This window comes from Thrips palmi, unplaced genomic scaffold (assembly GCF_012932325.1).
Source record: "Thrips palmi isolate BJ-2018 unplaced genomic scaffold, TpBJ-2018v1 HiC_scaffold_10, whole genome shotgun sequence".
Taxonomy (NCBI): domain Eukaryota; kingdom Metazoa; phylum Arthropoda; class Insecta; order Thysanoptera; family Thripidae; genus Thrips; species Thrips palmi.
The window spans coordinates 15357307-15493613 of NW_023144621.1; the positions used below are offsets into that span (position 1 = coordinate 15357307).

The 136307-nt window shown below is 57.5% G+C and overlaps 9 protein-coding genes across 12 annotated transcripts in view; 5 read left to right on the plus strand and 4 right to left on the minus strand.

The window, feature by feature from the left end:
* The first annotated feature begins 13238 nt into the window (after positions 1-13238).
* LOC117648742 lies at positions 13239-69754 on the plus strand. 2 transcript variants are annotated; one of them, XM_034391362.1, is made up of 18 exons: positions 13239-13361; positions 13454-13719; positions 14533-14880; positions 15092-15424; positions 16675-17286; positions 17356-18131; positions 18417-18544; positions 30772-30870; positions 31306-31422; positions 46050-46181; positions 51485-51592; positions 65139-65389; positions 65571-65652; positions 65815-65979; positions 66055-66619; positions 66807-66973; positions 67051-67102; positions 67180-69754. In XM_034391362.1, exons 1-18 carry the CDS (start codon positions 13271-13273, stop codon positions 68162-68164), a joined length of 5277 nt encoding a protein of 1758 aa, XP_034247253.1. In that variant the 5' UTR covers positions 13239-13270; the 3' UTR covers positions 68165-69754. The 2 variants fall into 2 exon arrangements, with proteins under 2 accessions (XP_034247253.1, XP_034247254.1); XM_034391363.1 differs by lacking the exon at positions 46050-46181.
* LOC117645564 (mucin-5AC-like) lies at positions 69031-73102 on the minus strand. The gene is made up of 7 exons (XM_034385866.1): positions 73046-73102; positions 72686-72972; positions 71079-72035; positions 70829-71009; positions 70292-70399; positions 69415-69551; positions 69031-69100 (listed from the first exon to the last, which is right to left on the minus strand). The coding sequence occupies exons 1-7, from the start codon at positions 73100-73102 to the stop codon at positions 69031-69033; spliced, it is 1797 nt and encodes a 598-aa protein (XP_034241757.1).
* A 1142-nt stretch (positions 73103-74244) lies between these two features.
* Positions 74245-80356, minus strand: LOC117647736 (transforming growth factor beta receptor type 3-like). Its single transcript, XM_034389636.1, has 16 exons — positions 79817-80356; positions 79547-79634; positions 79195-79472; positions 78690-79109; positions 78262-78599; positions 77923-78163; positions 77650-77839; positions 77467-77562; positions 77125-77369; positions 76841-77035; positions 76591-76747; positions 76331-76503; positions 76140-76241; positions 75913-76054; positions 75681-75827; positions 74245-75596 (listed from the first exon to the last, which is right to left on the minus strand). The coding sequence occupies exons 3-16, from the start codon at positions 79441-79443 to the stop codon at positions 75469-75471; spliced, it is 2823 nt and encodes a 940-aa protein (XP_034245527.1). The 5' UTR covers positions 79444-79472; positions 79547-79634; positions 79817-80356; the 3' UTR covers positions 74245-75468.
* A 101-nt stretch (positions 80357-80457) lies between these two features.
* On the minus strand, positions 80458-83113 carry LOC117647755 (derlin-1). Its single transcript, XM_034389655.1, has 7 exons — positions 82836-83113; positions 82363-82522; positions 82139-82250; positions 81971-82062; positions 81755-81903; positions 81558-81668; positions 80458-81459 (listed from the first exon to the last, which is right to left on the minus strand). Exons 2-7 carry the CDS (start codon positions 82513-82515, stop codon positions 81321-81323), a joined length of 756 nt encoding a protein of 251 aa, XP_034245546.1. The 5' UTR covers positions 82516-82522; positions 82836-83113; the 3' UTR covers positions 80458-81320.
* Positions 83114-83212: 99 nt separating this feature from the next.
* Positions 83213-88324, plus strand: LOC117647722 (WD repeat-containing and planar cell polarity effector protein fritz homolog). Of its 2 annotated transcripts, XM_034389628.1 has the most exons (17): positions 83213-83380; positions 83454-83587; positions 83659-83794; positions 83873-84053; positions 84127-84326; positions 84402-84502; positions 84595-84709; positions 84781-84987; positions 85067-85230; positions 85303-85410; positions 85493-85731; positions 85817-85940; positions 86021-86205; positions 86283-86523; positions 86602-86881; positions 86970-87651; positions 87747-88324. In XM_034389628.1, exons 2-17 carry the CDS (start codon positions 83505-83507, stop codon positions 87806-87808), a joined length of 3108 nt encoding a protein of 1035 aa, XP_034245519.1. In that variant the 5' UTR covers positions 83213-83380; positions 83454-83504; the 3' UTR covers positions 87809-88324. The 2 variants fall into 2 exon arrangements, with proteins under 2 accessions (XP_034245519.1, XP_034245514.1); XM_034389623.1 differs by having other exon boundaries at positions 83213-83587.
* Positions 88325-88989: 665 nt separating this feature from the next.
* Positions 88990-91836, plus strand: LOC117647745 (carboxypeptidase B-like). The gene is made up of 10 exons (XM_034389644.1): positions 88990-89138; positions 89686-89898; positions 90208-90316; positions 90412-90542; positions 90616-90793; positions 90871-90988; positions 91058-91209; positions 91295-91357; positions 91445-91526; positions 91600-91836. The coding sequence occupies exons 2-10, from the start codon at positions 89768-89770 to the stop codon at positions 91782-91784; spliced, it is 1149 nt and encodes a 382-aa protein (XP_034245535.1). The 5' UTR covers positions 88990-89138; positions 89686-89767; the 3' UTR covers positions 91785-91836.
* A 20839-nt stretch (positions 91837-112675) lies between these two features.
* On the plus strand, positions 112676-120936 carry LOC117649369 (protein FAM214A). Of its 2 annotated transcripts, none has more exons than XM_034392061.1 (12): positions 112676-113001; positions 114632-114831; positions 114915-115105; positions 115203-115431; positions 115514-115817; positions 115890-116084; positions 116177-116756; positions 116839-117735; positions 117826-117998; positions 118075-118247; positions 118341-118591; positions 118674-120936. In XM_034392061.1, the coding sequence occupies exons 2-12, from the start codon at positions 114637-114639 to the stop codon at positions 118846-118848; spliced, it is 3363 nt and encodes a 1120-aa protein (XP_034247952.1). In that variant the 5' UTR covers positions 112676-113001; positions 114632-114636; the 3' UTR covers positions 118849-120936. The 2 variants fall into 2 exon arrangements, with proteins under 2 accessions (XP_034247952.1, XP_034247961.1); XM_034392070.1 differs by lacking the exon at positions 112676-113001 and adding an exon at positions 113054-113669.
* A 1377-nt stretch (positions 120937-122313) lies between these two features.
* Positions 122314-130457, minus strand: LOC117645573 (the record flags this gene model as incomplete). The annotated part of the gene is made up of 5 exons (XM_034385878.1): positions 130452-130457; positions 126059-126575; positions 122775-123027; positions 122493-122703; positions 122314-122409 (listed from the first exon to the last, which is right to left on the minus strand). Coding segments are annotated over exons 1-5 (1083 nt in total), but the record flags the coding sequence as incomplete, so codon positions are not given.
* Positions 130458-131412: 955 nt separating this feature from the next.
* Positions 131413-136307, plus strand: part of LOC117651126 — a gene marked incomplete at its 5' end in the record, with an annotated part of 7113 nt that continues 2218 nt past the window's right edge. Inside the window, 2 exons of the mRNA XM_034394912.1 lie at positions 131413-131707; positions 135664-135953. Of these exons, the coding sequence (XP_034250803.1) occupies positions 131413-131707; positions 135664-135953 (585 nt within the window). The remainder of the gene's footprint in view (positions 131708-135663; positions 135954-136307) is intronic.

A 136307-nucleotide genomic window follows, 5' to 3' on the forward strand; every position in this document is an offset into this window, starting at 1 on the left:
AATTTAAAGAGATTTGCTCAGAGCTTCTCCGGTCCCAGCCAGCGAGCCAGCCGGGGAGGAGGGGTGGGGAGGGGTGTCGTCCGCGAAGCCGCGAAGAGGGGGAGGGGGCCGCAGCAGGAAGGGGTGGGCAGGGTGGCTAGATATTGATCCACCCCAGCGCGCCCTCTTTCGCATGACCCGCGAACCAAGATCCGCTGGCAGTCCAGTCAGTCCTTTACCGAAGCATGTCTGGTACATGCCCGATGAATGAACCGTCTCGGTACTCTACTTGCGCGCGCGGGTACTCGTTGGTGGTGTAGAGCACCGTTGGTGTTGCGCCCGGACCGCCGAGAAACTCCCGCGAGGCTGGAGGCTGAAATGCGCGGCCGGTGCCGCTGTTGGCACATCTGTGTTTTGTTGTGACGGAACTGTGGATGAGGTTGGGTTAGTGTGTGCCCCGATGCGCTACTCTGTGTTTGTGAATGACTTTTGTCCCGTGCCAAGTGAAGTGGTTGCGTGAGGTGCTGTACAAGTTTAGTGGGATGACCCGGTCGGAATAAGGCAATCCGAGGAGGCATCATGTCGAAGGTAAGGAGCGAAAACAGACGTGTTTTGCCCATCACCAAAGTCCGTCTCTTTTGGCGCAATAGTGTGTCTGCCGTATTTTGTTTGAAAAGGTCTTGACCCATCATTCAGTAACTTTAGGAAGCTATTTTATTTTCATTTTTTTTTTCGAAAATTGTTGGGTAAATCTTGGCTCGGTCTGTCTAGTAGTTGAACGAAACATTTCGTGGCATGACAAGGACATGTCAAAACATGTCGTCTGCTAGCCACCCCTGTCTCACACATTCACTTCTATTTGTGTTATTCGGCTTGTTTGTTGTGCGTGATATTTATTTAATTTGAGCCTCAACAGACCAACGGTGGAAATCGAGAGGCTGTCGTGCATATCGGACGCCTTCGAGAAGAGGCGGCTGCAAACGCCCCCTACCCCTCCCCCCGTGGCATTATTACCAGATCTCAACCCCCGTCCCCCGTGAGATGGTGCTGGTTGTCGACATTTCCAAACAGGTCTCTTTCGTTCCAAGTCACAACAAATTTAAACCGTTTCCCAAATTAAAATCTTAAGAACCTGTCTTTCAAAAAAATAAATGCCGAAAGGATGTCATTTTAACAAGCAACTCGGCTCACTGTCCTGCGACATCTCAGCTTGTGCCCGGGTCTCGATGCCAGTTGCGTGGATTGTAGATTTCGTCCCCCGAGGAGCTTCGACTCTAGTGAAGGGGGGCGTCCCTCGCAGTGCGGGGGCGGCTGTGCGATCGGCGCTCTGGACCGGCTGTTGGGGGGAGGGGGGGGGGCATGGCGCAACCTACCCCGCGCTGGATCGCACCGGATCGGACACCCCGCGATCTGCGCCTTTTAACCACCGACACGGTTTCATCTTCGTTCTTTCCAGCCGTGCCTCTCCCGAGAGTCGAGTCCCAGCCAGAATTAGGTGTTCAAAAGGACATCGGTTCGACGTAGAATCGATGGATTTTTCATCGATTCTACGTCGAATCAACGTCGTCAAACACCTAATTCTGGCTGGGGTCGCTCTGTCACGTGGACGTGACAGGAGACAGAGCGAGTTAGCGACTCTGCAGCATCAGCCTTTCCGGACATTTCGGCGACGCACCGATGACGTCACAGACGCAATCCCGCGGGGCTGGCTGGAGTAATGCGGCGCCTCTAAGCACCAGCACGGCCAGCACGGCCAGCAGCCCCTCGGGAAGCCTCCCTACAAACCGCAAGGAGAAGGAGGGGGGGGGGGGTGCCGCGGGAGCGGGGGCCTCGACGGGGGGTGGAGGGTGGAAGCGGGGGGTTGTCGCAAATCGGCGTCTCGCCTCGCACAACGGCCACGTCACCGGCCGGCCGATTCCGAGCTCGCTCTCTCTCTCGCACCCACGGCCTGGCACGGGCGTGCGAGAGAGACAGCCGCTGCTGCGTGCATAAGGCTGGCCGGCTGGTGGCCGCTGGCCGGTGCGGCGTTACCCGCTGGTCGATAGCGCTGGATGGCGCCCCTTTGTTGGCCTAGGACGCCGAGGACACGGCGGCGTCCACGGAGTCTGCAGGCTGTCTCCCTGTCCCTCTCGCACTCCCCCCGCGCGCCCCACGGCCCCACGAGTGCGAGAGGGACAGCGACGAAAGGAGTGGAGATGGACGCGATGCGATGCCGGTATTGGCAGGCGCCAGGATGTGTTTTCTTTGAAAGGTTGGGGTGGGGGGCCTCGAAGGACACTAGGGTCCTCACTCTGCGCTGAACGTATGAATGCCAGTGTGGGACCGCGCCGAGGGAGGGAGGCCGCTAGAGAGGGTGCGGCAAGACACCCACCCCCTTGCGGCCGATGGGTTGCCTACCCACAGGCGCTTGCCTAGAGTCCTTGCCGTGCCCGCCTTGCCGGCCACCGGCCACACCACTGTCCTCGGCGCGCGGTCCCGCGGTCGGTCAAGGCCGAACTAACGCCGAGCGGGCCATGCGGGCCATTCGGGCCGAGCGAAGGGACAAGTATTGAATATGTGTCCGCCGCAGCAGAGCCGCCTGATTCCGCAGGGTCGTTGCTCGTTGCTTCGCTCTGTCTCTGTCGCACTCACGGGGCGTGCCGCAGGGCCCGAGGGGCTCGAAGGGGTGCGAGAGAGACAGCCGTCAACGAGGGGGGCGAGGGCTGGCTGCCGCTGACTGCCGTTGCGTGCCTGGCAGTGCTTGATGCAGTCTATGAAGTGGAGTGGACGGCCCCGGCCGAGGCCCCGACGGCATGCCTGTTGCTGGGTCACGTGCTCGTCGGCGTGCTCGCGACTCTGCTCCTCCGCGCCGGCGCCGCTGCCGGGCCGCTAGACTCCACACTCGACGAGTGGCGTGTCACAGTGGGGCAGGCGGCCAAAACTGTAGAAGCCTTTTGAGCTCCTGAGTCGCTAAATGGGACTCGAACAGAGCGTGTGGCCCCGCCAATGGATTGCTCACCGAACGAGGAATCCATTGGTGGGGTCACACGCTCGGTTCGAGGCCTATATAGCGACGCTGGAGCTCGAAACGCGTCTAGAATTTTGAGCGCCTCCACCGGTCTTCTGGCAAATCCACTGTGCGTGTCGAGAGCGGTTCGGAAGCGCTCCGCAGCAAGCAGTCTGCGCTTTCGGAGTCGGCCCCGACGCTACTGTGCGTTACTGTGCGCTATGCGTATCTTAGCGTGGCCGTCCCGGCCGTCCCCGTCGACACTGACTAGGCTACCCGGCCTGCTACCCGGTCGGCTACCCAATGCCGGCGTGCCGGCCCCGTATCGCCCGCCGAGCATCGCACCGTGACTGCGGGCAGCGCCGGGCAACGCCGGGCAACTCCAAAAGCGCCTAAGGACCATGCGCCGCTGCACCCAGTACACTGCCAAGCGATGTGAGAGTCGTTCTGTCTCTGTCGCACTCGAGGGGCGCTCCGCAGTGCTCCGCAGGGGTGCGAGAGAGACAGCAGAGGGTGTCTTCGCACTTTGGCGGGGTGACTTGGCGCAGCATGAAATTGAGAGATGCCGGACAGGCGTCGCGCGGCTTCCTCGTCGGCGACCGGGCGACACTGCACTGCCGAACTATCGCTCCGTCTCTCTGGCGCCGCCGCGGGACGCCGCGAGTGCGACAGAGACAGAGCGACGGCACGACTCGGCGTCGCGGCGCCGCCGGGCTCGCCGCGCCGCCATGCCAGTGTGGTGGTAGTCAGTGTAGCGCGCGCGCTGGCGGCGTGCGGACGGTACGGGACGGTACGGCTGGCTATCTCGGCGGCGCTCGGCGTCGTGTGCCCGCGGCTGCCCGCGGCCCGCACCCGGCGCGGGGGTGCGTTCGAAGTTCGAACACGAGTCTCGCGCGCGTGTGAGTGCAAGTGTGTGAGTGGTCAGGATGACAGGCCGTCGACGGTGTCGTTTGGATTACCTCCCCGATGACGGAGTCCGCGGCCGCCCGCCGGCCTGAGCGCTGCCGGCTGTAGCTCCATGGACGAGGTGGGTGTCGCAGGTCGCAGGTTCGAGTCCCCGACAGGAGGCTGACTTTCATTCGAACGCCTTGAGGCCACTCGCTGTTGACATCGGACGCTCGTGTGACACTGGCGGGGACCAACATTGAGGAGCCCCGCTGGTGGAGGCCGCTCACGCCGCTCACACTCCGTTTCCGTCACGACTTCCGTCCACCCCGTCTCCTGGAAGCGTGGAACTGCGTGGAACGAGGAGGCCAGGCTGTGCGGGTCACGAGGAGGAGCGTCGATGACTGGCCAAAAGTCGTGAAAAATGGCAACGTGACGACTCCCCCTCAAACCGACGTGTTTCATAAAAGCCTCCTGTCCACTTCTCCGCCAGTCGATCACGGAAGTCTGGTTCGGGCCGGTCGCTCATCTCGGGCTGATAAATGGAGCAAGTGGAGTTGGCAGATAAGACGCACGCAGGCAGGGCAGGCAGGGCACTCCGAATCACCCCAAAGTGCCACCGAGCCCGCTTCCCACAAGCACACAGTGGATTCTCCAGAAGACCGGTAGAGGCGGCCAAAACTCTAGACGCGTTTTGAGCTGCAAGGTCGCTGAGCAGGACTCGAACCGAACGTGTGACCCCACCAATGGATAGCTCTCCGGACGAGCAATCCATTGGTGGGGTCACACGTTCGGTTCGAGTCCCATTTAGCGACTCTGGAGCTCAAAACGCGCTTCGAGTTTTGGCCGCCTTCGCCGCGGTCTTCTGGCGAATCCACTGTGCCGCGGCGCGGCGGCGCGGCGTTACGTGGTACTTGCACGGCGCGGCGCGCTGCACATGGAGTGCACCGCGGCGAGGGCCTTGTTGTGGGGGGCAAGGATGTGTGACGCGTGGCGCAAAGTGCCGCCCGGTGCCGCCACTGCAAGGCGGCCGAGGCATGCAACGCCGAGCAACGCCAGCAACGCCAAGCGCGGCAAGAAAGTCAAGGAGGGCGGACGGACGGACAGACAGACAGACTAGCTGATAGTAATTCGGACAAAATAGGCACCCAAACAGACGGACGGCCGAGCGGACGGCAGTTCGAACGGACAGAGGGGCGGCCGGGCTGACAGACGGATGGAAATTTAAACAGGAGGGGCGTTGCGATGGACAGACGGGCAGACAGGAATCTTTCCGCACGTCGCGCAGCGCAGCAGCGCCCTGGCAGTGCCACTGTGTACTAATGGGGGCTTTTAAGGGAAAGGGCGACTCGGGGCACATGGCATGGCGCGCGCTTAGTGTAGCGTTCAGCAGTCTCTCTGTCTCTCTCTTTCTCTCTCTCTCTCGCTGCTGGTTCGAGGTTCGAATACCGCGACGACGCCTTTTTCTCTTGGACGGTGACCGGTTAGCCGCCATAATTTCCACCGAGACCTTCTGACTACCCGCCATTCAACGCTAGAATGTGAAAAAATTAATAAAATAAAGTTTTGTTAATTTTTAATTTTATTTTTGGTGACGACCTTAAGTGACGTTAACACGCGTCGGTTGCGTAATGGCCGAGTCAAGCACTGCTAATTGTGTGGGAGGCGTGAAAAATAGAGGGGGGGGGGAGTGGCGTGTCCTTATTTAAAGTACCCTAATTCGCCGCGGCCCGGGTCGGCCGGCAGGTCGGCTCGGAATGAGGACGTGCACGCCGTGCCCTGCCCTGCCCTGCCCTGCCCCACGCGCCCTGCGTCTCCCCGCGTCGCCCTGCATCGGCCGGTGCAGCACAGGTGTCTCCCCCTCCCCTCCCCGTCTACCTTGCTTACGGGTATTTATTTCGGTAGCAGTAGGGTAGGTCGACCCGGCGTCGCCACCGCTCGCGCTCAACGCCACCCGAAAATAGGTTTTGTTATTATTGTGAGTTTGATCATTTTTTTCGACAAAACAATATTCAATGTCGTTGGGTTTTTTGCTCTTGTCAAGCCGGCCCGAGGCATTGGCCTAGGTCAGCGTAGCAATCGCGACCGGTGGACTGGCAGCCGTGATGCAACGGGTACGCCCCGCCCCGCCCCGCCCCGCCCCGCCCCGCCAGGCCGCCACGGCACTTAGCGAGTTTTCATTCAAGGTGTGTAAGACGGATCACCGCTTCGGTTACGCCCCTCCTTTTTCGCTGTGTTTGTGGAGAGAGAGAGAGAGAGAGAGGAAGGAGGTACGGCCGATGAGTCGATACTCCCGCGACATCGGCTGCCGGCCGGGGCTTCAATCGAACTGCACCCCTCCTCCTCCTCCTCCTTCTCGGCCGCGCCCTCTGAATAAATTCTCGCCGTGCGTCGCGACGCTGCCTTGTCGCTCCGTCTCTGTCGCACTCGCGAGGCGGTCCGTGAGGGTGCGAGGGAGACGGAGCGACAAACAGTGCTGCCGCCGCTGCCGCCGCTGCTGCCGCGCGACCGGGTCCCGCAAAAGGCGCGCTGACATTTGTCGCCGGGGCGCCGGGGCCCACCGACCAGGCCCACCACGCCCACGCGCACTACGCACTACGGCCATCGCGATGACCAGCACCAGCGCGCCAGCATCCCGGAACGACCGGGAACTAGCCGCGTCGCGGATCCGCGGATTCGGCTTTCCGTGTATCGTCGCTGGTGTGCGTGTGTGTGTGCGTGTGTCTTTGTCGAGCGGCCTCTCGTTTGGCGGTTAAGGTCAGTGTATGGAGATTGAAGATCCTGCCGGGGGCACGGCGCGGCGCGCCCAGGTGGATCTCTGCCTGCTGTTCACCTCACCACGCCTCGTGCCTCGCGCCTCCACCATGTGCGTCGCAGAAGCGCGAAGGAGCGTCGCGACGCCGAGCCGAGCGTCGTGCCGCCGGGCCACCTGTGTCTCGCTGCGTCTTCGGGGCGTGGCGTGGCGTGGCGCGTGGCGGGGCGTGGCGGGGACGGGCTGGCCGCAGATAGCCAGCAATCAGCCAGCACGGCGCGTCGTGTCGTGGGTTCGACTCCCACCGGACGCGTCTCTCTTTTATTTTCCGCCGTATCGCGGCCCCCGTTTCCCCGTCGTGCAGGTGACAACGCTTGTCGTCCATGCAGGTACCCGCGGCGCCATAACTCGTCGCTCTCTCTTTCGCACCCCTGCGGGGCGCGCCGCGGGTGCGAGAGAGACAGAGCGGCGACACCGGCTATCGACCTCCTCGCCGTGACGCGACCGTACTATCGTACCGCGGTACGGCCGATCCGGACAGCGGTTATCGATGAAAAGTCGAAAAGTCGACCCGCACCGCTAGCGCCGCGTTCTGTCTCTCCGCCCGCAGCTCGGGTAGAAATCGCCATTTTTACAGCTTTCAACCCTTCTCTCCGCTCACCTCTTGGAGGAACTTCCCGTCGGAGCCCCACAGTGCGCTAGCAGACGGGTGTGGCGGCCAAAACTCTAGACGCGTTTTGAGCTCCAGAGTCGCTAAGCAGGTCTCGAACTAAACGTGTGACCCCACTAATGGATTCCTCGTTCGGATGAGAGCAACCCATTGGCTGGGCCACACGTTCGGTTTGAGTCCCATTTAGCGACTCTGGAGTCAAAACGCGTTTAGAGTTTTGGCCGCCTCCACCGGTCTTCTGGCCCACTGTGAGGCCCCTCCCCTCCCCCGCGTGGAAGTGGCGTTTTCCTTCGGCGCTTTTGGCGCCTTCCACCCCTTCTAGTGTACAGGCGTCGGCGGGCGCGCGATCCCGTATGTGCCGCTGCTGCTGCTGCCATACGCCACTGCGCCGCCGCGCTGCCACGCTGCTGCAGGGGGCACTTAGTTGACGTTGAAAGAGTGCGCTACGTGAGGACGGTGGCGCGTGACGAGGCCGGTTTTCGTCACACACGCACACACACACACACACACACACACGTGCGGGGGGGGGGGACGTGAAATATACCTCGTCGGCCAACTGTGACGTGAATGCGGAGGTGGTTGGAGCGGGCTGGGACGACGCGCCGAGGGCGGCGAAGCGCTTTGCTGTAGTGGTGGTGGAGCGCGCACTCCGCGAAGGGCCCCGCCTAGAACGCCTAGAACCCCGCCAAGGGCCCCACCCTAGCAGCAGAGATGCAGAGGGAACAAAACCAATCATTTTCCCTTTTCTCTCTCGCTCCATTTTCGCGGCCATTGGTGCATCAATGTTGGAAGGAAAAGTGTCGGGAGAGGGGTGGCGACACGACAAATACATCGATCCTTGGGCTCGCCTTAGTGGCGCTGCCGCCGTCTGCCCGTCCACCACACTGTAGTACAGCCCGCACGGCGCGCAGCGCGCACGGGCCTGCAGTGTCCGGTGCGCCAGTCTTCGGGCGCCTGAGGCGCGCCTCCTCCAGGGACTTCTATCCGTCGGCTGAGATTCGACGGCAAAAGAAAGAGGGAGAGAGATAGAAGCCCATCAAGGTCGGACCGCACTTCACGCACCTCAGGCACCGTGATGACCGGCAGCCGAGGCAGCCAATGACCTGTCGTCGCGCCGTCTCTCTCGCACTCGCAGTGTGGCCGGCAGGGTGCGAGAGAGACGGCGCGACGAAGCGGTCGGTCTGCGCGTCGCTTTGACTCGCCGCACGTTCGCGCCTTTGATAAAAAAAAAGCTGGGAAAGCCCAATAATGGCAGTTTTTATTATTATTTTTATTTTTTTACCTTTTTGACGCGCGCAGTGGCGCGACTGCCAAGGTGCGGCTTGTAATTGGACTTGTCGGGGAGCGCTCAAAGGGCGCCGCAGTGGACGCGAGGAAACGACGGCAAAATTAGTGAAAAATTCAGCAGCGTGACAATTAATAATAAAGAGAGAGAGAGCGGTAAACTTGCTGTTTCGAAAAATGAAGGGCAATCCGGAAGTGTCTGATGAGTCACCTATGAGCGTGGCGGAGCGTGGCGTCTAGTGGGCCAGAAGACCGGTGGAGGCGGGAAAAACTCCAGACGCGTTTTGAGCTCCAGAGTCGCTATATGGGACTCGAATCGGACGTGTGACCCCACCAATGGATTGCTCTCCGAACGAGGAATCCATTAGTGAGGTCACACGTTCGTTTCGAGCCCTATTTAGCGACTCTGGAGCTCAAAACTCGTCTAGGGTTTTGGCCGCCTCCACCGGGCTTCTGGCCCACTGTGTGGCGCGGCGTGGCCGCTCGAGCGTGGCGCTGTCGCTGTCGCGTCCAGCCATGTCCAACGGGTCCATCCTGTGCCATCCCGTGCACCGCGGGCCGCTTCCGAGCCCCGCCGCTCTGTCTCTCTCGCTCTGCACGGGGCGGGGCGGCGGGGCGAGAGAGACGGGCCTGGACGGACGGACGGGACACGCGCGGACGGTGGACGGCGCACGCAGCACTTGACGCCTCTCTGCACTCTTGGAGCGCAATTCGGGCCGCGGCTGTTATAAGGGTCAAGCCCCCTCCTTCCCTCGCTCTGTCTCTCTCGCGGCCCCTGCCGGCCCCTGCCCTCTCCCGCGAGTGCGAGCGAGACGGGGCTCCGCCAGCTCCGCCCTTCGCCACATAATTAGACACGCACCAGAGTGGCGCGCCTCTAATGCAGCCGGCAAAAGGGCCTAACTCGGCACGTCGGACTTCCTGTACAGATGCCTTGTTGTTGTTGTTGGCTCTAGTTTTGCTGGCCTGGCCGGCCGGGAACCCTCTGCATTATTGTTGTTGTTTTGGGTTTGAGTTTGTCGGGCTGAAAATTGCAGTGCACGGTAACAGAGGCCAGTGCCGCTGGTTTACTTTGTAAAGCTAGTTTACATTTGTTGCTGTTGCTGCTGCTGTCGGGCTTTGGTGTGTGTCTTCGGCCGCTCCCCGCATTGTTGTTGTTGTCGGTGCACACACTTTCGGTGTCAGTAGTACGCGACTGGTGTCTGGGAATTAGGTGCTAACGTCGCGCTGACGGCCGCACTGCATTGACGCGCCGTCTGCTTGATGGCGCCTGTCTGTCCGTCCGTCCGTCCGTCCGTCCGTTGGTGTGGGTCTGTCGAATCGAAAGACAGGGTACACATTGCGCGCGCGATGCTCTTGGCTGCCCACTGATGTGCATGTCGTCGTCGCCGTGGTCGTCGTGGAGGACGCGGGCCTTCCCCCTCCCGCATTGTGTTCCGCAAGTCCATTAAATGTAGGGCACGGTAAGGGCTGCGATGGCGTGGCGCGGCGCGGCGTGCCGTGAAGGTCAGTGCTTCCGTCACCCGAGTCGGGCGCCGTGCGGGGCCAGCGCGGGGGCAGCAAAGGGTAGCCCGGACAAGGACCTCCAAAGGTTGCCCGAGGCCTGGAAACAGGTTTCAACGACAACCTGCCAGCAGTTCTATTTATTTAAATTTTTCATATTTTCCCGTGTTTATTTTAGTTTCTGATAAATTCTTGTACAAATTCATTCATTCATTCATTCATTCATTCATTCATTCATTCATTCATTCATTCATTCATTCATTCATTCATTCATTCATTCATTCATTCATTCATTCCCCGTGTAGAGCATCCTTTGCCCTTAACATTGACTGCCTGGCGGAAGCGGACGTCGTATAATAACCGTTCCGTTTCGTCTGCCGCGCTCCGTTCGTATCCCCGTCCTTGCGCGCGCCGCGTGCACGTGTGTGTGTCCGTGTGTGCCTGTCTGTGTGCTTGTGTGTGTGTGGTGCAGCTGCGTGCGAAATCTTGACCACGTGATGCCTCGTCTTTACGTGTCGGTTTGCGCGCGGCATCTCAAGGCCGGCGGGCGCCACAGGGGCCGTGGCTCGCGCGTCGCGGCGTCGCGTCGTCGCATCGCGGAGGGCACACCGTGTGTGTTGTTTCGCGCGGCTCACCGCTGCACTGCCCAGCCTGCCAATCCCACGGCGCCAAAGAAAAACTGGCAAAAGAGCACGAAAGAGATTGGGGTTTTTGTTGTTGGCGTGGGTCACGCTTGCATGGGAAGCGCGCCGGCAGGCCGCCAGGCATGATGCCTGCTCGGCTCGGCTCGGCAGAGACCGATTTAAATTTACGCGGCGCCTCGCCACGCCATCGGGGGCAATCTGGAGAGATGGTCTGCGGGGGCGGAGCCGGCAAGGCTCCGTCTCTCTCGCACTCCTCTAGACGCCCCGAGACGTCCCGCCACGCCCCGCGAGTGCGAGAGAGACAGAGCGACGCTGTTCGGCGGCGCAAAGGCAAGTGCGCGGCATCTGTGCGAGAGATCGAAACGGTCCAGACGGCGCGCCGCCCGCGCGGCACACACATGGAGCATCCCGTGATTATGTCTGTCTCTGTCTGTGGCGCTGTGATGTTCGGACTTCCCCGCTCTTCTTCCTGCCCCTGTCGAGTTTCGACAGGGACCTCTCTGCCTGAAATGTTGACCGAAATTTCATGTTTATGGCATTGTCGGAGGCTCAGCTTGTTGAGCACGCGTTCGTACACAACGGTCGCGATCCCGTCGGCAGATACGCGCAAAATGGCGTGCCGCAATTGCAGTGGCATGTTTTCTTGATGATGATTGTTTTCGGTTTGTTTATTTTTTTCTCTCTCTCCTTCTTCCTTCCTTCCTTTCTGGTCCGGACTCTCTTTTTCCGCGAAGCATATGCATGACGCCCGGAGCTGGCGTTTTAATTTAGTAATTTCTTTTTGATCCCGTTGAACCGCGGGGAAGAGGGGGAAAGGTCACAGTCTGCTGCGTCGGTCGGCACCTGCGCAGGCCGTTTGGACGTGTGCGTTACTCGTGGGGTTTGTTTGGGGATTTTGGACAGACAGACAGACGGGCAAGCCGTGTGCCTAAGTCAACTACAGTGCCCCTGCCTTTATCTTTTGAGGTTGTGTTTGGCCGCGGAGCGAAGGAAAAAGAAGGGGGGGGGGAGACACACGGCAGCAGGATGGACCCCTAATTGAAACCTCGTCGTCGACGATTGCTCGAAATAGAAAGGTAATCCCACGGCCGGGCCGCGGAGAAAGACTGTAATTTCCTCGTAAAACAAACCCGAAGTACGGCCAGGAAAAGAAGGCGGGCTTTAATCGGTGGTGGCGGTTCGGTGCGTCTGCGTTCGGGGCGGCCGCCACTGGCGCCAGGCGGCGAGCACGTGGCTTCACTTTGGAGTGTGACGTGGTTTGTGGACGAGGGTGGCAGGGAGGGAAGCCCCAACGGCGGGGCCGTCCTTCCCCAACATCCGGCGGGGCTGCGTGTGTGCATCGCGCTGCTGTCGCCGCCGGGGAGGACGACGTCGTGGACGTCGTGGAAGGGACCGGGGCGTCTCCGCCGCGTCGCGGCCTCAGCTGTTGCCCCCCCCCCTCCCTCCCCCTCGGTCCCCAATGTGGAACAGCCATAGGCGCCACCACCTGACCGCTGGTCACTAAACTCCCCTCCCCCCTTCCCCCTCATCCCGAAACGTGCAGGACCCGCGGCGACTGGGATTTGCTAACGGGCTCAAAATAGACTAGTCGTGGTCAGATCCTCGCCCCCCTCCCCCGCCCCCGCTACGGCCGGCCCTCTGTTGTTGTACCGCTGGCCGGTGCAGCCGGGGGAGGGGGGGGGGGGGGTCCGCAGAAACAAAACAAGCTCGCTGTTTTCGCGCCCCCGTTCCTCCTCCCCCCCCTCGTTTTCCTGGTCTGCGGTGTCGACCAAGATGTCGGTCTAGACGGCGCGCTTTGAGGCGCGTTGAGCTTTGAGGCGTGGAGTGTTGGCCGGGGACAGAGGGTCGGTGGTTTGCAAGTATTAATACCGCCGCCACGCCGGTTGCTGTTTTGGGTGCGTGGGCCGCGCCACTTTGAACGCACGCGCCAAAATACTGTCCTACACTTTAAAAAAAAATTATTGGAGTTACTCTAGCGGTAGTAGAAATAAAGTTTGCCTCGAATAATTTAAAAATCCAAAACGGTGGTGATGATGGTCCGGGGGCTTGACTTGAAAAAGCTTGGGTCGCAAGTTAGCTGCCGGCTTAACATACAATGTGCAGCCAGGTGGACTCGTTCGGTGGTGAGGGCCAAACGTCGATAATGAATGGCAATAGCATTGTTCTCGGCCTGCGCTTGCGCCGTGTGAGCGTGCGTGCGTGACACAGTGCGACAGGCTGGACGAGGGCGTGAATTTTCAATGAAAGCGAACCGAATAACAAAACCGCAGTGTTTTCTTTCAAAATTTTGATGACTGAGGATGGTTGTTCTTCGGTTGCAGACTCCGGGCGAGAGCCGCATCCCGATGCTGTTCGCCCCCAGGCGGCCGCAGCAGTCGTCGTCGGCGACCCGCATCCCCCGAGGCTCGGTGCCGGGCTCGCCCACGGCCTCGACGGCGTCCTCGCTGCGGGGCTCGGCGCCGGGGTCCCCGACGGTGCCCAGGCGGCTGGCGTCGCCGCGGCGCGGGGCGACCCCCGAGTCGTCCGGGGCCGCGACGCCGGAGCATGGCGCTTCGCGGAGCACCAGCGGCATGCCCGCGCTGCGGCAGGGGCTGGTGCAGGGCCGCATGAACAGGCTCTCCAAGTCGGCCAGCGCCTCCAGCACCAGGGCCATGGCGTCGGGTGAGTCGCGGGTTCGACACCCCGCCGGGTGCTTTTCGGGAGAAAGGGATTTGTTGGCCTTTGCTCATGACTGCGTTTTTTCTCTTTTTCAGAGCCGGTGACGCGACCCTCAAGAGCGACGCGGCCCACCAGCTTCCCCAAGCCCATGGTGGCCGTGGCGTCCGAGTCCGCGCTCGCCGCGCACGCCGCGCCGAGGCCCGTCATCGACTCGACCACCAGGGAGTCCTCGCCGGTGGGGGAGAGGCCGCCGCCGTCGACGGGGGACGCCGGCGCCGCCGCCGGGCACCCCGCCAGACAGGCCTGCTTCGACTGGAACCCGGACAGCATCCAGGCGCGCCACGTCGGCTGCCGAGTGCAGGTGCGCGGGGTGCTTGCTCTGTGTGTGTGTGTGCGTGTGTGTGTGTGTTCCCCGCAGACAAATCGACTCCCCCACCTAACCTAACCTAACCTAACCTAACCTGGTGCATCCCGCGGCCCGCGTTGATGGGCCTATCAGAGCGTGCAGGCTCGACCCGGCAGCCCGGCCCGGCCGTGTGCCGGGAAGCGATGGGCATTCGTTGCCTTTCTATACGAGAATGTTGCTATTTCAGTTCCCGATCCGATCTGCGCGGAACCGAAGCCGGCACCGCGTCGTCGCTCTGTCTCTCTCGCCCCCCGGCGCGGCGCCCCGCGAGTGCGAGAGAGACGGAGCGACGGGAGTGAGTCTGCAGGGCGGCCACTGAACTAGGCCTGTGCAGGCCAGCGTACTCAGCGCTGCTCGCGAGGATTTTGGACGATTCCAGAGGCAATGCCAGGCCATTCCAGGCCGCCGGGCGAGAGTTGCGCCCGCTGTTGCCGCTCGCTTGCAGCTGCAGTGGTGAAAGAATGACGTTGCACAGTGGGCCAGACGACCGGCGGAGGGGAGGCACGCAAAACTCTAGACGCGTTTTGAGCTCCAGAGTCGCTAAATGGGACCCGAACCGAGCGTGTGACCCCACCAATGGATTCCTCGTTCGGAGAGCAATCCATTGGTGGGGTCACACGTTCGGTTTGAGTCCTATTTAGTGACTCTGGACCACTATGCGATGGCGGACGCATCCGGGGAAAAATGGCATAGCCGGTACCATTTTCTGTGTGGGTGCAAGGGAGGCAGAGAGAGGCTGACGGCGTTGCTTTGCACTTGTCCCTGCAGATCGCGGGCGAGCGCACGGGCACGCTGAGGTACTTCGGGCCCATCGCGCTGGCGCCGGGCGACTTCTGCGGCGTGGAGCTGGACGGCCCCGACGGCAAGCACGACGGCACGGTGCGCGGCGTGTGCTACTTCCGGTGCCGGCCGCTGCACGGGCTGCTCGCGCCGCTGCACCTGGTGCGCCTCGTGGCCGACAAGGCGGACAAGACCCCCACCGCGCTCGACCAGGCCGCGCTGGACAACGTGGACTCGGGCCCGCACAGCTTCCTGCACCTGGACCACGCCATGATGGACCACAGGATGCTGGAGGCGGACGAAGCGCCGCCGCACCGCCACTTCGACCTCGGCAAGGTGAGGGTGAGGAGGGAGGCGCCTGCGACCGCCTGCGACGCGGCGGCTAGGCAGTCCCGTTGCGCGCGGCTGCGTTGCGGGTCGGCCTACCCCACGCTTCGCAGGCGCCCGACTGGCCAGCAGGCACTTATCACTCCTTGGACTGTTTACACTTTGCCTGGTTATGGTTTCCGCGCGGAGACGTTTGACTCTGAATTTGGCTTGCATACAGGACGTCCTGTCGAGCTTGGCCTCGACGCCGACGTCCGCGGCGGGCGAAGACCACAGCCCGGGGGCCTTCGGCGGGGCCTTCCACGGCGGCCCGCCCCATGGCGCCCCGCAGCAGCCGCCGCACTTCCTGCCCCTCATGGAGAAGCAGAACTCGTTCGACCTGGACGAGAGCCTCGGCATCCTGACGCCCGACCAGATGGCGGACGGCTTCACGGTGTGCGACGGCTCCAGCCCGGAGGAGGAAGCGGCCGCCGCGGCCATGCCCGCCGACGCCGCGGACACCGCCGAGGCCATGGACGTGGACGACGAGCACATGGACGTGGACGTGCACCAGGTGAGCGCCGGCCTTGGTGTAGCCAACTCGGGATTTTGGGTGGATTTTGGGCGGATTGAACCTCTGGAAGTAGCCCTTTTTGCTGACTAGGCGGTCAATTCTAGGGTGTCCGTCTATCAGGCTCGGACTGGCCCCCAAAAGACCCCAGCGGATAAGACCGCAAAAGGCCCCCGATCATCATCATGCTTTTACCCTTCATGACCAACTTTGTGAGGCTACCGCTCCCAAACTATTTGCGGTCAATAGCCTTCCCGATACAGGGCATGAAAGAGTAGGGTCTTAAGAATACTAGGGCGTCGAGGGAAGCCTTTTACGGCAACTAGATTGGACACAGTGGCCGCCCAAAGTCAGCAAAATCAGCAAATTTCCGAGATTCGACCGCTTTTTGACCAACTTGGTCGGAAAATCGTTGCGGTCAAAGCCAAAATCGTTGTGGTCAACGTCTTCCCGATACAGGGCATGAAAGAGTAGGGTCTCAAGAATACTAGGACGTCGAGGGAGGCCTTTTACGGCAGCTAGATTGGACACAGTGGCCACCCAAAGTCAGCAAAATCAGCAAATTTCCGAGATTCGACCACTTTTTGACCAACTTGGTCGGAAAATCGTTGCGGTCAAAGCCAAAATCGTTGTGGTCAACGTCTTCCCGATACAGGGCATGAAAGAGTAGGGTCTTAAGAATACTAGGACGTCAAGGGAGGCCTTTTACGGCAGCTAGATTGGACACAGTGGCCACCCAAAGTCAGCAAAATCAGCAAATTTCCGAGATTCGACCACTTTTTGACCAACTTGGTCGGAAAATCGTTGCGGTCAAAGCCAAAGTCGTTGTGGTCAACGTCTTCCTGATACAGGGCATAAAAGAGTAGAGTCTTAAGGATACTAGGACGTTGAGGGAGGTCTTTTACAGCGAATAGATTGGACACAGTGGCCACCCAAAGTCAGCAAAATCAGCAAATTTCCGAGATTCGACCACTTTTTGACCAACTTGGTCGGAAAATCGTTGCGGTCAAAGCCAAAATTGTTGTGGTCAACGTCTTCCCGATACAGGGACGCCGTTGGCCGCAACTAGATCGGCCGCAGTGGCTGCCCAAATTCAGCAAAAACGGCTACTTTCGGAGATTCAATCACTTTTTGACCAACTTTGTGGCGTTACTGGCCCCAAACCCGATGGCCCCGGCAGATTTTTCTGCCTGTCTGCCCTGGCCAGTCCGAGCCTGCGTCTATCAAAATGTGACCTTTGGTGTTCTGTCCAGGTGGTGGAGATGGTTGACTCCGCCCTGCGGTGCACGCTGGGCTACGACGACGCCGCCATGCTGGAACATGGCCTGGACGACGGCCCTCAGGACAACGCCAACGCGACCGTCGCGCCGGACGCGACGGCCGTGGACTACCTGGCGTTGTCGCGCAAGGACGGCGGCGCGTCCACGTCGGACTACATCAGCGAGGACCTGACGAGCAAGCGGCTGGACCGCACGCCGTCCGTGGAGGAGCTGCCCCTGGACCACCAGCAGCAGGAGCAGCAGCCCTGCGCGGCGGGCGGCCCGGGCGGCGCCACCCCCGGCGTGGCCACGCCGTCGCGGTCGGCGCGCGGCGGTAAGACGCCCAACAGCATCATCACGAGCGTGACCAGCATCGCCAGCCTGGACACGGGCTACCAGGGCGACGGCGAGTGGAGCCGGCCCGGCAGCCGCGGCGGCGAGGCCGAGGACCGCCACTCGCCCACACAGCCGCACCACGCCGGCATCAAGATCAAGGGCACCGCCGTGGACCCCATGACGGACTCGGACTTCTTCACCGAGTCGGACGCCGACATGCAGGAGGACCGGCTCGGGGTGGCGGGCCGCGGCGGCGACCGGCACGCGCAGGTGAGTCCCGGGTTCGAGTCCCCGCCGCGCTCCCGTCGTTTTTTGTTTGACTGTGTTGGTTACCCGCAGGTGATCGACGGCACACTGTACGGCGCGGGCGCTCCCGGCGCGACCCACCGGCCGCAGCCGTCGCACGGCGAGGACATGGACTCGAGCGGCATCTACTCGGACCTGGAGCGCACGCAGGGCGGCTCGTCGCTGGCGCCGTCCATGGCCGCCTCCATGCAGGGCTCGGCCACCTCGGCCACGATGCAGTTCAAGGAGGGCCGCACGCTGGCCAGCCTCAACCAGGAGCTGGTGGAGACGCTCAAGAGCATGCTGCCGAACCTGGAGCCCGCGGAGCGCGCCGAACCGGCCGCGGACGAGCACGCTGTCGGCGCCGACGACCTAGGCTCCATGACGTCCCTGGTGACGGTCAAGTCTCTGCAGCAGCAGCAACAGCAGGCCGCCCCTGCCGCCGTGCCGGCCAAGCCGGTCAAGGCCGTCAGGGAGATCAAGAAGTACAAGATGCCGAACCGCAACGTGACCTCCAAGGTGAAGGCCATGATGGTGGTGACGCGCCAGGGCGAGGACCAGGAGAACACGGCGCCCAAGCGGCCGACCCGGACCACCCCCAAGAAGTGGGAGGCCGTGATGCAGAAGATCGCGTCCAACGCGGAGGAGCAGACCAACAAGCTGGCGCGCCTCAAGGACGTGAAGGGCAAGGTGCTGTCCAGCATGGGGGTGTCTCCGACCGCCGTGTCCACCAGGGGCTCGCGCAGCAACAGCCTCACGGTGGCCAACGTGGCCATGACCAGGAAGGCGTCGTCGTCGCCGCGGAGCGGTGAGCTCAGGAAGGCCAAGAGGTAAGTCGCCGAACGCAGCACAGTGGGCCAGAAGACCGGTGGAGGCGGCCAAAACTCACGAGGCGTTTCGAGCTCCAGAGTCGCTAAATGGGACTCGAACCGAACGTGTGACCACACCAATGGATTGCTCTCCGAACGAGGAATCCAGTGGTGGGGTCACACGTTCGGTTCGAGTCCCGACTCTGAAGCTCAACTCGTCCAGAATTTTGTCCGCCTCCACTGTAAGCAGTCGAGTTGACCACAAGTTGGCGGAGTGCTGGAACCTAACCTGTGTCGTTGCTGCAGCCGGCGGCACCGCTTGGAGGCGCCTTCGTCCGTCGCCACGCCCGTCATGAGCCCCGACCAGCGCAGCGCGGCGTCCACGCCCAGGTCGTCCATCAGCGACGTGAGCAGCATCAACAACCGCTCCAACAGTGAGTACCCTGCTTGCTGGGACCGCGACGCTCGGACCGACGCACTGACTCGACGACGGACAGACGGCTAATTTGGTCTCGGCTAATTTCTCATTCACACACTCGTCCGTCGGCCGCGCTGGCGCTGGGGCGTCTGTCTCTCTCGCGCCGCCGAGACCCTCGCGAAGCCCCAGTGAGCGTAGGCAGCCCATTCGGCGCGCGGCGCGCTGTAGCGCCGCGAGGCGGGCAACCCATTCGACGCGGTGGGCTGGTTCGCGCGGCGGCCGCGAGAGTGCGCTGGCCGCCGCAGCGCGAACTTCCCCGCGCAGCGCCACTGTGAACTGCGCGACGCGACGTACTCCTCGAGTGCATCGCTGTGACGGGGCGCCCGTCCCGGCGGTCAACTTGGATTGGATCCGGCGGCGTGACTTTGACTTGTCGGACGGCGCCACGGCGTTCATGTTCACTCGGTCGGCGGGTAAATATAGCCGACGCGCTGCCTGTGGCGGTGCGCACCGGGCATCATTTGTTTACCCAAGGACGACGGCCGAAGCGGGCAGAAGCTGCAGGCGGCTGAAGAGAAGGGAAGCCAAGGGAAGGTAGGGACAGAAAATTAAACTGAAAATGGTGGCCGCGGCTGCCGGCGCGGCGTGGAGGGGAAGGTATAATGCTGTGTCCGTCTGGTTCCTGGCGCCGGGCGCCGCCACCGTGTCCAAAGTGGCAGGGTGGTCTGGCTGGTCTGGCGCGCACACGGCGGCGCTCAAGTTTGAAACCTCGAGAAAGCATTGCAGGAGAGAAGGGAATGACCGGGTCCACCGGAACAACTTTTCCGCTAGTCTCGAAAATTTGCGGAATCCACCCGAACCCGCTTGGGGTTTCCCGGCTTCTCAACAAATTGATCGATTAATCGAAAAATTTTGCGGACGGTGAAAACCGGAAACGGCACACTTCGCCAGCCGCACGCGTCGCGCGTTGTCGCGGCACCGTCGGGCACCGTCGGGAACCCAACTTGGCGACGGCGAAAGACCGCTGCACTTCCTGCTGCTGCGCGACGAGAGGGAGAGAGGGAGAGGGAGGGTTGCGAGTTTTACGACGTCCTCGAGATGCAAGAAACGCGCGTGGATGGCCCGCCCCCGCCTCGCCGAGCTGGTGCCGCTGGTGCTTTGGCACACGCGCACTGACACTTACATGCACCACACACACACGCACTTGTGCACTCAGTCACACACACGCACACTCGCGAAATACGCGTGTCTCGTCATGATAGCCCTGTAGCGGTGACTTCGGCGACGTGCTCGTCGGCGGGGAGCCTCTCCCCCTCCTCTCCCTTGCAGTGTCCCTGCGTCCCTGCACCGCGACGTCCGCGTCGGCCGTGCCATCTGCAGGACGTCCATCATGTGTCCAAGCAGCTGGGCGAAGCGTTAGCCGCGTTAGCAGGGCCCTGCAGAGGCTGCAGGCTCAGTCCGGACAGTGTCACCCTGTCTCTCTCGCACTCGTGGAGCGTCTCCTAAAGAGTGCTAGAAACAGAGGTGATTTTTAAAAAGCCCCGCAGCGCAGACTTCTCGTCTTATTGGCGTGGCTTGTTTTTCTGGCCTCGGGATTTGTCTCTGGTCACGTGGCCAAGCGAGAGGGAAAGTGATTATCTTTTTCTAGCCCTGCGTTTTCCGTATGCACTCCACTGCAAGCTGTGCGAGCGGACTGGCGGGGCGGATGGACGGTGAGGCGAACCGAACGCACTGCGAGACGGGGAGAGGGCGGACAGGCGCGGTCTAGTAGCGACTGGCCCGTTGCGAGCCTGCCTGCCGGGAGCATCCACTTGTCGTGGTTTACTGGCTCTCTGGGTCGCGGCCGAGGCAGCCAGCGCTTCACCCCTGTACCGCCCCGCAATCGCGTACTCACTAGAATTCAAGACGGTAAATCTTTCGAGTTTCACAAATGAAATCTTCACCTGTCCATTTTGAAACCATTATTTGTTGGTCTTCGTTGATATGTTGAAAATGACTTCGTGTATCGTGTGCCTGTAAATATACTCATCACCATTGGGAATGAAGCCACGCCCACGTCTTTGAGAGTGCGGCCGCCGCCGCCGCGTCGGGGCGGTAGGCATGCACCCCTGGGCCCCCGGGGGGCACGATCCTCGATCCCGGGTAATCACCCCTTCCCCGTCCCCACCCTGGACGTCCTGCGAGTCCTGGACGGCCAGGCCGGCCAGGATGCGCCGCGCCGCCGCCGCCGCCTGCCCCCACTCCCCCAGGATCAGCTGATGCCGGCCTCCCTCCCTCCCGCCGGCGTCGGCGTCGTGTTGTGCCTGCCTCAGTCAGCCCAGCCGGTGCCGCCAGTGCCGTGCCGCCCGCCCCGTCGGCTCGGTTCGGTTCGGTCTTCGGCGGACGCCACCGCGAGCACCGCGTCGACCGCCGTCGCGTCGGACAGTCGAACCCCGGCGTTCTGCTACCGCCGCTCGCGGCTCGCCCCTCGGCGTCGACCCAGAGCCGTTCGACGAGCACCTAGCGCCTCCACGGCGCCGTGCGCGTGCGCGCGCGTGTGTGTGTGTCCTTGGATTAGAAAGGGTTGGTGCTTCCGAATCGCTGTGCGGTCGAGTCATTCATCGTGGTGGTGTCACCGCCGCCGTGCGACTCCCTGGACGCGTTCTGCTCCTCTCCTTTGAACTTGGCCGCGGCCCTTGGCAAAGGCTCGGCGATTGTGTTGTTTTGGAGGCTGAAGACGATGGATGGCCGACGTGTGTTGTGTAGTGTGTCCCCGTGGGTTATTTAGAAATCGCCGCTCAACATTCATAAAGCGTTTAGCAGTAGTCTCGCTTAATGAATTAGGTACAAAGTAAATACAAAATTAAAAAATTGAAGCCAAAAAAGTTCGAAGTTTATTTTAATTTTTTCGACACTGTACTATTTGGGGACAGGTTTTGGCTGATATGTGTGCAATGAAGCCCGGCCCGGTCATGATGCGCGTTGCTAGTGAATACGCCCCCTCGGGACTAGAGAGGGACGTCGCCGCGGTCTTGCGGCCCCGTCTCGCTCGCTCCCCTACGGCACGCCCCGTGAGTGCGAGAGAGACGGAGCGATGCTCTTGATTGTGCCAAGCAGTGCTACGCGTGCCGGCCGGAGAACCGCCGCGATCCGGCTGCCACACTGTAGATGAGGGGTGGCGGCGAGGAGGGGTGGCTGCTGCTGAGGGGTGGATGGATGCGTTTCGCAAGGGGTGGGGGAGCGGGGTGGGTTGTGCCAGCTTGTAGTGTACAGTGGCGTCTAGCATCGACGGCCCACAGTGGAGGCGGCCAAAACTAGACGCGCTTTGAGCTCCACAGTCGCTAAATGGGACTCGATCATAACGTGTGACCCCACCAATGGATTGCTCTCCGAACGAGGAATCTATTGGTAGGGTCACACTTTATGATCGAGTCCCATTTAGCGACTCTGGAGCTCAAAACGCGTTTAGAGTTTTGTCCGCCTCCGCCGGTCTTCTGGCCCACAGTGTGCCGGGGTGCTCCTAGGCAGTCACGGCGTCGGCATTCTCGTGGAAATGGTCTCGTTCACCGTGCCGGAACCTTCCACGCACGAGCATTCCTGGTGTGTGTTCTCCCCTAAACTCGAGTCGGGCTGGCTCTAGCCGCGCTCTACGTAGCTCCGTTCCCCTGGCTGGCTGGCCCGCCGGTCGGGTCTCCCGGTCCCTCGGTTCCGCAGGTTGGCGATGGCTCGAATGCGTAAGGAACGCCCCGCCCCGCCCCGCCCCGCCCCGCCCCGCCCCAGTCCGACGCACCGGCGGCACATGGACAGTTTTGGCGGCCCGCCAATCGACCTGGCGACGAAAATCTCTCCCGCAGATAGGGCCCTTTTGGCCGGGAGTGTACCGGTTGGTTGGGGAGAGTCTCGGGGAGTCTGAAGGAGCAGGCGGCAAATTCGGTCCCGTTCGAGCGACGCCACCGGCCGCGCCTCTGCCCGGTGAGAGGCCACAGGTGTCTGAAACCCCCTCTCGTTTTTTGGAAAAAGAAAGTTTTTTGTTTTTAAAATGAAGTTTACAGTGGGTGGGTCACAAATTACTTGTCAATGACTGCTGTCAGTCATTTGCCCTGTCACGTCTCGGGATGGAAAATTTTTCAAGTCGTTTTTCAGACTGTCCCTTTGGATTTGCATAGCTGACTTCCTTGACGAAATTTACTGTGTGGTGTGCATGTGTGTGTGTGTGAGTGGGTGTGAGTGTGAGCGTCACTGGGGTTTCAGCTGTCAGTGTCTAACCGCGCAAAAACGGCGGTGCTGCCGCGGCGTTACCACACGTTATGGGCCCGCCACGCCCCGCCACGCCGCCACGCCCCGCCCCGCGCCGCCCACCGAACAATCGGGGGCCACCTCCACCGCGGCCAGGCCGCGTGTTTAAGCCTTTATGGAGTCGGCGGCCCGAAATACTCGGTGTCCTTCCCTCGTGCAACAACAACAAGGCGGCCCGGCGTTTGATCGGGGCGGACAGGGGCACCCCGGGGGAGGCGGAGCCGAGGCGGAGCACGCCGAGCTGCTTGTAGTGTCGGCCTCAAATTGGCGCTTAATGGGTGGGAGTGAAGCGTGCACACGCGCGCACGCGCACACACACACACACACACACACACACACACACACACACACACACACAAACGGTTCACCGTCGAGTTCCAACTCATATCGGTCACGGCGCAGGGAACTGACCTACGTCAGCGCGTGTGTGTGTGTATGTGAGTGCACTTGTTGTTGCGGGACGTAAGGGGCTGCTGGTCGTGTTCTTGTGCGTGTGTGTGCGTGTGCGTGCGTGTGTGCGTGAGGGCTGCACCTGGCGTGGAGACAATAACGTGTAAAGGGTGGCGCCGCTCCGTTGCGGGCCGCCGCGCGCCGTTCCCTCCGCCTCAATTTATTTTTATTATTTTTAATCGGAAGAGACGCGAAGAAGACTCCCCGCGCTTTGTTGTCGTTAGTGACGTCTTCTTTTTCTTTAAAAAAAAAAGATTCGCTTGACATTTTTTTCTTTTTTTGCACGCGAGGTGACGCTGATGAGCAATACGTGACCCTAGGGCCGGGTGGCCACTGCCCCCGCGGCGAGGTGGGGGTGGGGGCGAAGGGCTGGGCGGGGCGGCCCTATAAATAGGGCGTGCAGGGAGGACACGGGTGTGTGTGTGTGTGTGTGTGTGTGTGCGTGCGTGTTACTGCGTCAGTGTGTGTGTGCATCCTGCACACAAGGGAGATTCCGCCGGGCATGGAGTGTCATACTCACGCCACCGGAACTTCGTGTCTCAATTCGGTCCTGGTGCGCGCCATACGCAATTTCAAAAATCCATTCAAGGCGTTTCCCTTTTGTTGTTCATTTTCGGAGTGCTTTTTTTTTTGTTTGCGAACTACCTGAGTGCACTCGGCCTGGGCGGGGCCTGGGCGTGCGTTCGCGCCCCGCTCTGCATCGCTCTGCATGCAGTCTTTGCAGGCATTGCGGGGCACCAGACTTCCCTCTTGGCGGTTCCCTGCCAAGCACGCCATCGCACCTGCGCCGCACGCAGCACACCGTTGTCTGCATCCGGGTGGCGGCGGGGCGGGGGGCGACGCCGTGGCCGCCGCCGCGGCCTGCACCTCGGCGTCGACGCGATGCGTCTCTGTCGGCCGGCCGGGCGGCGCGATCCGAAAACAGAGGTTCACACCAGCCGTAACGAGGACCAATTACGCGGCCGCGGCGGGGCGGGGCGGGGCGGCGGTCGTCGGCGTGGTGCTGACGGAGGCCGAGCACCGCGCCACCGCCTGCGTTTTGTCACCTCGGCGACGATGCCATCTCCGCCAGCACGCCGAGAGGATTGAGTTCGCGGTGGCGGTTCCAAAGAGTGGTCTCTGTCGCACTCTCGGGGCACCCCGTAGGGGTGGGAGAGAGACCACGCGGCGGAAAGGACACTTCGGCGTCGCTCGGCTGCAGTTGGCTTCGAATTTCGCCGCCGCGCCTCTGCTGTGTGTCTCCCTGCGGTGGACGGCCTGGCGGCCTGCAGAGCTGCAGGGCGCCTCCCCCTCCCCCTCCCCCCGGTTCACACATCGGGGTCCGCGTCCGTGCCCCCGCGGCCGGTCAGTGGATCGAGACTTCCGTCGCCGTCCCCTTGTCCCCGCTCACTGCACTGCCAAGTGACACTCGGTCAAGCCTGTGACAGTCACTTTTCCAAGTGACAAATCTGCTGGCCGCCCCGCCTGTCGGCCGAAGTCGCGCCCGATAGGTAAAGGATGGCCTCTGCGCTGCAGTTTGGCGGGGCTGGGGGTGGGGGAAAGGGGCGGCAAATGATGCACGCCGTGGGGGCCGGCGCCCCCTCCCCCTCCCCCTTCGCGGGGCGGTCCAAAGCAAACACCCTGTCAAGGGGCCGGAACTCCATCAAACGCGGGGCAGTGCCGGGGCAGTGGGGCGGAGGTCGGAGTTTACGTACTCCCCTACGCGGGGAGTAGTCTTTTCGGGGAAGTCGGTGCGACGCTCTGTCTCTCTCGCACTCTTGCGGCACGCCCCGTAGTGCGTGAGTTGGATGGACAGAGCGCCGCGACTCACAGTGGGCCAGAAAGATCGGCGAATGCGGCCAAAATTGTAGAAGCGCGCTTTGAGCTCCAGGGTAGCTACACATAGGACTCGAACCGAACCCCACCAATGGATTGCTCTCTGAACGAGGAATCCATTGGTGAGGGTCACACTTTCGGTTCGAGTCCCATTTACCGACTCTGCAGCTCAAAACGTGTCCCGGATTTGCCTCCACCAGCCTTCTGGCCCACTGTGCGACTGCCTTGCGACGCCACTTCCCGCATGCCCTGCTAGGGATGCTCACGCCGTGCCTGCCTCGCTCTGTGACGTAATTTTTAAACGGCTGTTTTGCCTGCGTTTGTGTGTGTGTGTTTGTGTGTGTGTGCGTCTGTGTGTGTGTGTCTCTCTGTGTGTGTGCGAGTGCCGCGCTGTATGAACAAGCACGCGCGTTGCCGGAGTGCCGTGGCGCCCACGCGGCCGCCCGTTTTTTGCGCGTGGGAATTCCCTGGCGGAGTGCACAGCGCACCACCGCGCTCAGATTAATATCGGTTTGTTGTTGTGCCGCTTGGCGCGCTTTGCAAGCATCGCCGTTACCTCAACGCATTCAAAACGAATATCGCATCGCCGGCCGGTCTGCCTCATGCTGTCACACACCGCCACCTCGCGAAGAAAAAAATTAAAAAGAAAGAAAATTAAAACGGTCTTATATGAAATAAGTTTGCCACGGTTCATTATGAAAAATGCAGTGCCTTCCGAAAATCCGCCGGCAGCAGGTTAAAGGGCCTCTAAAAGAAATGGAGACTCTCACGTGCGGCACGGAGGAAGCCGAAGGGAATGAAAATTAAAATTAGCATTTTTCTGAGCGCTTTTTTTTGTTTTTGTGTTTTTTGGAGGGACTGCTGCTAACAAGGCAGGGCGCTCCGCCGCGCTTCACACTGTAGGTACACCGTTCGCGTTCGCGGTGGCGGCGCGGCCGGGCGGTGGGATTCTACTGCTGTGTCCCATGATGGGTTCGACGCGCGGAGGGCGGGGCGGGGCGGGGCGTGGGTCGGGTGACCTTGTTCCGAGACTTATGGGGCGCTAATTGTGTGTGTGTGTGTGTGTGTGTTTGTGTGCGTGAGCCCGTTTTCTAGTGTAGGCTAGGAGGAGGTTCACGGCAAGCGCTTGCTTTTCTCGCGTGGTATGGCATGTGAGGACGTATCCTCGTCACTTCTTGTGTGCGTGTGTGTGTATGTGTGTGTGTGCGTGCATGCGTGTGTGTGCGTGTGCGTGAGCGACGCGACACTGGCGCCGGGTCCCTTAAGGGCCGCACGCGTTCGGTGTGTCGTCTACAAAATGTCGACTTCACGACGTTTAGGGAGGAAGACCCTTGTAGGACGAGGACAGGTCCATCGCATTCAGCCTCCAAAACGACAAATCCGGAACGATAGACGAACAGAGCGTCATTTTGGTTGTCTTCTGACTCGCAGCCGCCGCCACACGCTGTGATGCGGTAGGGGCGTGCCATGGGGGCGCACGGCTCGAAGCAGGGGGTGGGGGTGGGCCACCCGGTGGGGGCGGGGGGGCTGCCGGACCCGTCCATCTTGCACATCACGTCGTCCACCAAGCGGCGACTGGGCAGCTTTGGGAGCTTCAGAAAAGGTAAGAGATGTGCATTACCGCGCTGCAATTAAAAACACACATCACTTACTATTTTACAAATTTTGGTTTGAAATGCGGCACTGCCTCTGATGTGACTGTGACATTCGTTGAGGATGCCGTCATACGCACAGTGGGGGAGAGAACCCGTCCAACTGTCTGTGTCCGTTTCACCACACACTCACACAGACACGCTCGTCCCGGGCCGCGTAGCGCGTGCCTGTTTGCGTTGTTCACTTTCCTCTCCCGTTTGATCTGTGCCGCCGAGTTTGTCACCGAATCTTTTTTTTCCTCTCCTTTTTCCGCGCCTCGCAGAAATGAGAAGCCGTCTGTCCGTTTGTGGCTTGGGGATCGGGACGGGAGAGGTTGGCGGGGAGCGCGGCCCCACCTTTGTGCACTCGTCCGCCTCCACCGCGACGGCGCTGACGGCGGCGACCCTGGGCAACCCTGGCCGTCGTGGACGCGTCGTGGACGTGAAGTGCGTGGGGCGGGAGGAAGATTCATCGCCTTGATGAACGCGGCCGATGCGCCGCATGGAAATTTATTGAAATTGGTTCTGAGGCGCCGTTTATTCTGACTATGCATGCACCTTGCGCACCGCGCGTCGTGGAGGCGCCGCGCAGTGGGCCAGAAGAGCGGCGGAGGCGGCCGAAACTCCAGACGCGTTTTGAGCTCCAGAGTCGCTAAGCAGAACTCGAACCGAACTTGTGACCCCACCAATGGATTGCTCTCCAAACGAGAAATCCATTGGTAGGGTCACACGTTCGGTTCAAGCCCCATTTAGCGACTCTGGAGCCCAAAACGCGTCCGGAGTTTCAGCCGCCTCCACCGGTCTTCTGGCCCACTGCGCGGCGTTTTCGCGCTTCGCTCGCCAAAACGCGGACGTGCTGCAACGTGGGGTCGTCGACACGCTCTCCTTGCAGTGCAGTGGACTGGACGCCTCCGCGCGCCAAATTCATAATGGGGTGCTGAAGGCGCTCGACTCGATTATTGGCAGGTGCACTGTGTGGCGTGAGTGACTGCCAATAACGATCCACCTTCTCGTTGAGCCAGTCGCTCCAGTCCGGTGTCGTTTGCGTTGGCAGCGCGGCGTACGACAGCAGCAATTTCTCTTCTTCTTTTCTTTCTGTTCCGCCTCCCTGCAGCGTGCCGCTGCCGCTGCTGCGGTCGAAGGAGGAGGAACCGACGTCACGGCATCGTTTAATTTTGGTCGAAAACCGCGCGGATGCTGCTGCGGCCGTTACGTGTCCAGTTCAGTTACGCGTCCCGAAAATGGAATGGAATGGAAGGTTGCGGTAGTGTGTGTGTCTGTGTGTGTATGCGGCGGGGGATTTAAAAATCGGCGGACGCGGCCGGCGTGTCGAGAAAGCGCGCCTGGCTGCATCGAGTGCATAATTTGAGGCACGGGCGTGCGCGTGCCGCGTGGCGTGGCGCGCGGCGTGGGCGTTGAGGGTGGCGAACGGGTCGCGTCGTGCCTCTCCACTTTCCACACAATATTCAGCATATAGCTATGCAGCGGCAGGAAGAGGAGGAGGAAGGATGCTGTTCAATTTGCCGGGGAGGCTGTTGTTGTTATGGTGTTGTTGTTGTTGTTGTGGCTGCGCTGTCGTTATATAGAAGTACATTTGCACGTTGCTGTGGCACTGGAAAGGTTGCAGTGGGAATGAATGAATGAATGAATGAATGAATGAATGAATGAATGAATGAATGAATGAATGAATGAATGAATGAATGAATGAATGAATGAATGCGACTCTGTCACAAATTCAGTGCAGAAATAAAAATGAAAATTTTAGATGGGTGGTGGCGTGGGATGTAAAGTTTTTGACAAATGAGCCAAATGGAAGGGAGAAGTGCGGAGTAATGAATGGGAAAATGAAGGCCCACGGTACGACAGCTTCCGTGGTCCGTCGTCGTCTCTCCCTCACGTCGGGCTGGCGGCGCAGAGGCGTTCAGCCTTGACAGGCGGCCTTCCCTTCCCTTTCGGGCTTGGTGCCCTGGGGCTGTCGGGGCTGTCCGGGTCACGGGGCACGGGACCCCGTCATCCGGCGGCGCCGTCGGTGGCGTCGCTTGACGTCCCGGCCGAACGCACCGACACCGCACACACGCCGACACACGACTTGACAAATCGGAGACGTGTTCACAGGCATTGTCTGTCGACGGGGAGGGAAGTGCGTTTGCTTTGACTGGCGCGCCGTCGCCGCGCGGGCTGCGGAGGCGGGCAAGGCGATCGGCAGCTCGCCGTCTTACAGTGGCCAAAACTCCGGACGCGTTTTGAGTCGCTAAACGGGACTCGAACCGAACGTGTGACTCCACCAATGGATTCCTCGTTCGGAGAGCAATCCATTGGTGGGGTCACACGTTCGGTTCGAGTCCCATTTAGCGACTCTGGACCTCAAAACGTGTTTAGAGTTTTGGCCGCCTCCACCGGTCTTCTGGCCCACTGTGGGGCGCGCCTTACCGGTGCGAGAGAGACGGAGCGACTGCGCTGAATCAGTCTGGTCACTTTGGGGGCGAGTGGCCGTCAGTCTGGCTACCGAGGGGTGCGCCGTGCCGCCCGGTGCCGCCACTGCCAGGGGTGGGTGTCACTGCCACTCGGCGACACGTGGCTTTGGGCGCTTTGCTGCGGGCTTTGCGGGGGCTTCCGTTCAGCCGAGGGGGAGGGAGAGGGGAAATTTGCGAGCGAGCACGGCAATGGGGGGCGTGGCGGCGTGGCCAAAGCCCGGCGGCCGGGACAGAGGCGGGCAGGGCAGGCAGAGGGCAGGGCGTCAATAAGGCTTCCGCCAGAGATGACCCCGTTCTGCCTTTTGCACGCCACTGTACGGACTGTACACTGGGAGTGCATCGCGGCCCGCCTGTGTGAGTGTGTGTGTGTGTGTGTGTACAGTCCGTGCCGCCAGCGAGGCGGTGGCGGCGCTTCCGCTGCGATCGAGACATCGAGACATCGCTTCATTCGTGGCGGCAATGGGGCGCATCTGCTCGCCGGTTGGTTCGTTGGTTCCCGCTCCGAGGACGCCCCCCCCCCTCCTTTTCCCTTCTCGCCCCTCAAGTCAGCCCAAGGCACCCCAAGGGCAGGTGAGAGAACCGCCCACACCCATCCTTCCGAGACCCTTTAAAAATAAAATAGGAGTAGGAGGGTCGGTGTGTTGTCTTCGTTGGATGATTGTAATTTGGGTCCGCGCTGTTCGATACACACACACTCTCACACACGACTCCGGGCACATGCCGGCACGTTGGGCAGCTGTCGGGTACTCGCTGCGCAGATGACTCGACGTCGACTCCACGGATGCAACGCGTCTCCGCCTTAATGGCCGGAGGGATATTTCCCCGCGGAGGGAGGGACATTTCCCTCGCTGCGTCTCGCGGGTCCGTCCGTCCCCCGCGGCGACGCGTGCGCTCGGTGCCCCCTTCCTCTCTCTCCCCGAAATGCGAACGCACTCGCGCTGACACGCTATCGCCAGGCCAAATAACAAAGCACTCTGTCTGTCAGGTCGGTACTCCCATCCCAGTCTCCGCGATAACTTTTCGAAAACCCCGTTTCTGGGGAACGGTCGTTGCGTCCGCATGTCCGCCAAATCGAGGTCTTTACTTTTGCGTCTCAAATGTTTGTCTTGCGTCGGTTCTTTTCGCCGCCGTCGTGTCGCAAGGCCCGGCTCGAAGCGTGCAGGCAGCTTTTCAGCTGACACAAGTTTCGTGCCCCCCTTCCCCCTCCCCCCGCTCGAGTTTCGGTTTCGGCGCGTGTGTGGGGTGCAGCCTTATGTTCGCACGACGGTGTTTCAACCCTCTCAACCAGTGTCCTTATTTTCCTCCTGCGGAAAGATGAGTTTTTTTTTTTCAAAACGCAGAGTGCGCAAGTTTGCTGTTTTGGTGGTGATAGACCGCTGCCGCGTTGGTTCGGTTGGCCGCCCTGCGTCCGCCGCGCCGGGCCGCCGGCTGCCTCAGTGTTGACGGGCACCTCGAGCGTGCCGCACGCCGGCGACGAGCACCCCAAGTTGACGGACTGTAGACACAGTGACTGACGCCGGACAGCGACGACGCCGTCCTCGCCACGATGGGCGGCCCCTTGCAGGGCATCGCCAAACTGATCGCCATGTTTGACGCAGGGTCCAAGAAGAACCGCAGCTCGAGTCCGCTGAGCGACGCCTCGACCAACTCGACGCGAACGAAGAGTGCGACCCTACCCACGCCCCGCGCCACCGCACGTGAGTACACTGTAGGGCTTGAATTTTTGTCGCTGGTATTGGCTCTCGAACCGTTATCGCGAATAGGTTACAACGTGGCTCACGTTTCCCGCCAAATGCACTGCCAGCCTGTCACTGTCGTTGGAGGCTGCCACCTGTTTGTTTGTTTACCTGGCCGGGGAGATTCCCCCGAGCGCGGAGTAGCGTCGCCCGACTCGCGTCGATGTCGATACCCCGCGCTCGGCGGCTCGGCGTTGCGGGGTTTCCTCTGGGCCGCCGCCAGAGCGCGCTGGTGGGCGGACTGCGCTGCGCGTCGGATGGGCTGCCTACCCTGCGGGCTGCGAACGGACACAGCTGGTTGGGTTGCCCACCCTACGGGCGCCGTGCCGCGCAAAAATTAAAATTTGAGGAGAACTGAGAGAGAGAATTTTAATTGGCCGGTTCTTTGGTTTGCAGATGGCGGCTCCAGGGAGCGGTCGGCCAAGGACAAGGCGGCGGACATCACCAACGCCGACGTCCTCAAGAAGAATCAGAGGAACAAGACCTCCGTGACGCCCGTCCTACCTCGCGCCGGTGAGTACTCGACCGTTGCTGGTGGTCAAGAGAGGAAACAACTCATCGTTTGACGATTCTCTTTTTAATATGACAGAAGTAAGTTTGAAAAGTTTTAAGAGGGTGTCCTGCGGCTGCTGGTGCAGATGGCGGTCTGTTGGGACTGAACACTCTAGTTGATTTGGCGGGCTTGGTAGTGAAATCTGCAGCTCGCTGGCCGGCCGGCCGGCGCGCCGATGGCTGATCGGGTGGTTTAGCCGGCCGGGCCGATAACTGCCTGGACGAGCGTATAGACGCTAGACCGAGCGCTCGACGCACCTCGCCTGGAGCCTGTATATAGCGCTACCCTTGTGATGACTTTCTCGCAATCGCAGTGAAAGGCCCGCCATCTCGCTCGCACACCCCCGTGGCTCGGGCTGGCGTAAGCCTGATACATCCGGGGAGCTTTAAAAAAATAACAGCGGAAACAAAAGTATGGCGCCCCGAGCGTGGTTTGAACCCAGGGCTCGGGTTACGGCGGCCCCTCGCGTGGCGTGGGTGGTCCTGCGTGGCGGCGGTGATTCTCCGCGGTGTCGTGTCGCGGTGCCCCGAGGTGGGCAGGACGACGACGACGACGACGACGTTGATGGCGCGGACGAGGAGGAAGAGGAGAGAGATCCGACGGCGATACGTGTTGGAGGCGACGCACAGTGGGCCAGAGGAGACCAGTGGAGGCGGACAAAACTCAAGACGCGTTTTTAGGCCCAGAGTCGCTAAACGGGACTCGAACCGAACGTGTGACTCCACCAATGGATTCCTCGTTCTGAGAGCAATCCTTTGGTGGGGTCACACGTTCGGTTCGAGTCCCGTTTAGCGACTCTGGGGCTCCAAACGCGTCCGGAGTTTTGTCCGCCTCCACCGGTCTTCTGGCCCACTGTGCGACGCGCGCGACGCGACGCCCCGCCGGCCGTGTTCGTGACGAGCCTCGAATTGGGGCAGGTCGACGATGACGCCGCGGTGGCACGGCGGGCACGGCGGGGGCCGCGCTGGAGCCACGTGGCGGTTGAATCGCAAATAAACAAGTCTGTCTTTGTTTTGACCCCTCTGGTCATTCCCCCTCGCCGCTCCGGAAATGCGTCCATCGTCGTCCGCTGACCGTGGCGCCCTCTCGCGGCGGCGGCGCGGCGGCCGTCGTCGTTGCAGTGCCGACACGCCGACTCGGCTGGCTCTCTGGATTAGTGAAAGTGATCCGGCATTAATTTGCGGTGCTGTACACAATGCGGCGCTGATGCAGTGGCGAGGCCTCGCGCGACGGGGAGGATAGATGACGGCGATTGATTGAGTCAGCGTCGGCGGTTGGGGGGAGAAAAGGCACAAATTTTGGAAAACCTCAAATTGGTGCGGGAGAGACTTTGAACTGGCCCGGAATTATTTTCAGCTTTCGCACTCGGCACTCGAAAAATTGATCGTTGGACTCATCATATGTCTTGCAGTGTCTCGGCCGGTCATTGTGCCGGTTAGTCACGGCCGAGCCGCTCCGCCCCTGCTCCACCCCGCCGCCCCGTCCCGCCGTCCCTTTGGGCGCGATGCGGCGCTGCGTCGCGACGCTCTGACTGCCGATGCACACTGCCAAAACGAAACGGGGATCGAACGGCGCCATGTCTGTCTGTCCGTCCGTCTGTCTGTCTGCCTGTCCGTCTGTCTGTCTGTCTGTCCGTCTGTCTGTCTGTCTGGCCGTCCATCTGTCTGTCTGTCTGTCTGTCTGTCTGTGCGTGGCGGCGTGGCCGGTGCCGCGGCAGTGCCGGGGTCGCGCCCCGTCGCGGAAGTGACCCGATCCGCGGCGGCGTCCCGCGCGTCCCGCCTCGCGTCCCGCTCACCTGACGAGCCGCGGTGCTGGACGACGCGCTCTGTCCTTCTCGCGCCGACGGTGCGTGTCTGAGAGGTGCGAGAGGGACGGGGCTAGAGGAACGAAAGTGCGCCGAGGCACGCAAAGTGCCGCAAGTGGCCGCCTTTGCGACTTGACGCATTTGCGTCCCGTCGGTGGTGGACCTCAGCGCTGCGACTTGAGTAATGATTCGCCGTCCGACGCTAGCTGTTACCGTGTTCTTGACGGCCGCGGCCAGGCTATGGGATTGGGCCACCCTCGCCGCTGTGGGTGGCGGCCTGACCCACAGTGTGCCCTGGAGGTGGTCAAAATCTCGGACGCGTTTTGAGCTCTAGAGTCGCTAAACAGGACTCGAACCGAACGTGTGACGCCACCAATGGACTGCTCTCCGAACGAGGAATCCACCACACGTTCGGTTCGAGTCCCGTTTAGCGACTCCGGAGCTCGAAGCACGTCTAGAGTCTTGGCCGCCTCCACCGGTCTTCTGGCAAATCCACTGTGTGGCGGTCTGGTTGTCCGCGGGGTGTGTGTTCGCACGGCCGCCTCGCTGCGCGCTGCGCGCTACGCCCCGCTCGGAAGGACGCGAGTAGGATCGCGCGGTTCGTCGCTCTGTCTCTCTCGCACCCTGACGGAGAGCCCCATGAGTGCGAGAGGGACAGAGCAGTGGGCTGACGGTGACGGCATCGGCGGCATTTGCCTGCAGTGCACGTGTCACCACGTGTGCGCTCGTCAGCCCGCCGGGGAGGCAAGGATCCGGTCCAGTCTGCCCGCCCGAGGTCCTGCGCGAGGTCCTGCTCGCCCACGGGATCTAGGCTAGCGCTGCGGCAACAAAGGACCTGATTCCGAGAGTCGTTCGCGTCGCTGCGTCTCTCTCGCACTCGTTGGGCGTCCCGTGTGGGTGCGAGAGAGACAGAGCGACGGCTCTCGGAATCAGTCTGCTGCAATTGTGCAGCGCGCTCGTCAAGTGCAAAGTGGTGCGGTGCGCGGCAAGCAAGCGTCCTCGCGATGCACCTGTTGCCGCCTTTTTGTCGTCTTGTTGTTTGCTTGTTGTTTTTCTTTTTGTTGTTGTTTTTTTACGCGGGGCAGTGTCCATTAGTGCCCTCCGTATAAAGGCTGGCGCGTGCAGCGGGCTGCCTTGGCGTTGGGGTTGTTGCGCTGCGGCGGGACTGAGAGTCGTTTTGATTGCGCTGTCCCTCTCGCACTCGTGGGGCCGGCGGTGCACTATGCGCTGGGGCGCACAGTGCATTTGCCGTAGGCGGCCAAAACTCTAGTCGCGTTTTGAACTGCAGAGTCGCTAAATAGGACTCGAACCGAACGTGTGACCCCACCAATGGATTCCTCGTTCGGAGAGCAATCCATTGGTGGGGTCACACGTTCGGTTCGAGTCCTATTTAGCGACTCTGCAGCTCAAAACGCGTCCGGGATTTTGGCCGCCTCCACCGGTCTTCCGGCCCACTGTGGGGTGCACTTGGCGGGGTAAGCTGGCCGGGAAACGTCCGCTTCCTGGGCCGCCGCTCCGCTGCGCTGGCTGCGCTCCACCCCTACGTGACCTTTCGCCTATTTGCCGATGACGCGATTGGGCATATGTGTGGCATTGGCAAACGCCACGCCCGCGAGAGTGTTGGCGGCAGTGTGTGGTCTAGGCCGCGGCGTCCTCGCGGCGTCCTCGCCGTCCTGGCCGGTATGGTCGGCATGGGCTGCCTCCGCGGCGGCGCCACGGCGACGCCACGGCCCCTTGTGCTGCCGTGCTGTGCGTGCCGCCCCGCACGCAGTCGTGCGATCTGCGCCACGCCGACGGCACCGCCAGCACGGTCAGTCAGTCAGTCTTCCCCCAACTTGGCGACGGCTCGGTTGACACGAAGAGCGCGCTCTCGTATCGCGTGTGACGCGTTCCGGCTGTCACGGTGTGCGACGCCGTGACGCAAAATCGTGACGAGATGTGTGACGTCAGTGCAGTGCTCCAGTGTGACGGTCACAGTGGTTGACTGTTGAATGTGACGGGATCCGTGACGTGGTGTGACTGGGGGGTGATGGTGGTGGCCATGCCCCACCGGCTGGCCTGCGTCGTGCTGGTGGGGGTGCTGGTCCTGCGCCGCCGCTGGCAGCACGGGGGATGGCCTCCCTGGAACTGGAGCCGCTGGAGTCGCTGGACCTGGAACGTGTTCCAGTGGCGCCACTGCGGTGAGTCTCTGTGCCCTGCACTGAAAAAAGTGTCTAAAACCCCTTGAAAAAAGTCTACCAGCCAAAATTTAAGAAAAGCTCAGTAAAAAATCTAAGAAATATATGTATATTCTGTGGATTCCCTTTATTGTTTTTGTGAATGATGGATCAGTGATAATGAAATAATGCGGCTAGGCCGGGCTGGGCCGCCGCGGCGTTGGTCGGAGTGAAAGTCCCTCGCCATTATTAACGGTCTATATTTCTTCCTCTTTTTTCCGCACTTTGCCTTTTGCCTTCCGAGTGATGCAGGCGTGATGGTTACGCCGGGCCCTGTCCGGCACGGCACGGCGCGGCACGGCGCAGCGCGCGCAGCCGCTCGACTCACTGTGATGCAACCTTCGGGAGTTAGCTTCGATTTATCGGCTGATCGGTCCAGATGAGTGAAACCGGGCACGACGCCCCCCCCCCCCCCCGGCCCAACTACCCGACAAGTGCAAAAGCGCAAATTGTTTCGTTGCCAGGAACTTTTTATTTTTTGCACTTTTCGAAAATGCGCAGGGAGTATGTGTGTGCGTATTTGCTTGGAACCGAGCGGAAGGCCTAAGGTTTGTCCTGTGGGTGGCGGTCGTCCCCTCGCTCTATCTCGAAAAACACACACGCACACACACACTCACTCACACACTCACACACTCACACACTCACTCACACTCACGCACGCACCACACACACCACACACACACACACACACACACACACACACTTACGCCCCGTGCCCGTAATGACGGTTTCTCTGTGCGATACATCGACGGCTTGTCGGACCGGCACTTCGATATATCGACGTGTGCGCACACTGGATGGGCTTTCTCTCTATACGGCCGGGCTCCACATTGCGGTGTAGTCGTTGCCGCGCCGCAGCGCCGCCAGCTGATTGGCTGCGAAAAGGGCGGCCAGGCGAGCAGCGTGCCAAATTTTGAACAAAAGCACTAAATTTTTCGAAACGCAATTTATTTTTATCGGCGCGCAATGTTTTGCTTTCTCTAAAGCAGCCCCGCGTGTCATTTGTCTGCCGCGCTGGCTGGGCTGGCTGGGCTTGCAGCAGGCAGCCCGCTACGGTGCGAATCGGCGAGACCGCGTCTTCATCGCTCATGTTGCTCCTACACTGCAATTACCTCGTCCCAGATATCATTATTGTTAAAATATGAATTCTAATGACGACGATGACGATACTTTGATTGCCTTTTTCTATTTGTTCATGTTCAATCTAAGTTCAATTTTATTTTTGTAAAAATTTAGAGCCTTTTTCGATTTTTTTTCGGTGTGCCTAATTAGTGCTGCTTATCTCGTTGCCCGACACGGAAGAGGATGTGCATCGAGGTATCGACCGCGAGATCGATTCGGAGGAGTCGATGCCGCATGATACACTGCAAGGGGCGGGGCGGGGCGCTCGCACGTCGTCGGCGTGCAGCGCGGCTATTTCAGATGGGGATCCGCCCCGCCCCGCCCCCCGCCCCGCCCCGCCCCGCCCCGCCAAGGGCCGAATGCCTCCCAAGCCGCGCGGCCCGAGGCGCGGCCCCTGTGTGCGTCCTTCGCGGGGTGCGTGTTCGGGGGTGCCAACCTGACCTTCTTAAACTCTATGCCGCCCCGTTACGCAATTAAAACACTGCCGCCAACCACCCGGCGGCGTGGCCGGCTGGCTTGCTTGCTGGCGGCGAGGGTGGCCGACTTGTCGCACACCGCAATGAGGCCCCGAAGGCAGGCCGACAAGGCAGGCAGGCAGCCCAAGTGGGCCGAAGTGACTGGCACCTCTCTGATTGATGTTGGGTCTCTCTAGAGTCTCTCTAGCGCAGCTCGTCATGGGATTAGAGGGCCTGGCTGCGCGGCTGGCCCGGGCTGGCCCGGCGGGCGGGGCGGTGACCCGCAGCCACCCGTCAGCCCGTCGGGAGCCCCGCGGTCGTGCGCCCCGTCGAATTCGAAACGAGCTGGGGCTTGCCGGCTGCGTCCGTGGCCAAATTTGAAGTGCGCGGGCTGTGTCCGTCGCCAAAAACGTTGAGCGAGCGCTGGCTGTGGTCAGGGACTTCCGGCTGGCAGTGGGTTTCGTGTCCAGGGACGCCGGGCTGTCCTTGGCAGTGGGTCACAGCCGGCCTCATTATAAATGCAGTGGACACGGACGGACGGGCAGACAGACAGACAGATGCCGTGAACCCAAGGCGCCGTTGCATGTCGCATGGCTCGGCGATGGAGATCACTGTGCCGCGTTGGAATTGTTTAGGTCCCATTGCCCCCCCCCCCCTCTCCCTCTGCCTCCTCGCGGCGCGCCAAAGTAAGCCGTTCTCGAGTTATTGGCTTTGTGGGCCGAATGGCAATTGCAGTGGCGCACTTTCTCTGTTGTTTGCATTTGTCGCACGCGCACTACTTAGCGCGGCGATGCGGACGGACAGACAGGCAGACAGACAGACAGACAGGCGCGTGGCCCACGCAAGCTGATCCTCGTCGCAACAAAATGCCCGTGTAACCGTGTTTGACGAATTGTGAGGAGGGGGCATATTTTGGTATCTCTGCCGTGGGATCTGGCCCGTGCCCACGCGTGAGAGAGAGGGACAGCGGGAGAGGGGGGGGGGAAGGCCCAATCTTGCTGCTTTTTCAACAAGAGCGAAGCAAAAGCACAATTTTCTTTTAGGTATGTATGAAAAAATTGTCCAATTTTGAATGAAGAGACTTGCTCCATGTGCAATCGCAGCTCCTTCCGGTTTACGAGAGACCCCCCGGAGTCGAAAAGAACCCTTCACCTGCCTGGTGGACTTTGATGCCCCATTAATGCATTTACTGCACCGAGCTTCGCTAATCGGCCGTCGCTGCATCCGCTGCATCGCCTGCATCCGCTGCGACGAGAACAAGAGTGCATTCCCGGATAGAAAACACCGGTACGGCTCTTTGGCGAAACGCGTTTTTTTTCTTCTTCTTTTTGCCGGGAGGTGAGTGCATTATTGTGACGCGGCAGCGGGCGGAATGATTTTTCTAGTGAGCGGGTCGACGGCCGGTCGAACGGCCATTCCAGTTTGCACAGTGCAGTGCCGCGGCAGTGCCCGGGGACAACGCGGTTCCGCGTAGCGGGCCGCCCCGCCCCGTCCCGCCCCGTCCCGCCCCGCCCAGTGTGGGCAGGGCATGGGAACGGCGGCGGCGGCGCTAGCGCCACGCGGCAGCAAATTAAATTTATTGAATCTTTTTTGGTCAACCTTTTCCCATGTCGATTGATGAGGTGGCTGAATCCACGAGCGTCGTACGATGGGTAAAATGGTTGCGGGAACTAGATATTTGAGATAGAGTTCCTTCTAGTGCGGTGGCTTGCGCCGTTTACGCGATGGAGCACCCCGGTCATGAGCGGAGGCGGTGCTGCCTGCTTGGCGGCCTGCGGACCTGCGGGGTGTACATAGTACCGGACTCGGCTCGGCGCTTCCTGCTTCCCGGACTACACGACGTGCTACACGATGTCGCCCGTGTGGGCCTCACGCCGCCACACGCCGCCCGGCTTCCTGCACGGAGGCGTTCCTTCACCACGTGACTCGTGTTCCAGAGGCTGGACGTGCCACATCAGGCGGACAACTTGATTTTTCGTCAACAGCTCCATGGGCTTCTTTTAAATTTTTTCCCCCGTTTTCTTAAGGGCAAAGTAACTCTGGAAGTTGTCTAAATTTTTCTATTGGTTTTTCATTTATTTTCGTGCAGTCTTTAGGAAATCTGATCTGATTTTTTTTCTAAAGTTAGTGCGTACGCTTGGTCGAGTGGCCCCCCTCTCTCACACTTTACGAACTTGGGCAATCTCTCTCTCTCTCTACTCGTCCACAATGACAGATCTGATCTGGTCGCGGGGGCGCTGCCCGGCGCTGCCCGGCGCTGTCGCTCGGCCCGTCTCTCTCGCACTCGAGGGGCGGTCCAGGGTGCGAGAGAGACAGACGGCACTCACTACCCGCCGCGCCCGCAAACTCTCTCCGCGCGTGCGTGGGCAGCGGGACTAGGCGCGGTTCGCGTTTAACGTTCCGCCCCTCTCTCTCGCACTCGCAGCCCGCCTGAGCGTGACGTGATATGTGGACGGTACTGGCCGCCACGTGGCACCGTGGGCCAGAAGGCCGGTGGAGGCGGACAAAACTCTAGGCGCGTTTTGAGCTCATGTCGCCAAATGGGACTCGAACCGAACGTGTGACCCCACCAATGGATTCCTCGTTCGGAGAGCAATCCATTGGTGGGGTCACACGCTCGGTTAGAGTCCCATTTAGCGACTCTGCAGCTCAAAACGCGTCTGGAGTTTTGGCCACCTCCACCGGTCTTCTGGCCCACTGTGCGTGGCTGGCGCGTGGAAACGCGAACCCGAAATGATTGAAAGCGGCTGTGTAATCCCGGTAATGTGGGAATCGAAAGGCTTTGTGAGAACGCCAGCCGCGCCAGCCGGCTGCCTGCTGCATCTCGCTGCAGATTGGGCTAATCTTTCTGGCTCGGCCGAGGCGCGGAATTGAGGAATCGAGTCGAGGTGGCGAACGGGTTGGCGAGCCTCGGCGACACTAGTTACTTCAAGTGGTGTAGCCAGTCCTGCGGTTTCTCCCCAGCCTGCCGCGCCGGGCCCCGTGCTGGGCCCCGTCCTGCCCCGGGGTGCACTTCTCACTGTGCAGGAAACCGACTCGGTTAGTGTGCCAATGCGCGTAGATTACCCCCGCCAAGCCAGGCGAAGCCAGGCGAAGCGCTCTCCAATTGATACAGCGTCGTCTGCTGGCAGCCGCCACGCCTCGCCTCACCCCGCCACGCCGCCTCAACCCGCCACGCCGCCTCACCCCGCCCCGCCCGCCTCACCCCACCTCACCCCGCCACGCCCCGCCCCTGTCAAGTGCTAGCGAAAGCTGGCCCTTGACTCCGGCAATTAGCTCTTCCGATCGCAGTTTCCTATCCAGCCGCAAGGATCACCGCTGGACCCATTCCCACTCCGGCCCAATTTTTCAGCATCCTCTGGCCACATTTCAGCCTTCGAGTACTTCGTCAGTTTTGGTTGTTTTGACCAAGTCCTTCGGAAAAACATCAGCCAAGTTTGTTTGACTTTAACTTTGTTTTACAGTGCCCTTGCAAGATTTCAGCTTCTGGCCGGGTCTGATCCTGACGCGATCTCTCCCGCTCTTTGCCAAGCCAGATCTCATATCCTCTGGCTAGATGTCACCGCCCAGATCTCGCGAGCCTCCAGCCTCCAGGTGGAATGAACTCTGCTTTGCAACTTCAAAGCGCCTCGTTTTGTTTTTTACGAAAGTCTTTATCGGCGCCGTGCCCATCTTGGGGCGCGTCACGCCCGCCGTGCATGCGAGCGTTGTGAGCAGAGCCCCTTCACGCAAAATAAGAAATAAAAAAAATTAGATAAACGCTGCGGTGAAAAAAAAATCATTAAAGACCACGCAAGCCGGTAATTACAACAACAACCTCGTATAGTTTTTTTTCGTGGAATAAAAAGTACGCCAGTGGCGCAAACAAATTCTTTTTTCCCGTGTGTTCCTGGTAATGTTTGGTTGTTTGTAGTCTCACCTGGGTTTAACCCGGCTTACCCCCAACGTCGCGCTCCGTCTCGCCCCAAACAAGAAGGGACTTTTTTACTTATTTTTTTCCCCGCCGAAGTAAACACGGCATGATGCGGAAAGGCCGAAGGGGCGTCACGTGACCGAGGAGGGAACCGACTCGGTAACGCCGGTCGACCGGAGCAGAGCGAAGGCGGCTTCGGCTCGCTTCGGCTTGTTTGGCCTCGGCGCAGGAAGTTTGCGGTGCGGCGGGGCAGGGGTTCGCCAAGCCGGGCCGGGCCGGGGCGGCTAGACAGACGCAATGCCCATTTTTCGACGCTCCAAATGTTGCACGTAAAGTTGAAAAACTAACGAAAATTCTGGATGTTTTCTGCTGTATTTCCGTTGCCGTCGGTGGATGTTTCGCTCCGCCCAGGCGGTCTGATTTGGAGGTCATGACTTTGGGACGGGCCCTGGCGGCCCCGTCACCGGGACGGTACGGGACGGGGGTTGTTTTATAGCCCCACGAATTTGCAGCCGGAGAAAGTGTTACTCGGTTGTTCCAGGACAACCCTGGACCGGCACGCCACGCCACGGCACGCCACGGCACGCCATGACGCCAGCCCGCCGCCTTGCACAATGGGGATAGGCCGTGTCGGCCGGGACGGACCTGCAGTGCCGGCAGTGCCGCGGTTCGAGTACTACTCGCAAAGCATTTACCGACTGGCAGCACTGGCAGGCACTGTGTTCCCGGACAATACGTCTGACGAGGCCCTTTGGCCACGGGAGCCCAAGTCCTTATGCACAGCGGGCATTGCGCTGTGACAAGTACAATCGTCCCAGTTTAAAAAAACACATTTTTCTGATTTTTTCTCTCCCAAATTGTTGGTTTGGTAAGTTATTACCTGTCATCCGCGTGTATATTAATCGCCAAATGGCTCTTTGGTTCGTCATTGACGTCACCGTGTTGGCTAGAGCCCACGTCGTGCGTGCGTGCGCGCGTCTTGGAGTCGACGTCTTGCTTGTGAGCGAACAGCACCCCAGCGAGCACTCACTCACTCTCGAGTCGAGAGCGCGTGTATGCAAGCCGTGCACACACACGGACGGACAAGTACGTTTGGTTTGTCCTTATTGGCGCCGTGTTTTTCTTACCGCACGCGACGGGGCCACGCAAATCCCCTACCCCCTCCCTTTTCCCCCCTCGGGGGGCCGCGGCCGCGACGCGCTCCAGTTCTCAAAACACAATGTCGCGCTGTGCATTGTATCGGCGTAATGGATCTGAGCTGAGCCGGTCGCGTCCGAAACGTCGCTCTGTCTCTCTCGCACCCGCGGGGCCTTCTCCGCAGGTGCGAGAGAGACAGAGCGAGGGCGGCGCGGTTGGGCCCGACACAGCGGGGCAAGGCGCCCTCCCCGCGCCCCCCGCAGGACTCGGCAGGACACTGAGAGATCCGTAATGAAGGATCAGCGGGGAGTGCTAGGCCGGCCGCGGAATCCTTTGGGCACCACTGTGTTTGTGATGCTGATTTTTGTCGCTTTGCTGTCCTTGTTTTTACCGCTGGCGTGTTTCCTGTGTCGTTCCTCAAACAAAGCCCCGCAGTGAGGCGCGAGCGTCGCGGGGGCCCTGGCCAGGCCCCGGCACGACGCTGTTTGGCGACGGTAGCGCCAGCAGCGCCAGGCGACACACAAAGGGTGTCATTATAAGTGCCGTGCCGTTGCATGCCGACTTCCACGTTTGGAAAACCGCAGCGCTATGCACTTGGGATGACGGAGGAGGAGGAGGATCTGGCCGAGTAGTGTCTAAGGCGCTCCATGCTAAACCGGGCGTCGTCCCGAGAAGGCGGAGCACGGAACCTAACCTAACCAGGCGAGCGCTACCGCTGCACAGTGGGCCAGAAGACCGGTGGAGGCGGCCAAAACTCCGGGCTTGTGACCCCACCAATGGATTCCTCGTTCGGAGAGCAATCCATTGGTGCGGTCACACGGTCGGTTCGAGTCCCATTTAGCGACTCTGGAGCTCAAAATGCGTCTAGAGTTTTGGTCGCCTCCACCGATGTAGTGGTGATGTAGAGATACAGTTTTAAGCTGGTCATCTGGCCCACTGTGGGGTGTTGGTGGCAACGCCAACGACTCCAGGGCGAAATGAGGATGATTGAGACGCTTCCCGGATGGGGCGACCCAGAAGACGCTAAGTGATTGGCGCGGTGCCTCGCGGCCCCATCCCCCTCCAATTTATGTCGTGTTTCTCACGAGAGGAATGCTCGCCGGACGGCTGCCGGCGACCGTTTCTCTCGCGGCGAACGAGGAAAAAAAATGACGGACGACGGAAGAGGAAGGAAACGAGCTGCGAAGGATAGCGTCGGTATTTAAATCGGACGGCTACCGTTTTCGTGCCACTGGACTGCGCACAGTGGGCCAGAAGACCGCCGGAGCTGGTTAAAACTCTAGACGCGTTTTGAGCTCCAGAGTCGTGTGACTCCACCAATGGATTGCTCCCCGAACGAGGAATCCATCGGTAGGGTCACACGTTCGGTTTGAGTCCCATTTAGCGACTCTGGAGCCCAAAACGCGTCTTGCATTTTCACCCACTGTGCTGCGGTGCGAAAACGGACAGACTGCGGACGCTCTGAGCGCGCCTTGCCGTCAAAACAGTCTACCTCTTAATTTCTTTTTTTCGTACAAGAAAAGTTTCGTCGTTACTCCCTGGATTTATTACTCCAACTGCGCACGAGCTATTGGCCTGTGATTCCGCCCCAGTGTCGATAAACAAGCCGACCTTTGCCAAATGCCCCACATCGGCCGAGCCCTTCCGAAACGAACGGCGGGAGGGAACGCCCTGGACGCCGGCGCGGCGCTGCCTTCGGGTCCGTTCGGGTCCGCTCGGCTTCGGCTCGGCGGCGCTCGGCGCTTGTGGCGCGCTGCCGCTGGCTGGCTCTGGCTGGCGCGCGGGGCCGCGGTCGTGCGCGCTGAACCGAGCAGTGCCGTCGCCGTCCTCTCCTCTCGCCGTGCCTGGCTGCCTGGCGTGGCGCGGTCGCCAGTCGACGCCGGCGAGCCCTCGGGGAAGGCAGCAGCACCGTGCCCAAGCAGTACCCGGAGTACTCGCGTCCGCGTGTCGCCCCTGTGTCGCGAGTGCCCAGTGTGTGTGGTCAGTGACTGTGTCAGTGTGTGTGAATGCCGCGGTGCGTTGCTCGGGTAGGTTGGGTACCCGCGGGGGTACTCGGGCGTGGTGCTCTTGATGTGCGTGGTGCGCCGTGACGGCCCCGCAGACTGATTCCGAGGGTAGTTTTCGTCGCTCTGTCTCTCCCGCACTCATGGGGCGTCCCCTATAGGTGCGAGAGAGACAGCGCGACGCCTCTCGGAATCAGTCTGTCATGCCTCGCTGGCGCACCGCGCGCACCGCACCACATGTCGAGTGCAGCGGTTTTACGTTGTACCAGCGGATCCCTCGCAGGGAAAGCCGATGAGCTGGTTCGTCGTCAACTTGGCAAGCGGGGAAGAGACTGTTTTGAATGTTTCCGCGCCGAACGGGACGCGCCGCGTGCGGTGCGCGCTGCGACATTTCGGAGGGAAAGTTGACGCACTTCGGCGCGTCGCTCTGTCTCTCTCGCACCCCCGCGGGACGCGTGCGAGTGCGAGAGAGACGGATCCCTCCGAAAAATTGGCGCAGAAGGACGCCCCCCGCGGCGAAGACGTCCTTTGAGGCAGTTAGGCCGCGGCAAGGCAGGCGACGCTCTGACGTCGTGTTTCTCCAGTGTCCTTCGGCCGCTTCTCCAGTCACTCCAGTAGTCCGACCGCAGCGGCGGCTCCCCGCCGTCTGAGACGCTCCAGCCTGGAGCCTCCAGGCCTCCTCCAGGCCGAGCCCCATAAAGCAACCAAGGACACTGCAGAGAAAAGGCTGTTCAAGTTCTCCGGCGAGCGTGGCGGCGCCCTGCGGCTTTGCCTCCAGCGGCTCGCCTGGAGCTCTGGAGCCTCGTCCCGTAAGGGACCGTGACAATTTGGAGCGTCTGGACCCTGCTTTAAAAAAATAATTCCACCCTGAGACATGTTTTCGAATGCCGTGTCTTTGCTCGTGGTCGTTCCCAAAGTAACTTCGCAACTCGTTTTTTTTTAAATATTTTTTCCCGTGTCCCACTCCCGCTCATTAGGACTCCCCTCTGAAAGGACTGGACCGTTCTGGCGCTAATCGTTGGCAGATCGGAAAATGACAAACTTTCCACCGCTTTTGCTAATTGCCGCTCTGCTTTGGCGCCAGGCGTTTGAACGAGTCTCGCCGCCCCGCCCAAAGTACCCGTTAGATTTTTTTTCTTCCCGTCCTCTTCCTCCCCGTTCACGGAAATGGTGTGTTGAAGGGCACGGCTCGGCGCGGGGCGGCGCGGGGCGCTGAACCCTTTCGGTGATGCGGTGGATCGGGCTTTCTCCCGGTTTGATTTACTGCGCGGTGCTTTTAACAGTTGGCACGCGTCACCTCCCTTTCCCGGAAAATTGCCTCGCATTACCATACGCCCTCTGTCGGACAATTTTCTAAGGTTCCACCAATCCACCATTATAAAGTGTTTCAAAAAAATAAATATTTGTACCAAAATTTTTTCAAGAATTTTAAAAACTTTTTAAGAAATGTTAAAAACTTAGAGGAGTTTTTTTTAAAACTTTTTAGGAGAGTTTTTAAAGCTTTCTAGAAGATTTTTTTAAAAACTTTTTGAAAGATTCTTTTTGACTGAGTAGTGGGAATCTGCTGAATAGAGCCAGTCGCCCATAGCTGGCCCATGCCTGGGCTGTCTGCTCCCATCACCGGAGGTCACCCGCCTGTCGGGCCGCGTTGTGTGCACTACGTACCCGCGTGGCGTTTCGACACTGCGACCGGTTTATGACCCACTCTTTGAAATGCAATTTGGGGGGGCCGGCGTTGCGGGGCTTTGTAATTATGGAGCGCGAATTTGCATGGTGGGAACGCGCTGGAGAAAATGAGTAGTAGCTGGAGAAGAATGCTGGAGAAGTGTCTCATGGAACCGCTTGCCACGTTGTCGACGCAGCCAGACGTTTTTCCGACCCGAAAGACACGTTTGGTGCTCTTTTCCGCGACTTTGAACCGAGTGTTTCCCCGCCAGGCTGTGAAGTGGGATGCTGCCACCGTTGTGATTACCCCCTACCCCTCGTCGTCGACAAGTGCACCGTCATGGCCGCTGCAGTGGTGCGCGCCATCCCCGTTCGCACGGGGGTGTCCGGCGTCCCCCGACCCTGTGAGTATATTGGTGTAGCACTCAGGGCCCGAATCGAACGTGTGACCCCACCAATGGATTGCTCTCTGAACGAGGAATCCATTGATGGAGTCACACGCTCGGTTCGAGTCCTGTCTAGCGACTCTGGAGCTCAAAACGCGTCTAGAATTTTTGCCGCCTCCACCGGTCTTCTGGCCCACTGTGCATCATGGAGGAGGTGCATGTGCCCCGGCGCTCGCGGCTGCACCGGTCAAACTTTCGTTTTCAAGCGCCGAGTGAAGGGGGAGTGTGTTGGCCTGTCAGTCAGGAAGTCTAATTTTCACTTGCCGCGAAGTTGGCGGCGCCGGCCGGGGCGTTGCAGTGTGGTGCCGTGCCGCGGCCGCCAGTGCTGTGGGACCCATTGTGCTGTTGTGACCTACCTCCCTCCCTCGTGCTTCTTCCTCTCCTCCTCCTTCTCCTCCTTCTTCATTATCTCTGCCTTTCTGCTGCCCTTGAGCTCCCCGTCACGGAGCGCCACTCTGATGCCTTTACCTCATCCACCCGCGTTGACAAAAAGTGAAAACAAATGCCTTTTTTCTCCACGTCTCTCTCCCTCTCTTTCGTGCCTCCGATTCCTTCCTTCTCTCTTCCCCTCTATCTCCGCGGTCCGCGGCCGGGGAGGGCAAAGACCTGCAGTGATGGCGGCGATGTCTTTTGAGAGCGGCTGTACCTGCCCACAAATGACGACTGCGCACCAACCGGCCTACCGGTGTATTACTCTTTCAATTTTTTTTCTCGGTGTGCATCTTGAAGACGCACCGCTGCAACTTGATCCGATCCCGCTCGAGCGTTGCGTCACGTGGCCTCTTGACTTATGCAGGCAGCAGGGCGGCCAACCCGCTAATTTACACTCAGCCCGGCCATGTGGCTGCTGCACTGGCCGCCGTGCCTCGCGCCTTGCCTACGTCTGCCGCTGCCCTAGTGCGTCCAAGTCTCCGCGGGGAAAATTCCCTCGGGCCGCCGCGCCGCTGCTGGGATCGGAGCGTGAAATCGTGCATGTGGACACTGTTGGAACAGCTCAAGTTTGGTTGACAATTTATAATTTTTTTTTCCGACCAAGTGCAAAAAATTTCCCTGGTGGTAGACAGATTTTTTGGCGGGAAATTTCCTGGTATTGGACGTTTTTTTTTGCAAGAAATTTTCCCGCTGAAAGATTTTTAGCGGGAAATTTCCCCGTTGAGAGATATTTTTGGCGGGAAATTTCCCTAGCTGCGGTACTTTGTGGGGGAAATGACGGGATTAGGGTGACGCAAGGGTGGGCGGCCTTCCGGATAGGGTGGAGGTCGCGCAGTGCCCCGGGGCGGACCGTGTTCCCCCGGCCGCGCGTTTTGAGTGTAGTGGCTTTGCTGCTGGGCGCCCGGCGGCACCCCCGTGACGAAATGACAACACGCGTGCTCGAAAACAAGAAAATGGCGCAAGACAAGCCCTGCACGCCGCTGGGACGTCCGGGCCTTGGTGCGGGCCGGGCCCTCGCCCTCAGCTCAGGGACGCCGCCTTCCGTTAGTTGGTCAACCGGCCCGCGGTCTGCGTACTGCGTGGTGGAGGCCGCGCGGTTACCAACCTTGACTTAAAGAAAAAGTAAAGAAATTACCTTGTTTTCTGCGGTGTAGGACGCTCCGCCACAAACAAGGACACTGGCGTACTGCCCCGCCGCGTGATAACAGTGTGATGAAACCAGTTTGGGGCCGAACCTGTACGGCCGGCGTCGGGACGTGCTTCGGGTGCACCGCCTTGCCACACCGCCCCAGGCTCGCAGTTTTGGAGCTTCCGCGGCTGGACACTGTTTGACGGGCGCCGCCGTGGCGTCTGTATAGCCCAGTGGGTCGTCCACGACTGCCTGAAGCTCTAGCTTTCCTCCAAAATTGAAAGAAACTTGAAAATAAATGATTGAAATTATTGTTTGAGAAACTGTGACTTGATTAGAATTGCACGGATGAACTGGCAGACAGCTGTGCCAGGCCCCGCCTTGTGCCTGCTGCGTCTGATTGAAGTTGAAACGCTGGTCTGCTTTTTGGACCGCTGGCGCGATGGCCGCCATGGCGAGCGCCTCTGGCGTTGCCGTTCTCGGCCCCGGCGGACAGGACACCTCGAGAGTCCCTGGCCGGCCGGCTGCTGGCAGAATCGCTCCTCGCTCCGAAATAAAACCGAGACAGCTGTGCTTGGTGTGTGGGTGCGAGAGAGACGGAGCGAGGCCCTTGAAAACAGACTGCATCTCGAATGCAAAACGGGCGAGGCTGGCTGGCTGCAGCTGGCGAGGCGCACTCGACGCGATTGGTGGTTTTAGCGATCGTGCCTTTCTCCGAGACCACCTAGCCTACAGCCTGCGCGTTGCGGTGTGTGGTTGGCTGACTTTGGTTGACTTGCAGTGGCGCGCCATGGCGTTTTGAAAAAGCCCAGGCTTTCGCGTCCTCTGTTGCACCGCCACTCATTGCCATCATCATCGTCAGCCTAATGGTGCTCCACCACGGTCTTCCTTCGGGTGTTTTATGGCCGTGATGACGGAGATGGATTTAGTGGTGGGAATAACGTGCCATTATTCGCAGTCGGATGCCACTGACTGCAGGCAGGGCAGGGTAGAAAGCGCCTAGGCTTTTTCGAGGCCCCCCAGGGCAGCGGCAGCGGCTCGAGTATTTGGGCACACACACTCGGACACACACGCACGGACGGAAGGCAAACCAACACAGACAACGCCACCTTTCACTTTCCGTGTGTTTATGGCGGGCTGCATCCGTGCCCGCGCATATCAATGCGTCTGGCGCGCGATTTGAGTTCGCTGTCCGGAATAGATTGTCGCCGGCGCCGCGGGGGCTTCAGAGTGCGAGAGGGAGAGAGAGAAAGAAGGAGGTGTCGGGTGTCAAATTGGACTCATCGAACGTATGAGGGTACCAATATGGATAGCTCTTGGATCGAGGAATCCAAAGGCACCCTAACGTGTCTGATTCCGGATCGTTTCGAGGCCCACAGCGCTCGTGACGTTCTGGAGTCCCGTGCGTCTGCAGCCTGGCCTTTACTTGGCCGCGCCGCGAGGGCCACCCGTTGTACAGCACGTCGGACAGACAGGCGCAGAGTTTCTCCTGCCTGGCGGTTCAAACCCGCGCCGTCCTAATCCGTGTGCGTCAAAACTCGCAAATGCCATTATAAAGTGTAATTTCAATATATTACGCATTCATAAAGCCTGGCCTTTTCTGCCGGGACTACGCTTGCCCGCTGTGACCGGCCGGCCCGGCCGCGGAGGCGGCGGTGAGAAGCTTCGTTTCTCCTCCGCCGGCTTGGAGGAGGAAACAATTGGGGAATTACCTCGACACGCGAATTGGCCGCGTGAACGTCCACCTTTTTTGGGGTCCTTGCTGGCGGACTCAGGGGAGCCTCTAAGTGGTGGGACGCTCCACAGTGGATTCGCCAGAGGACCGGTGGAGGCGGTCAAAACTCGAGACGCGTTTTGAGCTCCAGAGTCTCTAAATGGGACTCGAACCGAACGCGTGACCCCACCAATGGACTCCTCGTTCGGAGAGCAGTCCATTGGTGGGGTCACACGTCCGGTTCGAGTGCCATTTAGCGACTCTGGAGCTCAAAACGAGCGTCGGTGCTTTGCCTGCCAAGCGCCTGCCAAGTGTCGGGTGGGCAGTACCGCAACACTCGGCTGTCTTACGGGCTTGCCTACCCGCCACTCGGCAGGCGCCGAGGTGGGCCACACGTCTCTTCTTCTCTTTTTTTTCTTTTAAATTTTTGTTTGTGCACGGTCGTTGTGTGTCGCATTTGCCCGTGCGGCGCCGCCGCTGCGGCCGCTCTGCTCTCGTCTAGCGGTCGCTCGCACCGCGCCGCGCCGCGCCGTGCGGCCCCGAATGGAAGGGAAGCTGTTACTGCCGCTGGATTCGCGGTACTCCCGTCCCCCCTCCCCACTCCCCTCGGTTTCTCGCGACGGCGATACAGTTTGGCGCTGCTGCCGCCGCCGCGGCGTGCCGTGCTCAAATGGCCTGCAATTCGTCGTTATGCTTTCTTTGCCGAGGATCGCGCAGCCCACCTGTCGTGGGTCCGAATCCCGCTCGCGGATGGAATGGTTAATTCTACATCTGTCTGTTTTCGAAAAGCAAATCAATCTTGTATATTTAAAAAAAAAAGTTGTTGTTTTTTAAAATGCTGGGTGATGCGCCAACCAGATTTTTGGAAACGGCGTCGTTAGGTTGGGGCGAAGCTCGTCTCGTTTGCGGTGTACTTGGTACTCAGCATGCGCTGTTAGGGAGTGGCGAGAGCGCCTATAGCGGTGGCTCTCTCCCTTCGTGTTTGTGTATTTTCGTGTGTGTGTGTGTTTGTGTTTGCGCGCGCTTCGATTTGTGCCCACCTACCAGGGGGCTTCGATTTCTGTGCGTGTCCAATCGCGCTTTACGGCGCCACCAACCGTGGAGGCGCAGGGCGTGGGCCGCGCGCCAGGACGAGCATAAGGTCCTCAAAGGGCCTGGCATCGGCCGAGATCGTCCTGGGTCGCAGGGCGTGTAGGCGAGGCACAGTGGGGCAGAGACCGGTGGAGGCGGCCAAAATCCCGGAAGCGTTTTGAGCTCCAGAGCCGCCAAATGGGACTCGAACCGAACGTGTGACCCTACCAACGGAGTCCTCGTTCGGAGAGCAATCCATTGGTGGGGTCACACGTTCGTTTCGAGTCTTATTTAGCCACTCTGGAGCTCGAAACGCGTCCGGGATTTTTGCCGCCTCCACCGGTCCTCTGGCCCACTGTGCGAGGTAGGCGTAGGGCTCGCGACAGCTGGCTGGCGGTCCTGGCCCTTTTGGAACGCGCACTTGACGCTATGCCGTGCCACTCGCGCCGCGCGTGCGAGAGAGACGGGGCGTGACGTGCGGGTCCCCGCCAATCTCCGAGACGGCCCACTCGCGCCGTCTCTCTCTCTCTAGCGAGGAATGAATGAATGGCCCGCCCCGCCCTTGTTAATAGAGACATCGCGTCTAAGGTCGGTCCGCTGCAAGCTCGGCCAAGCTCGGGTCCCGCTAGGCAAGCCGCGCTTGAGCGCGGTTACGAGCGGGCCGCATGTTGGAAGTTAGCAAGTCTCGACTCTACCTAAAAAAAAGTCTTTCCCAAAAAAAAATGCTTTGCAAAAAAAAAACGTTCAAAAGACTTCTTTTGACAAAAAACTTTACGAAACAAAAACTTTTCAAAAATCTTAAAATAAAACATTACAAAAATGACCCTTAACAACATAGGTTTTTTTAAAATGCTTGTGCTGTGTGCGACTCTTTGTAGACGCTGTTGCCATAATGTTGTCTCCGTGTGTTTTCAGACAAGGCGTGGAGCGGCGGCGGCCGCGTGGTGGACAAGCCCGTCGCCAAGAGCCAGACGCCGTCGCCGAGGAAGACGACGCCGCAGCGCCGGGCCACGCCCTTGAAAGGTAAAGACTGACTGCTTGTCGGGGGACCGTCCTTTAATGACGTGACGGTGGGAAAATGAGAAATGGCGCAATGTTTGAATGTGCGGCCGAAAACCTGGCTGGCGCGGTCCGGAGAGGCTTTTCGGCGGCGCGCCGTTGGCACTCCTGGAACGCCGACGACGCGGCCGCCCTACACAATAGCAGGAAGGAAGCCCTGGAGGCCCTGGAGGCCCTGGAGGGGGCGGCGGGGGAGTGTTTCTGGAAACGGCCGCGGCAGTGGGAGAGAGGGCGCTGCGGGCGCACTCTTCTAATTGTGGCTGCAGTGGGGCACACTGTGGTGCACGTTTTCACAACCGTGGCAGTGGGCCGGCGGTACTGTTGTTGGCGTGGCCATGCGGTGCGTCGCTCTGTCTCTCTCGCGGTGGAACCCCCCGCGAGGGAGTGCGAGGGAGACGGCGATGGGGGTGCCGTGGGCTTTACTCTTCCCCCCATTAGTGGGTTATCGGTGTTGCGCAAGCGGCCCGGCCCGGCTGGGCCCGGCGAGCGGCGCGGACCCTCGAAACGCCGAGTGAATGTGAAACTGTGGGATGAAGCGACTGCTAATTGGGTCGTTTCTTCCTGCGAGTCTGTCTGCTGGAGAAGCGAGAGGCTCCGGTTCCTCTCCCGTGCTTTCGACCGCCCCGAAAAGTTACTTTGAGTACTCTGGAATAGACCGTCAAAACGTGAGCCCCTAAAACTACCCCACAAAAAGTTAAATTACCCCTGAAAAGTATTTACCCCCTAAAATGTACTTACCCCTTAAAAATCACCCCCTAAAACTCACCGCCTAAAATCACCCCCTAATATGGTCATGGCTGTAAAAGCTGACCTTAAAAATTGCATACCTTCCGAAAAAATGACTCTTGGTCGGACCCCGAAACTTGGCGCGATTTTGAAGAGCGCTGGGCGTCTTCTGCTGTCCAGCTGTTGGCGTCCGTCCGTCCGTCTCCCTCCCTCCCGATAAGATAGACGCACGGCTATCTCTGTCGTCGGCCGACATTGACCAGTCGCGATAAATCCACCACGACGCCTTGCTCGTGGAAGTTCGCGCTTCGCGTTGCTTCGCGATGCTCGGCCCACGCGCCATAACACCCTCTGATTGAATCCATTAAGCAGGCGGGCCGGACAGGACACGCGGCTTTGTGTATATTTGGGGGCCCACCTGGCCGGCCAGTCTGTCAGGAGTGCACTGTCGAAAATAAAAATCAATGACACACTCACGTTGTCGGCGTCCGTTTGGCCATGGCTTTTTCACCTATTTTTTTGTGTTCTGTGTGGGATTGGCTCAGACAAGCGACTCTTTTAACATTAAAAAATAAAGGAGAAATAATTTTGTGGTGTACCGGCCGGTCGAGTAAGTTGCGAGGGAGTAGAACCGGAGAGGTAATTGCGCTGCCCGAGTGAGTGGCGCCGACGTGGAAGTGAAGTGAAGTACGCTGCCAGTTCCGGTCGGCCTGCCCGTTGCCTGTTCTCTCGTTGCCTATTTTGTCTTTGACCGTTGCACAGTGGGCCAGAAGGCCGGTGGAGGCGGCCGAAACTGTAGACGCGTTTTGAGCGCCAGAGTCGCTAAGCAGGACTCGAACCGAACGTGTGACCCCACCAATGGATTGCTCGTTCGGAGAGCAATCCATTGGTGGGGTCACACGTTCGGTACGAGTCCCATTTAGCGACTCTGGACCCCAAAACGCGTCTAGATCGCGCCGGTCTTTCAGTGCGGGGCGCGAACCCGGACCGTCGGTAATTGGTTCCTGGCCTTGGCTCCGCCTTGCGACAGTTTGGAGCGCCGTGTCTAATTGGCGGTGTTAGCGCATCGCCTTCTAATGCGCGCGCACCGAATCTGTGGCGGGAACGAACGAGACAAATGGCGAGCAAGGCTGCGACCCGCAGAGGCTGCGACCGCCGACTGGTGGCTGGTGCTGCGATGCTGCCCCCACGAGTCGGCAGCACACCGGGCGCCTCTGCCGGTTGGGTTGCCTGCCCTCGCGGCGGAGCTGGCTCGCTGGAGAAGGAGGGGGCACGTCGAGCATCGGGTAGAGGCTGGCACCGCCCGGCGGGAGCGAGCGAATACTTCCTTTCACCTTGCCGTGCCGTCTTCTCTATAACTGGCTGATGAATTTTCATAGTGATTATTATTTCAACTAAAGCAGTCTTCAAAAAAACATGATTTAAAAAAAAGACAGAGAGATGTGAATGGTGATTGTGATTAGATTGAAACCTGGACGTGGTGGTGTAGCTGGGTGCAGCGACAATCGGGAGGTGATTGAAAAGGAGCCGGTGATGAAAATGATGATGAAAGCACGCGGTGAGTGCAGTGGGTGTGATGCTGAATGGGAGGCTGACTCCGCCGCAGTCACGATTTTCCCCGCTGCAGCTACCTCACGTTGTGTAACGGCATGTCTGTGGCCAAGGTTCGATCCGCCGCCGGGCTGGTTGCTTACTTTTATTTTCGGCTCTCGGAAAGGAGAATGCTCCCTCCGGCTTGCTCGTCTCGGTCATCCTTTTGGTGGCGGCTACCCGCGGGCTCTTGTCATTGATTCGGGTGCCCTCGTCGCACAGTGGCCCAGAAGACCGGTGGAGGCGGCCAAAACTCCAGACGCGTTTTGAGCTCCAGAGTCGCTAAACAGGACTCGAACCGAACTTGTGACCCCACCAATGGATTCCTCTTTCGGAGAACTATCCATTGGTGGGGTCACACGTCCGGTTCGTTCCCCATAGTGCGACTCTGGAGCTCAAAACGCGTCCAGAGCTTCGGCCCACTCTGCGTCACCGGAAAGGTGCTGGCTCATAATCCCCCTGACGTCCTCCCCCACCGGTGTCGGATGGTCCGGACGGCCAGGATGCTGCTGCCTCGCTTGCTCCCCTCGGCCCGCGCTCTATCCCCCTTCGGCATCGCATTCCCCTTGCAAAAGCCCCTTGAATGGCGCACCGCTTGTTTTGGCCTTCGCTGGCAGTGTAGGTGGGTGCGGTGCATTCCGCCACACTGTCGCGCAAACTTGACATTTTATTCCATTTTGTTGGCGAGACGCGCGCGGCTTTGTCCGTTCGGGCCCTTTGCGGCCGGGAATCCGGAGCGAGCCCTGCAGCCTGGGCCTTTGGGCAAGCCTTCGGGCCTCCTGGCCATTTTCACGACCCGTTCTCTCTCTTATCTCGCTTTTTATATAAACGGCTGCGCTGCTTCGCTCGCACGAGAGCGCCTCGGCTCGGCTCGGCTGGCCCACTCGCAGAGGGCCCGTGCGTTTGAATCACTGCGGTGGGCCCGGCCTGCCCGCCGCCCCGCCGGGCTTTGGCGCTGTGTGCGTGTGTGTGTGTGTGTAACGGTGCGCACTGCAAGGGAGTGCTCGCTGGCGTGCGAGGCGCTGGCTAGCTGATCTTGATTGGACTCGGCATTTGGATCCCTTTTCCCCTCACCGGCAGCAGCACCAAGTCTAGAAAATCGCCAAAATGAACGATTTTCTGTCTCATTTCCGCCGCCGACGCGCGGCGGCGACGCTTCTCTCTGTCCGTCTCGCTCGCACTCGCACGCCCGCGCGTCTCGAGTTTCGCAATACGTTTTCTCATCGGTCATGTCGGGAGTTCTCTTCTCATGCATGAAAGCCCTCACACGTACATTCACAGGCGCGTCGCGTGCGTCGGTGTGTGTGTGTGTGCATCCACGCGAGAGCGCCGCCGCCACCGCGGCGAGGTGCGAGTTTTGGTTTGGAGAAAGGCTCCTCTCCGCCGCCACTCCCAGCCGCCGCGGGTGCGGCTGGGGCGGTCTGCCTGCGTGCTGGGTCCTTGGGTCCTTCCGTCCACCCGGGCTGACCTGGCGGCCGGGTGTGGCCGGCGCCGCGCAGTGGGCCGGAAGACCGGTGGAGGCGGCCAAAACTCTAGACGCGTTTTGAGCTCCAGAGTCGCTAACTGGGGCTCGAACCGAACAACGTGTGACCCCACCAATGGATTGCTCTCCGAACGAGGAATCCGTTGGTGGGGTCACACGTTCAGTTCGAGTCGAGTCCCAGCGACTCTAGAGCTCAAAACGCGTCTAGAATTTTGACCGCCTGCGCCGGTCTTCTGGCCCACTGTGCGGCGGCCGTGTGGCGGCCCACCTGTGCACGTGAGTGCACTGGCGGCCAAGGCGTCGCGTCGGTGGTGGCGTATACGCACGCGGACTGACCTGTGGCGGCGCCTCTCGTGAGATGAGCCTCCCCCCCCTCCCCCTTTCAGGACCGCAGTGTCCTTTGTGTGACGGGTGGGCGTGGCGGCAAAGGAATAACAGACACCCACAGGCACGCGTCGCTGTGTGTGTGTGTGTGGCGCAGGACGCACACCCACCCCCGCCTTGTTTTGAATAAGGGACTTAATTGCCAGTTATTCCTCACAAGGGTCTCTCCCGCTCTCGCTCTCGTGTGGTAACGACCTGTCGATAATGCGTTTGCTTACACCGACCGCGCTTTGTCAAGGGGCTGCTGCGGTGGCGGCGGTCGCGCAAAGCGAGAAAAACGTTAACCACCTCCGAACGAGCTGAGCGCGGCTAAGTACCGCGCTCTGTCTCCGTCACACGGAATGACCGCGAGTGGACGTCCTGGCCGCCATGTTTCGCATTTTTTTCCACGTTGAGCATTAGTTGTTGGCTGCATTAGTCATGTTGCCGGTAAAACTTTTGTTGTTTGCAATACTGAGCATTTTGTTGTTGGCGAGCGTCCTCCGCGCTCGCGGACGCCCCCTCCTCGTTATCGTTCCAAATTCCAGCGCGGGTAATTGAATAAGAAGGGCCGAGGCTGGGCCGAGGCTGGGTCGGCAGGTGCTTCGGCTCGCGGTCGGCGGCGGCCCGAAGGTGGCCGAAGCGCTGGCCGAGGGCCGAAGGCTGGGCCTGGACGGCACCGGGCCGTGGCGAGCCGCGCCGGGTACCCGGCGTCGGCGGTACCGCCGGTGCCGGCGGCCGCGTCGTGGTAGAAAGTTGTGGCCAACAACAACAAGACTGCAAAGCCGTAGCGGGGCCTGGCGGGGCCTGGGCGAGCCGCGGGCCGCGGAGCTGTTCCACGGTGCTGCGCGGCCGGTCCGCGGCTCCGCGCCGCTCCGCGCCCCACCAGTCTGCCGCGGCCCCCCGACGGCTCGGCACCGCGGCCAGGCACGCGGCCAAGCACGCGGCTACGCGGCGACGCGGCGCCATGGGTCCGCTGGGCAAGATCGCGGCCTTCTTCAGCAGCAACACGAGCCTGCACCACAGCGGCAGCGTCGGCCCCACCGCCAAGGAGCTGAAGAAGGCCGCGCAGCAGGCGCAGCTGGCCGTCAAGAAGCGCAACCGACGCAATGAGTGGTACTACGGCGAGGCCGGCGTGCCGGTGGCGGAGCGGCGCGCCGCCCTGGCCGAGCTGGCGGCCACCCCCATGGGGGGCTCGTCCGAGGACGTCCACGCCATCCGCAGCAAGTTTTCGCGCAGGAACCCGGTGTGGTCCTCGCTCAGGGACCTGCGGTCCGGGCGCCGCCACCAGGTCCCCGCCGACATCCCCCGGCCCATGCCGGAGGGCACGCTGCGCCGCGATCCGCGGGGCGACCCGCGCGCCGAGGAGCTCAGAAAGTCCAGGGACGTGCTGGCCAGCCTCGCCAGGCCGGCCCAGCCCAACGGCGAGTCTCTGAACGGCGAAGCCCGCGAAGCCCCTGCGTTCAAGTCTCTGCGAGGCCCTGAAGTTGCCCTCAATTCCCATGCCGGTGAGCTCAGGGCCGATGTCCAAGCGCTCAAGTCGCCTCCGGCCGGCGGACCCAAAGCGCATATGCCTCAGGTGAATGGTGAAGAGCGAGCTTCGAAACCGCCTCAAGCTCCAGCGGGTGGACTTCAAGCGCCTGCCGCGCAGGTGAACGGTGAAGTTCAAGCCCTGAATGTACAGTTCCCAGCAGTTGGAACCAAACCGCAAGTGAATGGTGAAGCTCAAACGCCGTTGAGATCACTTCAAGCCCCCGCAGACGGACCTAGAGCACATGTGGCTAAGGTGAACAGTGAAGTTCCAGCGGTCAAGCCCGACCGAACACCTGCAGGCAGTCCGAAGTCTCACGAGAACGGTGAAGTTCCAGCACCGACATCACCGCAAGCAGTTGACATAAAGGCGCATACAGTGAACGGTGAAGTGCCATCTGTGAGATCATCGCAAGAAAAAGCAGCAGTGATCGGTGAAGTCCAGCGAACAAGTTCAACCCTTGTTGCCTCCACCAAGTCGGCCAAAGTTCCAGCAGTCGAAGAAACCCGTAAGAAAACCGTAAGAAACGGCGAAATTACAAACTCTGTGCGTGTGCCGAGTAGTGCGGCAAAAGTGTGTGAAGTGACCAGTGACGCTAGAGTGAACGGTCGCTGCGTGGGTGACAACGTCACTCCTAATGGATTAACGGAACTTGGCATATCTCCAACTCCAACGAGAGCCCCGGCAAGTGCACCCTGCGATCCTCGGCCGCTGCGACGCGAGGACTGTGCCACTTCTCGACTTGACGGTGAGATGCCGACTGACCCGGAACCACCCGTCCTCCTGCCCCCTCTAAAACCGGAATGCTAACACTACAGGGGCAGGGTACTTTGGGGGAAGTGGGCGGGCACCTTGTGGAAAGTTGACAGTCCCTAGAGTTCAAGTTTAGACCAGCCACGAGATTAGGAGTAAGGCTTCCTGAGGAGGGACCCCCCAGACGCCAATACCCTGTAATGAACTTTTCACGGGTCAAAGAGCAGAACCTAACAAGCCTATTGCTGACTGGCCATCCATCTTACATCTGGAAATGATTCTTGCATCTGATTGGGTTGTTGGCTAGCTCGCTTGGTTGAAGACAGGCAGATCATCCCTTGTCAACCCTCGTGGTCGCACTTAAGACTTCACTGTATGTACGTCACCGTGATTCTGAGTTATCAGGCCGTTTTCTCGGTGTCAGAGCGTTTCACTGTTGGCGGCTGGAAAGCAGGTATCGCCAAGGGAACGGTGGAGAACTGAGAAATTGTCATTGTCTTGTTGGTGAATTGTGGGAAAGGGGCGGACAAGCTTCAACAGGAGGCCGGTGCTTAACCCGCACGACAGGCGCATCGTTAGCCGTGTCTTTTTTCTTGCTTTGCCTCCATGTGAGATGCTTCCCAAGATGTACAGTGGTGGATAAAGTCGCTTTGGCTCCCTTTCTTTTGCATGGCGTGGATGGCTCGCGTTTCCGTCCGCTCGGCCGAGTAATGTGGGGAGCGAGCTCGATGTGGGGTCCGGAAATGATGCCGAATCAAGTTTCCCACGCAATTAAGACTTCTAGACAAGCCATGCTGCTTAGCAGGTCAAGTGCCCTTATATTGTTATTCATCAATCATTTCGTGTTGAGTGTTTTAAATCCGCTTTCCACAACAATTTACTCGTGACTAGTAAACTCGATTAATATGAAATCTTAAATTCAAACCTGGCTGATAAATTTCGACGCTAATTTTAATGTGTGTCTGAAAATGGTGGAGCTGAAGGTCCCTCGGGTGGCGCATCTGGAGCTGCTTGTGGTTGGGGCCGTGCTGGGGCCTACGCTTGTCGGGGATGGATTAATAATTCTCCAGCCGCTAACAGGTGACAGGTCGAAGGCTACACCTCTCGCGTTACCGTGCTCTGTGCTCTCCATTCTGGTTGGCGGCAGCAAGGACGCCTGGCAGCGCGCGCAGCGTGCGCCATGGTTTTGTGGTGGAGGGGAGGACACGCCGGGAATGTCTCGACGGAGCCAAACTGGTTTCCATGTAGGAGAAGCCTGGTAGTCGAAATTGCTGCCGCCGCTCAGCGGATCTTCATTAAATGGCCATAGTTTTCGGCTGAGCCTTCTGCTACGGCGAGAACTCGGAGCAGGTTCTCTGCGTGGGGATAACGACGAAGCGAAAAAACGAGTTGGTGCGAGTCCTAATTGTCGCCGACACGTCACTAAGTGCCTCTGTGGGTCACGCTGCCGCCGCTCCTGCATACCGCGCGAGGGCTGGGCGGCAGGGCTGCGGTGGCCATGATTTACAGGCGGAGCCTTTAAGGGCGGCCTGCCGTGCGTTGATGGACGATGATAACTAACCTCTAGGCGCTATCTTACCCAGGCACGTGGCGCTGCGGCACTAAAATCAATTCACAGTTAACTTTTTTGTAGATTTTGTTCACCGATCAAAACGCACGGTTTAGCTGAAATGTGAAGACTTTGTCTTTACTCCCTGAAGACAACTGTCGGACGTATTGCTGTGTAAGGCGCGTGCAGTGCAGGCCATGTCAGCCCCAGTGACCCGGCAGGCTCGCGAGGTACCGTGCGGCGCCGTGCGGGCTCGCGTGGGGGCAACGCACTCTTGATTGGTGGGAGTTGTGTGTGTACTCGGTGTCTGTGCGCTGGTCCGCTTGTGTGTCTGTGTGTCGCTGGTTCTCAGCGCAATTATTTTTGTATGCACCGGCCGCCACCGGATGTCACGCTGCAAGGGCGTCGATGGCCGGAAGCGGGTCGAAGCGGCAGTTTCGTGTGAGGAAGAGCGTCGGAGAGTGCGTCTCTTCCCAATAGAACAAGACTGAAAATTTCGTGTTGGAGGTTGCGCTCTAGTTTGCGCGTTTTCATCACCGGGGAGAAACTGTTGAATGCCGTTTTCGTGTCGGCTGCGTTGTCGGAAATGGCTGACCACAGGCTGGGCTAGCCAACGCGTTGCGCGCAACGTGTTGTGGTTCCGTCGCCTGTTATTACTCTGTATTTCATCGCGTTCCGGTCCCCCAGCCAGAGACAGAGGCAGCCCGGGCACTTGGGAACAGGTTCAATGATACGACCGCTGCGTTAGGTAAGGCTTTCCAGTTGCCTCAGACTCTCTGGTGCGGGTTTGAGCCTTTCTGGGCGGACGGGCACGGCACAGGGGCACACTCACAGACACAGTCGGAATCTGGATGTGATTACGGGTCGAAACAGTGTCTGACCTTCCCTATTATGGGCGCACATGGTCCGGCCCCCCGCCTCGTCAGCTTCACGGATCAAAAGAGCGCGGCGTCCACTGCAAAAAGCTCCCTCTGCATGTCGTTGACACAGATGGGGCAATGATGGGGCACGCCAGTGCACTGGCGCAGCTCATTTGAATCCGTGTCGTGATCAATATGAAGTACAGCGCAGGAAAAACTAGCCAGGAATTCAAACAAGTTTCAAGAAAATGTAACCATAAAATGTGTGAAGGATTTCAATATAAATTTTGGAGCGGGTGTGTGGTCGTTGATCTGTTGAAAATTGTAACTTGACCCTTGACTTCGCCACCAAGTAGGCGTTTGGCTCGGCCAAGTATCGCGAGAGGGAAAGGTTGGTTTCGGTGACCTCTCACCCGGCCGCGCGCAGGGCTTAGCAGGGCCCCCTCCTTGTGGTGTTGGGTCATGGTCTGGGATTGGGCTGCGTTGGGTAATAGGCCAGGCGGACAATGCGTTCGCCTCGATCACGATGTGTTGGCGCGTCATAGCCTGGCCGTTAGGTTACGAGAAAATAAAAATAGGCCGAAGTGGAAAAGACAGCTTGTTGCTATGGAGAGAAGTTAAAATGCTCTTTCGTTAAAATTGAAGCAGTTTGGTTGCTTGATTTCTGTTACTCTAACAATATCCGGTACGCCGGAATGGGCACGGTGGCTCGAAGTGGCAACTTGCTGGAGGGAATTGAGTGGCTTTGTTGCTTTCTCTCTCTGACGTGTAGGTCGCTGCCGGGCTTTAATTACGCCCACACGCTGACCCTAGGTGGTCTGCAGGACTGCAAAGTCGGTGTAAGCGGACACGGCTACCCTGTCTGGACAACAACTCTGGCCCGTTTCACCGGCGTTTTGTCGGCTTTATGACTTCTTTTGTTGGCGAATGTAAAGTAGCCTCACCATTGTTCGAGCCCGCCCGGGTCCGCTCACAGAGTAACTTATTATTTAATTTGGAAACGACGTTAAAAGGGGAATGTTTGGGAAGTGCTTTGCCGCGCTGTGCTTCCTGTTGCTCCACTCCAGTCGTTTAACGGAACCTTTACCCTAGCTTGACGGGGCCCGGACTACAGCCCATGCCGTACTGTGTGTGTGTGTGTGTGTGTGTCGCGACCAGTCCTGATCTGCCGCCTGTAACTGTTTGACTTGTCGCTCGCGTGCCGTCGCGCCACTGCTAGTAATCCTCTCAGGTCAAATGGAAATGAAAACACAGGGGCAACGTTTTTTTTCTTGCCCGAGTGACGGGCAATGTTTTTGTTGTTTTCTCACGGTTGATCGCCGGCGTCGTGGACGTGTGGCTGTTTTTGTTGTTGTTGGCTGTCCTGCGGCGCGGCCCCGTTCGCCACGAGACGTGAATGTTGGCGAACCTGGCTCGCGCGCGTCCTCGTGTACGTCTATCTGTCTGTCTGTCCCAGCGGGCTGGCTGTGTCGCTGCCCTAGCAGACTGCGCGACTTGACCGGTCGTTGGCTGTGTTTGTTTACACTGTTGGTGGCGTCAAAATGGAGAATTGGCCAGCGCCATGTCACAGCAGAGAGAGAGAGAGAGAGACAGGCAGAGACAACATTTCTTGCTCGCTACAGTATGATGGCGAACGGCCACCTGTGTCACGTCGACGACCTTTAAGGTTTGCGCTGCATACAGACAGTGTGTGTACCCTCGCTGAAAAAGGTGCCCCGCCAATCAAACTAGACGACTCCAACGACGCAGTCAACACATGAGGCCTGCTTCATCCGAGTGCACTATAAAACAAAACGGGTCGACTCCATTCGCCTAGGCGAGTTCCGCGGCGTTGCGGATTTTGAGTCCCCCTCCCCCTTTTCCTTGTCGGCACCGACTTTATGGATCCATGGCATCCATTCCGGCCTGATGCACAATTACGTGGTGCGGCTCCCGTCTTATTGGTGTGGCATTCCTTTCCCCGCAGCCAATGGGAGCCTGGCAACCGGGAGCCGCGCTGCCGCGCTGGCTGGCTAATGCTCCTGATGAGAGTGTCCATTAAGCGTGCCTCACGGAACACCCGAGGAACACCCTGGAAGACCCCGAGGAAGGATGCGCGCCACCGATGACTGCCTTTAGCACGCCCGAGTCGGACCTGGAAAGCACCGCCGGCTCGTCTACCACAGCGCCTAAAATAAAAAAGGCTAAAAATATTTTTCATAAAAACTGAAAGAAATTTTAAATTTTTTAATAATCTATACTAAGAGCACGTTGGTGCGCGTGGGGACAGTGTGCTTTATGCACTTGGCGGCTGGCCTGCGTTGGGGCCGCCGGGCTACTGCGACGCGGTCGACGCGGTGCTGCCCGCGGCCGCTGCCGGCCACTGCCCAGTGCTCGTCGGGGCCCGGGCCGAGCGCCACCGAGCTCCACCGAGGCCGCGGCAGGCCGAGGCGGGCCGAGGGCTATGAGTGCAGAGTACCTGCCGGCGCGGCGTGTGTCCGACTGTGAGTGCTGGAGCGGCGCGGGGTAGCGACGCGCTCAACAGTCGATCCTCCGCGAGATGCTTGGCGTTTGAGGGAGTCGAGGAGGGACGGCGTGGGTGCGGTCCGTGCGGACGGGCCGTGGAAGGGACGGTGGGTGTGTGGAACATGCCAAGGACGCCCGACCAATCGTGGCGACTTGTGGGAAATGTGGAAATCTTGTGGCGGGGAGGAAAATGGCGAATGTGCGTTTTGGAAAGCTGGAATGGCGGTCCTTGGAATAGCGGGATGCCCGTCGTGCTTGCGCCTTGGCCGGCCCTGTGGCTCGCCCTGTGGCTTTGCCCGGTGTTGCCGACAGACGGGTGCGGACGGGTCCCTAGAAGGCAGCCCGCTCCATGCCGACTCGGCCGCGCTCCGTTCGGCGAGGTGTCTCTCTGTCGGCCGGCTGGGCGGGGCGGGGCTGGGCTCTGTGTTTAGTATACCGCCCTCCCACTACGGCCGGCCACTACGCCCGGCGTGTCATAAGCCAAGGTCTTGTCTTGCCCCGAAATAAACAGCGGCTGGTGCTGCCAACATGTGCGCGCCCGAAGATCGCGGCGCTATGCCCCAGTGGCCTGCCCGCGACTCTGCGCACACTGCGCGCGCGACTCCTTGTAATTGACTTCCTTGTAGTTGTGGCCGAGGAGGCGGTTCGGTTCGGCGCCGCCGCGCCTGTCTGAAATCTCAAAACAAGCCGTAACAACTTGAAACAACAATTAAAAAAGTGAAATTGGGCTTTCAATTAGACGGACTTAAGCCATACACCGCGCAGGCTGTTTCCACACACTCGTTGGCCATCGCGAGAGAAAGCGAGACAAAACTGATTTTCGGTCGGCGGCTCTGGGATTATTTTTTTCGCGGGTGCGGTAACAACGGCGCACGCGAGGGGAGAGAGGGAGGGGCACACACGCTAATAGCGGCGGTCGGTGGTTCAACGCCCGGCGGCGGCGGTGAAATTTTGGCGCGGTGTCCGATTTTGCAGTGGAAATGATAGGCCGTCCGTCGGACAGGCAGGAAACACGATGGGCGGGGGCGGTGCCGCGCGGGCAGGGAAAAAAATGCACTTGCGCCCTCTAAAGTTGCAGGCAGTGTTGCACTTTCTCCATGCAACTGTCTGCAGTGGAATTGGAGGCGGCCTGGCGGCGTGCACCTGAACCCGCAGTGTGGTGGCACTGCCGGGGCACTGCAGGCATTGTTCCTGCCGGTCGGCCTGTGTCTTGTTTCGCCGCCGTTCGTGTGTCTCCCCTTTTTTCCTGTTTCAAACGAGCCGCGCTTCGCCCACGCGCTGCCTGCTTGCAATTCGCTCTTCGCGTCTCTTCGCTACCATTTACCTTCCGTTTGGAAGCGCGCCGCCACTGTGTGTGTGTGTGTGCGCGCGCGCGTGCATTCCCGGCTGACGTACGAGCCGCGGCCCAGCGGCCTGCATTGTACGCGATGCACTCTTGGCACCGCCTGGCCCGTCTAGCCCGCAGCCCCGCAGTTCCCCCCGCTAGGGAGCGTGCTGCGGTTGTAGCGTCCTCTTTCTTTGGACCGAGAGGGAATCTACTGCAGAATGAATTTTACCCTCGGAAGTTAAAAAAAGTTAAAATGCTAATCGCATTGCACGGTGTTCCCATAGGGTTTTAATCATTAGAATTCTAATAGCCATGTATTGGACTGTGCCAACGCCAACTGTTGAATGATTATGAGAAATTCCAAAATTTCAAACTGTACATGCGCTTAATTCAAACTAACAATAGAAAAGACTTTTTTTGACATTAATGTACGTCTTGGTACCGTTGTTGACTTCCGAATCCAAATTCTTCGCCCCTCCTTCCCGCCCCGCGCCCTTTGATTTAGGCTTGCTCGAACTGTCCGGCCCATGACTAACGACTCCCCGATAGCCAATGGCAAATGCAAATAGATGCCACTGTTGGCAACCCTAGCGGGCCTAGAGACCCTAGCGGGGCGAGCGTCATAGTTGGCAACACTGGCTGGCTTTCCCGCGCGATGCCCTGGCGGTGCCGCGGTTCCGCTCCGCCCGGCCCGCTAATTGGGGGTGGCTGGCTCGGCCACTGGTGGCGAGTGTGGTGTTGATGACGGCGTTGATGATGGCGTCGAGGACGGTCGATGGGATTCTGCGCGTGAAAGTGAACGTGTTCCTCGCTCTGTCCGCAGATCACAATGGGCGGCTGGAGCCGGTGGCCAAGCAGCAGGTGGCGCAGAACGGCGTCGCCGCGGTGCCCATGCCGGCGCGCAGGACGGTGGGGACGCGGCCCGGCCAGCAGGGCGGCCAGCAGGGCGGACAGCAGGGGCCCTCGCCCCAGGAGGTGGCCGCCGAGGTGCGGCGCAGGCTGCTGCCCGACCTGAGGCACAACGCGGCCGCCTTCGAGGCCATGGCCGTGCTGCTGGACTACACCACCACCAAGGTAAGACTCAATAAAGTTTAAACAAAAAGTAGTTTTTTTTTAAATTTGCCGCCAAAGGGCGCTGCCTGTCCGCGTGATGCGGCCTACTTCGGGCCGATCATGCGCGGTCACGCTCTGGACCGCGACACGGGCGTGCCTGTTCGTCGATCGTGTCGCTGACGGCGCGCGTGTCTTGTTGCAGCTCGGGGCCTTCGCGGCGCCCGCGCTCCGGAGGGACCTGGAGAAGATGAAGACCGATATGGCCAACACGGTGCTGCAGCTGGGTGAGTGGAGCCACCGCGCCGACGTCGGCTGGCTGGAGCGCCTGCAGGCGGGCCGCTCCGTTTCACACCGCCGCTCGGCGGGCCGGCCTACCCTGGACTTCGCAGGCGCTCGCCGCCCGCAGCGTGGCGTCGTCGTAATTTGTTGTTGTTGTTTTTTTGCAGAGGAGGCGCAAGCGCAGTACCGGCGGCTTGAGGAGGAGCGCGCCCAGCAGGCGCAGAAGGCCGTGGCGGCCGAGGCCGAGGCCCAGGCCCGCGAGGAGGCGAGGGAGCGCGCCATGGCGGACCTGCAGCAGAGGCTGGCGGAGCACGACGAGGAGGTCCAGACCCGTGAGTACCTCGACGATGACGACGACGACGGCGGCCTGGGTGCGGCAGAGCGTTGACGGCGGCCTTCTGTTGCAGTGACCGCGAGGCACACCGGCGAGCTGGCGACGCTGCGCGGCCAGATGGACAGCCGCGCCGTGGAGGCGGCGGACGCCGTGGCCGTGGCGACGCGCGGGCTGCGCGAGGAGTACGAGCTGGAGCTGGACCGCGTGACGCGGCGCCACGAGGAGACGCTGCGCGCGGCGCTGGGCGCGGCGCGCTTGGAGGCGGAGCGGGACGCGGCGCGGCTGGGCGAGGAGGCGTCGCGGCGCGAGGCCGAGCTGACGGCCCAGCTGCGCGTCCGGGAGGCGGCCCACGAGGCCCTGCGCGAGCAGAGCCGCCGCGTCATGGACTCCATGAAGAGCGACAAGGACGCGCGCACGCAGGCCCTGGCGGCGCGGTGCCGCGAGCTGCAGGACGAGGTGGACTCGCTGCGCTCCGTGCTCGAGCTGCGCTGCGACGAGCTGCAGAAGTCCCGCCGCGAAAACGACGCCCTGCGCATCGCCGCCGACCAGCTCCCCGGGGCCGAGCAGCGCATCGGCACGCTCACGGCCCGCCTCGAGGACCTGCAGGTGCAGCTGGACCGCAAGGGCGAGCTGGAGAGGTGAGTGCCCCGCCCAGTCTTTTCAATTAAAAAAAAAAATATTTAAATTTGAAACAAGAATTGTTTCTGTTTTATGTTTTTAATTTTTTTAAAAACTTTTTAAAAACTTTCTGAAAAAATTTATAATGTTGCTTGAAATTTTTTCACTGTGAGTGTGACTGAGCGCGTCTCGTTTGCCGTGTTGCAGCAAGCTGCAGATGGAGAACAGCGAGCTGCAGCAGTCGTTCTGCAAGGAGACCAAGGAAAAGCAGATGCTGTCCCTGCAGAACGAGCAGCTCCAGTTCAAGCTCAAGCAGAACACTGAGGTGGTGAACGCCCTCGCTGCCAACATGAGCGACTTCCACGACGTTTCGGGTGAGCAGCGTGCCGTGTCTCTCTTTCTCTCCGGTTAGTGGCGAGCCGCGAATCTAACTCGCTTTGTTTTGTTGCAGCGATCCTGAACGCTTCGCTAGCCAACGGTTTGACCCCCGACAGGAGCCGGAGGTGAGTGCTTGCCGGAAAGAACACGCTGACACTGTGAACGGGAATTGTATGACTAATTTTGTGTCTCCCGTCCTCAGATCGCTGAAGGGCTCCAACAACAACAATAATAACAAGAGCGCGACGCCGCCCGAGTCGCCCAAGGTGAAGGGCGTGGTGGAGAAGAGCGAGTCGGTGTCGTACATGCTGGAGATGGAGGCCGACTCGACGGACGACGTGGTGGCGCGAATCTACCGCCGCATGGCCAGCACCCCGGTGGCCTCCCCCGCGCACCACCCCCACCACCAGGCCCCCCACCCCCGCAGCGCGCCCCCCACGGCGCGGCGGACCCCTCAGGGCGCGCTGTGCCCGCTGTCGCAGTCGGCGTCCGCGACCACCATCCCGACGCCGCCGCGACCCACCCCGAAGCAGCGCGCGTCGTCCGGGGCGGCGCCGCGCGTCCGCTCGCGGTCCATCTCCTCGGACTCGGGGGAGTGCCTGTCGTCCGGCAACTGGAGCCCGCCCGCGTCGCTCCCGCAGCGCCGCACGCCCGACCTTGCGGAGCCCGCCGTGGTGGTCGACGAGCACCTGCTGGTGGCGGCCGTGTACGACTGCAGCGACATCGAGGACTTCTCGTCGTCCAAGTCGTCGTCCATGAGCTGCAGCTCGGAGGGCTCGGAGCTCGGCGTGGCCAAGGAGGCCGTCGAGGAGGTCGCCGAGGACGAGTCCGACGCGGCGCCGTTCCAGCACCCCCAGGACCTGGACCTGATGACGGCGTCCTGCGGCAGCAACAGCGACCTGCTGCTCGCCAAGCAGGCCACCCTGCCCAAGGACGCCGGCGGCGAGGAGATGGCCATGGACGACGCCGCCAACGGCATCCACTCGTCGTCCGAGGAGGGCAGCGCGTCGGACGAGGACGACGTGAGCGCCGGGCGAGGACGCCGTGCCCTGGCCGGCCTGCCCCGCCTGTCGCTGGCCATGCCCATGACCCCCACCGCGGGCTGCGGCCAGTCCGCCATCAACACGCCCATGGACTCGAGCTGGTCGGAGGACATGGAGCTGCCAGTGTCGCTGTCCGAGACCTAGCTGGCTGTGGGCGTGAGCCAAGTGAACGTGAACCTGAAAGTGCACGAGGATGGGAAACGAAAGTCTGATTGCGATTGAGGAGCGTAGCGTGGTGAATGAGAATGCGCCGACGGCCAGCGAAAAGGCCTGCCAAAATTCGTCTTAACTGATTCCTAATTGTTAAATATTTTTTATTTCTTGTGGTTTTGCATCCCCATCGCGCCCTGCGCTTTTAATTTTGAACTGAGCATGGGCCAAGCCCCTCTGCTGCTGGTTGTAGTTTGGTAGGGCTTTATAGACCGGAGCATTAAAACTAAATTTGCGTTCGCCAGAGTTCTCCCCCGGAACACTTAGATGTGCAGGCTTGATTCTAGTCGAAATACCCAAAGGGAGTCCAGTACAACTCTTTTAGCGGACCGACCGCGGTCGCGGTCCCCGTCCGATGCCATTGATTTACTTCGTCTGTCGTCGCCTGGGCGGCACCCCTGACACTTCACGCCTGATTCCCCCATGTGTTGCTCTTCTGCTTTAGAGCAGTCGGAGGTTTGTGGGCGCTGCCCGGGCTTTAATGTAGTATCTGGATTCAAAAGCTGTGTCTTGTACATACAGGTGAATGGTACTGAGGCTGTTAATTGTAAATAGGTTAATTAAGATGGGTTCCTCAGTATTACTTTTCCTTTTTTTTATTATTATTTAATAATATTGTTACTGCTGGAGTATCATGGATTTCTAGAGTTGAACCCTTTTGTATCTTAACTTTGATTTTGACGTCAAAATTGATTAGAAAATGGGACTAGAATTTGTGTAAAGATGTAATTTTAGTTCATGTTTCTGTTTTAACTGTTCTGTTTTAGTTTAGTTTAGTACAAGTCGACAAGTAAAACAGATCATTCAAAGCTTTCTATGGTTTTAAATGTCGACTTGAACTGGATAACGTTTAATTGAGAATGTGGTTTGCTGTAAAAGAGAATATTGTAATGGCTGTGGAATTGTTTCTGCAAGCTGATAATTTTTAAATTTTGTTTAGTCTCCTCTCCTTTAATGAGTGATGCTAGTTTGTAAATATTTGTCTATCTTCATTGTTTTGTTTTCTGGAGTTGCCACAAGCTTAAACTGCTGCAAATAGATATTTTCCATACTTTGCCTTTTGCATTTAATATCTTACTGCTCCACTTTCAGCAATGCATAAACTGTTTGAGATACTTCACTTGATTAACTGATGTTGGTGGTTAAACTAGTTGATAAGTGCGGAGAATGTTTTCTTTACTTACCAATTGATATAAAATTGTTCTAGCAATATTTTCTGACAAATGTAGGAGTCTTTATTCCCAATAGTAGTGGTAGCAACCTGGTCAAATTGTACTGCCTGCACAAGTGGATCTCCAATTTTTAATTTTGTGAAAAGATACTTAGAGAGAATGAATGAATAGTTGAGTTTTTATCATTGAAGATTTAGAGATGAAAGCGTTTCACGCTTAACATGTCTCGTTTAAAAAAGGAAAAATAAAAAATAATTTGTTTTGTGAATGCCATATTTATTCTGTTAATGTAAATACTTATTATTGTCCTCTTCCAGTATGTTGATCTTATTAAAAGAATTTATCAGCAGTATACTTTGTATTTAATGAACGCATCCTTCCTATCATCTCACTGCATTGCACCTTCAGAGTCCCTTTACTGGGGTGGTAGGCTTCTTTCTCAACAAATCCGAGGCATTACTGACGAACGCGAAAGGAAACACAAGAAGTTGAGTTGCATTGGGGTTCCATTCTTTTTTTTCTTTTTTTTTTTCGACAAGCCGAATGTTTGGGCACAAGCTATCGGGGCGGCTCCCTGAAAGAGACAGACAGCACCTTTCCAGAGCGCCTGCCCACCCGTTCCACCCGCTCCACCGTGGCGGTGGCGGCGGGGAAGGCTGCCAGGGCGGCCAGGGGCAGCGGCTGCGCAGGGGGCGGCGCGGGGGTGGCGCGCTGTACGGCGACGGACGTCCGAGCGGGGAGAGCGAGCTGACGGACCGAAAACACCGAGTTAGCCGAACCACCGACGAATGAGGGCACGCAGCACTAGCAGACAGGCCACCTTGCTGGCGAGGCGGGCGGGGGGCGCGCGCTGCACGGCCTGGACGGCCTGCACGGCGTGGTGCGCCACCTGAAAGGCGATCTTGTTGGCGCGGTGCGGGGCCACGCCGTCCACGACGGGGCCCTGGGACAACAGGGAGGGCATGCGACAGCCTCGCGGCCGCACGCGCGACGACACCTCCTCGGCGTGGTCGCCGCCCACCCCGACGCCGACGCCGACTCGGGACGCCGACGACGCCCCCGCCGCCCCCCGGCGAGCGCAGCGCGCTCTGGCGGGGACCGCGTCGAGCGGCGCGGGCCGGGGCATGCGGAGGCGTGCTGCGGGCACGGGCACCGCACACTGCGACTACGGGCAGGGCAGGTCCTCGTCAGGGTGGCGTGGCGGGGGGGCTCAGTGGGCCAGAAGACCGGTGGAGGCAGCCATAATTCTGGATCCCACCAATGGATTACTCTACGAACGAGGAATCCATTGGTGGGGTCACACGCTCGGTTCTAGTCCCATTCAGCGACCCCGGAGCTCAAAACGCGTCTAGAGTTTTGGCCGCCTGCACTGGTCTTCTGGTCCACTGTGCGGCCTCAACCACAACCTCAAGGAGCTCAAGCACACCTGGGCCTTGGTGGTGAGCCGGGGCACGCGGGCGAGCTCGCTCGGCCTGGACTGGAACATGACGCGGCGCTTGGCGTCCTCCAGCTGCGCGCCTCGGACCGCGCCCCGGACCGCGCCCTGCGCACCGCCAGGCGTCCCCGACAGCAAGGGGCCGCGTTGCCCGGGTCCGGGCGGTACCGACCTGCAGCAGACATCAACGCACGATATTATAATACTGGTATAAAGGTTTGCGCGAGTGGCAGAATCGCACCTGTACTTGTCGTTGACGGGGTGGTCGCCGAGGTCCCCCACTACTCCAGGCATGCTTCCTGCTTCCTCGTTCCGCGGCTCGCCGTGGTCGCGGAGGTCGCCGACGACGTCGCCGAGGTTCTTGGCGAGCGCCTCGCCGAGCTTGGCCACCCTGGACGACACGAGTGGCGCGGCGTCCGGCTGGGTGGTGGTGGAGGAGTGCCCGGCCTTCGGGACAGCACCTTGGGCTGCGCCAGGCTCGTCTCGGTGCGCGCTAGCCGCCACCAAGGGCCGCTCTCCCGTCTTGGACGCCTTGGCTACCTTGGGCGTGGTGTCGATGCCCGCTGGCGGCAGAACGGTGGCCGCCCTCGTGAGCGAGCAGTCCGAAGCTACCTCACCGGCGTCCTCCACCACGGTCTCGTCGCTGTGCTCGCTGTTGTTGGTCTTGCTGGTGCGCAGCACCGAGGCTAGCGACGCCATGTTGCTCTTGCAGTCGCGCACCAGGCCGGCCAGCTGCTCCGCGTCGTACTTGGCGTCCGTGGCGGCCACCTTGTCCAGCAGCGTGAGCAGCAGCACGCTGTGGTCGCCGTCCTGGCGGAGGGCCAGCATCAGCAGGTTGCTGTCGTCCACCAGCGAGGTGGCCTTGGCGGTGGCCGCGGCGGTGGCGGCGGCGGGCTGCAGGCCTTGCGCAGACGCTGCAGCTGGCTCGCCGGGTCCAGCGAGTCCGGTAACAATGGCTTCAGGATGGACGTGTTCAGCAGCAGCGTGTTCGGGACAGACATGACCCCCGTCATCATCTTCAGCGCCAACAACTTGTGTGGTGCTCCGGCCGCCATCAAGCTCGCCGTCGGCGTGGTCCGTGCTGGCAGTCTGCTCTCGCGCTGGCGTTGGCGTGGCCTCCGCGCCGGGGACGGACTCGCCCACCGCGTCCAAGGCCCTCAGGATGTTGGCCACGCCACGCACCGAGTCGGCGAGCGAGCTGGCGTGGTCCGCGGCGGGGGTGGACCGCCACGGCCACCAGGACGTCGACGGAGGGGCGGAGCGGGGCGCGGGCAGGCGCGATGGTGGGTCCAGTGGGTCCTCCGGCCTGGGCGCAGCCTCAGGTGCGCAGGGTGGGGGGTCCGGGGGGTCCGGGAGGCGGGATGCTGCGTCTGGGGGGCTCGATTTACTCTCTGCAGGGATGGGTTGCGTTTTTCGAGAGCTGGATGCGGGCTCTGGCAGGCAGGCTGGGTGGTCTGGAGGGCTGGGTGGTAGTTCTTCCGGCAGGTCCGGCGAACTGGATGGGGGTTCTGGCAGTGAGCCTGGTGGGAGTTCTAGTGGGCTTGATGGGGGCTCTTGGGGACAGGTTGAAAGCTCTGGGGGGCGGGAGGGAGTTTCTGGCGGGCAAGTTGGCGCCTGTGGACGGGCTGGCGAAGAGCCGTCGGGCGGGGCTTCCCCGACGGACTGCTGGGCGCACGCTGCCGTGGTGGTGGCCAGCACGACGGCGTCCAGGCACTGGACGAGGCCCCTTTGTGCCGGCGAGCAGGCCACCACGTCCTCGCAGTCGCTCGCCCTGCGAACGGTCACTAATTTCAGGTGTCTGCGCGGCACGCGGCACTCGCACTCATACGAAGAAACGAGGGCACGAACGTTTGGCTGTTGGCCACAGTCCCTCCAGGGTCGTCCGGGATGGCGTTGGCGGGCTCGCTGGGCTCGTTGAGCGGCGTGCACTTGACGAGGGTCTCGAGGTAGGAGGCAGCCGCGTCGCGCCCCAGCGCCACGCCCGGCGCCGACAGCGACGAGCAGCTCCCGGACGCCGTGGTGGAGGCCGACGGCGACTGCACGGTGGGGCTGGAGCCCGCGGCCGACACCAGGTCGGGCGTCCCCGAGGATGACGCCGCCTCCGCGATGTGCGGCCGCGTCGGCGTGGGCGTCGTCTGCGACAGTGTCTCTCTAATCTCTCTTTGGCAAAGCCACTGGAGCAGCAAGGTGGACAAGGACAGCACGAACCTGGGAGGAGCGGCTGGAGCGCACCCCCGCGCGACGCCAGGTGTTTCTCAGGCGCATCACGCGGCCCAGCGCCGCCATCGCCCTGCTGGGCCACGGCCGCAGGGGGAAGTCCTGCGGGCAAGCAGGTCACCGTCGTCGTTCAGTCGCTCTGTCTCTCTCGCAGCCCTCCACCACGCCACAGGGGTGCGACAGAGACGGACGACCGTTACCTCGTAGCTGTCGGCTCTCGGCGCGCGCATCCGCCGCACCCGGCCACCTGTTACAGCCAAACACCTTGCCAACTCAGGAAACGCAAACCCCACCGGCACAATGTTTCCACGCCGCTCGTGGCGTTTCCACTTTGCACAGGAACGGGGCAGTCCGCCTGCGAAGTCCGGGGTAGACCGTCCGCAGAGCGCGCGTGTGTTACGGGACTGCCTACCCTGGGCCTCGCAGGCGCTAACGGACGATTACCCGGGGAGCCCGTGCCCGTCAGGGCGGATGCGAACATCCTCTCCAGGTCCACGTCGCCGAGCCTGCCCGCCTGGTGGCAGCAGCGCCCCGCCCGGGGGCAGCGGGGGGCGTGGTGGTGGGGGTGCACGTGGTGGGGACAGGCCCGGCCGGCCCGGCCGCGCTGCAGTAGCGAGGCGCTGTCCACCATGTCCGCGCTGCCCCTGGGCCTGGCCGCCCACACCGCCGCGGGGTCCTGGACACGCGTCACTACACTGTATTACACTGTATGAGCCGCGCAGTGCAGTGCAGGTGTCACCCCAGTCCTGTGCTTGCGCCCAGGTGTTGGAAACACTTTCCATGGCGAGGGAGTTGGGTTGGCAGGCTCGACTGGGTAGTCAGTGGTTGCGTGTTTTCGCGAAGAGTCCCCACCCACGGGGCTCGGGGGCAACCCGCGAGTCTGCCTGGGCCGCCTGGACTTCCCCTGCCCGCCCAGCTGTGTGGACACACTGGAAGTTAGCGAACGGACGCGCGGCCGGCCACAAGCAGGGTGATTCTGTTTCCTTGCCCGACTCACCCTTCTGGTCTGGCCGAGATGTTTTCGCTTATGTACTTAAGCTTTCAAATTTTGTACATTTTTGTATTTGTTTTCGTTTTTTATTTTCTTTTTCTTCTTTCCCATTTTTTTCGCGGGTTCCCCGTTTCCCGTCACCATGGCGACCGCCGGCCCCATTATTTTGATTGTGGGGGAGGGGATGAATAAAAATTGATGCTGTCTTTTGATTTTATTTATAATTTGGCTACATATGAGAGCATAGCAAGTATAAACAGTACTACTAATTGATATCAGGTCAACCAGTCCAATGTTTCTTACCACAAAACTCCAAAGTCCATCAAATCGTTTCATGAGTATTTAATCTAGCAGGTACATGAATTCAAAGGCCACTCACTAGTCAAGGACACTATATTGCTTAGAAGACCATAAAAAACATTGACAAACACACAACTATGACATTTAGCAAATCAGAAAATTCCTAGGGTACATTCAAACACATATATAAAACTGAGGTCCTACATAGGTCAGCAAAAAACAATTGTGGGTGAGTCACCTCAAAGATTACATTTCCTAATGAGAGTTAGTGGGTCGGAAGGCAGATATCAGGTTTTCATTATAATGCAGAGCAAATTACTAATATCTCAACACAGTATCAAGTTACTGCATGAATTTTATCACAAAAGCAGGTCACCAGGTCAACAAACTAATAATATGAAAAATAAGTCCTAAGCTATTGCCAAACCTGACACAGACTGAAACACATACACACACATACGCACACACAGACAAAATCTGGCATCAATGGAATACTGGGCTTTGCAAATGGCCCAACCAATAAGGAACCAGAAGCCCAGGTTGTAAATGTACATAATTTTCCTTTATGAAATCTTTGTACTTGAAGGTGAACTGAGACTGACAAATATGAGCAGCATCATTATTTATAAGGGATTATTATTATATTCTCTGTTTGACTGAAAATTCTATCAATAAATAAAGATAACAGTTATCATAAACATCTTTAAACTAAATAACTAGGTCACCCCATAAACTATATATTTCTTTTCTCTTGTTTCAATAGTCTACAATTCATTTAATGAATGGAAGTAACGCTCATGCAGTTACAGGGAAGAGGTATTGGCAGTGGTTGTACTAGAGAAGGAAGCAATGGCAGAAACTCACCCAAAACACTGATTCACACAAACATCAAAGTGGGCCCAAAAATAAATCCCACACATGCATTACAAAAACAGGAAGACTACTAAAAAAGTTCTTTTAAAATGACTACAAAACTGAAGCATAGAAGAGACAGAGTGTGAGCATATATCCATCACAATGTCTTCATGGGTTTACAATAAATATATACTTGATATACAAAACTGTAAATAATGAGTGAAACACTCTTTGAAGTGGACCATTGATTGCAAGATACGTCCCCTCTTCATGCAATTGCTGACTGCGAGTTGGTTGAGGAGCATGCTGAGTGTGGCGACAAGCTGCTGCCCATTACTGCAGTCTGGGATCCAAGGGAGTGCTCTCTCACATGACAACCTCGACGAATCATGGGCTCTAAACATGGAGAACAGGCTCAGTGAGAAATCAAGAAAACATTCGTTACGTCTGAAATGTTCAACTTCAGATAAGGAAAATCACCTGTTTTGTTGTGTATAAACCAAAGAGTAGCTGTAAGGCCAATGCCAATGATAAACGAGCCAACTGCAATTGCTACAGTCATGTCCATACTAATAAGTGATGCATACGCGAAAGTCGACATATCTGAACATTTTTTTTCCAAAGGCACTGTTAAATAAAGAAAACATCATTAACTAAAGAAATGGAAGACACCCTCAGCTTCAGCTTTCCAAATCCTGCGGTGCAAACTTACAACCAGCTGTAAATGAATGGTTTGTTTCAGTTCCTTGGGATAGCCTCAGAGGCCCGCGAGTCAAAAGCTGATGGGCAGTAGATAAGTTCTTTTTCACTGATGGAAGATTCTCGCTATGACACAATTCTTGTGGGTCCACACACTGAAAGAAAACATAATATATTTTTTACCATTACACAAAGTCTTGTGGAAGTACAGAATGCATCAGTCAAGACAAGCTTTCATACCAAAATAGGTTTTCCTTTGGAATGTTTCAGACTGGATATGCACAAGCCTACTTGGCAGTGCACATACACTTGTTGTCCAAGACGCAAAATGTTTTGAGTTACCTACAATGAGAGAGAAAATTCTCAGTTAATATCTACTATGATACAAGGTGAAGCAAATAATGAAACAATTAATTTTTGTAAGAACATACCAGGAAACTGAATGAAAATGATTTTGTTTGTAATGATAGACGTTCCAATTTAACATTTTTCTCAACTGGACACATGCTACTCAGAAGAACAATTTTTTGATTTGGTAGCCATATTGGGGAATGTTGTAGATTACTGACCCAACAACTTTCTGCCACTGCTTGTGCTGAGGGAGCTATAATTAAAATAATAAAGCAGAGGAAATTGATTAATGAAATAAAGAAAATAGAACATACATGTAGCTGATTTTCAAATTAATCACCGTCATCCATCCAGGCTTTCACAAGTATGCGATCGTTGAGATCAACCAAACTTCCATATTTTAAAGGAGTGGAGCCAAGTCTCAATCCACCTTGGTGATAGAGCTCAAGCTGGTAAAGTGATGAGCTACCAGAGTTTGGGGCAGAATTAGCTGAATCCTGAAATGAACAAAAATTAGAAAAGACATAGAGGCAGAGATTTTTTTTTTTACAAAAACTGATAATATGACTCATAATAATAAAAGGACGTACTTCATCCTCTTCAGATGCTACATCATGCCTCGAATTGAAGATGGACCGGGCAACATCCTCATCAAGTGTTGATTTGACACCACATGCTATAGGTATTCCTTCTACTGCTTGTGAGTTGGAATTTGAAAGAGTGTGGAATGGATTCATTCTTGAGTTCACTCCATTGCCATTTAAAGATGAGAAGTCAGCATAAACCTAAAATTAAGAGAATCATACAAAATTTTATAAATTTTCATCAGGGAGAATTTTAGTTTAATAATACATTTGATTTAAGTGAAACCTACATCATTAGAAATGACAGATGATCTGCCGTCAGTGTGTGTATTGGAGCCACAACCTTTTAGAGAACTTGACAGAATGAAATGAGTACCATTTTGACGTGATCGACACGATTGATCTCTCAGATGAAGGGTGTTGACACCTAGAGACACCAAACCTGGAGCTGGGACCACAACTTCGACAGATTCTCCACAGGTAATAACCATATCTGACTCGAGGATGGTTTGAATATTTCCCCTCCTTTCCACATCTGTGAGAGACAACATAAAAATTGAGGAACATTTGATTCAATGGTCTGAAGCTACTGTAACTATGGCATGAGATGCAGCTCTTATAGTGAGATTTACCATCGAGATCAGGTGGCGTGTGGTATGCTGGTCTAATGGGCCGTTGTGGAAAAGGAACATCAGGAGATGGCTGCTTAAACTTGGCATGGTCTTGAACTGCAAAACAGGTACACAAACTCCAATTTTAAAATTCAAACAAAACAAAGAAACTTTAATATACACAAGTAGCTCCTAAGAACACACTTTGCTGATTTGGATCTTTGAGTGTTAGTGTAAATCCTGTAGAATCATTGACATTAAACTGGTGAGGTGGAGATCCATTTTGAGTTGGAACAGTATCAATGAAATCGGAGTTTGATGATGGCTCCGGTAGAGAGGATAATTTTACATCATCACAACCGTTGATGCATTCAATAGTGTCTTCGCTTTTTGTCTGTTAAAAGAAATTCATTAAAATAATAAGTCAAACTCATTCAATTTAATAAATGAACACTAAAAAATAATTTTAGGCCTTACCACAAGGTTTAGGAAATATTGTTGAACCAATGATGACACCACCCAATGGACATTTTGCTCCGACTTCAAAATCACTGTTACATTTCTCTCTGCAGAAGTTATGTCACTGCTACTCATAGTTTTGTTTTCAGACAAGTGCACTGTGACTGTAGGTAAAATAGCAAGGGACCCATTCTTAGTTTTGGCATTCACTGTGTCTCCAGTTAAAGGAAGGGACAAAACTTCCATAATAAAAACTTTCCTAAGAAAAAAGAAAAAACCAGATATTACAGAAATCATTTTTTCTTTTCCAACAGTGGGCACTCTAAGGCAAAAATCTAGATATGATTATTTACATACATGGAATTCATTTCTCCAAGGACACAACTTTTTGCTGAAAGTGGCATAAACAGGGAGGCTGATACCAAGTTGCTCTCTTCATGAGAGCTGAAGTCACAAAAATTCAACTTGTTTCGATTGCGCAAGGATATCAAACGGCTATTTTCGGCGTCTGATGATCCGGTTGGACCTACTAAAATTCGTACTAAGTTTGCAGCTCTGATTTGAGTAAATGATGCAATTCCATGGAAAGTTCTTCTTGCATATCTCTGAATATTTTTCCTGTTAATTTTTTTAACCCAGGTCTTGGGAACAACTTCAACCAAAATATCAGAGTGAACGGGAGAGTCTTTTTCAACCTGTAAACAAAGAGCAGTTAATTTATTTTCATTTTGATGGTAGTTTGTTTACTAATCTGACTATGATCATCGTATCTATGGGAGGCTCACCATGGCTTGAATGCTGCTTGCCATGGCCTCCGACCAACAAGTACCGGGCTTTATTTGCCAAATGACAGGCTGGTCAGAAATTAGTAAGAGAACCAAAGGCCGCCTTGCCTCATTCATGCCCGTGCCTCCTGAAGGCTGAGGAGAACCTCTTTGACTTAGAGCTGCAAAGAATTCTGGAGAATGAATAGGTGGTTCCTTTTTCAAGATAAGAGCTGAAGGCATGTTCTCTTTCTTCACTTTACTTTGCTCTTCACCAAATTTTGACCCATTTCTCATAAACCTGTCCTGCTGCTCTGACAAAGTGGTCTTATTTTTGCAGAGAGCACCATCAAGGTATAGGGTAACTGAAACCATGGCATTGGGTGGGCTCGAAAGAGATCGAACCAACCTTTCAACATCCATGATGTGAACAATGTGGACCTGTGCAGGAAAGCAAAAGACAATTTAAGTTTTTCCTCAGTCTTAGAGAAAGCAAAATGACTCATACCATTAGTAAATGACATACCTCTTCAGGGTACTGTCCATGCCCCTGTGGTCCATAATAAGGTACTGAACATCCTTGTGCATGCTGTGAAATACCTTGCCAGGATTGAATGGACAACACATCATTTTCCCCATTCATACTGCACGTCTTTTCAAATTTTTCATTCTCAGGGCGCAATGATGAGTCGCTAATTGTTTCACGAGAGGGCGGCAAAGTAAAGGCCACCACTGTTGAAAATTTCAAGAACAGTAACAGGAAGTGAACTGACATTCTTGATCACCAGGTGAGCACCTGTGGAACTGAAATTGCAAGTCATTTCAATGTATCAATGGCAAAGCTGATAAAACGGCAACACAAAGATAGGCCAAAATACCTTGCAAGAATAGAAAAATTATGTTTCCAACGGGATGCGTATGATATTAAATGCCCAAGCCGCTGGTCTTGATACAAGCCATCTCTCACTGAAATCAAATACAATCAGGATTATCAATATCGTAAGATGCTTTGCACTGTCAGGTGAACACTAAAATCAGTCAATAAGTGATGGAGTCAAAGAGTTGCAATAGTAGCGACTCTGGGCGAAAAAATTCGAATACGAGTGGTAAAAACAGACAAGGAGCTGCGCGTTAACATTTAAACTTGCCTGAACACTGCAATCGAAGTCATGTTTGTAAACACACAGGGCATTGGCATTGGCACGGGCGTAGGCTCATACACCATCGTACGTCTGCCGTCGCCCAGCCGCGGTGTTACGCCTTCCCGCTCGGATCAAAAAACAGATAGCAAGACCGGCGTAGGAGTGTCTGTCACGAACTGACGCTTATCTTCGGTGAAAACACGGTAAACACCGTAAAATAGAGCGAGCAAAACAACGGGTAGCAGTAGCAGAAGGACGCGAAGACAGGGACTACCGCAACGTATCGGTTTCGCTGCCAACCCAAAATAACAAAACTGAAAACATAGCGCGTTTGAAATCTTGTGTGTGTGGGCTCATCACAATTAAAACAGCTTGAAATACATCCATAATATGACAAAAGCACACTTGCTTTCCGATTTCTTAACTTAAGTGAATGGAATCGGGTACGAAATGTTTCCCGGTGGTGTTGGTAACGCAAAGCCGGCCTCCAAGTTTATGACCTTTCACCGCAAGGCCGCGAGGTCAAAGTGAAGTATTGATCAGGTGCTAGGTACGCACTTGAACGCACATCCAATTTGGATTTTGTCTATATACTCTGTCTGTCAAATGGACTAGCGAAACGGGAAAACTCAAAAGAATGCATCGCGTTCTGATCACCTTCCTTGAATTTATTAAACACATAAAATATACACACATGCACTTCAGTCATTACACCATTTCATTTTCCCTTAGGAGTCAAAATATCATGTACACTTCACAATAAATAACAGGAAACAACAAAATTGAAGTTATTATCTTAGGGTGGTAAAACCCCAACCAATTGCATTTTTTAACATACCTACACCCATGATGTTATTTACCTATTAGGAAGTCACATCTATTCACTCTGATGTATCCAAATTAGAAAGTAAGGATAAAATTCACCAGTTTTAGGAGTGAAGAGTTTCACCTTGGTATGTAGATAATCAAGCTATGCTTCTGTAACTCACAGCTATTGAATGGAAAATGGAAACACACAGCTACAAATTACTCATTTTGGGATGAAGCACGAATAGGAATTAGGATTTAAGTTACACAATAGCTTAAGCTATTGAGATTTGTATAAACATAAAATGGTAACAAAATTGACAAACAAATAATGACAATAGAAAAATTGTACATCTTCAGAAAAATATGATTATTGAAGAAAAAGCAATGCAACTGAACTCACAAATACACTAAACCAGCATAACACGAAATGCTGCATTTTAAAGAAGAGATATTAGGAAGAAGTGAGATGATTTGTTACTTCTAAAACACAGAATTCTAAGCTCACAACATGAGATTGGTGAGAGCACAATTAAATGTCAAAAGTCAAATTTTACAATTCATCAACAATAAATGGAATCTTTGTCAACTTCCAAATACTATGCATTGTAAAATACAGATATTTTAGAAACAACCATTAGATATGGAGGTAACAGTATATATATCCTACAGGACAGAAAGAGAGAAAAGATTTTGTTGTTCTTCAATTATTTCCAAGGACATGTCCTCGGCCCCAACTATGTCTACCACCTGCTGCAGGGGCACCTTCTGCTGCTCTGCGGTTTGTCGGTGGAGCACCAAATCCATGAACAGCGTTTCGTTGATTGGGGAAGTACTTGTACCTGTGCGGAAGAAATCCAAAGGAATTAACATGGAAATTTATTGATAATATGACTGTATGTCAAATGAAAAACGAAATGAATCAAAATGGAACACTTACAAAATCTGTGGAGTAGACAAGAAAGTTGGTCCTCCCATCTCCTGAGGAAGTTGGAATGTAAGGAAAAAGTACAAGTGGCCAATAAGGATTCCCACAAGCTCCAGGATGCCACTGCAACAAGCAAGAGATAGATTTGAACACAACTGTAAAGTGCATTAGGGGTAGCGTTTTAATGTACCAAAGTTTGAAGTACACACCCGCCAGAAATAATGAGGTTGAAGGCAAAAAGAACCCAGGGAAGGTACATGGCTTTAAACTGGGTACCAAACCAGAAGTTTACAATGACATTCCTGTTGAGTTGGCACCATACGTACAGCACACTCAGCACCATGGGATCCATCAAAAACTGGAAATGAAGTTTTAATCAATACAAGAAAAAACAAATGAGCGCACAAAGGAAAAGGTGTTCTTACTGGTATCTCCACAATCAGGCCAACAATCACACAACATATCCAATTGTAGAGGAGCATGAAGCAATAATCAGCAGGACGGCCATCGAAAACTCCTGCAACAGATAGATAAATTACCAATGTATGTAACCTGTAACCAAAGTCTATTCATTCAATTATCTCATTTCCTACCTGTTTCTAGTTTTAATGAATAATTATAAAGAAAATAACAATTTATCATGAAGTGAAATCCTGTTGCTGGAGACAAAGGATAATAAAACAATGCTGTGCCAGCCCTCCAGATCTGCAAAGAAAGAAGTAGAATAGTGAATGAAAGACCAAATCCAAACATATCCAAAACTACAATGCATGACGATTGGATATTCATCATATAATGCATAGATGTAATAAACTACCTGGAAATATTTAATGAAGGGTTCATAAAGGAGAATAAGCTGGTGTGCTTTCAGTAGGCCAAATCGTCCAAGAATGGAAAAGCCAAGAGTCAGCCCCAACCAGTACCTCGTGAAGGTGGGTAGCCCTTTAAACCATTGAGCAATGTCACTCATTGTGAATCTGTAATAAAAAAAATAGAGTCAGTAAGATAAAACAATGCAGAAAAATTAACTGAGAACAAACATAACATATTCAAAAAGAATAAATTTAGAGTTGCTACATCGAAGAAAATTATCTGGGTTGAAAAAATATGACGGAAATAAAAAATTTCCAAGCTCACAAGATTACAAAGGGTACGAAACAGTAGATCGAATAAGTAATAGGAGCTTGCAAAAATGATGAAGAGTCATCATTCCATCTCAATCAATTGATAACCTCAAAAATATCAAAATACAAAGAAGGATCTAAGAAAACAGCGTACAACAGAAATTACCTTTAAGACAGTGCACAGTTTCGGAACGAGAAAGTGGGTGATGATCGCAGTGGAGTGACGAAAATCGCTCAAAAGAACACGTACAACCTTTTCTCTGACACGAAACACGGAGCAGGAGCAGAACAGCCGCTCCGAACACAACACGACACCCTTCAGGGCCACCACGCCTGCGGAATCAAAGTTCTTTCAAGGTGACCCAGCTGCAAAACGCCATGTGTAGGAATGGGAAATCAAAGGTGTTGACAGGTCATCCATGAGTGGCCGAGGTAGTGTACTCGCGATCTAAGAGTTACTCCAACAGAACGTAGATGAACAGTATATCATACTTGCAACATGCGGGAATTTCTCTTTCTTTCCGCACATATATGCCAGCACACAGTGTAGCCAACCTAGGTTACCTCTCTCTCCACGGGGCAACAAGTTTCAGACAAAATGTCAACACACTTTTGTTTTAAAAAAGAACACCAGGGAATGTCACAAATGTGAAATTAAGCTGGACATAGCACAGGTTTCGCCTGTTCAAGAAGCTGAAACTGTCTTTAAATGTACCTTAATTTAACAATTCAATCCAACTTGCTTGTATAATATTTGTTATTGTTCTACATAACCTATGGAAAGTGACAGGAGCCGTCAAAATGAACCATTCAAACCACAACTCTTGGTGAAATAATGTTATCCTTGCCTACTGAAGTCCACTTTTGGACTCTCCGTGAAGACATTACCATATCTAATTCAAATTTTGGTGCTTTTAGGTACTATAGTGTTCCATCTGCTATTTTGTTTCAATTTGCTTCGTTCCTCTAACTTAAAGTTATTTTTCCAGGTACTATGACAAAAAGAGTAATGATGACTCCGTACCATTTGAGGGCAAGAAGTCATATGCTGAGAAGAGAGGACATGTTTGGGCTCCTCAAAATAAAAGACCGGTTCGGCTCAAAGAAAATCTCAAGGAACTTGAGGTAATTAATTAGGTCTGTACTTTCTGTTGAATTTTCCAAGTAACTTTTAGCGTTTTTAATGCATTTTATTGTCAACAGGAGCATATGTCTCAACAACGAATCGTTCTGTGTCAGTGGCGTGATTGTAGTCTCCTACAATTAATGTTCAGTTCAGGCCTGTTTGTTAATGTCAATGTGAATATTTTCACTGGTGATCCTATTTCAATAACATTTGATAAATTTCTTGTGGGAAAGTTGCTCTCTGACTATGTTGCTGATGGTATGTAGAAAGACTTCTTTTTTGGCTTGCAACTGGGAATGTTAATAATGAGTCTCACTTTCTCTTCTTGCAGTTGTTTTGACAAAATCACACTTAATTTGTTCATACAATGATAGTCAACTGACTGTGGTTTATTTTTCGAAACCTACACTAAAACGCAGCTCTCCAAAGTCATTTAGTCGTCTGGATCCACGAATACACTCTGTTGATCTGGCTGGTCCCACCGGCCGCAGGCTGGAGAGGAAACTTGCTTGCAATGTCAGCGGAGATATGGTCAGTCATTGTTTTACAACCAACCTTAGATTATGAATTAAAGTTCATGAAGAACATGACCTTTTTTTTGTTTAGGTGGTTGTATGGTGGTATAGTTCTCATGACGAGGTATACCCATGGAGTCCTGTTGTCAAAGACCAAGATAGAGCTAATGTGCTTGTGTATGGTGTCAGTGGGTACGATACACTCTTTCTGTTAAAATTTGAGTCTGAATGTTGCTGTCTTAAACATTTTTCTAATCATGCTTCCTCTGTTAATCATTGCACAGACTAAAGGCAGACCTTTTATGCCACCATCGTTCAGAGTTTGATTTACTTTCTGTATCATTCAGCCAAATTCACTCAAATGTTGTTCGATCTGTGGAGCAGAAAGTATCAAGAAATGTGAGTGGCTTACTTTGTAAATTATTTTTCCTAGGAAGTATTTTACAACTTAAATTTAATGTCTCTTTCAGGGTGATGTGACTGTCGAGAGTAGCTCGTATCAAGTTTCACGTGGCAGCATGCAAAGAACATCTGCTGCATCAATATCTCTCCCTACTCACGTGTGCTGCCACAGCTTTAGCCCTCTGCAAGATAAACTCTTGCTGGGTTGCATAGATGGTTCACTTGTGCTGTATGATGAGGCCTTGGGTGTAACGCACATTGTAAAAGCTGCTTTTGTAAGTTGGGTTCTTCAATAGCAAATTTCATAAAAAAAAAAGTTACTTGAATTCTACTCCTATTTTCTCCCTTAATCAGATTCCTTCCACAATATCATGGCACCCGGATGGTGGAATATTTGTCATAGCAAATGAACGCTGTCAGTTTCAAATCCTTGATGCTGCTCTGGCTACTTTAAAGCAACAACTTCTGAGTGAAGATGTCACCCAAAGCAATCTTTTGGATATCACATCTTATTTTCGGTAAGTGTAACATAATCATGTTCCTTTTTCAAATAATTTGCAAAGAGTTCTCATAAATTGGTATTTTTTCAGACTTCAGCCAACTCTCAGAACAATGAAATGGAATAAGAAAGCGGAAACAAATTATTATGGTGAAAAGTTTGCAGTTTCAGATTGTTTACTACTCCTGTTATTTGAAAGGTGAAAGCCATTGAAAGCTGCATGATTGGTATCAAACCCTAGATTTTCAGGAATGATAATTTTGTTCATTTTTTATTCTCAGAGGACCAATTGCATCATTACGCTATGTGGGTGGTGGTGGCTTATCTGGAGACATTCACAGTACTGGTGGATTTACTTTTGATTCGTTAGTAGTGCAGTACTTGTGGTCAAATAATGTAGATAAAGCAATAAATTTGCTCTCGACTCTGAACTGGGATATTGCTGGCAGCACTTGCTTGTCCTGCTTACAACGCATAGTGAATCATCTCTTCAAGTTGCCATTGAACCCTGATCATGAAGGTTTGTTTTGATTGCTGTATATTCTTTAGGTGCAGGAGTGTCCCTTGTACCAACTCGTGATTTCTCTCACATTTCTTTTACACAGTTCAAATTCAAACTGCACTGGGTTGTTTCCACATGCCCATTAGACCAATGTGTCCAGCCACAATTGATGAATTCAAAGCACCAGTCCGTGATCTGACAAGACGATTTTTTCATCTCTTACTGAGGTACTTAAGTGTAATTTATTTTTTATGTGGACTTAAAAATCATCCAGCATTGGATAATTTTGTTTCTTGTTGTGTTACAGGTACAAATTATTTGAGAAAGCTTTTAGATTAGCAATAGATCTTATGGACCGTGACCTTTTTATGGACATTCACTACAGTGCCAAACGCACTGGGCAAACAGAAATTTCTGAAGCAGCTTTCAAAAAGGCTGAGCAGCTCGATACAAGTTCTTATACCAGCAGCACATCAGGGTCATCACACTCTGGTGAGTTGCCTTTGGACCTTTATTTTAAGTATCAACTCTCCCCTTCTATAAAAATATATTGTCCTTCTTTCTTTCAGAGTGTTCTCGTTCTTCTTGTTCCGAGTGTTCAGACTCACCCAGTGTAGTATCGGATTCTGAAGATCATGAGCTTGTAGATGGCTCAAGTAAATACCAGACTCAGGCAGAAGGAGTTTTAGGAAAAGTTGGAACTGAGAAACAACGGCCTTTCTTGACAACTGATGTTAAATCATTTGAAAATAAATCTAAAGTACAACGTCCTCATCCTCCTTTACCTGTAGTACCTGCAGTGCCAAATGTGTAAGTAGCATTTTATTTACCTATCTTCTTCACTCATTTCTTTATGTGGTAACTTTTATTTCCTTTTCTTTTTACCAGTGCTGGGCCAGCTCTTCCTGGAAACCACAGCCTTCCATATGAGATCAGCACTGTTGTGGGAAGCAAACTCTTGTTTTACCCTCCAATATGGGAAAGAAATTCTCCTGGTCCCTTAAATATGACTGACGGAAATGAATCACTCTACTACAGTCCTAAAGACGTTCCCAAATCTGTCAATGAAAAAGTTTTGACATCTTCTCTTCCGCTTCGTTCAGTGGGAATTTCAAACGAACGTCCAAAAGTGAAATTCTGTGATACAGTTACACAGATAATGCTTCCAGTTAGTATTAGAAATGTGTGCAGTGTACTTTAAATTTTAACTGTTTCTAAAATTTTGCGCTCATTGCTTCATTGTTTTTCCCTTACAGGATCGACTGCATACTTTGCCTGAGGAAGAGGAAGAGCCCCATGCTTCTTCTCCATTTCCAAATGTTAAACCTGACTTGTTGAAAAGTGACAGTGCTTTACTGCATGAAACTCCCCAGCCTCCGCATTTCAGTTTTACTCACTCTGCTAATTCAGTGGGCATTCCCCTTGTGCCTCCATCACAGCCTCGCTTGGGGCTTCCTGACAGGAGGCATTTTGATCTCAGGGACTCCCTATTGCCCAGCCACTCGCTTCAGAGGCCTTCCCCCAACTTCAAACCTGCTGTGGCCAGTTCTGCCATGATCTGGGCTTCAGGAACTAATCCAGGAAGGGTAACAACATCTCAAGGCTTTCACACATCAAAGACTTCCATTGGGTCTGGTCCATCGTCGCTGCCTTTCCATAAAATCGTGACTGATGAATTGACCCAAGGTAGAGCTAATTTGAAGCCTGCGGTTTTGGGCAAGTTTGAATACACCTTGAACCACAGGAAGGAAACCGGGCAAAATGATTCTTTAAATACTGAGGAACTGTCGGCCTTGTTGCCTGGGTCAAGAAAACCACTGTCATCTGGCACGAATGCCTTTGAAAGAAATCTTCACCCTACCTCCTTGGTCAATGGATCTGACAAAAGTATTTCTGTTGAGAATGACTACTTTATCAACTACAATAATTCTGTCCATGGTAAGGACTACTTCTTGATTCTGAAGTGAAAGGGGGAGAAATTTCACGAGCCACTACTTTGTATCACTAATTCTTTTTCTCTTATTTCCTTTCAGACTTATCTGAAGAAGAAGAAAACAATGGCTCCATCAAAATTGTGCATTTTGGTGTTGTGTGAAAACCTATGTTATTTATTAGGCACCAAGTAACCCTATATTTGAACTATTGTCACTAAAAATTATTCCCTTTGCTGATAATGTTATGTGTATGGGACTTCTTATTTAATGAAAGTATTAATCGATGTTATTTGATTGTAATATTTATTGACATGCAATTCTCTTGTTTGAGTATTGGCTCTCCTCTTGTGCCATAGAGATAATGGTATACTAATGGTTTTATTGTGACATTTATTTTGACCTATTTTTCTATGAAAAATCTTACATCATGTGCCTGTATTGTCAGCAATTTTGTTGCTGTCTATGTGATTCTCTTTCCGTCCATTTTAAGTAGAAAAGCTTAAAATTGTTATCTTATTTTAAGAAGTGTGTGTATATTGTGATATATTGATGTTCTGGAGAGATTTTACCTCTATTTTATAGAAAATATATATTTTTTGTACATAGATTACGTTACGCTCAACTAATGTCGGTACGGTTCAGCTCAAATAAACAGAAAAGTATTATTTTTAAACTCATTACAGTGTTTGGTTTTTTATTGAATCCAAACCTCACACCTGAAAACACGCCGCAGAATAGGGAAAGCCCGAGTGTACTCCGGGAATGGCTGGTCATTTTGGCTAGTTGCCCCAACCGAGATGTGCCCAAGCGCCCGCCGAACGGAGGATAGGCAACCAGGTGACTCGGCGGTGGAGCGGGTTGCCTACCCACGGCCGGCCACTGAAAGCGCCCGCCGAACGGAGGGTAGGCAACCAGGCGGCACGGCGCTGGAGCGGCTTGCCTACCCGCATTACCATTACCATTACGGGCTAGACCACACCTGTTCGTATGCCATTTCGGGCCTGACACTAGCTCGCCTGCACTGCAAAACAAGACATGGCCGTCCTTCCTAAGATGACACTTTATTCCGGCGGGGAAGAGCCTCAAGCGACTGCAACAAGCCCCCGGCCACTGGAAGCGCCCGCCGAACGGAGGGTAGGCAACCAGGCGGCAGGCCGATGGAGCGGGCTGCCTACCCACGGCTGGCCGGGCGCTCCACGCTCGGCTCCACGCGAACTGAACCACCCCTTGGAGATACGGCGGCTTACTTTCGTGTGCACCTCCACTGTCATTAGCCGGGCGTCCCGTTCCCCCTTATCGAGTGGAGAGGCTATCGACTACTCGAGGGCTGCGTGGCCGCGGCTTTAAATGGTCGTCGGGGAGCGCGCGCACCGCACTGTAGCACTGAGCACTGCCTCCGCCATGAGGAACCTGCAGGCCTCCGTGCTGCTGCTGGCAGTGGCGGCCCTCGCGCCCTCTTGCGGCCGTGGCTGCCGATGCGTCGTACCAGGGGTGAGCTTCCACGCTTTCGAGGTTCAAGGACGTTCAAAATTTTATCGACAGTTTTCGTCAAGGTGAAAAGTTAAATTTCACACATTCGTTCCGCGTGGCAGTACCAAATCAATGAAGAGGGATAATCCCGACGCGGTTGTGCGTGTCTATGACTCGGACTCACTCGGGCAACGTTAGCGAAGCCTCTGTTACCAAAGGTGCATTCTTCTGGCGTTTACCTCACCCGGTTGGTCCGGAGATGCGCGTTGGAGTTTGATCTTGAACTTGAGCAACATCAAGGAGTCAGCTTACGCACGCAAGCATTGATTTGTCTCGCTTATCTGAGTACCGTAAGTGATTTGCTTTCGAACTTAAGATACACCTGGCTCGTCTTTTAAATTGCCGACCTTGTGATTGTGTTGATGGTTGCGAAGTTCATATTCAATTAGGTTCGCCAAACGTTTAATCTACAAAGTCCAAAAAAATAATTAATGGTGAGATTTGGCGTGTTTTGAACAGGGGGTTTACGAGTTCGAAAGGCGGTGCTTTAACAACCTCGGCTGCGCAGGTACCGACTGATCCACGCGACGCCGCGCGACGCCGCTCAGACCGCGGCCGTCCAGGAGCTCTCGGCATGGCGCGGCGTGGACATGTGGAGCCGTGCGGCGGTGCTGGGCAGGGAGACGACCCTCATGGTGTCGCCGTCAGCGCTGCGCCGCGTGCAGCACCACCTGGAGGCGCACCTCGTGCCGCATGCCGTCGGGGAGCACGACGTGCAGAGGTCAGTGTCAAGTCACTGCACGGTGGGCCAGAAGACCGGTGGAGGCGGCCGAAACTCTAGACGCGTTTTGAGCTCCAGAGTCGCTAAACAGGACTCGAACCGAGCGTGTGACCCCACCAATGGATTCCTCGTTCGGAGAGCAATCCATTGGTCGGGTCACACGTTCGGTTCGAGTCCCATTTCGCGACTATGGAGCTCAAAACGCGTCTGGAGTTTAGGCCGCCTCTACCGGTCTTCTGGGCCCACTGTGCTAACTTTTGGCACGTTAATCGATTTATTGTGACTGTTGTCGCTTCTTCCCACGCTCAGCTTGGTGGACAAGGAGGCCCAGGAGCAGGTGCAGGCCCGAGCGCGGCTCATGTCCACCAAGTCCCTGCAGTCCAACGCCACCTTCGACACGTACATGCGTTACGATGAGGTAAGCAAGTGGCCTGGCAAGGGAAATTATCATAACAACAACAACAAACAAAATAAAATAGGACGGCGTGTTTGAACCCTGGTCCTGACGCGCAGATCCAGGCCTACCTGAAGCAGCTGGAGGCGGACTACCCGAACCTGGTGCAGCTGCAGAGCATCGGCAAGAGCTACGAGGGCCGCGACATGACCGTCATCCGGGTCTCCCTGAACGGCGGCCAGTCGCCGAGGCAAGGATGGCCAAACACTAGCTCCATACTGCAACGAAACAAAACATTTTTAACATTTTGGTTTGCCTGGCAGGGCTGTCCTGGTGGACGCCGGCATCCACGCGCGGGAGTGGATCGCACCCGCCACCGCCGTGTACCTCATCAACCAGCTCGTGGAGCACACCGCCGCGCACCGCAACCTGCTGGACGGCATGGACTGGTACATCCTGCCCCTCGTCAACCCCGACGGCTACGAGTACTCGCAGACCAAGGCGAGCGGCGCATCCAAAGCACAACGCAGTCCATTTAGTTGTTTTTGTTTTTTGAATAGTAGTGTTTTTTGTCGCAGGACCGATTCTGGCGCAAGAACCGCGGCGCGCCGCGCGACTCCTGGCTGGCCTGGTTCTGGAACATGCTCTGCGAACGCGGCGCCGACGTGAACCGCAACTTCGGCTTCCACTGGATGGGTGAGTACTCCGCGAATCGTGTCTAGTTTCGATTTTAGCAGTGGCGTTGAATGGACTGATGGCTTTCAGAGGCCGGTGCCAGCACCTACCCCTGCGCCGAGACCTTCGCGGGCTCCAAGGCCTTCTCGGAGGTCGAGTCCCAGAACCTCCGCGACTTCGTGCTGGCGCAGAACGCCGACGGCCGCTTCAAGATGTACCTCACGCTGCACAGCTACGGCCCCGTGAGTCCGCGCGGCGATACTCCGCGACACTTTTCTCGAGCGAGGAGTACTGACGACTGGTCCTTCCCTGCCCTGCCTGTTCCAGATGATCCTGTACCCGTACGGATACGACTACAGGGTGACGCCCGCGCCTGACACCCAGGAACTGGTCAGCTGAAAGACACTCTTGCTGTGCTGAGCCGCGGCCCATCTCTCATTATCGATGATTATTGATTTGATTGGCCCTCTGCCGCAGAAATCCATCGCCGAGGAAGCGAACGCGGCCATGGTCGCCGCCGGTTCCGTCCCCTTCACCGTCGAGAACAGCGCCGAACTTTGTGAGTAGCTGAGAAAATAACAAGTTTTTCCTGGTAGTAGTTTTCCCTCACGGATACCGCGTTCTGTCGACAGACCCTGCAGCGGGGGGTAGCGACGACTGGGCCAAGGGCGTCGGGGGTATCGCCAAGTCCTACACCATCGAGCTGCACGGCGGCGGCCGCAACGGCTTCGACCTGCCCGCCTCCCAGATCTGGGACTCGGTCACGCAGACCTTCGAGGGCCTCAAGGTGTTCGGCGTGCGCGCCAAGAGCCTGTAGTCCTTCTTCCAGGACCGTGAAGATTCCGAGGGAATAAACATGACGCGAGGAAGGCGGTGTTTTACTTTCGTCGGACTGCTACACGGCACACCTGTTGGGGGGACGGCAGCTGGCCATGGCCATGGCCGCAGCTGGCTGGCGCGGGGTATCGCCGCGGACCGCGCTACTCCCCACGGGCGCGGGGTAGCGCCGCCTCGGCCGCGCAGGTCGGGCACGTGCCGCCGTCCAATCTGCAGTGGAGTGGACGGCTCGCTCTCCGCCTCACAAAGAAATCCTGCGTCCGCGACGAGGTCGCGCGAGGCGGAGCCGCTGGGAAGAACAGAGGGAGAAAACGCAGGGCGGGCCTGGAAAAGCCGAAGGATGACATGAAGGGAATGCACCGGAGCGGCTGTACGACACTGCACGACCACTTCCGGGCAGGGCTGCTGGAAGGGCTGCCTGGCCGGAAAGTAGGGCGCGAATCGGGAGCCGCGAAGGACGAAGGACGAAGGGTTGGCGGAACTAGGTCAGGGCCGTGGAGACGCGGGGGAGGGGGAGAAACACTACGATGAGGTCACAGGGGGGCGGCGGGGGGCGGGGCGCCTGCAGCTGCCTCTCTGCAGGGCTTTGGGCCAGCCGGGCCAGCCAGGCCAGCCACGTGGCGAGGGTGGCGAGGGTCAGGGGGAGGGGGGTCGCAGCCGCGACACGTGGAGAGAACTGCCCTTGCTATCGAGCGTTAAAGGCATTCACTGCAGAGCGAGAGGGAAGGGGGGGGGGGGCAGCGCATCCGCACCGAGTGTCTGCACGTGGAGGACCTCGCCAAGGCCCTCGCCGTCGAGGGGCGTCCCGGTGTCCTCCTGGTCCTCCAGCCCCGGGATCGCCCGCCTGGCCCAGTTCGGTGCGAAATGCGAGACGGGGCGGGACAGGGCGGGGCGGGGCGGGGCGGGGCTGGCTTCGGGATTTTACGTGCGAGTGGTGCCCAATCGGCGTGTCCGTTTCGATGATAATGCACCGCCATGGCTGGGGGGTTGGCTTGGCTGCCTGCCCCGGGCCAGCGAAGGGGGCGGGCCGGGCGGGCCGAGTGGAAATGTAAGTGAAGGACGCACCGGCGTGGTGCCATACCAATGCTACTATCACCCCAACGGCTGCACACACACAAACACAACAAGCCAGCCCTTCGGTGTTGTCAGTTCTCCGTGTCTGTAAATATGGCAAGCCGAGCCCCAGCTGTTGTTCAACTGGTTCTCGCTGGTGAGGTTAGTTTTGTTGCTGTGTGTGTGTGCATAGGTGTGTTTAAGTAAGCTCGCGTGCGCGCTCGTGTGTATGTGTGCGAGAGAGAGAAAGAGCGCTTTCCAATTGTCGTGTGACACTGTGCGGTCTTGTGCACCATTACTCCGAGAAGCACCTCACTTGCCAACAGAGCTCTGCATTCTTGAGGTCCCTCTCGAGTCGGTCTTCCCGAATAGCTTCAAAGTCGGAGCGACGGGCGCACAGACCGAGACAGTTTACAATTTTGAGAGAGAGAGAGAGAGAGAGAGAGAGAGAGAGAGAGAGAGAGAGAGAGAGAGAGAGAGAGAGAGAGAGAGAGAGGGAGCACGTTGACGTCATGGCACAGTCTACACTCGAAGACACAGCCTGCACTGCCACATCCGTGGTCGCTCGGGATCTTGCGCCAAAGACGACAGCAAAGCGACACAACTCTCTTATCGAGCTAATTGAAGTTGATCCACGTTGGGCCAGAAGTGGGCCAGAAGACCGGTGGAGGCGGCCGAAATCCCGGACGCGTTTTGAGCTCCAGAGTCGATAAATGGGACTCGAACCAAACGTGTGACCCCACCAATGGATTCCTTGTTCGGAGAGCAATCTATTGGTGGGGTCACACGTGCGGTTCGAGTCCCATTTAGCGACTTGCCCAGTGACGTGTCATGAACGTGTCATGAACGTGTCATGAACGTGTCGCGGACGTGTGCAGCGTGTCCCGCTTATCTCGCAGTAGTTGCGGCGCGGCGGAGTATCTTCGGAAGGTGCCTCGATGTCTGGCAGTGTGGTGGTTCGGCCCGCCCGGCCCGCCAGATAGAGATACTGCCCAAACAAAGCGCCAGAAAGTAGGTCGATGGCATTTCTTCCAGTGCTCCAGCGTTTCGTTCCTACCGCACGCAAACACACATGCAACTCTGCCTTGCAAATCCACGCGGAGTTGTTGTTGTTTTTTGGCAGTGTAGCCGTGCCGTATACATGGCGTTATTACCAGCGGCAATTTGCCTCTCAGCCATTACGTCACAATTGCAGAGCCCCGCCCCGAGTTACCCCGCCCCACCCCGCCCCGCCCGCACTTACCCCTTCCCTGCGTGCCCGAATCAGTCACCCCGTTACCTACCCTTGACTGGATGGGGGTTGCCTTCCAGCACACAGGTTGAGTCAGAGTGCTTCGCGCCACACCCTGTGACTCGCCCAGTGACGAGCCCTGTGACTCACGACGGCCTTCCATGACGGACGCGTGACGTCACGGAGGAGGAGGACGACACGCACACCAGCACGCTGGGCAGCACACTGGGCAGCACGACTAGCAGCCCTAGATTGGGAGCAGTGGCCGCTCACAGTCGCACAGTGGGCCAGAGGAGCGGTGGAGGCGGTCGAAATTCCGAACGCTAAATGGGATTTGAACCGAACGTGTGACTCCACCAATGGATTGCTCTTCGAACGAGGAATCCATTGGTGGGGTCACACGCTCGTTTCGAGTTCCATTTAGCGGCTCTGGAGCTCAAAACGCGTCTCGAGTTTTGACCGCCTCCACCGGTCATCTGGCCCACTGTGCGTTTGCCAGAGACCACCGACAGGCTGGACTGGGGGAGCACGATTGCCTACCGCAGATTGCCCGCCTAAATGCAGACCAAAACTCGATTCGCAGACGTCCGTGTGGGTCGTTGGCTTTGCAAAATATTTTTGTGGCGGTGTTGGTCGTTCGCCGCGGCCGTCGGCGCGACGGGCGTCCATTTGGGCGAGAGACTGAAAAAGAGCTGGCAGCGATAAGCGACAGGTGTGGCCTCCAGCAGACTGATTCCGAGAGTCTCTCCGTCTCTCTCGCACTGATGGGGCGTCCTGTATAGGTGCGAGAGAGACAGAGCGACTCTCGGAATCAGTTGCAGGCCTCCAGACGACGACGGCAGGCCGCATGACCGGGTCGGGGTGCCCGCTGGAGTCTGGAGTCTGGAGTGTGAACCTCGCCCTCTCGGCACCGAGTCCCCACCGAGGCGCCCGGAGGTCGGCTGGTCGGCAGTCGCGGCCCCGCCGGCCCCCAAGAAGTGTGTTAACGTGTGTAAGTGCGTGTGGCGTGTGGAGGTCTCTCTCAGCCTCTCAGCGCTTGACCATTCATTTAGAAAGTCGCTGCGGCGGAGCGCCGAGCACCGAGCGCCAGTGTTGTAAACTTCCCGGGAACGATCATTTTGGGGGACGTTTGCGAAATGCCGAGTGCGAATTGAAAAGAGATATCGAATGGGAATTGAAAAGTGCCTGCCGTCTCTGTCGCGCCCGCTTGAGAGACACTGTCTGTCTCTGTCGCACGCGCGGCCGATCGGTGATAAAACGCACGGGCCGCCACCGTGCACCACAAACTGCAGGCCGCACCATGCCCAGCTTTCACCCTAAAATAAAAAAGATTTAAAAGAAGTGGAGTTTTTTCTTGACGCGGCCTGGTGACTGCAATCATTTTAACATCGAAAAAAAAATCGTCCTCTCTTTTCTCGCACGAAACTGCAAAGGGCAACAAGTATTACTGTCTTCATCGATAACCGTAACGCCACACTGCTAAGTCATACGTTATTAACTGCTGAGGTCCGCTGGCCACAGAGTTCGGTTGCCAACCGTCAAATCGTTTGCTTCAGCAGGTTGGCAGCAGTGCCCTATAGGCTGGCGCTGCTGGCGCGCGCACACAGAAAAACACACATACACATGCACACACACACACAGTCACACCCACACGCACTCGCTGATAATCAGCTGGTTCCGTGCCGGGGGCCGCCGTGCTATCGGGCGAGGGCATTTAAACCCGACTCGCTGTCACTCAACAAATCGGGTCATGCTTTTCTTTGTCGGAGGGCTCGTTGGTGCTTTATCGAGCGAGGCCAATTTTGTCATTATTTATAACCCAGCCGCTGTGGCGGCCGGACTGCCGAACCCTGCACCCGACTTCGTCTTTTTGGCGCGGCGAACCCGTCGCAGTAAACACAGGGACAGTGATCGTTGTGGCCTTACATAACCTGACCAAACCTAACCTAACAGAACATAACCTAACCTAACCCAACCTGACTCTTCGTCTGAGACGTCGCTCAGTGGGCCAGAGGACAGGTGGAGGCGGCCAAAACTCTAGACGTGTGACCCCACCAATGGATTCCTCGTTCGGAGAGCAATCCATTGGTGGAGTCACACGTTCGGTCCGAGACCCATGCAGCGACTCTGGAGCTCAAAACGCGTCTAGAGTTTTGGCCGCCTCCACCGGTCTTCTGGCAAATCCACTGTGCGGCCGGTAATTGTTCCAGGAAGGCACCCTCCCTGGCCTGCTCGGCCTGCTCGGCCTCCGCGCGTTGCGTTCTGCAAACTAACAAACTAACCGGCAGCACTTCCTCGTGAAAGTGCTGCCGGCCGCCTCGTCGATGATTGCGTTGGAAAGTGCAGTAACGCCGGTAAGACTCGCAAAGGGGAACGGTTTTTGTTTGGCGAGTGAGGCGGGGCCGCGGGGCCGCGGGCGATGATGGCGGCCAGGACAGACATTGTTGGAACGACGGGGTGCGCTGGGAGTTCCTGGTGCGTTTACGGCGTTCGCTTCACGCGGGGCCAAACTACAGTCGCTGGACATGAAGCAACGGCCAGCCGAACCGCGTCATGGCGGTCACTTATCGAACCAACATATTCCTTTTCATGCCATCGCGTTTCCCGTCATGCCCTCGGCTGCACCAATGTCCGAGCCGTCGCCGTCCGATTGGACTCCGAGCCCCCGGCGACACAGTCGACACACACGTGGCAGTCGTGGCAGCACCCCTTCCCGCCTTCCCCCTCCCCTCCCTCGTGACGCAGGGGCTCGCTCGGCCCTGAGATGCCGCCCCTGCCGCCCCCCACTCCGCACCCTCCGCCCCGCGATCAGCTGTTGGCTCGGCATTGATTTTACCGCCGGGCCGCGGCGGGGGAGGCGGGGGTGGCGAAGGGCTAGGGGAAGCCGGGCAGCGAAGGGCAGGCCAGGGCCGAAGGGTGGCAGGGCAGGGCAGGCAGGGCAGGCAGGGCAGGCAGGGCAGGGCAGGGCAGGCAGGGCAGGGCAGGGCAGGGCAGGGCAGGGCAGGGCAGGGCAGGGCAGGGCAGGGCAGGGCAGGGCAGGCAGGCAGGGCAGGCGGGCAGGGCAGGCAGGCAGGGCAGGGCAGGCAGGGCAGGGCAGGGCAGGCAGGCAGGGCAGGCAGGGCAGGGCAGGCAGGGCAGGGCAGGGCAGGCAGGGAGGCAGGCAGGCAGGGCAGGAGGCAGGCAGGGCAGGCAGGGCAGGGCAGGCAGGGCAGGGCAGGGCAGGGCAGGGCAGGGCAGGGCAGGGCAGGGCAGGGCAGGGCGGGGCAGGCAGGCCAGAGCCGAAGGGTGGCAGGGCAGGCAGGGCAGGGCACGGCGGAGCATGGTGGCGTGGCGCGAAGCTGAGCCGCGTCCACTTTGGGCCCTGTGCTCAAAAGGTAACACGCTAAGCCCCCAGTGAAGCCGCGCCAGCCGCGCCAATGGCTCTGCGCTCGCTCTACGCCCTGCGGCTCCAACAGAGTCCGTCTCTCTCGCACTCGCACACCCCCACGAGTCCACGGGAGAGACAGAGCGACGGGGAGGTGCACGGACAACCCTCAGCCAGCCCCACTTAGCGATCCACGGACAGCATACTGCCTAGACAGCACGTGCAGTGCCAACGACAACGCCGTGGTCGCGGTCCACGGCTCGGGTACTCGGGTTGCCGCCCGCCTGTCCGCCGCCGGTCTGCCCGTCCGCCCGTTTGGCCAGCGCAGCCTAGGCTGGCTTAGCCCAGTGTTGTGGCGCGAGTCCACTTTCACCTGCCTAGCCTGGCCTAGCCTGGACTAGCCTAGACTCCAGCGGCGTGGGGCCCCGCCTCTCCCCTCCCACCCCCCTTCCCCGCCAGACGGCTAATCGTCGCGAGTTGCCCGCGGAGCGCCGCGGGTTGGGTTAGAACCGCGGTTACGTGCGCCGAGAGTTGCGACTTGCGGGGCGCCATGCAGAAGCCCAGTCCCTGCCAGGTCCACGCACAGTGTGCTAGAAGACCGGTGGAGGCGGACAAAACTCTAGACGCGTTTTGAGCTCGCTCGTTGAGTCGCTAAATGGGACACGAAGCGTACGTGTGACCCCACCAATGGATTGCTCCCCGAGGGAGGAATCCATTGGTGGGGTCACACGTTCGGTTCTAGTCCCATTTAGCGACTGCAGCTCAAAACGCGTCTGGAGTTTTGGCCGCCTCCACCGGTCTTCACTGTGTGCCACGTCGAGCCGAGTGCGTTGAGGAAGTGCCAACCTTAAAACTCAAACGGGGGGAGAGTTTCGCTAATAACTTCCCAATGCGGAGGTGCGGTACGTCCCTCGTAAGTAGCACGCCGTGTGTCCTGGTCCTGAAGCTGCAGTGCTGCCCCTGCAGACCGATTCATCGCTTTGTCTCTCTCGCACCTACTCGGGTCGCCCCATGCTTGCGAGAGAGACAGAGCGACGAAAACGACTCTCGGAATCAGTCTGGCCGCATCCCGCAGCAGTGAAAGTAAAGGAAGCCCATCGAGGGGGTCATTGCACAGCCGGTATCGCCACGCACTCGGCGAGTACCACACTGTAAAAAAACAACAACACAACGGCTTGACTCATTAAAGATTTTTGTTTTTTAAAACAGTCTCACACAACACAAAGCGGACTCTGTTCCATTTATCTTGCAGTCCGTCTAACGTCAGGGCGCCGCGGACGAGCAGAGGTAGCGAGGCGAAAATAAATCATTCACAGAAGAATAAGAAAAAGCACGTTGAAATCCCGCCAAAAGAGCCGCGGAGGAGAGGAGGAGGGCTCCCCGTCAGAATCAGGGAGGCTGCGCGTAGTGCTGTGAAGCGAGAGCGAACACTAGAGCTGCGAAAGAGGGGGACGGCCACGGGCCAGCCCTCGGGCCAGCCAATCCGAAGAATGGAAAGAAAAACTTCAGCGACTAGCAGTTTGGAACTGACAGTGGCGAGACGTTTGCCAAAAACAAGACTGACGTTAGGCAGGGCGAGAGAACGAGCGGACTGCGCGACCGAGTCAAACGGGGCCAGGCAAACGGAGACTCACAATGGTTTCGTTACATTTTGGTGGCCGCCTGCAAAAACCACCGCAAGACGAGACCGCCTCGGGCGTCGTCGTGAGACGGGTTTGCACAACTTTGTGATCTGTTTCGCGCGCGGGAGCGGAGAGAGGAGTGAATCGGGGGAAAGGGGAGGGGGGCGCCCGCCCGGGGTACAGGACCTCGCGCTGCGCATACGACAAGGCGGTAAGGGCGGTCAGGAAGGTTGATGCTCTCGCTCGCCACGCCGCGCCACGCCACGGCGCTGCCAGGACCGTGTGCGTCGCAACAGCTGACGACGCGTGCTGCGTGCAGCCATGGTGCAGCCATGGTGCAGCCGACGCGTTGAGTCGCGCTGCGTAGTTAGTAGTGGTGTACTTGCACGCGGAACACACTGCCATTCAAACGTAGAGTGTGTCAGTGTGTGTTTCCATACCGGCAGACGACACGGGCACTGGCCAAACACGGCCGGCCACTTGAAATAAAAAATGGTGATGAAACCTGGAAAGTTTCGGTTCCACTCCAGGGGCACGACAAAGCCCGAGACAAAGACACGAGAGGTTCTCGTTTTCGCCGTCAATTATTGAGCGCCACTCGCCGGGGTGGGAGCCGCCGGTGCCTCCACTGTGTGAGGGGAGGGGGGGCTGAGGTCACGGGAGGTCGGCCCCTCGGGCCCCCTCAGGCCCCCGCTCAGGTGCGCCCGTTTGGGTCACCGTCCTCGCAGGAGTTTTCGACACCCAAAATCACGGCCCGACGAACCAGTAATATGCGCCCATTCTGGAGGCCTGCTGCTACACTGGCAAAGAGAGCGCCTTTGGGTTGAGCAACGCGGCTCGGATTAAAAGTCAGTGGCAACAGTGTTGTCTCACTGGTGGGAAGGAAAGCGTACCGCCATGGCGGTTAAAAATCAAACTCATGTGAAAGGTTTGAAAAGGGAACGCCCAATTTGACTTGTTTCTCCGCGTGTTTTGAATGCGCCGCCATTTTGACGTCACACCCACAGTACGTCGCAGACGGTCTAATTTATTCTTTCGGCGTGCAGTGTTGTCTCTTCTAGTCGTTGTTGTTGACGTTTCTGTTGATGTTGTTTGTCCAGAGAGTCCGATTTGGAAGCTGCGACGTCAGTTTAGCGAGTCAAGAGCCATGGCTTTCCATTGGAGCCGTGAATGTGATTTCCACTCGTCAGCGCGATTCCGGACGCCCCGTCTCTCTCGCACTCCTCACACGCGCGGTGCGCGGGGTGCCCCAGTCCACGAGCGCGAGAGAGACCGAGCGACACTCTTTGAGAGTCAGCCTGCAGCCCAGAGCCACACGCCGCGCGCGGGGCTCGGCCGCCCACGAGACCGACTGGCCGGCCCGACTGCACCTTGAGGTGCTGCAAGCGGCTGTACCCAGCACACGTGGCAAAGCACAGACACCGCAAAGAAAATTAATAAAGAGTACAAAAACAAGTAAAAAGTATAAGAAACGCGTGCAGTGAGTGCAACGCAACACTAACGCCGATAAGAGTGTCTGGCTCAGTCTGGCTCGGCGGCAGTGTCGCTAGAAATCGTACGGCGCACTTCGTTGTTGTTGTTGTTGTTGTTGTTGTCTCTAGAGGGCGGCCTGTTGCCCGCGGCTCGTTCGGCGCGCCGTCGCGCCGCCAGATCGTGGAGCCCTTCTATCTGTTCGGCTGTCATGAGGCGTGCACGTTGCCGACGTCCGCGACCTTCGTCACGGTTTTAGACTTTACCCCGCGCCAGCCAGCCCGCCGGCCGACCGGCCAGCCAGCCAGCAGCCAGCCAGCCAGCCAGCCAGCCAGCCAGCCAGCCAGCCCATCAGAAGCCACGTGAGGCCGAGCAGGTCGAGCAGGCCGAGCAGATCTTGAATATCGTCACGGCTCGCTCGCTGGTGTGCGTGCGCTTGCGCCTTGCCTTGCGCCTTGCCGGCCCCTTATTGTATTTTATCATCATTTTCCCCGGTGGGGCGGGACCGGGAGGGACCGGGCGGGACCGTCGCTAAGCGCGCGGGCTGAGTCATCTTAATTACCGGCTGCGCAGTCGGGCAGAGATCCCCCTCGCTCGGGCTAGACCGCGTGGCCGCGTGGCCTAGCCGCCCCCCGGCCGACCGGAAATGCAGTGCGTTCGTGCATTCCTTCCTTCCGGTCTGCATTTGTTTTGAATTTTCCCGCCTCTCGCCACGTGCGGCACCATGGCGGCACCGCGCCTGCGCCCCGCGCCGTGGCGCCGCGCCGTCTTCGGCCGCTGTCTGTCTCTCTCTGTCTCTGTCTGGCCGACGCCGCGCCGCCGTGCAAACCGCGCGCAGAGGTGCACGCCGTCGTCGTCTCTCTCGCACTCGCACCTGGGTTGCGCGGGTTGCGCCTTGGCTGCCCTCCGCGTCTCTTTGAATGTCACACCGCGGGAGGGGAGGGGCAGGGTGGTCGCGCTAGTCAAGCGCTAGTGCTGCCGAGAGCTGCGGTCGCTCCGCTCTGCGGCGGGGCGCTGCTCCCCGACTCCGAGGCGCGTCGACAGCACTAGCGGCATCTAAAGGCGCTGCAGCCACTCGGAGATAGAGTTCAGCGTCGTCGGGGCGCTGGAGGCTGTCACCCCGGCCGTCCGCCCTATGAGTGCGAGAGAGAGTGAAGATCAGCGTGTCGTTGAATGAGGACGGCGATGGGTTTTCCGCGCTCCGCCGTCACTCCGCGACCACCACAATGCCCACGGGGCCCGTGGCCTGGTCGCGCGTGGGCTGGACCAGAGAGGGGCTGGGCCGCTGGGCCGAGAGAGACTGATTGGGGGAAGGGGGAAGGGACAAAACGGGGAAGAGCAGGCGAGCGCCACCGCCGCGCCGTCCCTCAACCCTCCAGCCCTGCCGCCCTGCCAAACCGGTGATGGCTATTTTGGCCGCCGCCAAGCCGCGGACTGCCGCGGCACGGCACCGCGGCACGACGAGTGCAGTGTCTGACGGCCTGCCCGGCTGCCCGGCCTGCCCGGCCAGCCGGGGGACGCGGACGCGGAAACGGGACTGTGTTCGGCGTACTGCGTGACTGTGTGTGTGTGTGTGCGTGAGAGGGCCATGGAAAGGGACGCAAGCTAGCCCAGCAAGCCGGCCGAGGTCACTTACCCTTCGATAACAACACTACACTGGTAGGGCGGGCAGCGGGCGGGCAGGGCCATGCGTGACTGGCTGCAGACCGATGCCGAAAGCGCTCTGTCTCTCTCGCACTCGTGGGGCGTTCCCTCTCGGTGCGAGAGAGACAGAGCGACGAGAATGCCGGGCGGGCCGGGGCCGAGGGACCGACACAACACAATAGCGAGTGAGACGGAGCGATGGCTGGACACGCCACACCAAATATTTCACCATATTTCACCAGCGGCAGCACAACGCGGCCACGCGCTGTCTCTCTCGCACTCGCGTGCCGCGTGCCGTGGGAGAGGGAGAGAGAGGCGTCGCACACCGCGGTGCATCGGTGCAGCTGGCCGCCGATAAGGTTCGCCCTCCTCGCCATCCTCGCGCACGTGCCGCGGCCAAGGCTGCGGGCCGCGTCCGAGCGTCCGTCTCTCTTGCACTTGCAGGACGCGCCGGCCTCCGCGGGGGTGCGAGAGAGACGGAGCGACGCCGCTTCGGACAGCGTGGCGTGCGGCTGCAGCTGGCGGCGCGTCGGCCCGTCGGCGCGAACTTCCATCGCACCTGCCGCGCCGCGGTGCGCCTTGCTGCCTTGCTGCCGTGCGATTGACGCAAGCGACGCAAGCGACGCAAGCGCGGCGGCGAGCCAGCAGCGCCTGTCTCTCTCGCACCGACACGCCCCGCCGCACCAGTGCGAGAGAGACAGAGCGACGAAAGCGGTGCAGCCGAATCACGCAGCGGGGACATTACGGTCTACGGAGACGAGGAAACGGAGAGAGACAGAGAGATGCCCGCGCTGTACCCTACAGTGTGGCCGCGTGACGAAGCAAGGCGGGGTTACAGTGTCCGTGGCACGAAGCGTGACGGCGTTACAGTGTGACGGTGTTACAGTGTGGCGTGAACCGTGTCACTGTGCCGGTGACGCCGCGTGACCTCTGCCATGGCCCCGATAGTGTGGTCCCGCCGATGGTCCCCGATGGCGCCCGTGCTTCTGCGCTACGCGCTATCGCGCTGGTTGGCTGGCCGTCTGGCGGCAAGCCCGAGCAGCCAACCACCGCCGTCATTGTTGAAGTAAAAAGGCGTGTTCGACGCGACGCCCCTCGCCGAGGGCGCCGACGGCACGCCGACGGCGGTGTTGGGCTGTTTGCGAGCACGGCGTCGAGTAGGCCGCCCGCCGCGCGGCCGTGCGTCGACCCCGGCCGGCGGCCTACCCCGCAGGCGCTCCCTGGCTCGGCTAGCTCGGCTTGGCTCGGCTAGCTGAGCGCGGCTAACCAGCCTATTAGTATTTCAAAGGCAGCTGCTACTAATTGCCAGCACACTGATTCCGAGAATCTGTCTCTCTCGCACCCGCGGTCGCCCCGTAGAGGCGCGAGAGAGACAGAGACGGCTCTCGGAATCGGCCTACTGCACTCTGTGTAATCACTCGGGCTGCTCGGGCCGAGGCGCCGCCGTGCTAAGCGCGGTCCCTTCTCACTCGACGTTTTCTAGCTTAGCGGCGTCGTGCCGCACTGCCGTGGCGGCGCATGGCGGCGCCTAGCCTTGAAGGAACTGCAGAGCCTCGGCGGAGCCGTGCCGACTGCCGACCTTCAGTCCTTTTACCTAGACGGAGACGGAGCCAGGCCCGCGCAAGCCGCTCCAGCCCCGCCAGCCCCGCCAGCCCCGCCAGGCGCGACGGGCGCGACGGGCGTCGCGGGGCGGGGCGGGGTGGGGCTGTCTTGTCTAGCTGAGCTGCTTCCGCCTAGAGAGCTGCGCCTGCGAAGGAAGTGTGCACACACACTCTCACACACGCGCGCGCACACACACAGACGCAGCACTGCACCTCGGGGGCACGCTCACCTCAAGCCCATATGTTTCTCGTACCTGTATGGCCGAGCCAGGCCGAGCCAGCGCAGCCAGCCGACCGGACAGTCTGATGACCTCCAAAGCGTTCTCCGTCCCCGTCTTTGCCATTAATTCCCGCAGACAGGCGGACAGACGGACGGACAGACAGACAGGCAGACAGACGGGAGAGTGAGATCAAGCTGTCCCGAAACGCAACTCCGCCTGCGGCCGCGCGCTGGTCCCTCGTCCCGCGGCGCGGAGAGGTCCACAGCGAAAAACAATGATTTTTCCCCGAGGTTGGCGCCGAAGCAGTTCGAATTGCAGGTTCCAGGTCGAGTTCAAGGTTCAAGGTTCCAAGTGGCGGCCGCATGCTGCATTCTGCAGTGTGCACACTGCATTCTGCAGTTGCGTGTCCGGAGGCACTAACGCGGAACGGCTCTGCCTCCAGTGACTCCAGCAGTGGCCCCAGCAGTGGCTCCAGTGGCACAGGCCGTCCAAGCGGCTCTCATTTTCACTGTCGCTGCAGGCTGATTCCGCGAGTCTTTTTGTCCCTGTCTCTCTCGCACTCGTGGGGGGTCGTGTGTTGGTGCAAGAGAGACGGAGCGACGTAACGACTCTCGGAATCAGTTTCCTGGGGGGACAGACGGGGGAACGCTACCGCCGGCGCGAGGCGCGAGGCGGCAGCAACGGCGGGCTTGACTGTGCAGTGAACTTTTGCCTCGACGCACTCACACTCGCTCGCTCACTCGCTAGCGAGCTTTGATCTCCATGCCAATGGTCGCAGTGGAGGGGGAGGGGGAGGCGTGGGGGAATGACCCGTCCGCGCATCCAGTAGGCCCGCGTGGAGGCCGCGGTCTCTCTCGCACTCACGGGGCGTCCCGCCCGTCCCGCCGCGGTGCGGGCGAGCGAGAGAGACAGAGGACCCCAATCACGTCGTGGTCGTCGCACAGTGGGCCAGAGCCGTTGGAGGTGGCCAAAACTCTAAACGCGTTTTGAGCTGGGACTCGAACCAAGCGTGTGACCCCACCAATGGATTCCCCGTGCGGAGAGCAATCCATTGGTGGGGTCACAAGTTCGGTTCGAGTCCCACAGCGACTCTGGAGCTCAAAACGCGTCCGGGATTTGGACCGCCTCCACCGGTTCTCGCTGGCCCACTGTGCATCGGCAAGGCGAGAGCGCAGTGTCACCGCCATGGTTTCGGCCCGCCGCGCCTCGCCTCGGCTCGTGATCCCTTTCCAGAAATAGCACATTAGACTCTGCCTGCTGGGCGCGCTGGCCTGCTGCAGGGCTGGATGCCGCGAGGCTAGGCAGTTAGAAGAGGAGACACGAGTAGAGTCCACTCGACTCACTCGGCCGCATCGCGCGTCGCCGTGGTGGCCCTGCAGACCGAGAAACTCGGTCCTGGACGTCCCGGACGCGGTGTGGGCGCTGCCGCCGCACTGCCCCGCGAAAGGGGGAACAACATGGGAATAATTACAGGGTGTTCCCGGGGGAGCTCCGCCAGCTCCGCTAGCGGCGGCCCGGGCAGGCAACGCGCAGCGCGCAGCAACGCGGCCGCGGCGGGGCAGGGCGAATCCGGGCCAGCTTTCTGCCCGCCACCATTTTCTTTCTCTCTCCGGTTGCCGCGCGGCGAGACTCCTGTCATACCACTTTTCTCTCCCCCCCTCCCCTTTTCCAGGACGCCCCTGGCGGGAAAAAGCGCTGCTGGAGTACCGATCTGCGACGTCCTGGTGCTGACCGGTCGCCGCTCCAGGAGAGAGAGACACAGGCCAGAAGACCGCGGTGGAGGCGTCCAAAATTCTAGAAGCGTTTTGAGCTCTAGCGTCGCTAAATGGGACGCGAACCGAACGTGCGACCCCACCAATGGATTGCTCTCCGAACGAGGAATCCATTGGAGGGGTCACACGTTCGATTCGAGTGTCATTTAGCGACTCTGGAGCTCAAAACGCGTCTGGAATTTTGGCCGCCTCCTCCGGTCTTTTGGCAAATCCACTGTGAGACGGGCTCTGACCCGACCCAACCCAGCCTAAGCTAACCCGCCCGTACTCGGCCCAACAGCCCCCACGGGCACCCTCGGAGTTCGCGCGCAGAAGTTAGACACGAGTGTGGCGAGCGGCCGCGCCGTCCTGGGACCGTCCTGGGACCCATTCGGCACACCTGACGACTGACCGCCGCGCTGCGCTCCGTCTCTCTCGCACGCACACGGAGCGCCCCGCGAGTGCGAGAGAGACGGACAGAGGAATGGCGCTTCTGACGGCACGAAATGCCATGGGTGGTCGCGCTTTGTTTTGGCTCGGCGCCCTTCCGGCAGTCACTGGCCGCAGCAGCCGGCACAGCCCGGCCGCGTGTCTTTGGACCCCCGCCGAGCGCGGCACCTCGGCATCGCCTCCAAGTACACACCGGCCGCCACTTTCGGTTCGGCCTTTCGGCCTTTCGGGTGGAGTGGAAACAACCTTTTCCGCGTCGACGCTCGCTCACCAAGCGCGCCTCGTCCACGTGGCGCAGTGGGTAGCGGTGTCCGATTCCGGACGGCGGGTCTCGGGTTCGATCCCCCGCGTCCCCTTTTTAGACGCCCGGCGGATTCACCGCGCTGGGCTCGCCGGGGACGCTGATCTGGTGGCGGGGTTCAATTTTAGCGGCCCGGCCGCGCGGCCACGCGGCACGCCACGGCTTGGCACCCGCGGCCCTCGCCGCGCGCTCATTTAGCCAGCAGGGCGATTCCGCTCCGTCTCTCTCGCACTCGCGGGGCGTCCCGGACCGGTGCGAGAGAGACAGAGCGGCCGCGTCACCGTTCGGAACGGGCCTGCAGCCCTGCACCACCGTGAGAGGCGACAACACTGTCACGCCGTGTTTTGTTTCCTGCGTCTGTTTCGTACGCTAGGGGCGGGGATGGGGGAAGGGGGGGAAGGGGTCTATAAAAGTGAAAATAGACCAACATCGCAACGGCATGGAAGTGGCAGTGCGGTGCGCTGCAGTGGATATGCATATAGCATCCTGCAGCTGCGTGCATGCACTTTCACGCACCGAGCTTACACACCAATTACGCTAAGTGCACGCGGTATGCTGCCCCACTGGGAGGAGGGGGAAAACCGTTTCGGTTAGTTTGCCCAGGGAGTCTAAACTTCGGCCTGGTCTGTGGAAACTGTAGTTAATGAATCTGCAGTATTTATTGCCGCGTGTTTCGAGTCGGCCGGTGTTTTGCGCGCAGGTTAGGTTAGGGAAGTCCCCTCCGCCGTGCCGGCCGAACGGAGCAGCGTGGCGACGCGGCGAAGCGCGGCGAAGCCAGGGCAGGGCAGCCCGCCCTATCTTAACGGCAGTAATTTTCATTTCCGACCCCCCAGCGGCCTAATCAAGATGCTGGACTTCCCCGAGTGGCCGCGGCACACACAGGCACACACAGACACTCACAGACACTCGGACACTAGACCTGCTGCTCGCGCGTGCACCGTGCGGCCTTCCCCCTCCGGATGCCCCGGGGCGCTGCGGGCCGCCCGCTGAAGGGCACTCTCACTCTCTCTCTCGCACCCGCGCGGGACAGCCCGTGAGTGCGAGAGAGACGAGCTCTGCTGGCGCCGCCGCCTCCATCCTGGCCGCCCTCGCTGCCGAGGCTGCCCTGCCTTCCCTTCGCGCGGCTTGGCTGGGCTTGGCTGGGCTTGGCGCTGTTGCTAGGCGAGCGCGTCGCGAGCCGCGGCAAGGGAAGGGGAGGGAGGGGGCTCCACTGTGTGACCCAGTTTTGTGGAGTTCCCGTTTCGGCCGCGGGGAGCGCCGCCACCCGCCCCGCCCCGCCCCACCCCGCCCGGGCGAAGAAATTGGCGCCGATAGGCTTTCGCCTGGCTGGACAAGAAGAGCATGTCCACGTCGGCCGGGCACCGTGGGGCAGGCACGGGGACTCGCCGCCGGTGAGGTAACCCTACAGGTTCTGGAGATGGAGTAGCCGCCAGCGCCGCCAGCGCCGCGCGTGCGGGTGCTGGGGTCGGCCCGGGTCGGCCCGGGTCGGCCTGCCAATGCAAACGGGTGCCCGGGAGCCTTGGCGGACTCGCCTGGCTTTGGGTAGGTCAGGTTATCGTCATCGCCTCAACCCAGCTAGCCTAACCTGACCTCAGCGCGTGTGCGCTTGGGGTGCGATCCCGGACACGGCCAAGACACCGCAGCCCGCCCCGCCACGCCCCTTCCAGCGAGCCTCCAGCGAGCCTCCAGCGAGCCTGCAGCGAGCCCCCAGCAGTCCGCCTCGCAGGCCGCAACGCGCGTGACGTAATATTTGGCTGGCCTCGTTCTTCGTTCTCACTTCCAGCGGCCGCCCCACCCTTCCACGCCTTCCAGGCCTTCCAGGGAAGTCCTCGTGACGGGAGGCTGATAAGGGACGACGGAGACCGGGACCGAACCCGCGGCGCCCGGACAAACTTGGAGAGTCGGCAAAATAAAAACATGGAAAATACTCGTATTTTGTGTTTTAAAAATATGACAATGTTGGACGCTTTGGGAAAATTCTTCCTCCGGTACAACAAGGTGCGATCAAGGCTGCCGTCATCCGTCATCGAGGCAATCGAGGACCGCGGAGTCCCGCAGTGGTTCGTCGCTCTGTCTCTCTCACCCTCATGGGGCACCCCGTGTTGGTGCGAGAGAGACAGAGCGATCCTTCGGCATGAGGCGGCAGTGCTACAGGGCGGCGTCCCGTGGGACTTCCATTTACCCCGGATGGACCGTTTCCCACGCGGCCGCCCGTTCTCACACAAAAATCCCCCGTTTCAGATGCGTCCTTTCTGGCGAGCGCTAGTTCACAGGTTAACGTCGTTACGATCTCCGGCGACTCGGCGCGGCGCCGCGCGGCGGAGGCGTTGTTGCCAACCGCCCGGACGAGACACAATGAATGATGGTTAGCACATCGCGTCGTCGGCGCTCCGCCGCGCCGCCCCGAAACCTCAGCGAACGCGTGGCGGGCGCGTGCCGGCCGTGAGTCACACGTTAGGCGGCAGCGACTGTAGCGCACGCAGCGCACGCACTCTGAGTGTTTGTTTGGACGAGTGGTAACTTTGGCGCGCTTCGCAAGGGAGCGCGCCGCCAGGACGTGTCGGCGAGAAACGCTCTTGGCCTGAAGAAATACTCGCGACCCCAAACCTCAAAATATTTCTCCGCGACAAGATGATTCGGAACCGCTCTTAGGTTTCCATTGAGTGAGGCGGAATGAGTGTGTGGCAAAGTTAGGTTAGGTCAGGTTAGGTTGCCATTGAGTCACGGAGTGCGGAGCGAAGATGAGCAGCCGATTACGGCGCGGCGCTCCCTCGGCTTGCTGGCTCGCTCGAGCGCTGACGAAGCCGTGACGCTCCGAGGAGAGTGCTCGGGCCTGGAAGGCCTGGAAAATACAGAAAGGCATTGCAGCTGCTCATCATTCTAATGAGGCTGTTGAGCAAAGCAGGCAAGCTCATCCTCGCTCGCTGCCTCGGCGCCTCGGCCGCCTCCTGTCGTGCTTCGGGCCTTCGGGCCTTCGGCGTGTTTCAGCAGCAGGCAGTCCCAGGCAGTCCCAGGCAGTCGGCCCGAGGAGGCCAAGCCCGTCCCAAGGCCGAAGGGGCACCTCTGTCGAAACCAGGAACACACCCACGGCGTCATGGTCAATGGCTGGCCGCGTCGCCCAACGTCGGCCCCGACCGCGAATTTCGTCCTCAACAGGCTAGGCCGGGATTCGTTGTTTCGAAACGGTTTTCTTTGCTGTGTGACCCGCCGCGGCCAGACCATACCATACTCCGCCACCAGCCACCCCGTCCCAGGCAGGCAGTCGGGGCGAGGTGAGCCTGCAGCTCCGTTCCGAACAGCGCTCTCTCTCTCTCGCACTCGCGGCCGCGGCCGGCGTCCCGGTAGGGTGCGAGGGAGACAGAGCGTCTGTTCGGAGTCGGTAGGCTGAACGGGGCAGGGACACGGCCCCGCGGCCTGGGGCCTGGGCCGGCCTGGGCCCATGGAGGGGCCGGCCTGGGGCCCGGGCATGAGTGCCGCCCTGCCTTGCCCTGCCCTGCCACCGCAGCAGTATAGCGACCTTGGCTCGGTCAGCTCCAGGTAGCTCTAAACAGGTGTGCTCACCTGGGTGTGCCGACCGCGCCGCGCTGGCCGCGCTGGCCGCACCGCTGGGCACTGTGCCTGTGGAACACTGCGAAGCGCGGGGCTCAAGGTGTCCCATATCCAGTCCCTCGTCGCCGGGCTCCTAGGCAACACAGTCAGGCATAATGCTCCGCGGAGAGCTGGGAACGGTTACGCTACGCGCAGGGTTATGTCTGCGTCCGCCTGGACGGGCCTTGGCTGCCGTGTGTGATGCCACTCCGACAATGACAACCCCACAACACCGCAGCGAAAAGAGGGTCGCTGACGACGCCAAACATTAGACCGCGCGACCCGCGCCAGCAGTAGGGCTGGCCGGTGCAGCGTAGTGCAGCGGGGCCCGACGCGCCCGCGCGCCCGGCGCGGCGCAGCGGTGCAGCTGGTGCTGACGTGGGGCACCTTGTTCCTCGTTTCGTGGTCAAGTGTACTGGTGTACTTCGCAGGCCCGCGGCCCCTTTGCGCGGCCCGCAGGGCGGCGAGACCCGCCGAGACCCGTGACCTACATATATCCCAGGGAGACGCGACCGCGGCCCAGGCCTGCCTGGCTGATTCCGAGCGCGGCCTGTCTCTCACACCGCGCGGGATACGCCCCATGCCCCGTGAGTGCGAGAGAGAGAGAGAGAGAGAGAGAGAGAGAGAGAGAGAGAGAGAGAGAGAGAGAGAGAGAGAGAGAGAGAGAGAGAGAGACAGTCGGCAGGCCAGCGAGGGCCTCGGCGAGGGCGCCCTTTGCGATGCGTGGGTGGGGCGGCCATTGGGCCAATAAGGCTTGGCCTGTTCTACACGGAAAAAAAATTGAGCGGGTATTCGAACCGCGCTCCCTCTGCCCGACGCAGACCCACAACTGCGTTGGGTGCCACCCTCGGTGTCACCGGAACACTGTCCGATGGGTTTTATTTGGGATAAAACGAGGGGAAAGTGTGTCTCGAAAATGGGGGTTTGAACCCCCGTTTAGTGGTGGTCCCATCATCAGCTATCCTTACCCAGGTCCGAGTCCCTCCACCTCGAACCCCTCGCCTCGCCTGTGACCGAGCGACCGGGCCTCCACGACCATGACGACCATGCAGGCATCAACTCACCACGTAGCCACCGCCACCATGCATACTGCTCAAAGCGTCAGCACAGCATGCCACGTCCGCGTGGCCACCACCAAGCAAGACCAAGAGCAGTGCCAGCACGTCGCCCGCACGTCGAGGCGGTACCCTACCCGACGGGCCACACGCTCACCACGGCAACCACGGCCAGCGATAAGTTGCTGCCACCGCGTTGGGCAAAAACGACGCGGCGTATCGCCAGGCGTATCGTCCATGCACTCAGTTAATGGCCCCCGCAGAGCCACAGGCTGCCGGTCCAGCCAGGCCGCCAGGCCGTGGACGTCCGGACGCCCAGACGCCCGCAGTGTTGTTGTTGTTGTGTTCGAGGGGCGTGGAACGGCGTGGAGTGGCTGGATCCGTCTCGAGTTGGCGAGAAACCTGTGAATGGCCGGCCGAGTCGTCACCGCGATGGCGAGTGGCAGGTTTCTCTCTCGCACTCACGGGGCGTACCTCCGGGTTGTGAGAGAGACAGAGCGTCTGCAGGTCGCGTTGTCGCGCTCTTCCGGCTCAGGGAAGACCGAAGTGGCGGCGCTATCGCCGCGTTGGTGGCCGATGGCCGCAAATAACGGCTCCACTCCTCTCTTCTCGCTCGTCCTTGACGCTGGCTCGCGCAGCCCGCGCTTCCCGAGCTTCTCGCACGTGGCTGGCCGGGCTGGCCGTTGGCGTCGGCCTTCTAGTGACTCTAGAGCTCCAAGGACGCGCCGCGCCTTGCGGGCCTTGCGCCGCGTGCATGGCCGCGGCCTGGCGACAGGGTGTGCCAAGTTGGGTCTGTCTCACTCGCACCCCTGCCCGACGCCCGCAAGTGCGAGAGAGACCAAGTGGTCCGGAATCTCCCTGCAGTGGGGCCAGCAGTGTCAGTGCAGTGAGGAGACTGTCTCTACCGCACCCCTCCGGGCCGCCCCGTGAGTGCGACAAGGACAGAGCGACTCTTGCAGTGGCGGGTACTGCCGCGGGGTGCCCTGGGGGTGCCGCGGGCCGTGGGTTTGTTGCGAGGCGCCCTGTCGGGCCCTGTCGGGCCTGTCGCCTGGAGATGGTCTGCGCGTGCGCGAGGGTCGGCGGCGAGCACCCCTGGGCAGCGCTCTCGCTCCCGCTCGCGGCCAACGAGGCCCCCGTCTCGCTCGCGCGAGGGCTCGCCTGGCGCTTCGCTCCGCGCTCCGCACCGAGCGAACAGCTGATCGGCGGAGAGGCCCAGGCAGGCCGTCCCCAGCCAGCAGCCTCGACGGCCAGCCCTCCGTCCTGCCGCCACGCTGCCGACGCCACGGCCGCCCTTTGAACCGGACCCGCCTGCATCAAGTGCACGCCCCTCGAGGCAGCGCGGCAGCGCCTGGCCTGCGTTTCCTTATTTGAGCAGACCAAGGTCGGAGTATATTTAGTGTTTAGTAGGTTGGCAGCGCGACGCGCTCGCGCTCGGCCAATCAGCTGAGAGCTGGCGCAGCGGGCGCAGCGGGCGCAGCTGATCGGGCGCCGGCAGCGCCACGCGGCGGACGGGAGAAGCAGCCGCGAGGTGGAGAGGAGAGACACGGGCCGCTCATGTTTGTGGCACGCAGGCAGCCCAGCAGACAAAGAACGGCCAGCGACGCGAACGGAACTCCGTGGTTCCCGTCGGTCCGCGTGCAGACCCTGTTTTGTGATGTCAAATCTCGCGTCGAACCTCGCGCTGCGCCTTTTCGAGTGTCGGAATGCGTCGGGCGACCATCTAGCACTGTGGACTGGCTAGGGAAGTGGAGTTTTCAGGCCGTCTACGCGATGCAAGGCCCAGTCGCCTCAGCCGAGTGCTCCAGCGATGGAAAATTGTGAACCTCTGGATTACACGAACGCCAAGGTACGGAGGCTGGAAGGACAATGAAAGTGCGCTGGTTTCGGTAGTGCCCTCGGTACGGAGTGTCTGTCGAGGGTTCCCTTTATTCTGGCATCTTAAAAGTGGAAGCGGAGGTATCAGGTGTTGTGTGTACACACTGCGAGGCTCAAAGAAAAGCCTCACTGAAAAAATAGTGCTGCAAGACCCACCTCAAACTGGATACCCGTGCAGTTAAATTATTCCTGCAAAATTTGTGTGCGTAAGGCAGCCCCATTAGTGCTTCTGTGCCAAGACCAGTGTTTTTCGAGAGCTGCGGCTGAACGCGGAGTGTGTTGTGTCCTGCTCCTGCGGTGGCGGTGGTGGGGGTAGAGGAACATATGATCGCCTAGACAGAGAGCACCAGTGTGGATTGAGAGACAATGGAATAAGGATACGCCCGCCTGCGTGGAGTGGATAACTGTTCCCTGCCCCACTAAGCGGAGTCTTGGCCAAATTTGTGGCAAAGTGCGATCTGTGCTGCGGGCATGTGTCCTCGAGCGTTCGCGCGGTCCCCAGTCGCTAGTGAAAGCGGAGTTGGAGTTTGTGACCTGTCCGTGGCTCCAGCAGCTCCAGCGGAGCAGACGCTGTCCGCGCTCTCGGCCGAGCTTTTCCTCGCCTTTGTGGGCATTTCCCGGGGCCCCGGGAAAGCGATGGTGGGTGGACGGGGTGCTTGGGGAATTGGCGGACGAAGGGTTGCTTGTTGTTCGGAAATCCCTTCGGAGCTCAGGGGAAATCTGGCCCAGCTGGGCGGACCGTTCTCCAGTGTTGTGAAATCCTAGACCACTTGACAGCTAGCAGACGGTCGGGACTGGAAATGTCACAGGCGAAGTGAAAGTTGGCGGGTGCGTTCCGCGAGATTGGAGAAATGATGACGGCCTTAGTGATTTTTCGGGGGCTGTCCTCGTAAATTCGACTGTGGGGGAAAAATGCAAGTGGTCAGCTCTGCTCTTTGTGTGCAACTTGGGGTCTCCCCCAGCATAATGCTCGTCCTGGTGCATTTTTCTGCATTTTTCTGCAAGTTCTCGGGCTGACAAGGTTTTGTGTTGGAAAATAACATTTGGGTACCCAAACTGTTGCTTTTTTATTGCGGGTTTTCAACATTATATTGAATAGAGTATCCTAACCCAAATTAGAAGTGGGAGACACCACCCACATAGGTTTCTTGTCCACTTTTCTGCAAAAATGGAAAAATTTTGACATTATTCCAATGATTTAAAGTCAGTTACAAAAATAATGTACAACATCTGTAAAAAAAATCGTTTAGAAATCTAGTTATTAATTTTTAAACAAGTGTGATGAAACAAGGGCTACTCCCTTCTCAGCTTGTGGAACACTTAACAGTGTCTCATAGGAGGAGTTGAAAAGGAAAAGGCTCTGTTCTGGGGTTTTGTTGGTTATATTACTCTTCAGCTTTGCTCTCTATTTTTATCTTAAGTGTTATTCTTTGGATTAACTTTTCATTGTCCAAAGTAACCCCAATTTGATGACAAGTGTTCCCTGGGTCATTGTATCATCTGAAACGTCTTTTTAGAGTATTGTTGTGCAAGTTGATACCTTTGTAGTTTTCCCATTCAGGAACATTTAATTTATGTTGGCTTTTGTTTTTGATTTTCAGCAACCATGCACTCCATGATGGAGGGGGAAGGCGGCTTCGAGCCGCAAGACGTCTTCGTAGAGTTGGGAACGTTGGTTGTGGAGGGCCGGGTTCCAGGTGGCGGTAGTGCTCGTGGTTACACTGAGGGTCCCCACTGCTCCCCGCAAGGTCTTCACAATGCTACCTCACGTCATATTTGTAATGCACAGCAGAACTTTTTGGTGAGTGTCCATACATTTTCTGTTACCTTCTACCAAATGGCTTGATTCATTTGTTTACTTACTCTTTTTGGTTTGGTTTGCAGTGCAAACGTGCTGAAAACTTCAAAAAGCATATGCAGTTGCTGTTCCAAAATAATGTCCCCATGTGCATTGAAGTGATTCTATGCTGTGACTGCCCTTGTGGAGTTCAGCGTGCACAATCTGCAGATGTTGGCTATGCTCCATCAGCTTCGGACCTTTTGCTTGAACAGTGGACTATAACATACAGTAACAGGTACAAATCGAGCACTTTTTCAGTTATTTTAGTTAGTCTTTAACTTGTTTACTACAAAGAACTATTTTTCTGATTTTTAATAATGTTTGTTTTCCAGGTCTGGTGATGCTGCACCAATGCTTCCAAGAGGCCTTGTCCAAGCAGTTCGATCACAGCTCCATTTCTCTCAGTTGTCGGCTTGGTGGAGTAGTACCAAAGGCACTTGTCCCACCAATGTGCGCTACCGGATTACTGTGCCTGGGCAAGCCTTTGCTTTTCCTTTCTCTAAGCCGCCAAACGAACATACTTTTCCTCTAGCTTCTGTTGGGAAAAATGGTTCTATTAAGGTATGCAGTAAAATATATCTATATGTATAATTTTGTTATGGTTGTACTTTGACTTTTTTACGTCACTTATCATTTTTTGTAGGTCTGTGCTCGTTCCCTGCCCCGTATGGAAACAGTGCCTGTCCTTCACTGCCTTCTGCACAACGGACGCCTACAACCATCAACTGAGGCTGGCGAGATGCTTTGCTTAGCCAAACCTTGCTTACCTCTGGCGCCCTCCAGTGTGGAGGCAGCTTGTGGAAGCTCTGTGGTCGCTATGAGTGAAAATGAAAACCCAGTGGAGCCTTCCCTCGGAGAGAGTCTTTTGGATTTGCCTCAACGATTCCGCAGTCCCCCTCGGGCTGCAGAGGCTCCTGATAATTTCCTGTTCAGACGCCTTACTGAGGGTAGGTTGCAACTAATTTTTGTCTTGAGCTGTCATATATATCAAAGCTCTATATCGTTTTGTCTTGTCTTAGTTTCTGCAGCGAGGTGGCAAGGCCAAGGTGACACTCCTCCATCTCCACCGCTGGGTCTGTCCAGAGCGGTCTCTTGGTGGAAAGACAATCGCCCTTGCTTGGTGGCAAAGTCTAATGGTCAAGTGTGTCCACGAGCAGCTGCCTCCAAAAATAGGAGGCAGATGAATGAGCAGGGCCAGACCTGTGGTCCCTCAGGTAAGACAAAGATAGCTTGCATGTTGATGCTTTCATGCCCCTTATCAATTCTGAAATCAAATGGTAACTGTACCATTGTTGTTTTTGCATAGGCCTTTTGGATGACCGTATGCAGATGGAATGCAACATGCCGGGCAAGCACCATTGTAGCTGTGAGGTGGAAGAGGAGATTGAGGAAATTAAAACTCCCACGCCAGTGCGCCAACGCAGACGCAGCCAAGCTTCAATGCCTCCTCATCCCTTGGCTTGCACTTCGAGTGCCTCAGATGCAGCAATTGGTACCGTTAGTAGCACAAGTGAATGTGTTGCAAATGAGTCAACGAAGAGGTCATCTGGTCTGTCTGTGATGGCTGATGAGTATCTATACACTAGTGACGGTCTTGCAAGCAATGGAAGTAACACAGGAAGCCTAAAAAGACGTCGCCCAGTTTTGGATGCTGCTGAGGCCTCCTGTTCAGCATATCAGGGGAAAAGCTCCACTTGGATGGAAGCAGACCATAGTCAAGACTTGACAGTCAATTTTACCAGTGGGATGAGCTGCAACCAAAATGGATTGACCGGTGGTGCTGCTGCTTCATTCACTTTGAGTCCTGCGAAAGGCACCACTGCTCCCGTGCAACTCCAGCCGCCTCTCAGTGAGCAAGAATTAGAAGATGTTCTTGCAGTTTTAAGGTTTGTCCTCGTCAGTCACACTCTTTCTTTCCTTCCAGACATAACTATCCTCTCTAATCCAAGTTTTTCTATTTCTCTGCAGGGATAAGGCAAATATTCGCCCGAACTTTAATCCAATGCAAGTCTTTTATTCTTCGGAGTCTGCTTCTAGGCTCAAGGAGACTGGAGAAAGCTCTGTTGCAAGTGATGCATCATGCCCATTGCTTCGACCAAATGTGCCTTCTGACACTGATATAAAGTCTGCTAAGACTGACTCCTTTCTGGATGCCGTTTTGCGTGCTGTTGGAAGAGCCTGTCAACGGAATGCCATCTGTCAAACTCAGTGCAACTGCTGCCAGAAGGAAAAAGATGATCTGATGAGAACAATGGATGGGAAGGGGGCTAGCCATTGTGATAAAAATAGTGATTTGAAATGCCTCAACACTGCAAAATCGAGTGTGAATAGTAAAGGTCAATCAAGTTTTAGAGTGAATGGTTGTAAACCAAGCTATGATCTCAGTGAAGACCACAATAACCAAGCAATCTGTGATAAATATACCTCCCTTCTTAAATGTGATATTGGGGATACCTGCCCATGTCTTTCATGTGTGTCTCAGACACAGCCAAGCCAAACCAAAGAAGGAAATGAACCCCAATCAAGCAACATGCTATATGAAAACTATAAAATTTCTGGTGCCACAGTCTCTCCTCGTCCTGTGCGGGCTCGCTCAAAAAAGGCAGACTGTTTGGGTGCTGCGCTAGCACTTAAATGTTTGGCTCAAGAAATGCAGAAAGAGTCGCAAAGTGATGTTGTCAGCAGGCAGGATGTACCCTCCGCTTCAGAGAGGGCTCGTTTCCGAAGATCGTTTGATTCTGCAGCTTCAATGGTGTTCCATACAAGAACAGGGCTTCCGCTGACCTCAAGCCCAGCTCCTGTGCGGCGTGGTACATCACACTTTGATTATGACAGCTCTCTGAATTCAGTTTCGGCAATAAGAAGGTAATGAAGTCAACATTCAATGCATTTCTCTCAGTCCTTAATGTGTCATGTGCCTCCTCTGAATGTAACTATCTTTACTTTCTTTTCCAGTGCTCTTTTTGATACTCCTGCTATTGCGACTCAGATGGAAGACTCTCTAAGCCTCAGCAGTGATGATACAGAGAGTGAAAGCGGGGCTCGTTCTCCGTGCTCTCCAGACGCCGGAATAGTATTTCCTTCTCTTAGTTCTTGCCATGCTCTTTCCCCTTGCTCCTCACTACTTGGTAAGTAGAAGGCATTGGTTGTGACTCAACTTGCTGTACTCTGGACTCCTTGACAATTATAGCCTATTTCTTTCAGGGAGCTTTGAGGAGTCTGTTTTAAACGGCCGCCTGGAACCTGTCAGCACAGTGCAAGGATTTACAGCAGAGATTGGTGCAAGTGGATCTTTTTGTCCACGTCACTTAAAAATTCCTGTTACTGTCTTCTTTTACACCTTGGGTGATTATGATAAGGTCTCAACTCCCTACTTGGTAAGTTTTAATCTTGGGAACCATTGAGTCATGCTCATGCTGAATAACATTTTTTAAAATATATGCTAATACTATACTTTCTTTTTCTTGCAGGGGCATATAAATTTAGGCAAAAAAGGATACAATGTTCCACGGTCCGGCACTATTCAAGTGACATTATTCAACCCAATGGGAACAGTCATAAAAATGTTTGTTGTGATGTACGACCTGGCAGATATGCCGCCAAATTCTCATACCTTTCTACGTCAGCGCACACTTTACATGCCAGTTGGTACTAAAGTTACGGGTGACCTTCCTGACAGTGATTTGACTCAGAAGTGGTTGCGGTATCTGATACATTTGAGGTCAGTTATTTGCAAGTGAAACTATCCAATGCAATTCCAGGCCTTAAACTTGCTCTAACTATTGACACATACTTTTGTTTAGGTTTTCGAGCTCCAAATCAGGACGAGTGTACCTTCACACTGATGTCAGGATGATCATATTCCGTAAATCGGATATGGACACTGCAACTGTTCACAACAACAACAACATAGACTCGGGCTTTGAACTACGTTCCTACACCAATGGACCAGGGAACCCCAAATTTTCTCCTCGATAATAAGGACCTCATCTCCTGCTCAAGGAATGTAAAATTTGTGAATTGTTGTTCATGTTCGTCTTTCAGTTAGATTGTGCAATTGTATCAATTGCTTATGGTTTAGATGAAGCAAGAACATTCATTGGTGATGCTGATGCACCACTCAGTGTAGTGTAGAAAGAGCTTGTATTGGTAGGTCATACTTTTGATGAATTTGCAATGACTATAGTTGGTGATTTTTTTGTTTTTCCATCTGTGGTCTGGTTTGGTTGTTATGTGCCAGAGATATAGGATGGTATGAATGTTAGATGTATCTGTGATTTGTATAGTGCAAGTGCAACCAGAAGCACATGCACGATGATTAATTTTCTTTTACCAAGCTTTTGTGCCACAAACCATTAGACATGTATGATCAAATTTGATACACCATCAATTTATTTGTGTATACAAAATTATAATTTTTCCTCTTATTTGATGTAGGAAACTTAAAATAAATCAGTTGCCAATGCCCAATTTTATTTGCTCTTTTGTGCGTTTGTCTTTGTTCTCTTATTTTCTTTTGGGTTTTCTGAAGGTACTGAAATGTTTGAAAGGCAAAAGTTTTGATTTTATCTGTTCAATTATTCATGTAAGGTGCACAAAATATTGTGTTATCTTTACCTTTATGGCAATCATGTTTGAGTCATGTGAGGGCAGCTGGTGCCATTGTGATAATAAATTTATGGCATTGCTTCAATATTATTTGTAAGTTCCTGTAAATTAGAAAGAGATTGGGTATTTGCTGGTACTCAACATCACCAATAAAATCATATTTCTATTTTAAGAGTAAATAATAATTATTTTTCAAAATATATTTTCTATAGATGTTCAAACTATTTGTGAATTAGCACTTAGTTTTATTTGCGAAACATGCAATACAATTGTGACAGTCATACACACATGTTCAATATCTCAACTTTGTGTAAAAGAAATCTGCTTTCACTTATCAATTTTGCATTTAGGCTTTCAAACAGACTGGTTAATTTGTCGTTTTGTCAATTTTAATGTCTTGGTGCATCCACAGTTCTAAAACCTACATCATATGTCACTGAACTGCTTTTACAAATTGTTTAAAATGTGAGAATCTGGTGTGTTTGGAGATTTTATGTAGCAGGAAGTGTAACAGAATTTTCAGTAGATTTCTCCTCTCCAAGCCATGTAATTAATTTACAAACCTTTTCTGTAGCTGTTTTTAAAGTGTAATACTTTATATGTTCATGAGCTTTAACCAGTGCTTGTGTACAGTTGCAATATTTTGATTTGTTAATTTGTAATGCTTCAAGTATGTGCAGTCTGTAGTTGAATTCTGAATGGACACTGTAAAAACTCATGTCTGCTTTGTATCATCAGAAATGTGACAGTTAGTGAGGCAATTGACCCTTTTTCAAGTGTAGCTGTTCTTTCTGGGAAGTAGGCTTTAATTTGTGGAGCAAATAGAGCTCAAGTTTTCATTGATTCGTTTTGTTTTTTACACTCAAGAAATGTAATGAAATGTTATGTTCTTGTTTGTATTTTAATTATCAATATCACGCAGCTACAGTAATGGTTCTAAGACAAGCTTTCTCCCTTCTGGTTAATTTTATTTCTGAATGCTCTGGATGGGCTGTTTTTGTTGGTTCTGTTAAACTGTACTGTAAGGCCTTACACTGTAAGGAGCACTTTGTGGTCCCACTTTCTGGTAATTCGTCTCTCAGAATATCAAACTGTGACAATCTGGCCCTTCATGTTTCATTATTTACTTGGTTGACTTGTGAATCTTTGTCAACATTGTGATGTACATACTTCAGTACCATGTTTCATTTGCTGTTTTCTTCTTTTGTTCTTTTTCTTGTAAAGATCCAAGCTTGTTCAGTGTATTAACCAGACTATATATTTACACAAAGTGCATAAAATATATCTCTATATAAATATAAATATATACATATTGACATATATATCTATCTCAAATTCCTCTATATTGTTTCTTTTTTTAGAATCTATGAATGTAAATGTTATTTATTGTAGCACCGAATGCCGAAACCATCAGGCTAAGTGAAACCAATCCGATCGAATAAAGTATATATGTGTAAAGAACCTGACATGTTATTCATTCCCTAGAATCTCTCTACTCAGGCCGAAATACGCCATAAGGGAATGCCACCCAACAACCACCCAGTACAGAGCGACAGAAGTGAGATGCCTGAAAATAAGGAGGCTTTTGTTGTTTTTCTGTTTATTTCAAGCACTAACCGCCTCGGCAGTCATAAAAAATATAAATACATAAATATAAAGTCGATAGAGAAAAACACGATGATCGCCATGTACAGATAAATAGTTCTACAATGAGTCAGGAAAACGCACACCACACACCTCACGCCGTATTTACAGAGTCTACACTGAAAACCTCGTGACCATCGAAGCGAATCCACTGCACTGTGGCGAGCGATCTGTCCAGTACCAGCCAGTTCCCAAGACACTCACACACACACACCTGCCGGGTGCACACCGACGTGTCGGAAGAGAAAATCGACCGGGGAGGGGGTAGTAAGTGCACCTGCATCTGTGTCATCTGCACTTGCCAGATGCCCATCTGCAGGGGATGCAGCTGCTACTGGACTTCGAGGGCCACCGTCAAAAAAATAAAACTGACACGCACTCACACTAGCACACTCGTGTGCGTGTGTCGTGTCAGCTCCCATGGCACTTGTTTGAAAGCCACGCGCACGTGGACGGTAGTTCGTGGCTTTCAAACCAAGTGATCAAGAATTCCGTCTCCTTCTCCACCGTAGGAACACACGACACGCACAATAAATTAAATAAATTATAAATAATTTAACACAAAATAGTCAATAAATACTTATGAAATGTACGATGTTTGAACGACCATGAGATATGGAGAGAAGCATGTCTCTCTTTGAGCGCTATTATGACTAAGTATCCACTCCGTTATTCGCGGCTCCGAAGCAGTCCGCTTTAGAGATAACTATGAAACGCGTCTCACAATCACATTCCCCTAACTTTTTACAACTTTGTCCCGCCAGAGTAAAATTCTTATCAGCACACTGAAAAAATATTTCTAAAAATGGTGGCGCCACGTCTCTGAAAGAACGCAACGCCCTTCACAAAATTTCATCCCACCAGACACCAAAATATCACAGGCTGTGAGCAAGAAAACTTGATAGCGCTCCACAAACTCCTTCCGTGTCATCCGCCGACGTTCGCACCCTAGTCAACCGAACGCGGCCAGGTTTCGTTTTCCTTTCCTTTTCTCCTTCGAAGCGCGGTTTGGCGACCGCAGGACCGCAGGGCCGCAGGGCCGCAGGGCGGGTCTCAGTTCTGTTTGACGGGCGCGGTGCGCGCGTACCGCAGCCGGTTGGGCCTGGACTCGTACTGCTGCTGCTGCGCGGGCCGCACGGGCTGGCGGCGGTACGCGGAGGCCTGCGGCAGCGGCGCGCCCTCGGCGTCCTCGTCGTCGAGCACCTCGCCCTGGTGGCCCTGCGCGCCCTGCTTGTGGCCGTGGCTCGTCCGGTCGTGGCGGTCGTCAGCGCCCTGGTACGACAGGTCCTGCCAATGCCGCAAAAATAACAGTTCAAAAATTGCTTCTTGTGCTGTGCTTTTGAAAAAAATACGGAAGTTGGCGGGCCTACCTGCGAGTAGTCGTTGAAGCCGGTGTCCTCGGCGCTGCCGCTGCTGGCCTCGTCGTGGAAGAAGGGCGACGCGCCGTGCGTCTCGTGGTGCTCCACGTGGTGCTCCACGCGGTGGTCGGGCAGGTGGTGCTCCTCGTGGTGGTGCTCGAAGTGCACCGGCTCGCTGTGGTGCTGCTCGTGCTCGACGTGGTGCTGGGGCGGCGCCGGGTGCCTGCACGTCACCAAACAGTCATTTTCCGCCCCTCAAACACGCAAGAAATCCGCGACTTTCCCGCTACGTACCTGTAGTGCACCGGAGGGCGCGGCGGCTTGTAGCCGTAGTTGTGGTACTTGACAATGGGCCGCGGGCCGAACACGGTGTCCCGCACCGTCATGAACAGCGTGGACATGAACGCCACCTGGTTCAGCATCATGGCCTTGACCACCATGCCCTTGAGGGTGGCCAACATGAACGGCATCATGCCCATGAACATGAGGGGCGGCAGCAGGAACACGGGGGACATGTTCTTCATCTTCATGCGGCCCACGGAGAAGCCTGCGCAGAACATCACCAAGTGCGTCAGGAACGTCACCAACAAAAAACACAAACAGGAACAAAAACGGTTAGGGCTGGGCTTGAACCGGCGGGCTTGAGCGCGCCTGCGAAGAGCAGGGCGGGCCGCCCCGCCGCACTCCCCTGCTTGGCGGGACAGCCCGCCTCGCAGGCGGCCGGGAGTCCAGCGCACAGAGGGCCAGGAGACCGGCGGAGGCGGCCACAGCTCTAGACGCGTTCTGAGCTCCAGAGTCGCTAAACGGGACGCGAACCGAGCGTGTGACCCCACCAATGGGTTGCTCTCCGAACGAGGAATCCATTGGTGGGGTCACACGTTCGGTTCGAGTCCCATTCAGCGACTCTGGAGCTCAAAACGCGTTTAGAGTTTTGTCCGCCTCCACTGGCCTTCTGGCCCACTGTGGAGCGCCTAGTGCCGCCAAGCACCCCGTCGGCATCCCAACGACCGGTCAGCCGGTTCCAGTTCGGCGTGGCGGCCGGTGGCGGCGTCACGGCGCCGGCCAGCCACTCCGCGGCCACGCCCGTGGGAGGGGTGGAGTGGACGCGCTGGAACGCGCTGGAACGCGCTGGACCGGCGGGGTTCGGAGGAAACGGCAGGGTAACCGTTAGCAGTAACAGGATGCCGGGATGCTGGGCCATGCTGGGCGTGTGTACGCGCCGGCCGGCACGCCCGCGTCGCCCGTCAGTGTTTTCCATCACCGATCCCTTGAGCTCACACACACACACACACACACAGACGCACGCAGTCGTTTTGTTTTCGCCCCGCTGATAGTGCTTTCTTCTTCCCTATCGCGCGGCCATCGCTTCCTTTTAACTTGCCCCCACTCTTGCCATGCGTCCACGCCACGCGTCCACGGCTCGCTGCCCGGCGCATTAGGAAGGCGCTCGGTGCGTGTACTTGCAAGCGCACTCGGCCGACTACGCGTCGCTCTGTCCCTCTCGCACTCACCGGGCGCCCCGTTCGGGTGCGAGAGGGACGGCCGTAGCAGCCTCGCGCATTTAGAGAGGAGCAGGGGCGCGGAAAGCGAGACTGGGCGGCGCCGGCGCTCAAGAAGAAGTGCGTCGCTCTGCAGACCGAGAGAGGTCCCTCTCGCTCCTGTGCGCGACGCCCCGTGAGTGCGAGAGAGACGGAGCGACGAAAACGACTCTGGAAGACGGGGGCACACGGGGTACACGGGGCCGTGGCGACAAACAGAGCGGGCATCGTTCTGTGGGTCACCTGCCTGTCTGTCTGCCTGCCTGTCCGTCCGCTTGCCCCCGTCAGACAGACTGTGTATGCTAATCGTGGAAGCACACACGCCAGCCGGGTGGCGCTGCGTATAAAGGCGTGCGACCGCAGCGCAGGCCGCGCAGGCGGACCGACGGCCCCAGAATTCCAGCATTTCCAGGGCACTAGGCTACTCGGGCGGCGACGCGGCGACCAACACACAGGCCACTGTGAACACGGGTCGAGCGGGGCGACCCTCGGGTACACTACCCACTCAGCGCGAAAAGTAAATTCCGGGAACAGACTCTACTGGTGACGTGATTGTCAAGTTGCCTTGAGTTTCACGTCGAGCCTCCCTCACGTGCGCTCGCGCTGCCACCCCTGGCCCCTGGCGTCACGATGCGTTGTCACGCCGGCCGTCGGAGACCTGAACGCGGGCCGCGGCCGAGAGCCCCTGCCCGCCCCTGCCGCGATCTCCCCCTGACCCTCACGTACTGCGCGGCCGTGCGCCGGACCGCCCAGTGTGCCAGCCACGGTCCTCAACCCCCGTCGCTCGTAAACTTGATTTCTCCGGTTTCGCGCTCAGCCTCTTATCGCGGAGTCCGTGGACACGGGCCGGCCGGCCTGCACGCCGGCCTGCATGACGTCGCCGGGGACCGCCCGGGACCGCCCGGGACCGGAGCCCTAGCCGGACATCCTGCAGCCATGGCGCAGCCCGCGCAGCCACATTGGTGCGACTCGAACTTTCACCTGCCCCTGTAGGAGGGGTGTGGCGCGGGGCGGGGCGCGGTGGGGCGGGGCGGGGCGCTTCTGACGTGAGTTGACGCCAGCGGATGCGCGTGGAGCAGCTCCGATTGGCTGACGCAACGCGGTGCAGTTAAGTCAGCGAGTCAATGCACACGCAGGAAAGAAAAATGACGTACACGATTGAGGGAGGGGAGGGGACGGGGGGATGAACGACACTTCGGAAAATTGTAGCAGCCGTGAAAAGAAAGGTAGTTGAGTCTGGATTCCAGGAGGAACCAGTAACAGCCTTTTCCATTCCGCTACTGCCTGTAACGGAGCGCAAGAATGTGGAACCTGCACCCGCGCCTCGCCCCGCCCCGCCCGATCCTGGAGCTGCTGGAGCTTATGGCCCTCTCTCTCTCTTTCTCTCTCTCTACAACTGTCCACGACTGCACACGTGTGACATGACAGTGGTGGAGAGAAACGCTGCGATCCGTCCGGCCGTAATCCTAGAATGCCACACCGCTTAGACGGACGGACGGACGGACGGACGGACGGACGGACGGACGGACAGACAGACAGACAGACAGACAGACAGACAGACAGACAGACAGACAGAGAGACAGACAGACAGACAGACCGGCTGGCAGACGGGCAATGAAATGGGCGTAAAAATGGGGCAATGCTGATCGGGGCAAAGCGCTGCCATCGTCGATTGGGTTAAAAAACATGCGGCTGGCGGCGGAAGCGAATCAGTTAGTTGACCCCCTGCCGGGGCTGCCTCGCCTGCCGGGCCCGCCGCCCTAACGGTGTAGCGCCGACCAAGTGCCGACGAACGACGAACGCAGCGGAAAGACCGCAGCTGACCGATCGGCCGGCTCGCCTTGAAAGAAACTTATTTTGGTTAGACAGTGCAAGTTTATCATCCTCTTTGAAGAGGACGCGAAGGATAACGTGGTGACCCTTGAGTAGGGCCAAGGAGGCGAAGGCCTTCATGAAAAGCCTTCATGAAGGAGAATAATTTCCTGTTAGCAGAGTGGATCCACGCCATCCAGTGGCAGGCGTGGCAGGCGGGCGACTCACCTGGCCCCACCTCGACGGACAGGTCGGCGTCCAGGGAGCTCTGGTCCTTGCCCATGCGGGGGGACACCTTGAGGGCGACGCCGGGCAGCACCCTGACGGACACGTGCCTCCCGGAGAAGAGCTTGTTGGTCCGCGCGATGAGGGCGCGGTCCAGCGACTCCTGGTCCCTGCCGGGGTCCTGCAGGTCGTTGTCCTCGGCGAGGTCCTCGGCGAGGTCCTGGCCCTGCACGTCGTCCTTGGCCTCCATGCCGCCGACGTCCTCCAGGTCGTCAAGCACCTCGTTGTCCTGGCGGCGCGCGTCCTTCTCCAGCGCCACGAAGCCCGGCAGCAGCTCGAACGACGCGGCGCCGCCCTGGTGCTTCACCTCGGACGTGCGCACGTCGCCGATGAAGCCGTCGGCGCGCCGCACCAGGAACAGCTTCCAGCAGGCCAGCGCGTTGTACTCCTTGCTGAGGCACTCGCGCGCCACCTTGAGCACGGCGGGCGCCAGCTTCTGCAGCGGGTCGTCCTCGGCGGCCTGGGAGGCCGGCGACGGCGCGGGGGCGGTCGGCGCCGCGGTCGCGGCCGCGAGGACGGCGATGACGAGGACGAGCGCGGAGGACGCCATCGTGGCGGACGTGGTCGGGGACGTGCGAGGCACTGGCGCGCCGGGCTGCCGCGGCGGCCCTCGGACCCGGTGGAGGCCGTGCCTCTGGAGCCGTGGCGGCCGCGGCGGCGCTACCCCCTCCAGCAGGTCCTCGACGCCCGGACGCCCGTTACAGCGCTACAGGTTCAGTTTCTCTCCCCCTCGCACTCACTCACTCGCTGCCGTGGCGGTCGACGGGGCGGACGGCGACGCAGGGTGGACGCAGGGTGGACGCAGGGTGGACGCAGGGTCCGCGTTGACGAAATGGCATGAGAACCGGGCCGCCATAAACACTGCAATCATGGTGACCTGCGCATGGCGGAGCATGCCCTGGCGTCGCGTTCACCACGGGGGAAACGAAAACGGTGGTGTCTTTTGTGCGCCGGGGGGAGGGGGACGGGGTATTTAAACTGACGGAAGCCCGTGGCTCACTTTCCGTGTTTACAACCTGGCGGCGGCCGGGCACCGACCCGGAATCCCGTCGAATCCTCGCTTCAGCCTTCAGTCCTCGGCCCGCTGCATGGTATGCATCTGCGTGGCGGCGTAGCGGTAGGATCGGCGGGGCGGGGCGGGGCGAGGCGCCGCTGACCAACACGACGACCGTGACCTTGTTTCGCGTCGAGGCCCCGACGACGGACGGCGGCGGCGCACCCGAAGCACCCGAAGGACCCGAAGGACCCGAAGCGCCGCCGAGACGCGGTACGCGCATACCGCTATTGACCCGCGTCGTGCAGGTGGCGGGGCTGGTGGAGGCGGAGGCAGCCATGAGGCAGCCATGAGGCGGCGCGACCGCGGCGGCCGTTGTGGCAGGTGTTCGAGAAAGCGCTTTCCCCGAACCAGGAATTCCGACTCGGCTTCCGTTTACGGCGCCAGATTCAAATTCGAAACGGCGCGGGGATCTTGGCGTGGTCTGGCAACGCTGCGGCGCCGCGTGCTTCGTCCAGCTTCGTCCCGGGTACCCGGCACTGGACACGGCCAAAGCCGCCGAAGCAGGCAGGCCGGCACAGCCACAGCACAGCCAGCGGACCAGCGGTACTTCCAGGTCTTCGGTCTTCGGTACAGGTCCAGCGAGCGACCATCGGCCGCATCGGTTGTCTCTCTCGCACCCCTGCAGAACGCCCGACCAGTGCGAGAGAGACAGAGCGACGAAAGCGCCGTCCGGAGTCAGCTTGGAAGGACCGCATGTCGGCGCCGCGGTCTGGAAGGGCGGCAGGGCAGCCTTGTCGAAGGATGACAGGGTTAGCAGGGCCGGATGGACGGAATGCCGTTACCTCATTCCCGGACCGACCCTTTTCCCCTTATCTCCCGGCCGGCCGTGTTGTGCCGTGTTGTTGTGGCGTCTGGCGGGGGGGTGCCAGGGGGGCGGCGTCCCGACGGCCCGGCCGGCCCGCCGGCGACGGTGACATCGACCTTGACCTTGACCGAGTGACACACAAAGATTGATGACGGGACCGGCCGTCTGGGGTCTGGGGCGACGACGACGACGCTCTGGTGGAGGCAAACCTGAGCCTGAGCATTTTCCGCTAACTCCTTGCCTCTAGTTGCAGACGAATTGAGTTAAGTTTTTTTGCGTCCAAGTTGCAGTTAGATAGTATACCAGAAGAAAAAAAAATATTTTGAACGACTGAAATTTTTGAAAAAATAAAAAAAGATCCCTGCTGGTTTGGAATCGCCCATCTCTTCGGATGGCTCTGCTCCACTTTTGTTGTGGCCAGTGATGCTGCTGTGGCCTGACGCCCCCTCCCCCTCCCCTCGCTTATTCACAGTTAGCCACGACATGGAAATCGTGCCAATAACATGCCATGGGTGGGAGAGAAGGACTGCTCGGTCGGTTTGCGGTCCGGCCTCCTCGGGCTGCCACAGGCCACAGGGCACACGCTCCATAAATATTCAAATTTGCTTTCGCGCGACTGTACGTGGTACTAAGTAGGGCCTGGAGCCCACCTGGAGGTCGTTGAGATGATTCAACGACACTGCTTTTTGGAAGATATAGGTGCGAGGGTCCGTTCGGACAGAGTCTTCCGCCACCCCCGCCTTCCCCCTCCGTGTCAAGATCGAGTGCTGCTCCCAGCGGCAAGTCGGGGAACTGACGCGGTAGCTGCGCCGCGAAGCTAAGCAACCCAACGCCCATGACCCTGGCGGCGGGCGCCGGGCAAGCAGGCAACCCAACTGTCACGACGTCTTCGCCGCCCTCTCTCGGCCGCTGCTGCTGCTGCCCTGCCGGCGGCTGGTTTCGGAACTACCGAGACTGAGTGGGCGTACGAGAGCACGCCGTCGAGCCAAAGCCGCGCGTCGAGACGGACGATGTGGTTCCGGTTCCGACCAGCGGCTGCGTTCGAAAAGCCCGCCCTTTCTGCCCCGCCGAAAAAAAAAGCGGCCGGCGGTGGGATTCGAACGCGCTCCCTGCTGGAATAATAAGGGGAGGCTGACGAGGAGGCGTCGCGGACAGAGGGCCGGCTAAATAATCGGGCCGCCGACACCGGCTAATGTCTCACGAAGGGCCGACCGGGCCGGCCGAGGTGAGCAAAGCAAGACGGATTACTCGGCTGCTTGACTGTGGCCACTGTGGCGCCGAGGCGGGGAACACGTTTGTGCCGTTGTTTTTCAAGCTTCTTATTTTTTTTTCGGGTCTAGTCGCAGCGAGTTGGGTGTGTTTGTGCAAATAGGAGGCTCCGTCGGGTGGCTCGGCCAAATAGAGTGCAAACACCGTAAGCCACGCGGTACACAAGGACTGCCAAAAAAATTTAAAGACTAAAATAATTTTTTTTAGAAGAAAAGAAAGAACTTTAAAAAATATTATAATAAAGAAACAGCGAACCACGGTAGTGACTGATCAGATTCCGCAGCGGACTTTCTAGATTGGCTCGCTGTTTTGGCTCTGGCTGTACATCAAGGCGGCGGTGGTCCGATCACTCTTGACGGGCCGCGTCGCCGCCACTGTATAATACTAGCGACACCTCCGGACGGGAGCCTGCCTGCCTGCCTGCCCGCGGCGCCCAACAAGTGACTCACTCGCCGTCTCTCTCGCGCTCGAGGGGCGTGCCGCAGTGCGCCGTGGCGGCGCGAGAGAGACGGCGACGGGCGATGCGTGAGTGTCACACGCACGTCTCTTAATTCGCCCGAGTGCCTCGGGAGGAGAGAATCAATCGAAAAGGGGGGGGGGGGAGCTCGTGCCCGGCCTAGTCCCAGCAAAGTGTAAGCCCGGATGTTATTTTAAATTTTTTGTTGTCCGTTTTTGTATTTATTAGACGCTTTTAGAATGCCTCGGGAGTGGCTCCCGCTCGGATATTGAAACTCACGATCACTCCAATGTGTGACGGCGGCCTATTATTCACTTCCAGAGAAAGTGCTGGACGGTCGGGGGCAGAGCTCGGCAGGGCCCGCGGCAAGGCCGAGGGAATGGCGGCGCAGGTGACAGGGCGCTCATCAACAAAAGTATTATTTTTAATATTATTTTTATTTTTAGATTGCAGCGGTGATCCCGTTAACAAAGGCCGTTCGCGCTCGTCGCCAAGAAGACCCTGTGCGTCACGCAGTGGAGTGGACACGAGCCGAGCGGCCGGCCGGTGCTTCTTATTGCTTTCTTTCGGAGCGACCCGTTCCGTTCGAGCCAGGCCGGCCGGGCCCCAGGTGCGATCCTCCGACAAGTTCATTATTCTCGTTTTCCTTTTATTTTTATTTTTATACGTACCGCTGCAGTGGGACAACACGTGAAAAAATGAGTCCCTTCTGGCGGGAAAATAATTAGGCATTGAGGATGGTACTTACGCGCATCCCGAATTACACATTTCAACCGGCTATCGGGCTGCTTTATGTTAATCTAATCCGCCCCGCTGGGCCGCTGGGACCCTCAGCACTACACTCATCGATCCTTGCCTCGCCCAGCCCGTCCACGTTTGTTGTTCCTCCGATCTAGTGTCCTGTGGTCAAATCATCCTCTTATACCAACCCTAAAAATATCTAGATTTTTTCAAAAGGCAAGTCCCTTTTTTGACAAGAAATTTTTCAACCAAAAGATTTTTTTCAACCAAAATGAATGAATTTACCTATTGAGAAAATCACATCTCGTGTCTTTTGGTCCTTTTTTACCATAACACTGTCTTCTATCCTTCACGTCATCTCTCTTGGCCTGCACCTCTCTCTCTCTCTCCCTCCCGAGGGGGCTGCGGGGGCCGCGCAACGCCCCACGCCGCGCCCCACCTCGGCGCCCCGGCCGCGCCGGCCGCGCTCCGCACTCCGTCCGCGTCAGTAGCTCCGCCTGGACGTCCAGGTCGCCCTCCGCGTGCCTCCGCGCGACTCCCCGGCACGCGTCGTCGCGGCGCACGTCTTGGACTTCCTGCGCGCGTGTGTGTGTGTGTGTGTGCGTGTGTGTACGCGTGTGTGTGTCGCTGTGCCGCCACCCTCTGGAAGTGTGTGAGTGTGTGTGTGCGTGCCACCCCCGGACGTGCGCGCACGCGGCCCGGGCGGCCTGCCATGGCGCGGACGTGACTCGCGTGACCCCGTGACACGCGGACACGCGGCGGCGAGGGCGTCGACGGCGACCCGATGCCGGCCAGCCAGTAGTGCGATGGCGGCGGCCTCGGCGTTGTGGTGCGTGGCGGTGCTGCTGGTGGTGCGCGCGGCCGACGGCGCGCTGCCCGTCGGCCCGGCCTGGCACCAGGACAACGCCCTCCACGACCTCCACGACCTCCACGACGTCCCCGACGAAGGCTGCCGCGGTGCGTGGGCCTGCCTGCGCGCCGACCTGGCCGACGGCCTGAGCCGCATCCTGGCCTCGGAGCAGTACAACGTGACCCCCGCGCTGGCGGTGGAGCGCGTCGTCCCCGTCGACGCCGGCGGCCCCGCGCACCGCATGGACGTCGCCCTCAACGAGGCGGGGCTGCCCACCCTGGCGGCCACCGCCATCAAGGTGTTCGAGAGCCACGCGCTGGTGTGGAAGATGTGGCCCGGCATGCTGCACCTCAAGATCTTCCGCAGCCCCGGCGAGGGCATGGACGCCGCGCTGGAGGTGCCGCCCAGCACAGGTAACCTTCCACCTTCCACCACTCCGTGCACTCCGTCAGGCCGCCGGGCACCTCGCCGTCACCTCGCCGTCGGCGCGCTGATTGCAGACGGCGTGCTAAATAGCGGCCTGCGCTGCGTGGGCGCACTTGGCGGTCTTCTTCACGCCCCGATCGTGATCCCGCGGCCCGTGGGCCCCGTGGGTGATACGGGAGGTGTTAATCCAACACCACAACGGGACCCGGACGGCTGCTCCCTTGCGGCCGGCTCCACGCGCGCCGCCCGGCTCGGCTCGGCCCGACCCTGCTCCACTCCATCGGTAGAGCTCCACTCGTCGCCGCTTTGTTTCCCGATCCAATCGCCGCACTTAAAGCCCGTTCTAATTATTTACCACACCGTTGATCGGTCGTTCGTTGTTTACACCGATCGGGCCGGAGGAACGGGCAGGCGCTGCTCCGGGAACGAACGGACGGATCGATTCTCGGCATTCAATCAGCCGAGGTTCTCATACCGAAGGGTCCTCGCATAGAACAGAAAAATGTTTAAAATTTTTCAGTGGTCTGCCCAATTTTGCTTGAAGTTTAATACTCAAGTTGTCCCAGAAAGCCGGCGAAAGATACAAACACAGAATCCTCGCACTGCGTCTCACTCACTCTCACCGAGGGGCCTAAATTGCGGGCGTTTGGCACCTTCCCCCTCCCCCTCCCCCGCCACGCCCCGTCCGGTACTTTGTATTGTTTCCGCGGCATTCCCCCGCCACTTTTAAACCGAGCCATCCCTTTGTCTCCGCACTCCATCACTTTACGCAGCGCGGAGCGCCCGCCGGCCTCAATGAGGGTGGAAGCGGGCCAAAAACAAATCAAAACATTTTTTTCTAACATTGAAAACTTTTGTTTTTTTACTGTGTAGGATGAGTATGGTATCACGCACGGGAGACGGACAAGGAGCTACCAGGATGCGTCCGGCGTCATACTTCCGCGAGGCTCCGACACATTCGCACTCGAGGGACCCGCGGTAGATACACTGGATAATTGCAATTAGGATAATTGCAATAGGGATAATGACAAGCCTTCTGCCCGGGGGTCCCCCAGCCAGCACTGTCGGGCCAGCGCCACCCGAATAGGAGAAAGCACACCACTGCCTGCCGGACGGAACATGAAATAGCCTAAGCAGCGCGGGCAATCATTCAGATTCAGATTGCTGTTCAGATTGGCAATTCGGATCCATGACTGGTGCGCAACCTCGAAATACTAATTACCAGGCGCCCTAGGTGGCCAGGCCCAGAGAAACAGTCAGAGGGGAAAAGCGGGTACATTTTTTAAAGCGCGGTTTTGAACTCGGGACCTTGGGGTTTACAGGATTTCACGCTAGATGACCAACCGAAAATTAAGACCGGCGAGCGGGACAAGCTAAAAGCGTAGAAAGTGCGCAACAGGTGCAGGGCGACAACGACAAAGCGTCACCCGCCAGCCCCGCCAATTCTGCAGTGTTTCCCCGCTCCTCTCACTTCTGCCCTCAGCAGACTGATGTCTCTCTCGCGCCCCAACGGGACGACCCATGAGTGCGAGAGAGGCAGGGCGACAACAACCGGTAGCGCGCGGACCACGGCGAGGTTGCGGGTTCGATTCCGAGTGGCGGCTCCGTTTTTCAGAGGCTCGCGCCCAGTCTGACGTTCTGACGGGTCGCTGGCCCATTACTAGCACGCTGGCACCGCAGCGCCGTGACCACTGAATCAACAGCGGACAAGTTTGGGCGCGGGTTCAAATACCGTTACGGCGACTTTTTTTGTGGTGCCCAAGGTGGTCATTTAAATGGTGTTGAGAGGCTCGTTTGAGAACTCGCGTGAGGACAACCCTGTTACAGTCTTCGGCACGTTTTTCGGTTCGAAATAAAGCGTGTCGGAAATGACGATGTCGGGGTTGTCATGGCAACAGCCGCAAACTGCCGCCGAAACGGAGCGGAGCGAAGGAAGTCGCTTCGGCAATTTATTCCGCCCAACAGGAAACGGGAGGACCCACAGCGAACATCGCTTTGTCGCTCCGTCTCCCTCGCACTCCCACGGAACGCCCCGTGAGTGCGAGAGAGAGGCGGGCCTCTTTTGGAGTGTGGTCCTGCGCGGTCCTGGATCCCTATCGAAGTGAAGGGACGGCATTGTTGGCGGCGCGTGCTGTCTCTCCGTCTCTCTCGCACCCCTTCGGACCGCCCCGGGAGTGCGAGAGAGACGGAGAGACAGACGCTTGTTTACTTCCAGTGGCGCCGGACTGAGTCAAATCTGAATCGTGAGACTCTTGCTTTCATTAGTGGCCCAGTGGACCACCAGCCAGCGGGCCGATCCCGAAAAGAGTATAGCTCTGTCTCTCTCGCACTCATGAAGCGGCCCGTCGGGTGCGAGAGAGACAGAGCGACCCTGTCCAACCCTGTCTTTGTTCTCGAACCTCTCGAACCTCGCGCGCCAGGGCGCCGCGGGAGCCTGATCGGCCATCTTCCGAGTCACGCCGTTCCGTTCGACCTATCGAGCGATTCATCGATCGATTTATCGAAGTGTTTGCTCGCGGTACTCCGGCACAGCGGGGCAGCGCCGCGCCTATTAGGCAGAGAAAGGGAGGTTCAGTTGAGCCGCATAATTCCCGCCAAAAATGGCGCGTCCCCATTGGCTGCGGCGTGTCAGTCAGTCAGACACGTTTGTCACCCTGTCCGAGGTTCCGGCGCGAAAAGAGAGTGTCTAATGGGATAGGCACTACCGGCTGCTTTGGAACGGGCAGGACGGACAGCCAATAGGGATGGAGACATTACTCGTCGCTTGGAGTGCAAAGCGGTGCAAAGTGGCGCCCAGACAGCGTGCTCACTCACACGCACACGGTCGCCCACTCTCACACACACGCGTGCGTGTTTCGGTGCGGCATTTAGGCGTTGGGGCCGGCGGTCCTGCTGCAAAGCACTGCAAAGCATTGCAAAGCCCGGCAGCGTGCGGAGCCCGCAGAAGGTCAAGGTGGAAAACGAGGCGGCAATAGCGGAAAGTGGCGGGTGTTTGAACCCTCGGACTTTCCGTGAGTGGCGGTCGCGGTGGCGAGGACCTCCCCGTTTCTCTCCCGTGTTCAATGCGTACAATGTCCGGAGGAAATATTTTCACAATTAGCTTTAATTTTTTTTGGAAGTTTTTGCTGTATCGAACCCGTGCCGGCGGTGACCATATCGTATCACGATGGGCGGCAGAGGGCGGCACCGTAGCCTGCCTTTGCCTGCCGCGCCGACCGTGCCAACGACGCTGACCCCAAAAACACCTACCTAAGCTCCCGCGGAGGAATGGCGGGCGGAGAGGGGGAGGGGAGGGGAGGGGAGGGGGGAGGGGAGGGGAGGCAACCCGGTTTTTCGGCGCACTCCCTTTCCTTTGGCGGGACCTTCTCCCCGCCGAAATGGGGAGGCGAGCTTTCCGGGCCGACCTGCCTCAAACAATGTGCATGTGCGTGTCCGTCTGAGTGTGTCTGTGTGCGTGTGCGCGTGTTTGCAACGAAAACGATAAGTAGCGAGGCATTTCGGAGCGTGGGCAGGGAGGGCCGCGTGGAGGAAGCAGGACAGCGATACACAGCAAACACGCCGGGGAAAGTGAGACGGAGACAGGCGATCGAGTCGCGGGAAAGGTGTGAACCGTTGACGCGAGGCACGCGTCCCTTCGAGGCCGTGATCGAGCTCTCGGTGGGGGGACCGATGAGTCGATGCGAGGCTGCGGGTGGCGAAGGTGTCGACTTGATCCGCGCCGTGGGCCCCACGCTGTCGGCATGGCGATGGCCGTGGCCCCGCTAGCCCCGCTCGGACGGCTAGATGACCCCCAGATGCGGCCCCAGCCAGGTGGTCCCTAGATGTCGACCAGATTCCCCTTTTGGAACAAAGGCCCGCATGCAAAACGCGCGGCCGGCTGTAGTCTAAATGACTACGTCCCCGACATGTTTGTTTTGTTCCTAATCTCTCACTTCCCTTGCAGACGGCCGCACCTGGGGGCTGGCGGCCATCGGCGCGCGCCGGCGCCTCACCATGGCCCTGCTGCCCATCATGTACAAGATGGGCGTGGGCACCACGCTGCTGGGGGTGCTCGTCTTCCTCGCGCTCAAGACCATGTTCATGGTGAGCATCCTGTTCGTGCTGGCCGTCACCAGCTTCGCCAAGCACAAGCTCGGCGGCCTCAGCCACCAGCCCTACGTGCACTACGCGCACTACGCGCCGCCCCACCACAAGGAGGTGCACGTCCACGTCCACGCCGACCCCCACAAGCAGGTGAGCAGCCTAGACCAACCTCACAGCCAGGGACATACTTTGCACAGCGGGCCAGAAGACCGGTGGAGGCCGCCAAAACTCTAGACGCGTTCTGAGCTCCAGAGTCGCTAAATGGGACTCGAACCGAACGTGTGACCCCACCAATGGACTCCTCGTTCGGAGAGCAATCCATTGGTGGGGGTCTTACGTTCGGTTTGAGGCCCATTTAGCGACTCTGGAGCTCAAAACGCGTCTAGAGTTTTTGCCGCCTGTGCGTGCCCAGCCTGCCGCTGAGCGCCTGCGGGGTAGGCAACCCATCGCCCTACCGCGCAGCGGTGTCGTGCGGGCTGGCCTACCCTTCGTTCATCAGGCGCT

Coding starts and splice junctions, on each gene's coding strand:
- LOC117647736 (XM_034389636.1), bottom strand. CDS start 79,443: ATGTCAGTTCACTTCCTGTTACTGTTCTTGAAATTTTCAACAGTGGTG. Junction 78,600..78,689: donor CAAGCAGCATTCAAGCCATG/GTGAGCCTCCCA, acceptor CTTTGTTTACAG/GTTGAAAAAGACTCTCCCGT. Junction 76,748..76,840: donor TAGCATCTGAAGAGGATGAA/GTACGTCCTTTT, acceptor TGTTCATTTCAG/GATTCAGCTAATTCTGCCCC.
- LOC117647722 (XM_034389623.1), top strand. CDS start 83,505: ATGTTATCCTTGCCTACTGAAGTCCACTTTTGGACTCTCCGTGAAGAC. Junction 86,524..86,601: donor GTACCTGCAGTGCCAAATGT/GTAAGTAGCATT, acceptor TCTTTTTACCAG/TGCTGGGCCAGCTCTTCCTG. Junction 87,652..87,746: donor CTACAATAATTCTGTCCATG/GTAAGGACTACT, acceptor ATTTCCTTTCAG/ACTTATCTGAAGAAGAAGAA.
- LOC117645564 (XM_034385866.1), bottom strand. CDS start 73,102: ATGCGCCTGAGAAACACCTGGCGTCGCGCGGGGGTGCGCTCCAGCCGC. Junction 70,400..70,828: donor GGCTCACCACCAAGGCCCAG/GTGTGCTTGAGC, acceptor CACGCCGAGGAG/GTGTCGTCGCGCGTGCGGCC. Junction 69,552..70,291: donor CCAACAAGATCGCCTTTCAG/GTGGCGCACCAC, acceptor ATTCTCTCTAAG/TATCTTTTCACAAAATTAAA.
- LOC117647745 (XM_034389644.1), top strand. CDS start 89,768: ATGTGGAGCCGTGCGGCGGTGCTGGGCAGGGAGACGACCCTCATGGTG. Junction 89,899..90,207: donor GGGGAGCACGACGTGCAGAG/GTCAGTGTCAAG, acceptor TCCCACGCTCAG/CTTGGTGGACAAGGAGGCCC. Junction 90,989..91,057: donor CTTCGGCTTCCACTGGATGG/GTGAGTACTCCG, acceptor GATGGCTTTCAG/AGGCCGGTGCCAGCACCTAC.
- LOC117647755 (XM_034389655.1), bottom strand. CDS start 82,515: ATGAGTGACATTGCTCAATGGTTTAAAGGGCTACCCACCTTCACGAGG. Junction 82,063..82,138: donor TTCATTAAAACTAGAAACAG/GTAGGAAATGAG, acceptor TATCTGTTGCAG/GAGTTTTCGATGGCCGTCCT. Junction 81,460..81,557: donor TTGTCTACTCCACAGATTTT/GTAAGTGTTCCA, acceptor TCTTCCGCACAG/GTACAAGTACTTCCCCAATC.
- LOC117648742 (XM_034391362.1), top strand. CDS start 13,271: ATGCCCGCGCTGCGGCAGGGGCTGGTGCAGGGCCGCATGAACAGGCTC. Junction 14,881..15,091: donor GCCACTTCGACCTCGGCAAG/GTGAGGGTGAGG, acceptor GCTTGCATACAG/GACGTCCTGTCGAGCTTGGC. Junction 30,871..31,305: donor CACGCCCCGCGCCACCGCAC/GTGAGTACACTG, acceptor TTTGGTTTGCAG/ATGGCGGCTCCAGGGAGCGG.
- LOC117649369 (XM_034392061.1), top strand. CDS start 114,637: ATGCACTCCATGATGGAGGGGGAAGGCGGCTTCGAGCCGCAAGACGTC. Junction 115,106..115,202: donor ACTATAACATACAGTAACAG/GTACAAATCGAG, acceptor TTTGTTTTCCAG/GTCTGGTGATGCTGCACCAA. Junction 117,999..118,074: donor CCCTTGCTCCTCACTACTTG/GTAAGTAGAAGG, acceptor TATTTCTTTCAG/GGAGCTTTGAGGAGTCTGTT.